The following is a 105,521-nucleotide window of genomic DNA, read 5'->3' as shown; positions in this document are numbered from 1 at the left end:
TTTAATTAATGCATTTTATTATCTCTGGAGGAGGATCGGGATTTTGACTAGGAGGGAGGATTTGAGAAAGGGGGAGGGGGTTCCCTTCCTCCTCCCTCTCCCGAAATCGGTTTCCCCCAGGCCCACAGTGTCCGGGCGCAGCCAGCGTTTACCTTCGGCTTCCTACACTGTTTTAGAAACAAGATGGACTGGAGGTGGGACCGCCTGACTTTGGGGTGGGTTTTATTTTGGGGGTGTGTGTGTATGTGTGTGTTTTAAATCGAGGGAGGAGTGGGGAGCCTCGGCGCGGGATCTCCTAGAGCTGCAATCGAGGGATACCCCTTCCTCTCCTTGGTCTCCCTCTTCCTCCTCTTCGTCTGCCCCTGCACCCCCGGCAACCTCGGAGCAGAGAACAGGATTTCCAAATTAGCATTACGCTGCAATCATTGAGCTTTGCTGGAAGGATGCAGACCGACCCCAGCGTGCTTTTCTCTCCTTCCTCTTCTCCCCCTCCCCCTTTTGGAGAAAGGACTTTTTTTTCTTCCCTCCTCCACCTTTTTAAAAAAATTTTTGCATTTGTCCGGGGCACGTCAAATTCCCCCCCCCCCCCTTACTTTCCCCAAACTCGAGTGAGTCGCTTTCTACATTCATTTTTTTCTTTATTAAAGGTCCTGGGACTGGTGGCGACCAATCAGCGCACAGCTTCCATTTAGTCGCTTCTACCCCAAAGCACCCGGTGCTTCTTCTCGGTTACACTATTACAGTGGAGGGGGGGGGAGGGAGGGAGCAATGGGTGTTTTTTTCCCCCTTCCCCGCCTTCCTTTCTAGCTCCCTCCCTGCCTCCTCCTGGCTGAAGAGGAGGCTGCCTGTCTTGCTTCGGCTTCACGGTGGTTCGTCTCATATTGGGGGGTATTTTGGGGGTTTGTAATTGGGCCGTGGTGTGGTAATTGGCTGATTCAGGGCGCCAGGGCCCTTGGGCCAATCAGCGCGAAGCTTCTATGGGGCTTGAGTTATTAGACGCGGATCTCCAAACATCCGTCATCAGACAAGCCAAGGAGAGGCCAACATTCAGGGAGCCATTTTTCTGCCATGGAATTAAATGGCCAAGTGGGTTTTCCTTTGTTCCAAAAGGGGGAACGCTTTTCCTCTGACTCCACCATCCAGTGCAGGATTGCCCCGTGTCTTGTCCAATGTTGGTCACCAATGCTAAAGGACCGATGGAAGAAGGAAGACTTCATTTTTTTTTAAATGATTTTGGATTTTGCTTTTTTCTACTTATGACCTGGAATCCATCTTTGTCTTGTATAACTAGGTCATAGCCCACCATTAATGTCAGCAGTTTAAAAATTTTGAATCCAAAAAACCTTAAGTAAATAACATTATTTATTTACTTTTTTCCTTTTTTTGGCTGGGGGTGTGGGGACGGGGCTTGAGCTGTCTAATCTGTATCCTCTTGACTGAACAATAAATTTTTAAAAATATATATAACTTCCTCTATTAAACACTTATACCTGGCCATCTTATTAACTCCTCTCCTTCTCTCTTAACAAGGTAATGTTTTAAATGTAGAGTTTTAGGAAATGATGAATTCTGGCCGTACTAAGTAAAAAAAAAATGTAAGCCATTATGCTATGTTCTTCTTTTAAATTCTTCTTCCTTGTAAGTACCCAATCCATTCTGTCCTTATTTTGGTTCAGTGTTCATGTTAATGTTACCTAAATGTCCTAATTTCTGAGCCTTCATCTATCTGCATGTCTGTTTTTGTCTCCTTGTCGAATTTCAGAGCCAACTCTCATATGCTTTTAGATGATAGCTTTAGGCTTTAAGAAATGTTTTATCTACAGTAAATGCTTTATTCCCAATTAGCTGGTCGATTTTCTTTAAGCAACCTCTTTTGAGGGCGACAGCTCTGGTTTCTCCAGTCTTGGGGGGGGGGGTGAGGGAAGAGAGAAGAAAGCCCCACTCTTCTGCAGAGACTGAACTGGTCACAGGAAACTAGACTGAAACCCCTTCAAACGAGCCCTAAGCAGTGGCTGGCAAACGGCATTATTAAGCTGGGCAGCCTTTGCTCTAGTTGTTGGGGTGACCGGGGTGCGAAGTGGCTAACTCTCCTTTGTCTCCCGTTTTGTTTGAAGCGTCTGTTTTTTTACCTTTTGTCTCTGAAATGACTCTTAATACCCTTGCCCTAGCCAGCCCCACCGGCGAAGCCAGCCAGCCTTTGGTCGAACCCTGGGAAAAGTTTGCCGAATTCGAAGGCGATGAAATGACATGACACTGTAATTGACAAAAAGGTAGTGACCTTCTCCCCCCCCCCCATAATAATAATACAAACTCCCAACAAAATGGTGGGTTTTTTTTCTTACTAATAACATCACCAAACCAACGCCCAGGTTCACCTTCCAGACTCCATTGCGCCAAGCTGAGCACCGGTAAGTAAAAACGTGCCTTTTAAAAGCCCTTGGAAGCACACCGGCTAGAGCAGGCCCCGCGCTGCACATTTCACAGAGCCGAGGGACTGAGCCTGCCTGGGTTTCCAAGCTTGTTGTCGGTTGTAGTTGGCGAGCAGGGCAGGCAACATGGACAGTGGAGAAAGGCTAGACAGATACACTTTGGGATGGGAGGGGTGCGGGTGGGGGTGGGGGTCTTCCTACCAAAGGACTTGGTGTATTTCTCTTTGGGACTGAGGGGGTGCTTTGGGTGACTCCTGCCTTCCGAGGGACAGGGCGCTCCCCTATCAGGCTCTCTGCAATCCCCCACACACACCCTTGACCACCCCCGCTGCTGGGAGGGGGGGAACCGCCGCTTTTCTTCATCACCCATCCAGGCTTCTCCCCATTGCTGTCCAGGATCTCGCAGTTTGAGGAAAACCAAGGAAAACAGTGGTTTTGGTTGGGTTTTAATTCGCCCCTCCACAGGGGCTCAGTTTGTCAAATTTAGGGGCTTTCCCTCCCGCTGGAAGCTGGGGGGGGACCCCTTCATCGATCCTCCTCCCACCCCACCTGGCCCGGGCAGCCGAGCGTGGCTCCCCCGACCCCTGGAGCGCTCGGGCAGCTCAAGGAAGGAGCAGAAGGGCGTCCATTTTGGCGCCATGACGCAGCAGTCTTTCTTTCCTGGGCTGCTGCAGTCCTGCCTTGTTGTTCTTCTGTACCCCAGCTCGTTTCCTCCTCCCTCTCTCCCACCCCGCTGCGCTCCTGTTTTATTTTCAGGTTCCGAGAGCGCGCCCAGGGTGGTTCGGGCGGGCGGGTTAGGGCAGGGGGACGCCTGGCCCGGCCGGGCTGGCCCGGGCTAGGCTGCTTGCTAATGGCCGCTCCGAGCTTTGTCTCTCTCTGTCTTTTCCTCTCCTGCTGCAGCTGCGAGTCCTGGAGCAGGAGGTGGCTTCGCTGAGCTGCAGGGCCTGTCCACGCCTGGCTTGGCTCTGGGTAAATCATGCTTTCGGGCTCAGTTGGAGTGGGGTTAGGGTTGGGGTTGGGGTTTTTTTTTGTTTTTTGGTGTGATTTTTTTTCTTTCTTTCTTTTGCATAGGTCTAGGTTTTAATTTTTTTATCTTCTCCCGAGCACCAGCTTGCAGGGTCGTCGGGGCAAGTTGGGCGGGGGACTGGGAGCCAGCTTTCCCTGGGCTTCTGTTTGCTAAGCCAGCAGGCTTGGAGGGGAAAGAAAAGACAGGCGCCATTTCGTGCGCTGGAGGCTGCTGCTTCGTGCTAGAGGAGGGGGGGTGGGGTGCGGAGGGAGGGCGGTGGCTGCTGGTGGGGGAGGGGATCGGAGGGGAGGGCGGGCTGACTGTAATCAGAGAGCCCGGGGCCCGGGCCAGCCACCGCCTCCTCCTCCTCCTCCGCCTCCTGCGAGCTCTGCGCTCCGGTGGGGGAGGGGAGAGCTGCTCTTAAAGCCGTAGGCAGCTTCCCCTCCCCCAGCCGCAGACAAAGGGGAGGGGGAAGGAAGGCTGTGGGGGATGGGTGACCCTGGGAGATCCCTTTCCTCTGACGGTCTCCTCCCTTCCAGAGCCTGTTCTGTTTTTTAAGCTTCCTCGGGGACCGGGGAGCCAGTTCCCCCTGCCTCTTACGAGGCCCCCAAACCAGGGATCGAAGCCACTTGGCTCTGAATTGAGATGGGGGGGCGGGCAGCAACTGGGTGTTCAGAGAGAGGCCGACCCTTCTCTGTCCAGTTCTGCAAAGTCCTTCTCAGGGTCAGCCCTCCCAGGCAGACAGCCACCCTGAGAGAGGCAGTCGAGGGTTGGGTGAGACCTCAACCTATTGGGTGATGACCTTGGTTGTTTTTCCCCCTCTCAACCCCCCCACCCATTCCTAGTCAGGATGCTCAGAAACTCGGGGCTCACTTGGATACCTGGGACACACCGAAGCAGGCGGAACCAGCCAGGGGTAAGAGTGAGTGCCCAGGGTCCGACCCGATCTTAGCCTTCCCAGCCACATGTTCTCCTGTTCAGTATGTTCAAGCCTCCCCCTCTCTTAAGAAATGAACCCCAAGTTCTGGGTGGGGCCGGGGGGTTGGCACCAACAAAGACGAGTTCCCTTGCCGTAACTGGATGTCTAGGGACCTAATTCCAAAGATGAAACCCTGGTTTCTCATTTACTGGATGGTCTTTGGGGTTCCCCCTGCTCCTCATCTCCTGCCCTAATGGTGACCCTGGGCTCTGGCACATCCAGCCTGGGTTTCAAGGAAGCTCTCCAGGACTTGGCAAGGGCAGAGCACCCCAAAGAAACCCCAGCCCCTGGAGAGAATTGGGAACAGTTCCTTATTCAGGGGAGGTGGTCGGGCAAAGTTGGGCAGCCCACTTGTGGGCTCCTCGCTGATTTCTGCACTCTGAAGCCATTCGGTAAGTCCCTTTGCTCTCAGAGCCTTTTTCTCCCAGTGTGGGTGGGGAGGAGGGCTGAAGCAACCTTGGAAACCAGCTTTATAAATGGCAGCGGTTTCCGGCCTCCTCTCCCAGTGAAAGGCTTTTGGCGGCTCTCTTTCTCCGATCCCCTCCCCCTCACTCCCTCCAGCCCCTCCACAGACCCTGGCATGTCAGTTTTTCAGCAGAAGAGGCTTGTTCAGAAAGTTATAAACCTCATGCTTGAGGACCTAAGGATTCCGACTCCACAATAAAAACAGGAAAAACATGTTGGTCTTTGTATGTTTGCTCAGTTCTGGAGCTGGCAGTAAACAACCTCCTTCCCCCTTTGCTGGATGAGGCCCTATCTTTCCCCTGGGCCTCCCAGAACAGTGACCAAGGTCACAGAACCTTCCGAGCTTTTCAGATTCTTGGCCTTTGGCCCTGGCTCCCCACCCCCCTCCCCCACAGCCGACATGGCCTTTCCCTGTCTTCAGTACCCCACCCCCAGCTGAATTCCTTTGAATTTGCTTTCCTGGTTTACTATAACCAAAGAAGGGGGTCTTGTGGACTCCCCACATGGGCTTCATCGACGGTTACTTCTGGGGTTGGCTTTAAAGAGTGTGACTCTCTTGTGGGCTGGACCCAGCGGCCTGGAAAATCTTTTGAGGCCGACCTTGGCCCAAGAGCCAACTTTGGGCTGCCCGAAGTTCTTCTAGCCAGAGGGCCTGGGCCCCTTTGATTTGCCAGCCAAATGATGGAAGACAGCTATTGGGACCCTCAGCACACCTAGCAAGAACGGGGGGCCGACCCCCAGGTGCCTTCCCAGCTTGGCCACAAGGTAGGTCGCCTGCCTGTCCCTTACCCACGTGGTGCTGTGCCTCCTTCCGTGCCCCCCCCCCCCACCTTTCCCCTTGAGTGGAGGCTGATTTGAGGAAGGAAAATAAGCCCCCAACCAGAGTGGGGGGTGCTGTAGGGAGCTGCCGTACTTTGGCCGCCTCCTTGAGGCCCTGGGCCCCCTCGCTGACTGGTGGAGCCGTGAACCTGCTTGGCCTGTTCCTGGCCCTCCTGCCCTTCCCCTCCCCCAGTGGAGATGTGAGTGGTGTTTCGTACTTGGCAGCCAAGCCCGTGCTGTGAGTCTATCCACCCCCCTCCCTCCCCCCGTCTCTTCTGCAATCGCTGGCCTACCGTATTTACTGGCATAAGGACGGTCCTGGGGGGGAGGGGAGGAAGAGGATATGACCTCTTGGATTATGTGGCCGGGCTGTTTGAGGAAGGTATGTAACCCTCGTGTCATTACGGTAACTTTCTCTCCCGATCGGCCCCCGGTCTCTAAGAAAATGGCCTGGGGAGGTGGGGTAGCTGAGGAAGCCCACCTGTAGTGAGGGCCCGAGGCTTGCCCTCCCGGCTCCCCCCCCCCCTTCCCTGAGCTGTCTCCACCTTTCTCTCCCTCGGACCAGAAAGCACTTACTAGATAGAGATCTTCCAAAGCCCGATACTTGGCTTAACTTAGTAAATGTTCTATCTAATCCAAGTTTGACCAGAAGAGGAAACTGAGGCTCCATTCAGACCCTCTTTGCCTGCCCAAAAGTTAGACTACAATGAGGGAAGGAAGATGGGTTATTTGCCTAAACCTCCTTTCCTCCTTTCCTTTTGTCCTCAGTACCTCGCCCACAGGTGTTTAAATGTTTGAACTAAATGAGCGAGATTAAAACCCAAGATTTAGGATCATTGATTCAGACCTGAACTTCGCCTTATCAAGCATCTAGCCCTGCCCCTGGGCATAACAGATAAGGATTGACTTAGCCTCAGTTCCATTCTCTTGAAAGGGATCTCTGAAGCCAACCAACTCAACCCTTTTTACCAATGGGGAAACTGAGACCCAGAGATAAATTTGAACTCAGATCTTTTAACTTCAAATGTAGCGCTCTGGTTTCAGCCCCAGCTCATCTCTTTTCCTGCTGACCCATCTGGACTCTCTTCTGTCTCCCACCCTTCTGCCCCAGGCCTAGTGACCCCTCCCTCCTCTCCGTTTACCCTCCTGATAGATTTAAGTATCTTAGGTGGCTGTCTCTGATTGTATGGGAATTCCCAGCCTCCCTGCTCCTCTGCACTTTTATCAGGCCCCATCCATATTTGGAATATTCCTGGAGTAGGGGATTTTGGATCCCCAAGCCCCTTGGGGTCCAGCCCAGCGCCACCCCTTGGCTGCTGAGGTGGCCTTGGGCTTAGACTTTTCTCTTTTGGCCTCGCTTTCTGCCTTGGTAAAGTGACAATAGTACCTGCCTTTCCCTGTCCCCTACTGGGTTGTAGTTGGGAGGGTCAGCTGAGATAATGACCAGCTGAGGGCTTTGAAAAGCCTTAGGAAGCTTTTTACAAATGCAAACCTCTGGTATTCTAATTTCAGCTGTGGGAGGGGCTGGTGTGAGGCTTCTGCTGACTGAGGAGGTCACTGTGAGGGATTTGGGGTCAGATCTCCTTTTTAAGTAGGGCAGAAGCTGGGAGGGGGGGGAGTAGGCCCAGGAGCCCACCTTCTGGAGCTGCCCCCACCGGTCCTGGGAGGATGTGCTAGCCTGCTGAGGTTAAAGGTTAACTGGGGGTGTGGGCCCTCAGGGGGTATGAAATGACTTAGCCCACCCCCGGCCTCTGAAGTGGGGACTCTGGGCCAACCCTTTCACCGCTTGTTAATGAGGGCCCCTTTGCTGGGGCCGGGTAACTCGTAAACAGTTAAAATAATTCCTTGCTAAACTGTGGGACGCTGCCACCCCGTACCCCGGGAGTTCAGAGAAGGGTTAGAGCTGGGGAGAGACCGGGGATTCCAGGCACCCTGCAGGCAGGGGGATGGGCCTGGGCTCTCCCTCCTTCCCTTCCCCCCTCCCATCCTTTCTTCCTTTCCCCCGTTCTTCTCTCCCCAGGTGAATTTCTGAGAGTCCATGACTTTGGATGAGAAAAAATTCTCTATTTTCAGTACACCTTTCTTTATGCATTTTTAAATGTTCTTCTGAAAAGAGGTCCATGGGCTCTCAGAACCCCCCTCTCCCCCCCCCAAAAAAAAGTTAACATCTTTTGCTTCAGAGCCTGGGCTTGTAGTCAGGATGACCTGGGTTCAGATCTTGCCCCAGACACTTGTAGGCCCAGTGACCCTGGTCACTTAACTGAATTTACTCGCTTTCCTCATCTGTAAAGTGAAGGGTTGGACACTGGCCTCTAAAGTCCTGTTCAGCTCAGAATTGCTGAGTTTTTGCTCCACCTTTTTCTTTTCTTCCTCTTCTCTTTTTACTTTCATTTCTTCCTGACTCCCTTTCTCTGTGAGCTTTTACAGCTGGAGAGAACATCATAAATCACCGAGACTGTCTGCCTCATTTTGTGGAAGAGAGTAGTTGAGGGGCTGTTCCAGAGTCTCTTAGATGGTACACGTGGGGGGAGCCAGGATTCGAACCCAGATCCATTGATTCCAAAGCTCTATTTCCTAGATCTCTTCCATAATACAAATTACCCAAGGCCACACAGGCAGTAGGCCCCAGAGCAGGGGTTTAGACTGGTGACCTCTGACTCCAAAACAGAAACTCCTGTCATTTCTGTACCTTTCCACCCTCCTTTCTCAGTGACCGGTGGACAGGTTCGGGGTCATACCCAGCCTCAGCTCATCGAAGGCCTGAACCCACCAGGGCAGTTCCCTGACCCTCCCCTTTTCCCCTTCCCATTTGTCACATGGTCATAGATTATCATCTTGGTGTGAAATGTCCAGGCTGGTGGAGTCCTAGGCTTAGAGTTAGTAAATGTGAGATCCTGGGTGAGTCATTTAACCGAGCCCCAGAAAAATCTGCTCATGATGATAATGGTAACAGCTAACATTTATGTAGCCCTTCTGCGGGCCTGGCTCTGAGATGGGCATTTTGCAAATATTATCTCGTTGGAGCTTCACAGCCCCAGGAGGGATATGCTGCTGTGATCTCCATTTCACAGATAAGGACAGTGAGTCAGAGGTCACCCACCCCACCTAAAAAGTGGGATTTGAATTTAAAGCTTTTTGACTCCAGGTCCATTGCTCAATGGCGCCCCCTAGAGCATCTATCTCAAAGTGAGAATCCAGTGAGTTGGTGAATTTCTAGAAGTCTTTGTAAACTTTAAAGTACTGTGTGAATATTAGCTGCATAATTATTACCCTCAGTGACTGAAAGGCCACCTCTGACACTTAGGTTCTGTAATCTTGAGCCTCTCTCAGCCTCAGTTTCCTCCTCTGTGAAATGGGCGTAATTATCCCGTTAGCACCTCCCTCACTAAAGTGTGAGGCCGAGACAGGAAGGTGTACTTTGTGGGCTGGTCTCTGGCCCCTGTCTAAGTGTCAGTTGTGGTCACTGTGAGGTGGAGGATGCCTTCTCCTCAGTGGTGTGCCCCTCGTCCTCAGAAGCCGGGTAGCGGCTGGTGTTCTCTGGGGAAAGTTAGTGGTCGCTAGAGTTGACTCTTCATTTGGGCTGGGGGGGGATACATTTGGGTTTTCAGAGGGGATCTGCTGTCCCACATCCTTTCTGTCTGTCTGTCTTCTTACTAGGCCAGAAACTTGGCTATGTAACTAACACAGGGCAAGTTCTTTGAGGTCCTGAGACTGTAGACTTGGAGCCGCTGGTGACCTCAGGCAGAGGTCAGTCACCTGGTCTGACCCCCTTCATTTTACACACGAAGGAGATGGAGTCTCAGAGAGAGGCAATCGCTTGCCCAGAGTCACACAGAGGGAGGCATAGAGCTTGGATTTGAATCCGGGTCCTCTGATTTTAACTCCTTTCCCTGATGTGCCACAGGGTCATCTTTGCTTCTAGGCCTTCATTTTCTCATCTTTAAAATTAAAAAATTGGGTGATCTCTAATGTCCCCTTCTACCCTCAGTGCTCTACGGGGAGACAGTGGAAAGAGCCCTGGATTTGCACGGGAGGAGCTGAGTTCAAATCCTGACTGCCATTTACGGCTTCTGAGATCCAGGTGTCAGGTGCTCCATCCATAAAAGGAAGGGAATAAGGGGCAGCTAGGTGGCGCAGTGAGTAAAGCACCCGCCCTGGAGTCAGGAGGACCAGAGTGTTCAAATCCGGCCTCAGACACTTGACACATTTAGCTGTGTGACCTTGGGCAAGTCACTGAACCCCAATCGCCTTGCCTTCCCCTCTCCTAAAAAAGAAGGGGTTACAAGAAGTCAGTACATGCAGAAAGGGGAAGGAACACCAAACCTGGAACCAGAGGACCAATTTTGATTGTCACTTACTGGAGGTGTGACCTTGGTCAAGTCTCTTTTCCCCAGCTTGCTCTAACATGAAGGCATTGGATCAAATGGCCTCTGAGGTTTCTGCTCTCTCTGGGATACTTTGATTCATTCAACACTTTTATTTTCAGGAGAATGGGTCACCGTGGAAGGAGTCCTGATTTTGGCACCAGAGGAGCCTGGGCATCCTTCCCAGCCCTGCTGTTTGGGAGGCAGTGTGGTTCCACGGAAAGAAGGATGGATAGGCTCAGGATGTGGCTGGCTTCCCATCTCGGCTCTTCTGCTTCTTACCTGTGTGATCACAGGCAAGTGTTTTAGCCTCTCTGGGCCTCGGTCTTCTCACCTAGAAAATGGGTTTCTTCCAGCTCTTAAATGGATGATCTTGGGACACACACACACACACACACACACACACACACACACACACACACACCCGCAAAACAATCCCTGCCCTCTAAGAGTTTTCACACTGCATTCAGCAGTAAGCACCTACTGTCAGGCACTGTGCTAAGAAAGAAGGCAGGTGTCAGTTCTCGCCTTGAGAGGACCTCCCGATGTAACAAGAGAACTACATACGTACAAGAAATACATGGTGTGGGGGGCAGGTGGGTAGGACACTGGCCCTGGAGTCAGGAAGACCCCAGTTCAAATCCGGCCTCAGACACTTTATTAGGTGCGTGACCCTGGGCAAGTGATTGCCTCAAAAAAAAAATCAGTATCAGATAAATGGGAAATAACACTGGGGTAAAGGCATTAGAAGTAGGGGAAGGGTGGGAATATCATTGTATAAGGTATCTCCCCACCCCCCAATCTCTGAGGCCTTCTGTTACTGGCCTCTATATGAGGTGAAGGTCTTTTCCTCTCTTCCTCATTTTATAGAAGAGGAAACAGTGAATAAAGCATTTATTAAGCGCTTAACTGTGTGCAAAGCCTTGTATTGAGGGCTGGAGATAGGAATAAGGTGAATAATCCTTGCTTTGAGGGAACTCACATTTGAATTTGGGAGACACGAAAGGTTTCAGCTACAAGGCAGCTGTGGCCCACAAAGTGGAAGTTGATACAGAAGCCCGGGCAGCATTTGAACTCTGGTCTTTCTCCTTTCTTTCCTAGGCCCTACAGTGCTCCTCTTTTTATAATAAAGGTCATTAAAGGAAGTCTTTGGGAAGAGGCACAGATCAGGGATGTAGAACCTTGACCTTCCTTCCCCTGGCTGTGTCTTTTAAGTTTCTCTCAACTTTTCTTCCCATTTTCATGGTTTGATCCATTCTCATCTCATGAGAGAGATTGAGACACCTTTGAGATCCCTCGTCTGCCTCATTTTACAAGGGACGCAACAGTCTTCAAGAGCTGAAGGGATTTACCTACGGTCACATAAGGTGGTAAGTGATAAAGAGTTGAGATTTGAACTCAGATCCTCTTATCCGAGATCCATCCCTCTTTACACCATCCCATCCTACCTCCCAAGGAGCAGGAATGGTTGCCTGTGAGCCTCTGGTACCAAATCTAACATTCCCTACCCTGGACTCCATCAGGGTGCTAACAAGTGACATGACTTCTATTCCGTAGACATGGATGAGATCTTATTATAGGTCCTTTGGCTGACCCATCCCAGGAATTCTTAATTGTTATAGTAGAGGAAGGTCCCCTGGCGAGGGCAGAGGGAATGATGGTCCAGAAGGGGGCTGTTGGAGGAGAGGTGAGTGCCGCCTGCCCTGGGAGTGAGCGTTTAGCATCCAGTCAGCTCTCTGCTACATCCTTCTCCAGGGCACACAAGCTCCCACCATCCCTGCTTATGTTCACAACCCCCTGGCAGTCTGTCTCCCTAGTCTTTTTGCCCGGTGTGCCCAGTGAGCAGACTGTCTTCAAGCTTTGATCTGGAAGAACCGAGTTATTTCAAAGTTGGTCTTAGGCAGGCAGACGGTAAACACTTGTTAAGCACCTACTGTGTGCAGACACTGACCTGAGATCTGGCAATAATATTCACGGTGCCAGCCACACAGGGCTGCTGAGAGGAGCAAATGATAGGACATGGGGGCAGGGAGGGGTGAAGAAGCAAGATTTAAATGTTGGCTGTTTTCCCCCCTTGGGAAGGACTGAGCATGGCAAGGCCTGGCCTCCTGGAGAGTGGAGAGGACAGCTGCTCCCTCCATGTGTCCGGCACTCAGCCTGGCCAATTTGGCATTCTTGAGAAAGCAACCGGTCTGACGTAGCCAGCTGGGTGAGAATGGCCGAGTGAGAAGTCAATCCATTCAGCCTAAGTGGGAGATCTGGGGCTGGGGGAGGTGGGGTCAGGGACAGGCTGCTGGCTTGGAGGAGCTAGCCCTGACTCAGGCTTATCCCACCAGGAGCCTGCAGCATAGTTGGGCAGAGCTGAATGGTAGACTCTCATGGCTGGCCAGAACCTTCCATGGATTTCCCTCCTGGATTTGTGGGATTCCACAAGGATTATGGTAGAGAGAAATGGGTTCAAATCCTGCCCCTGGCATTTGCTAGCTGCGGTAGGCAAGCACGGTACAGGACACAGAGGCTTTAGGATCCGAGGGCCTGGCTTCTCACCCTTCTGTTACCACCTTGGACGAGTCCTTCCTCCTCCCTGGGCCTCAGTTTCCCCATCATTAAAATGAGGATATTAGACTAGATGACCCGAGTTTCTGATCTGACGGTGGACAGGTTTCTGAGCCTCAGTTTCCCTGTTGGTAAAATGAGAATGGTGCTGTAGGACCTGCCTCCCAGGGTTGTTGGAGGATCAAATTTGATCACGTAAATAAGTGTACTTTGTAAACTCTTAAGGCACAATATAAATGTCTGCCATTTGTTATTATTTTAAATGCTTTTGGGGCCAGCTTAGTTAAAGAAAGACTTCCTCCTGCAGGTTTTCCTTGCTGTTCATAAGAATCAAGGAGAAACTGCATGGCTTTGGCGACCATGGCGGCCTGTGTTCAAACCTTCTCTCTACTCCTGACTGCCTGTGTGGCCCTGACCTCTCTCTAGGCCACAGTTGATTAAAGACATTAAGTAGAGGCCCTTTCCAGCTCCAGCTGTTTGATCCAGTGACAAATTGTATGACCATGGGCAAGTTTTTTACTTAGGAGCCTCATCCTCCCCCATCTGTAAAAGGGAGACCATACCTGTAAGTGCCCACCTCATGGGATTCTTGTGATCGGTCAAGGTAAGGTATATAAAGCCATTGCAGATTTAAAACCTCTTTAGTAATATCCGTCATTATTTTAAAAACCCAGCAGGTTTGTTCAGAGTAGGATTTGCCTGGGCAGCTAAAATCTCATTTTAGTCATAGGGTCTTATAGGTGAAAGGAAATTGGGAGATTATCTGAGCCAAGCAGCTATGCTTTACTCCCCCCATTCCATTTTACAGATGGAGAAACTGAGGCACAGAGATGTTAAGTGATTTTTGCCAAGGTGTCATGGAAAAACTGGATTTTGATCATGGACACATTCCCCCAGGACCTAGAGCTGGGTGTTACTTTATTTACCAGGCTGGGCCTCTTATTCCTCCCCCCCGCCCTTAGCCCTGTAGGAATAGGCATAATGGTTTCCTAACAAAGAAGAAATTCTGTGGGAGATCACCAGTCAGTCAGCATTTATTGCTGCTAAGTCTTTTTTTCAGTCTTGTCTAACTCTTCATAATCCCTCTTGGCAGAGATACTGGAGTGGTTTGCCATTTCCTTCTCCAACTCATGTTACGATGAGGAAACTGAGGCCAACAGGGTTAAATGACTTGCCCAAGGTCACACAGCTAGTAAGTGTCTGAGGCCGGATTTGAACTCAGGAAGATGAGTCTTCCTGACTCCACTCTATCCACTACGGCGCCACCTAGCTGCCCCAAGTATTTATTAAGCACCATTTATTTGCCAGACACTGTTTGGGGCTGGGGATAGGGAGACAAAAGTGCTTCACTCTTCCCCCGTAGCACATTTCCCGTGGAGGATCCAGGAAGTGGGGGAATGTTTCTTTTCTTTGGCGTTCCTCTAATGCCTTTATTTCTAACCTACCGTGGGCAAGACCCTGCCCTTCTTTGTCCCACACCTAGGTGCGTAGGTCCTTCCTCATCTTACCCTCAGAGCTCATTTCATCCAGCCTCCTCATTTGTCAGATAGGGAACCTGAGGCTCATAGAGGTGAGGGCAAAGAGACAGAACCCGGAACCAGGATTTAGTCAGGCTGCCCAGCCACTCCAGATGCGATGGATGTCTACCCCCCACTGTACTTGGGCATCCTGGGAATTTAGAGCTAAGAAGCATCTTGGAGATTGGCTCGTGATTTCAACACTGGCAAGGCTATAAGGGACCATCTAGTCCTACTCTCTCATTTGGCAGATGGGGAAACTGAGGCCCAGAAATGTTAAGTGACGTCTGCAAAGTCACACAGACGGGATTTGAACCTAGGACCTTTGATTCTGAAGTCAGTGCTTTTTTTCCTACTACATGCCGGGCCCATACAGTCATCCTAGTTGCTGCCTTCTGAATGCTCACACCATACTGAGCCTTATTACCTTTTGCTGAAAGCTGTGCCTCCCTTCACACAGCCCAAGTTCGTGTTACCTGTCCTTACTGCTGCTGATGACTCAGAGTTGGTGGTCCACTGAAACCCCCAGATCTTTTTCAGATGATTTGTGTTCTAGTCAAATTTGCTGTTTTTAAATCCAAGCATAAGACTCTTTTTATTCATCCATATTAAATTTTATTTTATTAGATTTGGCCCAATGTTCTGTTAGGTCAGAATCTTTTTTTTTTTTTTAATTTAAATACTCTCATCCAAAGTGTTTAGCTGTCCCTCCCAGCTTTATTAGATCCTGTAAATTTGCTAAGCGTGCTATGTATGCAATGTTCCAAGTCATTGATAAAAATTTTAACCAGCCCTGGACCGAGCACAGATCTCTGGGACACTCTACTGGAGACCTCCTGCCAAACCGACCTCGGATTGTTGGTGTCTGCTTGGACTCATTCCAGATCTAGCTAATTGCAGGACCATCTAGCCAACACCTCCGTGTCCTCCCCAAGAACACCCTGGGAGACTTTGATAAAATCTAGGAAAACCACATAGCCCTTCTTGGCTCTAACAGTTCAGTCCAACCCTCTTATTTACCAGGTGAGGAAACCAAGGCCCATAGAGGTCAGGAGGTCAATAACAGACTGGAGACCAAGGCTTCTGAGTCCAGGTCGAGCGGTCTTCACGTGGCTGCTTCTGTCTTTCCCTCCCTTCACCTGGAGGCACTCACATGTATGAGATGAGGCCACCCTCTCTCACTCAAGTCACCTTTCCAGGTCTATTAAAAGACTGAGTCCCAGAAGTGAGGTGTCCTCAGGTCTGAGAGGTGGTTACTGTTAAGTCCTTTCAATCATGTCTGACTCTCCGTGACCCCATTTGGGGTTTTCTTGGCAGAGATACCGCAGTGGTTTGCCATTTCCTTCTCCAGCTCATTTTACAGATGAGGAAACTGAGGCAGACAGGGTGAAGCAACTCACTCAGGGTCACACAGCTAGTAAGTGTCTGAGGCTGGATTTGAACTCGGGTTTTCCTGACCCCAGGCCCAGTGTTCTATCCGTTATGGCGCCACCTACCTGCCCCCATGGTATATGTCGTTGAGGCTTTCTTGGTAAAGATACTGTAGTGCTTCGCCATTTCCTTCTTTGGTTCATTTTACAGATGAGGAAACTGAGGCAAACAAGGTTAAGTGACTGGCCCAGGTTAACATAGCTAGTAAGTGTCTGAGGCTGGATTTGAACTCGGGTCTTTCTGACCCCAGGGGCTGCTCTCTGTTCACTGCCCCCACTTAGATGTCTTTGAAATCTGGAAGATTTGAGTTGAAATCCTACCTCAGCCTCCAGTTGTCTGACCTTGAGGCAGGTCACGGGGTTCTCCTTAACCTCTCTGAGCCTCTGTTTCATCATCTGTAAAATGGGACCTGTCATCGCACTTAACCTCTCAGCATCGTTGTGAGGATAAAATGAGGTAACATTCGTTATTAATGGTAGTAGTAATCTTGAATCTTCCCAAGCTTTCAGCAAGGAGTCCTGCTCATGGTGTTTAATAGATGCCTGTGAGGGAATTAGTTTAAAAATGTGCCTCCTATCTGCCCCTCACCCCAAGGGGCGGCTGGGTGGAACCGTGGTTGGAGTCCACCCTCAACACGCTTCCTAGCTGTGTGACCCTGAACAAGTCACTTCACCCTGTTTGTCTCAGTTTCCTCATGTGTGAAATGAGCTGGAGAAGGAAATAGCAAACCACTCCAGCATCTTTGCCAAGAAAACCCCAAATGGGGCCGAAAAGAATCGGGAGAACTATGACGGAAAGAAAAATCTCCCCTCCAGGGCCATTAGTCGGGTTCTCTTATCACTAATGACACCTTAAATTTACAATTTTACATCGTGCTTCCCAAAGCAACCTGCAAAGCTCAATCAGAAAACAGGTGCCTGCTGGGTGCATGTTGACTTAGAAAACCACAAATTAACATTATCTGTGTCATATTGTATTCTTTTATTTATTTTGTTGACCATTTCCCTGGTGAAATTTTAATCTGGTTCAGGCTGCTCTGGTAAATTTGCTTTAAATTTTACAAAGCTTGGTACAAATATCTCATTTGAGCTTCAGAAGTGGGGGGCTACCATTTTCACAGATTTCTAAACAGGCTGTTTAGAGGGGCATCTAGGTGGATAGAATGCTGGGCCTAATCTGACCTCAGATACTTACTAGCTGTGTGATCCTGGACAAGGCATTTCACCCTGTTTGCCTCAGTTTCCTCATCTGTAAAATGAGCTGGACTAGGCAAACCACTCCGGTATTTCTGTCAAGAAAACCCAGATGGGGTCACGAAGAGTTGGACACAACTGAACAACAAATAAGAAACTGAGGCTGAGGTGAGTGACTTGCCCAGGGTCACACATCAAGAAATATTTGTGGTCGCATTTGAACCCAGATCTGTCTCTGAGTCCAGCCCAGTTTAGGCCAGGATCACCTCTTGCCTGTACTGTGGCAGCAGCTTACTCATCAGCCCCAATTTTCCAGTCACCCCGGCACCCAGCTGCCAGATGGGTATTCCTAAAGCACATAAACGTCAGTGTCTCCTTCCTTCGGCCAAAAAAAAAATAAATAAACCTGTTTGTCTTTGAAAACCCTCCACAGTTTGGCTCTGGCCTGCTTTTCTGGGCTCATTACACAGTCCTGTCTTTCCCTCTACCTTCCAGCCAAACTGGCCTCTGCCGTTTTCCAGATGGGAGACTCAGCCCTTCCCCCACCTTCTTCCCTGTGTATTTGCCGCAGGCATGGATATACTCCATGGCCTGCACCAGGGCATCTGCCTTAAGATACTGCTGCTGGCACAGCTGATGTGAATTTGGGCAGTCAGGGAACCAACCACCTGGGACTTCAGTCTCTTCTTGGAGATAAGAGGGTTGGAGAAGTCGCCCTTCAAGACCTCACCTCCTCTTTCCAAGAATCTCAGGCCTCTGTAAGTTACTTTGTATATCATTTGTTTCTCTTTCTCACCAAGCCAGGTTTCTTACAACAATCTGTAAATGATTGTGGTTCTGATGTTTCCTTGGAGTGGGTTGATACATAGTACATGCATACATAATATAGCCACAAATGTTACGCTGAGTGAGAGGATGGTGCTTAATTCAGAGGGTCTGAGAGGTAAGATTTTGTCGTTCAGTAGCGTTGACCGCATTTGGAGTTTTCTTGGCAGAGATACTGGGGTGGTTTGCCATTGCCTTCTGCAGCTCATTTTACAGAGAAGGAAGCTGAGGCAGAGTTCAGTGACTTGCCCAGGGTCACACAGCTAGAAAGTGTTTGAGGCCAGATTTGAACTTCTGACGCCAACCCCAATGCTCTAGCTCCTGTGCCACTTAGCTGCCTGAGGTAACATTAGTGGCGGTATTTATCCTGGATCTCAGATCACCCCTATTGCATGCAAGAGTGTCCCTGGCTTCTCCCGCTTCCCAATTCCCTTCTCGCTGCCCTGGAAACATAAGCAGGAGAAACAGCTTCCATGGCTGGGGAGACCCAAGTCCTGGGGCGTGGAGTCTGCTGCCCCCTAGTGGGCCCGACATACATAGGCTAGCCTCCCAGTAGACCCCGCCGCCCTCTAGTGGTCGGCCATTTCCAGGCCAGAATTCTCAGCTGCACTAAAGAGGAAGTTGTTGATTAACCAGGCATTCATTTCAGTGTCTTCTCTGCTGTGAGCAGAGGCAAAGAATGAAGCAGCCGAGTGCCTTCAAAGAGCGTCAAGGTCAAATTTGTCCAGCCATTGGACAATGCCTCTGCCCACCCATCTTTATTCTCCCACGTTCCCATGAGCAGAGCCCTGGCCTGGGTGTCAGGGGTTCCTTTTAAATTGTTGTGGTCCAGAATTTGGCATTTTGTGGCGGCTGTGGTCAAGTCATTTCCCCTCGTCCCTTAACTAAATTTAGGCGTTTTCAGTAGGTGTCCATTAAAGTCTCTTCCCCTCCCCTTCCACACCCTCTGGGCAAGACCCTGGTGGCATAAATTTACACCTAAAAAGGGACCTTATTAGCCAGCTCATTTTACTTCCCAGGAAGTTGAGACCCAGTGACTTTTGCCTGAGGGCACCCAGCTAGTAACTGTTCCTAGGGTAGGAGCTCTAGAGCTCACAGGTTGTCCAGTCAAACCCTTTTCTTTTACAAAGGAGGAAACAGGCCCAGAGAGCTGAGGTCTGCCGAAGGACACACATAGGGTCATGGCTGTGGAGGTGGAAGGGGCTTCAGAGGCAGCTAGTACAACCCTTTCCATTTAGGAAACTGAGGCACAAGATAAGTAAGTGACTCGGCTAAGGTCATAACGAGTAATAAGCGATGCAGCCAGGGTTCAAGGTCAAGTCCCCTGACTCTAAACCCAACACATTTCCGCTCAGGCAAGCCGCTTCCAAACTCATTTTATTGATAAGGAAATGGGTCCACAGAGGTTAAGGGACACAGAGACAGCAAGTCATGTAGCTGGTTCTCCAACTCCAGAATCTACAAATTGGGACTACTCGTACCTGACCTTGCAAGACAGATGTGAAACTTCATTTTGGGTAACTCCTGTTTCTGTGGTAGCTGGTGGTTTACAAGGTACCTTCCTATCCATTCTTGTCTTGCATATATAGAAACTTAGGCCACAAAGACTTGCCCTGGGTCACATAAAATGTAAAAACAGGGCAGAGGCTTTTGTTTTTGTTTTTGTATCCACAGTGACTGGCACATTTATTTTCCCGGCTTCCCTCTTAGCCTCCTTCTGGTTTCACTATGAGCCTTGGCTGAAATCTCACCTCCTATAAGAGTCTTTCTCATCTTCTAAAGTTGCATTCTGTCTCTGAATGTATCTAGTATATGCATCTTAACTTACACCTTGTCTCTCCCATTATGGCAGCTAGGTGGTGCCGTGGTGCATGGAGCACCTGGCCTGAAGTCCAGAAGACTCCTCTTCATGAGTCCAAATGCGGATTCAGATATTTGCTAGCTGTGTGACCCTGGGCAAGTCACTCAACCCTGCTGGCCTCAGTTTTCACATCTGTGAAAATGAGCTGGAGAATAAAATGGCAAACCACTCCGATATCTTAGCCACGAAAACCCCAAATGGGTTCATGAAAAATCAGATGTGACTGAAAAACAACAAACCTCCCCCTTTAGACTGGGAGTTCTTTGAGGGCAGGGACCATTTTTTTTTTGGTATTTCCAGTGCTTAGCATAGTGCCTGGGACATAATAAGAGCTTAATAAATGACTGTTGGCTGGCTGATTTACTCAATGCTAGTTGGTTGATTGGCAGAACCAAGATTCGTGGCTCCAAGCCTGTCTAACTCAGCCCAGCCTCTACGTCACACCCCTGAGATAATGAAATGCCTTGATTTAGAGATCTGGGAGGGTGACTATTTAATTCTTGGTGTCCGTGGAGTGGAAGCAGGCCACCAATACCTTCACCCTAAGATCACCTGAGGTCTCCAGGTGGACCCTGCTGATTTTAGAAATTGAGAGAACCATTTTTGGTGTTTAGTTACCTAATTTGGGATTTTCTTGGCCAAGATCCTGGAGTGGTTTGCCATTTCCTTTCCAACTCATTTGACAGATGAGGAAACTGAGGCAAATGGGGTGAAGTGACTTATCCAAGGCCACGCAGCTAGCAAGTGTTTGAGGTGAGATTTGAACCCAGGTCTTATTCAAGGCCCAATGCGCTACCCACTGAGCCTCCTTGCTGCTTCTCGCATGAGTAAAGTTTTGCAAATCTTAAAACACTTTCTGAACTCCAGCTACTATTAGTAGAAGGGATGTTTTGCTTATCCAGCCACTCTCCCGTCCCCTGAGTTCACAGGGAAGAGACAAAGGCCCAGAGTTGGCAGGTGATTCGTGTGGGTCATATAGGTGGCAAGTGTCAGCACAGATTCCCATCAAGGACCTCTGACAATCTGGCCCCGGTGGTTATCATAAGATCAAAGATGAGCCCATCGGATAGAGTACAATCTGATTACCTGGCGTGTTGTGTTCCACCCCAAGCATCAGTCCGTCAGGTAAACATTAAGTGCTTACTGTGTGCCAAGCACTGTGCTGGACAGGGGAGTAAAGATCCTTTCCCTGGTGGATGTTGACAGACTAGAGGACATTAGAGGATGGCCAGAAGACCTGGTGGAGCTCAGTTTTAATGGAACTGGGGCTGTTTTTAGCCTGAAGAAGGCAGAGAAGACTCAGGGAGGGATCCGATGACTCTTGCAAGTATTTACAGGGTTCTTGGAGAAGTGGGTTACTTTTGATGTGCTTGGCCTTGATCAAGTTAATTCTTATTCAGAGCTTAAACTTTCTGGGGTCCTGCGCCCCTTTGGCAGATGAGTGAAGCCCGTGGACCCCTTCTCAGAATAGAAAATGAAATACACAAGATTATAAAGGAAATGAATGACTGAAAAAACAGGTAATTTTTTTCTCCTGTTCAAGCTCTCAGATCCCAGGTTAAGAATTCTTGTGCGCTCTCTCTGGAGGAGGTGAAAAGAGGAGTGGATTCGGAAATGATGTTAATAATAAAATAAAGAAGGTGAATGAAAAGTCACTTTCCTTCTCTGAGCGTTGGTTTCCCAGTGTGTGAAATGGGTATAGTTAGGTCTGCCCAGTTGCAGGTGGTCATGGGTCTAGTGCTTTGGATGGGCTGTGAGGGGGATGACCAGCCTCTTCTGGGCTTCATGAGGAGCAGGTAAGTGGGCCAGGGGGATGTAACCTGTATGTGCTGGACCAGCGTGTTGGCTGGTGGTGGGAACTGCCATGGGCAAGCTGCACTGCCAGAACTCCCAGCCTTGACACTCAGTTCTAAAGCCCCTCCCAGCCCTGACACTTGCTGTTCTAAGGCCCCTCCCAGCCTGGGACATCCCCTGTTCTGAGGCCCCTCCCAACCCTGACATTCTCTGTTCTGAGGCCCCTCCCAGCCCTGGGACATTCCCTGTTCTAAGGCCCCTCCCAGCCCTGACATTCCCTGTTCTAAGGCCCCTCCCAGCCCTGACACTCCCTGTTCTGAGGCCCCTCCCAACCTGACATCCTCTGTTCTAAGGCCCCTCCCAGCTCTTTACCTTACCATGCCCCAGTGCCCTTGACTCCAGTGCCTGTGAGAGGGGGGGTATGGTGTAAAGGAAACTGAGGTCAGTTCACTGAGAAGAGGCTGCAACCCCTGAGAAGACTCAAGGTGGAGAAATTTCCTGTCCCTGGACTGGAGGCAGCAGAACCTGTTATCAGATGGAGAGCGCTGTGGCCGTTTCCTCCCTTGATGTGGCTGAAGAAAGGATCCCTTGTCTTGAGAACAAAGGGCTTGGGCCCAAGAAATCAACTTGGGCTGGAGCATGCTGGGTGGGTGGGGGGGCTCAGGTGGCCAGCTTCCCTCACAAAGACAGCCGGCCCAGAGCCTTCCCAGTGGAGGACCTCCCCTCCCTGCCTCCTACTACCCATTCCTTGCTTCAGGCAAGGAGCCCTTGATGAGCTTATCTAGGCAGCCTTCCCAAGCCTGAGGTCCCCCACTGATCCATTTGAATGGTGATGTCAACTCTAAGTGGGAATCCCCCTGAAGGCTATGGAGGGGTACTTGGTGGTGTGAACAGGCCACAACATGCATATGTAACCAAGGAGGAACCCCACAGAACTGAAGAGTGTCAACAAGGAAATTGTAGGGGGGACAAGACAGCATAGGTCACCTGACTGATAGACTCTTCTACCTGAAGAGGTATTGCTGTGTGACCCTGGACAAGTCACTTAACCCTGTTTGCCTCAGTTTCTTTATCAGTAAAATGAGCTGGAGAAGGAAATAGCAAATCACTCCAGTATCTGCCAAGAAAATATTAAATCTAGCCTCAGATACTAGCTGTGTAATTGAGGGCAAGTCACTTAACCCCATTTGCCTCAGTTTCCTCATCTGGCAATCCTTGTCATTATCCTTAACAAGAAAACCCCAAACAGGGTCACGAAGAGCCAGACATGACTGAAAAACAACTGGAAGGGCCAACCTCTCTCTCAGAGGAGGAAACCCAACCCCTTTGGTTCCCAGTCACAGGCTCTCATTATAAGCCTGTGTTTACTTTGCAGTATCAAGATAGTTTGGACTGCTGGCCTTTTCTACCTGTAGAGAAAAGCCAATGACCTTGGACAAGTAATTCCCCCAACTCTGGCTCTAGTTCTTGAACTGAGACCAGGCCTTTCTCTGGCTGGGATCACACAACCTTTGCCCAGGCCAGTGTTAGGTTGCCTTGCTCCACCCTGCCCTGCCCTGCTTTCTTCCACTTCATGCATTGAGAAACTATACTCAAGTCAATAGTACCACTGTCTGTGGGGAAGGGTTGGTGCATCAGTGAGTTAGACCAATGGTTCCACTCACCAGATCTGATTTCCCAGATAACTCCATAGTGGGCGACTAGGTGGCGCCATAGTGCAAAGAGCCTCATCTTCATAAGTTCAGATCCGGCCTTAGACTTTTACTAGTTGTGTGAACTCGGGGCAGGTCACTTAACCCTGCTTGCCTCAGTTTCCTCATCTGTAAAGTGAATTGGAGAAGGGAATGGCAAAGCACTCCAGTGTTGCCAAGAAAACATCAATCTGGCCCCAGACACTTGCTAGCTGTGTGATTCTGGGCAAGTCGCTTAACCCTGTTTGCCTCATTTTCCTCACCTGTAAAAATGAGCTGGAGAAGGAATAGGCAAACTACTCCACTATCTTTGCCAAGAAAACCCGAATGGGGTTCATGAAGACAGGACTGAACCATAAGGAAGTCTATTCCGGCTGCCAGTCTCCCATTAGGCGCTGTTTCCTGCCTTAGAATACAAGCTCCCCGAGGGCAGAGGCTTCCCTGTGGTTGTCTTCCTGTCCCTAACATACGGCACAGAGCTCAGCAACATGTACTCTTCGTTTTCATTTGTGAAAGGACTCTAGCAACCTTTCTGGTCAAGCTGTGACTTGCCACCGCTCTAGTCCAGGCCCCCATCTCTTCTTACCTGGACAATTGCAATAGCCTCCAAGTGTGTCTCCTTGCCCCTGGGAGGGTGCAGTGGGTAGAGTGTTGGATCTCAAAGGAAGACCTGAGTTCAGGTCTAGCCTGAGACATTAGCCCTGTGACCTTGGGCAAATTCATTTGACCTCTGCATGCCTCAGTTTCCTGATCTGAAAAGTAGGGATCACAACACCTGTCTCCCAGGATTGCTGTTGAGATATTTGGAAAGCACTTTGCAAACTGTAAGTGGTGTAGATGTTAGCTCTCTTCCCCTATCCAGTCCATGATCACACAGGTGCTGATGTAATATTCCTAAAGCACAGTCTGACCATATTACTGTTGCTCGGTAAACTCAGATGGCCCCCTAGTGCTCCTGGGTTCAGTTACGCACTCCTCTGCTTGTCTCCAGTGTCTCTTAGCCTGTCATTAGTGACTTCCTTTGATGCACATGGTGGCTACACTGGTCTTACTGTTCCTCACACACAACATCCAATCTCCTATAGCGCCACCTTTAGTTTCATGCCTGAAATGAACTTTCTCTCCCACCTCTTACATTCCTTTGTTGTTGTTCGGTGGTATCCAACTCTCCGTGACCCTATTTGGGGTTTTCTTGGCAAAGATACGGTTTGCCATTTCCTTCTTCAGCTCATTTTACAGATGAGGAAACTGAGGCAAGCAGGGTTAAGTGGCTTGCGCAGGGTCACACAGCTAGTAAGGGCCTTGAGTCTTGATTTGAACTCAGTTCCTCCCAACTCTATCCACTACACCATTTAGCTGTCCTAGCACATAGGAGCCACTCAAAAAATGTCAGTTGATAAATTGGTTGATTTCCTGATGGGCCAACAGATTTGGAAAGCATGCCATGTTGAGGTTGTGCCCTATGGCCACAGCCATTAAAAGTGGTGTGCTGATTAGGACTACCTGAATTTGAGCCGTCTACCCCAGGGATTTGAACCATATCGTTGCACGTGGCCCTGCCAGATAAACAGCCTAGATTGGTGGGAAAAGAAAAAGAAACAAACATTTAGCAAGCACCTACTATGTGGCAGGCCCTGTGCTCAGAGATTTACAAATATCTCACTTTATTCTACCTGGGAGGTAGGTGGTATTATTTACAGTTGAGGAAACTGAGGGAGCAGCACTGAAGTGACTTGACCAGGGTCACACAGCTCATAAGTACCCAAGGCCATATTTGAACTCAGATCTTCCTGATTCCAAGCCCAGTCAGCATCTTATCCACCGTACCACCTAACCAAACACAATGAACCATTAGAAATGGGTTCTAATATTTGCCCAGTTCCTTTTTTTGGCCTGCTTGCTCTGCTCCATCTATAAAAAGAGGGGGGCCCTCCCAGCTCTCACATTCTATGCTCCAAGGTCCCCTTCCAACCCTGACGTGGGCTCTAATGCATCCCCCTTTCTCTTCTCACATTCTGTGCTCTAAGGTCCCTCCCAGCTGCGACATTCTCTATTACAAGGCCCTTCCAGCTGTGACACTGTGTGTCCCAAGGGCCCCCCAAGCCCTTACATTCTATATAGCTCTGGCCTCCCAAAGGAGCATGTGGATTCCAGGGTGGGTGTCAGCCTCCCACGATATTCCAGACTTCAAGGAGGTGATGCTGAGAAATGCCAGGGGAAGGGAGAGGACGCAGGGCCCCCTCAGAAGCAGTTCTGGCCAAAAAGGAAGAGGGGGAGGATTTCAGGCCCAGCCCTGTTTGCTCGGGATTTCAATAAACTGGTGAATACATACAATGGAGTTTCTGATCATGAGGACTTGCATCAGGCACTATGGCAACCAGAGAAGGTGCATTGGCCCTAGCCTGATTCCCAAGGCGCAGGCAGTCCCTAAGGGAGCACCTCATTCTAAAAATGAGAGATATGGGATCATAGATTGAGGATTGAAAGAGACCTCCAGAGGAAGTACTTCTTTTGGCAGTGGAGTCCGGACCTCTTCCTTTACAGATGAGGAAATCGAGGCACAGTTTAGGTGACTTGTCCAAGGTCACACCGGTTGTGATCGGCAGAACTCAAATCCCTCAACTCCAAATCCAGTCCTTTTTCCACTATACCAACACTACTTCTTGGGCAGGGTTTGGGGGCTGGATGGAAAGACCTGGAGCTGATGGGTTGGGTGGGGCAAAACTTAAGAGGAAAGGAGAGATGAAGGGTCTGCCTCTCTGAGCTGAGTTGAGGACTTGGCTCCCTCTGACCTTTGAGGCTGGAAAGAGAGACCCTGGGCTTGGGGAGCCACAGTCCAATGGGGGAGGCCTCAGTGTGCTGGTATGCTCATCCTATGTGAAGCCTAAACCTAACAAGGGATGCAGTCCACCTTAGAGGAGCTCTCCGTCAGGTGGGGGAGTCCCAGGCAGTCCAAGGAGGTGCCCAATTAGAAAAGGGAGACAGCCCTCTTCCCCCACCCTAAAAGAGCGCCACTCTGAAGGAGAGGGAGGGAACACAGAAGAGGAGAAAATGAAAATGTGCTCAAACCGGAGAGACCCAAGAGATGTGGGGGTGGAGACGTGACGCTGGGCTGTTGACAAGATTATGCTTAGCCAAGCCCCTTCCTTTGCCTTCTACAGCCTCAGTTTCTCCTTGGGAAGGGCGACCACATTGACGGCTTCTGGGGGCATCCACGAAGCCACGGGTCTCGAACCCCTCAGAGAAGCCCCGCCCCTTTCCCTTCCCAAAGGCGGAGTCGACCCTGTACTATTTGTGACCTTAGGGAAACTGAGGTTGGGGAGGGAGCGTGCTGGGTTGGAGGGGAAGAGGCGCGTGGCTCCGGGACCCAGGCGTCCAGCTGCCCGGTTTGCCGAGGGGCGGGGCGGGAGCTGGGGCTCCGCCTCCCCCCCTTCCCTGCCCCCTCCCAACAGGCGCCTACACTGCCTCTCTCCTTGGTTCGGGCAGCCCGGGCGGCCTCAGTTCTCAGCCCGCGCGCCCTGGGCCCAGGCGGCGGCGGTCCATGGCAGACCCCGCACCCCCAGCCCCGGCTGCGGCCCCGACGGCGACCCAGGCCCCCGGCAAAAAGGAGCTGAAGATCGTGATCGTGGGGGACGGCGGCTGCGGGAAGACCTCGTTGCTGATGGTTTACAGCCAGGGGGCCTTCCCGGAGGTGAGGGCCGGAGGGGGGGATGGGGAAACTGGGTGGGGGGAGGGTCGTGCCAGCCCCTTCCTCAGCTTCGACCCTGCCTCCGCTCCCAGCCCTTGCCAACTGTGAGCTGGGCGTCCGACTGCCCGGGGCCAAGGTGCTCGGAATTCCCCGGGGGGGAAGGCTACAAGAGATGCGGGGAGGGGACCCAGGCTCCAGGCAGGGCTAGCCCGGGGAGGCTAACTGGGCTGGCAGCCAGCTGCTCGCCCCCTCCTCTCTAGGTCCTTCCTCTCTCGGCCCCCACCCCTATGCACCCGCCCACTGCCGGAATAGGCTGGGGGTCGTCCTGGGGCGCACATGGAAACACGTCCTGTGGCAGGCGCATGGGATGGGCTGTACGGGACCGGCCCCCTCTCCTTCCCCAGGTTCGGGGGTACCGCTTCCCCCAGCCTAGTTCCCCTCCCAGTAGAACTCTGTAGTAGGGTTAGGAGGAACTCCTCCCCCAGGCCATCCAGGGAAAGGAAGAGATGTGAGGACTTGGCTACTGTTGGGGGGGAATGCCCCGGTCCTCAGGCACCCTGCCGTGGGTACAGCATTATGGAGCGGGGGTCTCCGATTTCCCCAACCTGACCACTCCCCTGATGTCTCTTCTAGCACTACGCCCCTTCGGTCTTCGAAAAGTATACGACCAGTGTGACCCTGGGCAGCAAGGAGGTGATCCTGAATCTCTATGACACAGCAGGTGAGTGGGCGTCCCTGGGGACTTCCCAGCGTGGAGGGGGAAGGACCAGGGTATCCCCAGGGGCCCGGCCTTTCTTGACCAGGCACTCGTTCCCAACCTAGAGGCACGTCCTCTCCCAGCTGGGGCAGAGGGAGCTGAAGAACCCCAGGATGCTATTATTAGTAGTAATAATAATAAAAGTCATTAGTTGCTAACTAGCAATTAGTATTAATGACAGACTTTACATGTGTTTAGTCTTTAAACTATACTGCTGACTTGATACATTGTGGGAGTGCCCCTGGGGGTGCAAGGAGAGTGTAGAGGCTAGTCCAGAACTTCGTGGCATTTTGGGGGGTCATAGGCACCCTACTGGTTATCAGATGATGCCTATGGACCCCTCAGAATAGTGTTTTTAAATGATTGAAGGGAATTCGTGTTTCATTTAGAGGTTAATGAAAATAAAGATATCACTTTTCCCCCATTCAGGTTTACAGACACCCTCCCCCCCTGCCCTGACATCTCTAAGAGAACCTATTAAGCTAGGAAAGATTTGAGGCCTGGACCAGCCAAGCTTGGTTAGGAGAGGCTCAGCCCCTCTCAGGCAAGATGGCAACCAATAGCAGCTCACAATTACCAAGGGGTAGCCATCTCTGCCCGTTGAGGGAGCACCCACGTAATGGTATCGAAGATGCTTGAACTGTTAGGGAGAAGGTGGTGCTTCTAGGATCACTGAATTTGGAGCTCAAGGGATCTTTGAGAGATCATGTAGTCCACATTGATCCTTTTACAGCTGAAGTAGCCCGAAGCACAGACTTTCTCAAGATCACGTAGTGAGTTAGCTGTCCTTCGGTAATTTTCAGTCGTTTCTAACTCTTCTGTGATTCGTTTTGGGGTTTTCTTGGCAGAGATACTGGAGTGGTTTGCCATTTCCTTCTCCAGCTCATTTTACAGATGAGGAAACTGAGGCAAATGGGGTTAAGTGCCTTGCCCAGGGTCACATAGTTAGTAACTGTCTGAGGCTGGATTTGAACTCAGGGAGAGGAGTCTTCCTGACTCCAGGTCCTATGTGAGGTCTGAAATACATGAGGACCAGCTAGATTCATAACTATGCAGATTTATGCAAATGATGCTAAAGAAAGTACCTGGTGGAGAAGGGGAAGAGAATAAGCAATTATAGAGAGCCTACTATTTGATCATCAGGACAACCCTGTGAGGTAGATGTGTTATTGTTCCCATGTCACAGTTAGGGAAACTGAGGCAGACAGTCATTCAGCAACTTGCCCAAAGTCACACACCTAGTATGTGTTTGAGGCTGGATTTGAATTCAGGTCTTCCTGACTGCAGACCTCGCACTCTATCCACTGTAGCTACCCCGAGAATTAGTCTCTGACATCCTCCTTTGGCGCTTTCCAAAAGAGTCCTCAAGTTAGAGGAATCAATCCATCCTAGATTTATGTAACACCTACTATGTGCTGGGCACCGTGTTCCAAGTGCTAGGGATATAAATACAAAAATGAGATCGCCTCTGTCTTTAAGCAGCTCTGAATGTTGGATTCCACACTCTGACCCCAGGGGCTCTGATACTTCTCCCCCACGACTCAGCCCAAGTTATCCCCCAGGAAGATACCGAATCTTAGTTAAGGCTGAGCCCGACTATGGCTCCTGGGCCGAGGGCTCTGCCACCGGTGTTGATCATTGCTTTGATCGCTTAGAGAGAAAGATCCTGGCTGGTTTTCGCTGGCATCAAAATAAGTGTCTAGAACTCTCTGGCCTCCCACCCTAGGCTACAGAAACAGATTCAGAATGGAAAGAAACCTTTGAGATCGGTGAGCCCAAAGCCCTTATTTTATGCAACAAAGATCTGCACGTAGGTTCAGTTTCATTCCAAGTTCAAACAGATGGGACTGGGGCAACGTGGAGGGGGATGGAGGTGGAAGGTGGCCTGAGTCATAGAATGAGAGAATATCAGAGCAAGGAGGACCTGAGAACACAGAATGGCCAAATTGGAAGGGACTTTAGACCGTGGAATCTGTGGTCAGATGGTCCAGGGCTGGGAGGGATGCTGACAGACAGACTGTCAGAAATGGATCGGCCATTAGACTATAGGCTGGCTACGCTGGGAGAGATCTTAGAACAGAATCTCCGAGCTGGCAGGGCACATAGAACATAGAATGTCAAAGCTGCAGAAGTTATCTAGACCATACAGTATGTCCCAAGTTGGGAAGTGTCTTAGATCAGTGGTATCAAACTCCCGTAGAAATGGTGACCATTAAACTGTGCACAGGAATCCCTGCAGGCTACATATTGAACACACATTAATAGTAGAAAACCACATATTAACATTATCTATGTCTTATCACATTTTTCTTATTTTATTATTTCCTGATAATATTTTAATCTGGTTTGGGCCACGCTTGGGAGTGTTTGGGGCCATTGCCAAGTATCTTAGAGCATTAGAATGTCAGGGCTGGGGGAGATTATATAGGTTAGATATAAGATAATATAAGATTCAGAGCCCAGAGAATACTTAGAACATAGAATAGAGCAAAGATAAGAGGGACCTTAGAACATGGAATATCAGGGGTCCTTAAAACATAGAATGTCAGAGATAATAGTGTCCCGAGAATGTCAAAGATAGGAGGGATCTTAGAACATGAAATACCAAGAGTCTTTAGAATATGGAATATCAGGGCTGGGGGAGAGGGGTCCTTAGAACGTGGAATGTCAGAAGGGGAAGGGATGTTATACCATAGACGGTCAGAACTGGGAGGGACTTTAGTTCAGAACATATTGGGGCTAGAATAATATTTCACATGTAGATTCTTCCATGTTTTCGAAATGCCTTCTTCACAAGAACCCTCAGCAGCAGGTATACTGTTTAGAGATCACCTAGTCCAGGCACATCACTTTCAAATGAGTCTCAGAACAGGGAAATGACTTGGCCAGGGTCACACAGCCAAGTGCAGAGACCCTTGTAGTTCATGATGGGTTTAGGGTAGCAGAAGGAGAGGAAATTCATGATATCATACTCATTCATGATTTTAGAAAAGCCCTCGTTGCTTTGCATAAATCTACATATCCCATTGAAGCATCCTCCATGCTGAGATAGACCTAATATCATGAAGGTGCCTGTGGTACCTAAAGCTCCAAGCTTGGCTGATGACCCTCCCTCTTGCTGCAGAGGAGCTGGCCCCTCAGGACCTCCCCAGCCAAGAGACAGGAATCCCTGTGAGCTTCCCACGTACATGTAGGGACCTAGGGCCTACCCCCAGGCTTCACTCCCAGTCCATGTCATAGCAGCTGACCACACCCCTCTGAGATTCCATCAATGTGTGTGAGGCATTGTGACTGACCCTGAGGCTCAAAGGCAAAAATGAGATGGAATTGCCCCCATGCAGGACTTATATTCTACTGGAGGTGAGCAAGGCTTCTTCCCTTGGCAGGGACGAGGGAACTAGGAGGCAGGGTGATACAGTAGGATGAGCACCCAATTTGGAGTCACAGGACCTGGGTTCAAATCCTGCCTCAAACACTTTCTAGACTGTGTGACCTTTGGTAAGTGACTTAACCTCTCTGGGCCACAGTTGGACCAGATGGCCTCTGAGGTCCCTATAGAGCCATGGATCTATACGGCTTCAACTATAAATCCACAGATCTATACATCTACAGAGAAGATCCGGGAGGCATTTAGAAAAATGGTGATTATAGATTTTTCTCAGTTTCTCATCCCTGGGAGCTAGGAAGAGGGGCAGGGCTTATTAGTCCTACTTTATAGATATAGCCAAGATCAAATGGTTTCTCCATCGGTTCCTGTTGGTGTAAGGTTCGGGGATTTTGGCAGGTTGGGGACACCATCACCGATAGAAGAACGCTCTCAGTATGTCAGCACTGCCAAGCTTCCGATCTGGTCTGATGAATGAATGTCAGATTGAAGAAGTGAAAAAGCAATTATTAATCTCTGCTCTTGGGGTCTAAAAGTCTAATAGGAATGACACGGTCCCCAGGCTTAAGGGAACTTCCGGTCCCCTCAAGGAGGTCCCTGGTCTGATAATGTATTTGTTGTTCATCCCTGTCCAACTCTTCATGACTCCATGGACCACATCACACCAATGCTGTCCATGAGGTTTTCTTGGCAAAGATACCATTTCCTTCCTTAAACCATGGCTAATAATCCCTGCAGGCTACATATTAATAGTAGAAAACTACATATTAACATTATCTATGTTTTATCACATTTTTGTTTATTTTATTATTTCCTGATCATTTAGAGAGATTGGATTAAGGCAAACAGGGTGAAGTGACTTGCCCAAGGTCAAACAGCTAGGAAGTATCTGAGGCCACATTTGAACTCAGGTCTATCCATTGAGCCACCCAGCTGCCTGGATAGAGATACTGCCCCTCCCAGATCCTAATCTGGTTAGAGAGATAGGATACACCCATCCACTTGTGGTTACCTATAAAGAGTAAATTATAGGGAACACAGACCCATGCCCAGAGCAAGAGGTTGGTCCAGAGAAGATGGCTGGAGGGTCTGGGCTGGCAGGGCAGATAGAAAAGCTAGGGGAAAATATTATTAAGCACCTACTATGTGCCAGCCATCATCTAAGTGCTTTACAAATATTCTCTCATTTGTTCTTTACAACAACCCTGGGAGGTACATGTGATTTTCCCATCTTACAGTTGAGGAAACTGAGGCAGAGGTGAAGTGACTTGCCCAGGGTTCCACAGCTAGTAAATGAGGCTGAATTTGAATTCAGATCTTCCTGATTCCAGGCCAGGCACCCTACTCACTGCATTACCTAGCTGCCTCTTTAAAAGGATGCTAGTCCACCATGCCAGTCATTGTTCAGTTTTGTGTGACTCTTTGTGGCCCCATTTGGAGTTTTCTTGGCAAGGATGCTGGAGAGGTCTGCCATTTCTTTCTCCAATTCATTTTACAGAGGAGGAAACTGAGGCAAACAGGGATGAAGCGACTTGCCCAGGGGTCCCGCAGCTAATAAGTGTCTGAGGCTGGATTTGAACTCAGATCTTCTTGACTCCAGGTCTAGCACTCCATATACTGTACTACCTCGCTGTCTCTTTAAGAGGATGCGTTAGTCTACTTGTCAGAGATGGCGGCAGAACATAGACCAGGGAATAGCCCAGCACACAGGCTCCTCTGGGAGTGCTCCCTGACAGCCCAACAGGGTGGGGAACCTGTGGCCCCTAGGTCCTCAAGTGCGGCCCTTAGGTCTTCAAGTGCGGCCCTTTGGACCTACAGGGCCTCGAGGCCACACCATTCCCCGCCCCCTTGGCCCAGGAGAAGAAGCTTTCTAGAAGCTCCCAGAACATTAGAGGAGGAAGGGGCTGGGCAATCATAGAGGTTCTCAACTTTTTGAGTCCTGGACCGCTTTGCTTCATAATGGCTTTAAAAAAAAATCCATCATTGAATGAAATGTTACATTTGAGTTCGAGATGAGTGAAAATAAGCAAAGATGTCAGTTTTCCCATCCAAGGGAATGAATGAATTTCCCCTGCAATGTATCCCTGGAGCCCTTGGAGTCTGTGGATCCCAGGGCAAGAACTCCATATAATTCCAACCCGGGGTGGGAGGGGGGAGATGAGGTCCACACAATCTTTAGCATCAAGGCCCCCGCGATGGAGGGGACCTCAGAGGCCTTGTCTAATCACCTGCCATATTTTACAGGTGAGGAAACTGAGGCCCAGAGCAGATTTGCCCAAGGGTTATAAAGACACTAAGCAGTAAAGCCAAGGTGTGTGAATTCAGGTCTTTCACGTGGCTCTGTCTAGCCACCTGTGGGCTGTCTCACTCATTCTGTAGCCTTTCAGTTGGGTGTGATCTGGGACAGGGGGAGGGGAGCGTAGATGGTTCAGGAAGGAGAGAGGCCTGGAAAAAAGACTAACCGGGCTTGGGTGAGGGGAGGGAGGGGAGAGGCCTTTTTGCTGCCCCACATCCCTTGGGTAGTGTTACTTAGAACACTGGGAAATTTAGAGAAAATGCCCAGACGTGGCATGTCAGAAACCCACTGGGGCTCTCAGAGGTGGCTAGATGGAGAAGCAAAGACCTCAAACCCCAAGGCCTGAGGAGGGGGAGAGGCTGGGGGCTTTATAGTGAGATCACCTCAGCAACTCAACCCACTCTCCCCACCCTGTCTCTGAAACACCCACAGGCAGGAAATTGTGGTAAAGTCAGAAGCTTCCTTGGGGGGGGGGGGTGGAGAAGGGGAAGGAGGCTCAGTGGGGGGAGGAGGTGGGAGATGTCAGAGGCTGGGAACTTGACCTCCTCTAAGGTGTTTAGAACAGGCCAGATGGGGTGGGCACGGTGAGAAATTTGGTACCCAAGTCAGAGCCGCCCAGAGCAATCAGAGTGGAAATCCATATACTGGTTTGAGGTTTACTGAATGCTTTTCATACATAGTCTCCTTTGAGCCTTACTACAACATCGGTCAAGGCAGCTAGGTGGCTCAGTGGATAGGGTGTCAGGCCTGGAACCAAGAAGACCTGAGTTCACATCCAGCCTTAGGCACTTCCTAGCTGTGTGACCCTGGGCAAGTCACTTAACCTTTTTGCTTTAATCTACTGGAGAAGGAAGACAAAACACTGCAACATCTTTGCCAAGAAAACCCCGTAGATGGTATTGACGTGATATGGTCCATGGGGTCATGACGAATCGGACATGACTAAACCGAGTGAACAACGACAGCCATATCAGTCCATCGAGAAGCATTTATTAAGCACCTGCTGTATGCCCAGCCCCGGGCTAAGCATTGGCAATACGAAGAAAGGGAAAACACAATGTCTGCCCTCCAGGAGTGCACCTTCTAATGACGGGTCACATCTGAACATCCTCCATCTTCGGGCAGCCCAAGGGCCCCTGGGAGGAAACGTCTTCATCACACCACCATCATCGAGTTCCCCAACCATTGAATGTGACAAGAAGACCGAGGGTACCCTGTACTGGCATTCAATGTGAGGTCAGATTAGGCAGCCTGTAGAGGAGGGGCACGATATCATGGCGCCAGAGGTCAAAAAGCTCATCCACCCCAAGGGAAAGAAATGAACCGATGTCAGGCTGGCCCAGAACCGTGCGGCATTTGACGTTGCTGACAAAATTGAGATTATCAATAAGACGCATCCTACTAGCCTGCCCCTAATAAATAGTGTGCCACCACAACCCCAGAAAGAATGAGCCAAATTAGGAGCAGCTGGGTGGTGCCGTGGATAGAACACAGGGCTTGGAGTCAGAAAGTCTCATCTTCATGAGTTCAAATCCGGCCTCAGACACTTACAAACTGTGTGACCCTGAGCAAGTCACTTCACTCTGTTTGCCTCAGTTTCCTCATCTGTAAAGTGAGCTAGAGATGGAAAATGGCAAACCACTCCAGTATCTCTGCCAAGAAGACCCCAAGTGGGGTCACGTCTGAACAACAGCAACAAGGGGGCAAAGAGAGGGAGCAAAGCTGGGGACAACAGAGCCCCCACACCTTGGGGCGGAGTGTTTGTGAAAACCGCCAAAGAAGAAGTGAGACCTGGGAGGGTGATACCCCGAAGTGACTGAGGCGGGGCTGGGGTTTTCCAAGCTGCTCTTCCTTTCTGGGGAGGAAATGAAGGTAACAAAGAAGTAAGTGAAAGTGAGTTCTTCTCCATTGCCCCCATGGCTCCTGGAGCCTTAGAGCCCACCTGCCCTCACTCAGAGCTCCTTTGCTTCCTGCCACAGGGGCAGATTCCCCCCAAGGGGGGAATTTCAGGCATTTCAGGGGGTCCAAAGGAAGAAAAGAGTTGAAACTGAGTGGCATCCAGGGAAAGAAATCACCCTTGGGGAACATCATCTCATTTTCCTGCCCCCCAGCCTGCTGACCCAAGAGAAGAGGGAGAGAAGTGGGTACTCTGGGGACTTGGGGTGAAGAGAGGCCTTGTCTCAGAGGCAATACCCTCACCCTCCTTCTCTTCCTCTTCTTCCCCTCTTCCTGGCCAGGGCCTCTCTCCTCCCATCATGCCACAGCTCAGGGGACTACAGAGAGCCTCTGATCTGCAGTTTTGAGGACTGGGGTTCAGCTCTGCGTTGGGTCACATCACTCAATTGGCTGGGGGACTTGGGACTTTGGGCAAGTCCCCCCCCCCCCAGGCCTCAGTTTCTTCATCTGTATAATAAGGGGAATGGATTAGATGCCCCCTAAAGGCCCTTCTGGCAGTAGCCCTTAAGATCGAATGAACCCTCTTGTTCCCAGGAGCAAAAACACGGCAGAGTTTGGGACCCTGGTGAAAGTGGATAGATGGGGGATCAGGACAGGATCAGGAAACAAGGCACAAGGGGGCATTTTAAGTTGGGGTGGGCCTGGTCTGAAAGGACTTCTCTGAAAGAAGTTGCTTCAGGCCTCACCGGCTGAGAAACGCCTCCCACAGCCCTGAATTGTAGACAGCTCCTCTCTCAGAAAGAAGTGTGTTGCAAACTCCCTCCCTGAAGTGAACCACAGGCCTTGCAGTCAAGTTTTTCTGCCTTAACAGGAAACCAGGGAGTGGGGGTGAAGAGGAGAGGCATTGGAGGGCCTGGGGGAGTCAGGATGGTGCAATAGAAAGAACTCTAGGTTGGGCATGAGGAGCTTAGGGGCACAAGTCTTGGCTTTTCCTTGTGTGACCCTGGGGAGCTATTTCCTCTCACTGGGCTACAGTTTCTGCACCTACTAAGGGAGGGAGTTGGGTGTTATTCATTTATTCGTAACCAATAGCCTGAGACTAGAGTGCCTATTACGTAGTCATTCAACATACACGGTTGAGGGGAAGGTCAGTGGACTGTCATGATAACATTTACATGGTGCTTCAGGGTTTGCAAAAGAAGGATATCTATAAAGGGATCAGCATGGAGCCTGACATATAGTAGGTGCATAATAAATGCTTGTTTCCTCCCCTCACAACCCTATCGAAGGATCACAGACCTAGAAGGGACCTTAGATCTCATTTAATCCAACTCCCTGGTTTTACAGATAAGGAAACTGAAGAGTTTTTGAAGTGACTTACCCAAGGTCACATGGCTAATATCAAACTCAAATCTTGTGTGACTCCCAATTCAGAGCCCTTACCCCATTGCCTAGCACATAGTGGGTACTTAATAAATGCTAGTTGACTAATTGGCTTTCCATGGAACCATACTACATCTTATGAGGCAGGGAGTATCAGCATTATCCTGAATTTGCAGATGAGAAAACTGAGGCAGGCAGAGGTCACATAATGTCTGTCTGAGGTAGGATTTGAACCCAGGTCCCTAAGACATCTTGAAAAATCCAGACAGAACATCATGAAGAAATTTGAAGGACAGAATTCTCAGCCGGTGGGAGTGGGGGAGCCAGGGAAGGTGGTTGGACAAGGTGGAAAGATTTCAACAGGCAGAGATAAAGGGAGTCCATGTCAGAAAGACATGTGCAAAAGCGTGGAGGTGGGAAATGGCATGTTGTGGTTGGGGACAAGATCCAAGTCCATTTTGGTTAAGAATTGCAAGCTTGAATATGAAGCAGGACTAGGAAAATAAGTTGGAGTCAGAGTGAAGCATGCCTCATGGGCTAGGCTAAGGAGCTTGAATATAATGCTGGAGGTAGCAGGAAGCCATGGAAGTTTTTTGAGCAGGACAGTGACATCAGAATCTGTGTGTCAGACTATTTTGGTGGAGATACAGAGGGTGAATTGGAATCTGGAGAGACTGGAGACAAGGAGAATAGTCAGGAGGCCATTGTTATAGTCTCTTTGAGAGATGCCAAGGATAGGTGCCTTGTGAGTGGAGAGGAAGGGATCTGGAAGCTGCTGTGAAAGGCATCTTGACAGCTGATCATCTCTAGCACCCCTTCCAGCTGGAGTCTGTCACTCTGGGATTCCTTCTAAATAGACTTTTATTCTCTGGGGCCAGGGGGACTCACCAGGGAGGGGCTACAGCTCCTGTTTAGGCTAGGACAGAGGCTTGGGCCTTTGAAGGAAAGCCTGGGAGTCTTGGGAAAGGGGAATGAGAGGGATATCAGGCCTCGATTCTAGATTTCTCCTTTATAAATCTCCCTAATCTCAGGGAGACTAGGCTGGAAGGCCCATCACTCCATCTCTCAGGGCAATGGAAGGAGGGGAATAGACTCAGGGTCTCCGGGCAGCTAGGTCCCATTGGATTTCCCCCTTCCCAGAACATGGAGACTGTTGGTGCACCATGTCCAGTGGCTCCTGGAGCCCACTCCTGGATACTTCTGTTCATCCAGGCAAGGCCATTAGTCACCTCAGAGTTATTCTGGAGGCCTGGCCGGAGGCCCGGAAGGGAGGGAGGGAGGGAGGGGTGGTCCCAGGGAGAGCCAGGACCCTTCTAATCTCTTCCTTAGGAGTTTAAGCTGGGGTGGAGCAGAAGCAAAGGTCTTTTTCTTCCTCCTCCAGAGGCTGCTGAAGTGACTGGGAGTCTTGGTAAACTCCAAAGAATCTCTAAGGATTCCCCCCTCCCAACCCTCCAGGCCTGGCCAGGACCAGGTGACGAGGCTGCTCTGGAATGCTGGCTGCTGGAATCCACTTTAGATACTGAGACTTAGGGGTCCTTGGGGGGGAGGGGCAAACAGGTCTAGTCTCACAATCATGGGGGGGAGGGGCAGGAACCTGACCTGGGTTCCATCACGAATTCCCTGTGCAGCCTTGGGCAAATTGCTTGCCTTCTCTGGGCCTTCATTTTCTTCACCTGTATAATAATAGTGATTGCTCAGATTTATATAGGGCTTTAAACTTTGCAGTGTCCACACTGGGTACAAGTGCTATTTTTAACCACCCTCTACAGATGAGCAAACTGAGACTCCAGGAGGTTGAGCCATTTGTCCAGGGTCACACAGGCTGAGATGTAGACCTTGTGCAGCCAGGGAACGCACCAGATTCAACGCTGAACTCGGGTCTGGGGGACCTGAGTTTGAATTCAGCCTCAGACGCTTACTAGCCGTGTGACCCTGGGCAAGTCTCTTAACCTCTCTCAGCCTCAATTTCCCAATCTGATTAAATGAGGGAAAAGCCCTTAGCACGGTGGCTGGCGCGTAGTAGGCACTCAGTGGACCCTTATTCCCTTCTCTGCAGTATAGCCAAGTAAGGGTAGAAAGGATCTAAATCAATTGAGTCAGTAAAGTGTGGACAGTCATTTCTGCTTGAAACCTTCCCACGGAGGGCAATGCATGGCTGCACTGAGGCTGGCAGGAACTTGCTAATTCAAAGGAAGGTAAAGAACTAGCTGGCATCTCCTCAAGAGAAAAGGAGCAACCGAGTACCACCAGCCAGCACTCTGCCACGGCACAACTCTTCCTTCCTCCCTTCTTCCCTTCCTCCCTCCCTTCCTTCTTTCCTTTCTCCCTTCCTCCTTCCTTCTCTTCTTTCCTCTCTCCCTCCCTCTCTTCCTTCCTTCCTTCCTCCCTCCTCTCCCTCCTTCCTTTCTCTCTTCCTCGGTCCCTTCTTTCTTCCTGAGAATGAGCCAGCAGATCTATCCACAAGGACAGCAGAGGCCTAAGGCACTCACTTCCAGCAGGTGTGGAGGGCAAGGTGACCAGCGCACTGTGTTTATGTTCCTGCCAGTACCAAGTAACAGCCACGGGCAAACAATGAGCATGTTGGTTTCTCTCCCGGGAAAAAGTGGAAGGGTTGGTATCGGTCAGAGAAAAGGTTGCTGCTGACAGTGATTGGTGGCTCCTTGATGAGAGATGCAGAGGTGGACACAAGCAAGGGAGAAATCAGCTGTCTTTCCAGGGCATGTACCTGGGTGTGATAGAAGGCCTGCCAAGACCCATGAGACCTAATGATGTGCACCACCCACTCAGAGTGAGTGACTCACATGGGGCCAATCTACACTTCCTGCAGGAACCAAAGACATTGTTGGGAGGATGATGTCCCGGGCAGGAAATAAGTTGGTATTTTAATCTCTTCTTCGAGTTAAAGGTAGAAGCTTCAGAATAGAAAAGTGAGATAGACAGCATGGCATATGGATAGAGGGCTAACCATGAGGCAAGAAGACCTGGGTTCAGATCCCACCCCTGACCCATGTTGGCTGTGTGACCCTGGGCAAGTCCCTTAACCTCTGAGTACTCTAGGTACTCTCTAAGACTGTCAGTTGCAGAACCACTGGAGATCTGAAATGCTAGAGAGTGTTCCCCACACCAGGAGTTCTCTACATTGAGAAAGTCACAGGTCTAGATTTCCCCTTCCCCCCAAAAAAGGGAGGAGGAGAAATCAGTCAACTATAGTGAACAAACATTTTTTAAAGCACCTACTATGCGCCAAAAAAGAAAGGGGAATTTGGGATGTGAACAATCAGTTATTAAAGCAGTGTGTCAATCTAGATAAGATGGGGAAAGCCAGCCAGAATTGGAGGGACGTGCTGTATTTGGGGAGAGCATATCATAAAGCCGCTTTTTGCTTTTCTTTGTCTTTCTAGAGCTTAGCATAGAACCTGGCACATAGTAACTGTTTTAAAAATGCCTACTGAGTTCAGTGAAACTATAGTTGGTTCCCATAGTCAAAATTCTGTAAGGGAAGCTGTCTCAAGCTGTATAGGACAGAGAAGGAAGGAGGGAAGGGAGAAAGGGAGGGAGGGAGGGAGGAAGGAAGGAGGGAAGGAAGGAAGGAAGGAAGGGAGGGAGGAAGGAAGGAGGGAAGAAAGGAAGGAAGGAAGAGAAAGAGAGGGAGGGAGGGAGGAAGGAAGGGAAAGAGAGGGAGGGAGGAAGGAGGGAAGAAAGGAAGGAAGGGAAAGAGAGGGAGGGAGGAAGGAGGGAAGGAAGGAAGGAAGGAAGAGAAAGAGAGGGAGGGAGGGAGGGAGGAAGGAGGGAAGGAAGGAAGGAAGGGAGGGAAAGAGAGGGAGGGAGGGAGGAAGGGAGGAAAGAAGGAAGGAAATAAAAAATGATATTTGAGAATCCTATTTAGATTTTTTGGTCCATGGCTTTAAAAATAGGACTGATGTGCTGCTCATGCCCAGGCATAGAATGTACCTCATGAAAGACTGTATTTGCTAAGAGCCTTGAAATTCCAATCAAAAGGAGTTTAAATGGGAAAGTTAGATTAAATAATGTTTGTTGAATTGCACTGAAAGGGACAGGAGGGAGGAGGGAGAGAATTACCTATAAATGGCTGCCAAAGCAAAAACCAGAGAGAGGAGCAGGAGCAACGCAGGCAGCAGAATATAACAGCAGAGAGGACCAATGATGCCTGCCCGGGATCCAAAAAGAAAGGGAGTGAGTGAATTTATGACCTCAGAGGCAAATATGCAGACTCTGACCAATGAACAAGGCAAATGATTTATCTTAATACAAGAAGGCAGGATGGGAGTGGGCTGGGAGTGACGACTACAGTATGGTTAAGGAAGGATGTGTCTTATTCAAAAGAACAAAACAGGTAAAAACATGATGTGGCATTATGTATGTGCGTGTACACACATATATATGTATATATACACACGTACATATATGTATATATGCGCATACATACACACATATTAAGAACTTGCTATGTGCCAATTCCCATGCTAATTAGATCACTCACTGAACAGATCTCTTCCTTGGGCTTTATAGGATTAAATCACAATTGATCAAAAGAAGGATGAACTACTCAATTCCGCCTTTACTTTTGTGATCTCTGCCAAGGAAAATAACTTTCAGATGAGGGAGGAAGGAACAAAAATGGTTAACAGGGAGTTGAAAACCAAAAGAAGCATGGAGATTTCAGGAAAACACTGAGCTCTCCTCAATGAATTCAAGCCACCAGGCCCAGATGAATCCCAACCCAGGTGGCACATTGGGTAGAGCGCTGAGCCTGGAGTGAAGAAGACCTGAGTTCAAATCTGGCCCCAGATACTTGCTAGCTGCATGATCCTGGACAGGTCTTAACCTCTATTTGCTTTTGTTTTCTTATCTGTAAAATGGGGATAATGATAGTATCTACCTTCGGGTTGTCCTGAGGATCAGATTAGATAATAGTTGCAAAGTGCTTAGCACCAGTGCCTGGCCTACATTAAGCACCATGTAAATGTTAGCTATTATTCTATGATTGCTGAGCCAGGGACTTTTGGTTTCCAAAAAGATCACCATGAATGGGAGAAGTGGATTGGATTGGAAATAGTTACATGTCTTGGAAAGAGAGAGAGAGACAGAGAGAGGAGAGAGAGGGAGAGAAGAGAGAGAGAGAGAGAGAGAGAGAGAGAGAGAGAGAGAGGAGGGAGACAGAGAGAGAGGAGAGAGAGAGACACAGAGAGGGAGAGAGAATAAGAGAAAGAGAGAGAGAGGAAGGGAGGGAGGGAGAGACAGAGAGAGACACGCACAGAATGAGAGACACAGAGAGAGAGCTCAGTGGTGTAGTAAAGAGAATCCTGGACTTAGAGTCAGAAGAGGCCTAGATTCAAATCCAAATTCTGACATTTATTAGCTGTGTGCCTTTGGGCTGTCAACCTCTAGTTTGTGCACATCTTAAAAAAAGGAAGTGGTTAACACAGAGTCGGTGTGGCTTCATCATGAGCGAGTCGTGCCAAACTGACCTCATTTCTTTTTTTGAGAATGCTACAACACAGTGATAATAGTTTACCTAGGTTACGGCAAAACAATTCACGAAGTCTCTCACTGTTGCCTTGTAGACGAGATGGTGAGATATGAAGTAACCTTGGCTAGGTGGTACAGTAGAAAAAGCTCTGGGTCTGGAGTCGGGAAAACCTGAATTCAAATCCAGCCTCAGACACTTACTAGCTGTGTGACCCTGAACAAGTAAGTCGCTTAACCTGGTTTGCCTCAATTTTCTTATTCGTAAAATGCGGATAATGACACCTACCTTGTAGATGCTGAGACGATCAGACAAGATGATAGCATTTTGAAGTGCTTAGCACAGTGCCTGACATATTTGGCTGTTGTTCGTCGTTGCTGAGTTGTTTCAGTCACGTCCACCTCTTCACGACCCCATTTGGGGTTTTGTTGGCAAAGATCCCAGAGTAGTTTGCCATTTCCTTCCCCAGCTCATTTTACAGATGAGGAAACTGAGGCAAACTGGGCAAAGTGACTCCCCTAGGGTCACCCTGCTAGTAAGTGTCTGAGGCCACATTTGAACTCAGGTTTTCCCGCATTCTATCCACTATGGCGCCACCTAGCTGCCTGATACCTAACATACTGGATTACAAAGTCAGGGTTCAAAAGGGCCTTGACAAACTAGAATGAATCTGGGGCCAAATCTAATTAAATGAAATCCGACTGGGATAAACAAGTACTATACTTAGGTTCACATGGAGGGAGGAAGACAAAGCACAAGAGGGAGCTGAAAAGTGTGTGGGGGGAGTCCTTTCTACATCTGTAACCTCTCCCAACTTTGCCTCTTCTCTTTAGTGACCCAGCCCCTGTCTTGACTGACTCCACCACCTCTCTCCTAGGCTGTTGCCGTAGACCCCGGTTGGTCTCCCTGCCTCCAGGCTTTCCCTCCTCCAGTCCTTCCTCTTCATAGCTGACCCAGTGATGTTCTAAAGTACAAGTCTGCTCTGGTCACTTCTTTCCTCTAGAATCTTTAGTGACTCCCTAGTGCCTCTAGGATAAAGCACAAACTCCTCTGTTTGGCATTGAAAGTTCTTTGTGATCTGCCTCCCATCCATCTTTTCAAACTTACTGCTAGGTAATTCCTTTCACTTACCCTGTAGCCGCACTATTTTCTGTGCATGGCATTACATCTCCCACCTCTGCTCCTTTGCATGGGCTGTGTCCTGGGTCTGGATGTTCTCCCTGCTCACCCTTCAAGTGTTACGCCTTCCAAGCTGCCCTCCCTGATTCCTCCCAGGTGTTAGCCCACCCTCTCCTTCCCCACTCTGATGTTATATCTTCTATTTACTCATCTGGATACATGTCATATTCCTCAAGTATGATGTAAGCTCCTCGAGGGCAGGGTCTGGCTTGTCTCTGCCTTTGCATCCACAGGGACTAGCCTGGGATCCTCCACCCAGGGCTCTTCCAGTGAGGAAGCTGCCTCCATCAAAGCAGAGAGTGACAGCTCTGACAATTCTATTCTAGACGGTTGACTAATGTGAGTCAGGACAGTAGATTTAGAGCTGGAGGAACCTCAGAGGTCAGAGAGTCCAACCCCTCCCTCCATTTTACAGATGAGAAAACAGGCCTGGAGAGGGGAAGTGACCTGGTCAAGGGCACACTGAGAATGAAGCGGCAGAGACAGGGATGAAGATAATCTCCCTGCCCTGTGTTCTTGTCAGGCCCCAGCCAGCCACTATGTAGCTGGCACATAGTAAGTGCTTAATAAGTACTTGGTGGATGAATAGAAAGAAGGAAGAAAAAGAAAGAGAGAAAAAAGAAAAGGAAAGGGGAAAGGAAGAGGAGAAAGAAAGAAAGAATGGGGAAAAGAGAAGGAGAAAGAGAAAGAACAGGAAAAAGAAAGAAGAGAGAGAAAGAATGGGGGAAAGAAGAGAAAGAGAAAGAAAGAGGAAAAAGAACAAGAGAAAGGGAGAGAGAAAGAATGGGGGAGAAAGAGAAAGAAAGGGAAAAGAAGGGGAAAGAAGGAAGAGAAAAATGAGAGAGGGAGAAAGAGAAAAGGAAAAAGAAAGAAAGAATAGAGGAAAGAATAGGGGGAAAAGAAATGAGAAAGAAAGAGAAAAGAAGAAATGAAAGAAGAAAGAAAGAAAGAAGTTGCATTAAGAAGAGACAGCATGTCCACAGTAGTGAGGAAAGTGATAGCTTCATGGTCCCCTGCCCTAGTCAGACCACAAGTAAAATGCTGTCTGCATAACTGGGTGCCACAATTCAGGAAGGACATTGATAAAATGGAACAAGTCCAGAGAACAGTGGTCAAGATGGCAAGAGGTCTAGAGGCTGTGTCATAAGATGTAAAACCTTTAACAACCCAGCTCTAGTCTCCCTTGCAAGCTTTATTAAACACAATTCCCCATACATTACAACGCAGTCACTTCTATTGGTCACATGGTACACTCCGTCTCCCATCTCCATGCCTTTGCCAAGGCTGTCCCTCATGCCTGGAATGCCCTCCCTCCTGTGATCCAAGTGTCTTCTTTGCCTTTCTTGATTCCCCTCTCTTCCTCCCACCCAGTAACCCCTCCTGCTGCCAAGTTACCCTGTCATTAACTTGTATGCATTTTGTATATACCAATATGTACATATACATATTGACTGGTGCCCACGTTAGCCAACTTCACTGCAATAAGAAAGTTCCTTTATTTCTCCATAATTGATTCCGTATCTGACTCCCCATAAGAGCTCTTCCAAACCTTCTCTTCCCCCCTCAACTCTCCCACACAGCTTCTTCCCCACTCTTCAGCTGAAGATCTTGCCTCTTTGGTGAGAAATAGAGGCAGGGAGTAGTGTAGCGGCCTGGAATCAGGAAGACTTGAGTTCAAATTCAGCCTCAGACACTTACTAGCTGTGTGACCCCTGTTTGTCTCAGTTTCTTTAATTGTAAAATGCTGATAATAAAAGCATCCTACTTTGCAGACTTGTGAGGACCAAATGAGATGATGATATTTGTAAAGAGTGCTTAGCACAGTTCCTGGCACATAGTAGGTACTATATAAATCTACTCTTTCCTCTTTTCTCAATCTCTATCCCAAAATCTTTGACATCAGCTCTTCTTCTCTGCTCCTTTCCTCCAGCCTCTGACAAAAAAGTGGTCTCTCTTGCTAAGACCAACCCCTCTACACGTGCCCTGGATCCCAGCCCTTCCATCTTCTCTAGCAGACTATAATCTTGATTATTCCCTCACTCTCGCTGGTCTTCAACCTCTCAGTCAATTGATAAACATTTATTAAGCGCCTACTATGTGCCAGGAACTGTACTAAGTGCTGGGGATACAAAAAGAAGCAAAAGACAATCCTTGCCCTCAAGGTACTTATAGTCAATATGCAAACAAATATACACAAACAGGCTATATATAAGATAAATAGAAAATAATTAAGAGGGAAAGCACTGAAATTAAGAGGGGCTGGGGAAGGCTTCCTGGAGGAGGTGGGATCTGAGTTGGGACTAAAAGGAAGCCAAGGAGGTCAGTAGGGAGAGTGAAGGAGGGACACCTACCATCTTCCTACCAGTTCTTTTCCTACTGCTTTCATACGTACAAGTCTCCCATCCTTTAAATTAAAAAAAAAAAGCCTTTATGAGATTCTGCCATCCCCTCAAATTGCTCTCCTCGTGCTCCTCCTCAGCCAAATTCCTAGGAAAAAAACTGTCTACACTTGCTGCTTCCATTTCCTTTCTTCTCACTCATTCCTCAAGCTTTTACAAACCAGATTCCAACCTCATCACTCAACTGACGTTGCGGCCTCCAAAGCTGCCAGTGATCCTTTGATTGCCAAATCTATGGGGTTTTCTTATTCTTCAGTTTTCTGCTGCAGTTGACACAACTGACTAATTCCCTCTTCTTCTGGGTATTCTGTCCTCTCCGGGTTTTCGGGACACTGCTCTCTTCTGGTTCGAGGAACCACAACAACTAGAATTTACATAGCTCTTTAAGGTTTGCAAAGTGTTTATAAAAATTATCTTGTGTGATCCTATCAACAACCCCAGGAGGTAAATGCTTGTTATCCCCATTTTATAGGTAAGGAAACTAAGGCAGATAAGGATTAATTGACTTGCTTATGGTCCCTCTGCTTGTAAGTGTCCGAGGTAGGATCTGAACCTCAGGTCTTCCTGACTCCAAGTCTTACACTCTATCCCTTGTGCCAACCAGCTGTTTCCTGCCTGACCCAGCTCTTTCTCTAGCTTCTTTGCTGGTTCATCATTCATATCATGCCCCCAACTGTCGTGTTCCTACAAAGTTCTGTCCTGGACCTTCTCTTTTTTTCTCTTCCCATCTCCCCTCCTTCCTTCCTTGCCTTTTCCCCCTCCCTCTGCCCTTCTCCTCTCCTTTCCTCTCCTCTCTTCTGTCTCTGTCTCTCTCTGTCTCTCCCTCCCTATCTCTCTTTGTCCCTCCCTCTCCCTCTGTCTCTCTCCTCCCTACTTTCTCGCCATTCTCACTTTCTCTCTCCTCTCTCCCCCAGCTCTCTCTGTGTCTGTCTCCCCCTCAGCCCCTTCCATCTGTCTCTCCCTCTCTGTCTGTCTCTCTCTACACACACACACACACACATTCTGTATAGACTGTATATACATACATAACATAAGCGGTAGATTTGTTGTGGTGGTTGTCACCTGAGAGGCTTACTCTTTTGGGCTCCAGTGGCCAGAGGAGCAGGGAATGAAAGTTGCAACAAGCCATATCTAGGCTAAGGAAAACCTTCCCCATCACCTGAGCCACCCAAAAGGATATTGGATTGCCTTAGGAGGTAATGGGTTTGCCACCACTGGAGGTCTTCAAGCAGAGACTGGCTGACCACCTAATCAAAAATTTATTGGGTATGTTATAAAGGGCAGCTAGGTGGTGCAATAGATGGAGCACTTGGCCTGGAGTCAGGAAGACCTGAGTTCAAATCCAGCCTCAGACACTGACGAGCTGTGTGACCCTGGGCAAGTCACTTAACCCTGCTTGCCTTAGTTTCCTCATCTATAAAATGAGCTGGAGAAGGAAACGGCAAACCATTCCACTACCTCTGCCAAGAAAACCCTAAATAAGGTCACAAAGAATTGCACACGATTGAAAACAACTGAACAATATTATAAAGGAAATTCTCGGTCAAGTATGGTAGGACCGGATGGCATTGGATTGTTCTTTATCCCTATTTCTCAGGTCAGGAAGACTATGACCGCCTTCGTCCACTGTCGTACCAGAACACTCACCTTGTCCTCGTCTGCTACGACGTCATGAACCCCACCAGCTATGACAATGTGCTCATTAAGGTGAGGGCTCTGTTCCCCACAACCTCCAACTCTAAGGGCCAGAGAGAGAGAGAGCTCTGGGCCCTGACCCTCCGCAGGTCACTGGGTGAGGCTGGTAGGAAAAGGTCAGCACCATGGAAAGTTCCTGCTGGAAAGAAGGTCACAGGTGGAGTCTGGGATTACGAACTATGGCTGAAATCTCCAAGGTCCCCACATGCAGGGATTCTTCTCATAACCCCTACCTAGAGCCAGGCTGAGCCTGGGCACACAGCAACCCTGTGATTGCTCAGAGATCACGGGAATCACAACTTCCTTCCTTCAAACAGCACTTTCAGGGTTGCCAACTCTGCCACAACCCTAAGATGTGAGTAGGGCAAGGATCATCATCCTCATTTTTCAGAGGAGGCATCTGGGGTTGAGATGAACAAATTGGCCAAGGCCACAGAGATACTGAGTGATGGTACCAGGAGCCAGAGACCTAGAACAAGCCACTTCACCCCTCTCCAGTGTAGTTTCTCCTCCATAAGATGGGGATGATCACCTCTACTTCACAGCGTTGGTGTGAGAGTAAAATAATGCATGTAAAATGCTTTGCAAACCTTAAAACAATGTATAAACATTAGATTTCTCCTATTATTATCGGAGAGATTGGGTAAATAGTGAGCCTCGGGACCCAGCCCTGGCTTCAAAGCCTTCCTCTAATAGCACTGTGTAACCCTGGCTGCGTCGCTTCACCTCCACCAGGCTGTTTTCTCATCTGCAGTAGTAGCACCTGCCTCAATGACAACGTTCCAAGGCTCTAAGTTGCTTAGGAGATGGCACTGTGTGTTGGTAGAAGGAGTTTTCTCCTTTGGGCATATACCAATTTCCATTTTCATTTCATATACCAATGAAATCACCCGTCTGGTCCTTTAATCATCATCATCATTATTATTATTTAGAGCTGGACAGGCCCTTAAAGATCATCTTACAGATGAATAAACTGAGGCCTAGAGAGAAATGGCTCAGTTAGGGTCTGTTAAGTAGGTAACAGAACTGGGATTCAAATCCACCAACCTTTACCCCATATCACAGATTTGATGGACATTATGGAAAGAGAACTGGCTCTGGAATCAAAGGGCCTGGGTTCAAATCCTTACTGCCTTGTGATTTGGAGGGCAAGTCCCTTCCCCCCAACAGGCCTCAGTTTCCTTATCTGTAAAATTGGGGAGGGTGGACTAGATGATCACTTCCTGCCCTAAAGTTATGATGCTACTTGGATGACCTTGGACAATTCCCATCCCATCCTTGGGGCTGCAGGTTCTTCATCTGTAGAATGAGGGGTTGGCCGGGCTGGCCTCTGAGGTCTCTTCCAGCTCAATAGGCTCCTATGGTATCCACTGCTCTGGGCACTTGCTGTGAGGCACCCCCTCCCCCTGTGCTATCTATGACTTGATGCCATCTGCTCCATCCCCCTACAGTGGTACCCTGAGGTCACTCACTTCTGCCACGGGACGCCTATGGTTCTCATTGGCTGCAAGACTGACCTGAGGAAGGACAAGGAGCAGCTGCGGAAGCTACGAGCTGCTGACCTAGAACCCATCACCTACGCCCAGGTCAGTGGAGGCTGGAGACTTCTCTAGTCCCCAGCACCAGTTACAGGTCCCTTCCTGATCAGTGTGAGCACAGTTCTCTAGAGACGTTGCCCTCAAATGAAGCAAGGCTGAAGAATCACAACACAGTCTGTCTCAGGGCACCAGGGGTGGTTGGAGGAATCCCATTGTCGCTCCCACTTTTAAATGCTACTGATATTTTAAAATCAATCTCCCTCCGTCTCTCCCCATCCCTCTCTTTCCTTCTCCCTTTCTCCCTTTCCCTCCCTCCCTCTCACTCTCTCTCTCCCCACTCTCACCCCCTTCTCTCCTCTCTCTCTCCTTCCCTCCCCCCACCTCCTTCACCCTTTGCTAAGCTGCCCTTCCTTACAGCCTATCAGATTCATCTGGCAGAAGCTGAGCTCCTTTATGGGACCAGCACCTGCCCCACGACAAACAGTCTTTTATTTTCCATCAACACAAGACTGGTGAGGGCCCGTCCCAGGGTGGAGAGAACAGGGGGCATCTGGGGCTGATGAGGAGGGAGCAATTGGCCAATTCAGACTGTTTCCATCTCTTCTATCACCCATCGCATGTAATCCTCCCAAACTGCACCAGGCTGCAGGAGGAAGCAGGGTTGGAAGGATCTTTGTAGGGTGGGGGTGAGAACTGAGGTTTCCTGCCAATGCTAATCTCCCATGCCCAGGGTTACCTGGCTCAAGCAACTCCCCCATGTCCCTGGGCTTCTAGTGATTAATACTGGACCCTGCTTCCCCCACAGGGTGAGAGTGCCTGTCAACAGATGAAGGCAGCCCTGTACCTGGAGTGTTCGGCCAAATTCCGGGAGAACGTGGAGGATGTGTTCCGAGAGGCCACCAAGGTCGCCCTTAGTGCCCTCAAGAAGGCCCAACGAAAGAAGAAACGGCACATCTGTCTTCTGCTGTGATGGGATCCCAGGTCCTGGACAGCCCCTGGATGGGCTGGGCCAGCGGTCTTTGTCTCTCCAATCTCCTAGGGAGCTAGTGGCTGGGGAGGAAGGGGGGAGGGTGACATCAGTGCAGCTCTGGGAAGGGACCTTAGACCCCATCCCCAGGTGACTCCTTTCCCAGCTCTGAGTCAGCGCAGAGCTGGCAAGATCCCCAGAGCAGGGCATAGAGTGCCTCCCATGGAACGCACAGCCCCGAGTGATTCCTTTCTGCCTGGTTGGAGCCAATGACTCCCAACCAGTCTCTTGGGTTTGGCCCTCATGCTGAAGATGGGGTTTGGAGGCTGCCCACCTCAGGCGACCAATCCCCATTCACTTATTAATAAGCACCTATGTACCAGGCTCTGTGCTAGGTGGTGGGGTTACAAAGATAATGAAACACTCCCTACCCTCAAGAAACTCCCATTCTGTCAGGCACTGGGGAGAAAGGAGCCGTTGCTTGGGTCTAAGTGTCCATGCCCTACCTGTTAAGTGGACCACATGGGCAGCTTTTTCCCCTTCATCCCAGGGAGGTGGAGGAGGGGGGTCAGCCAAGCCCTCTGGGCGAAGCACAGGACTGATCCAGGGAGAATGTGCAGGGGAAGCCAGACATGGCCAAGCTCCCAGGATGAGCTGCTTGGAGAGGCCGATGGCCGTCACTGGCAGGATGGACAGCTGTCTAGGTGGATTTTTGCTGAGGTCTTCCTGTGTACAGGTTGGACTAGCTGACGTCTGAAACCCTATCGTGCCGAGTCTATTAGTCACCCAGCTGACACATGGGATGCCTGCTGTCAGAGGCAAACCTAACAGAGACTCTGGAATTCCCAAAGCCCCTTTCTCACACCATCTTGGCCACATTCACATTTGACATTAAAAACCACCACTGGTACAAAAGATATGACACTTGTCGGCTGGCCCTGTTACTTGGTTGGGAAAGTCAGTGAGTGGGGAAGACCACTAATGTCTGGGAGGCAGATAGCCAGAAAAGCCCATTTCATTGTGCCTGTAACAGCCCCCTTCCCATTCCCCAAACCCCGGGTGGCTGAGATAACAGGTCCTGCTCCCTCTTCCTTCCTGCACGCAAAGGTCTGGGCCTATCAGAGAGCTGCAGGCAGTAACCACGGGCCCTCAGATGCCTGCCTTCCTTCCTTTATCCCTCCTTCTCAAACACAACTGTGTCTCCCATTCCTTCCTCTTGGGATACGGCAGCCCACTCTGCTGCTTATCTTACAGCTGGACAAGCTGAGGCCCAGGGAGGGAAAGGGTATTAATCAGAGATATTCCCATCCTCTCTGCTCTGGGGTATGAAGGTGGACCAGGAGATTCTGAGTTCTGGAGGCAGGATCAGAAGCTAAGGCCCAGGAAAATCCCTCCTCTTCCATCAAAGGGTCCCTGGAATGGGTTAATAGGGCCAGGGCTGGAGCTTATAGACCCCCCCACACACCCCAAACTGGGCCACATTGAGCAGGTAAAATTGCTGCCCATTGGCATCACAGCCTCGAATAGGAGTGGCTGTCTTACTGATACATCTCCCTTTAAATCCCACTCTTTCAAAGAAAGCAGGCTTCAGACAAGTGAGAATTTTTATTAAAAACGGAAACCATCCCAGCATCTGGGAAGGAGCGGCGGCCATCTGAAGACTAGGAAGGTGGAGGAGGAGAAAGAATTTGGGGGGAGATTCGGGCAGGTGTTGGCTGGTCAAAGCCACCCTCCACCCTCACCCCATCAAGACGGTGGTGCTTGGGGGGAGGAGGGGGGTTGCTTATGTGTGGCCACCATCCAAAAATAATCAATTCTCAATGACCCACAGGAGGGGAGGCAGCAAGATGCCAGATCCCCTAAAACAGCAGATTCAAATTCTACTCGGCTTTCTCCTCCCACCTTCCCCCAAATTCACTTTTTGAGTGACATCTCCCAGTAGCCTGCATTCCTAGGACTTTAAGGCTGGCTGGAAGAGTTCTTAAGAGTTCTAGTGCAGGTCCAGTTTTCCCTGAGTGTGCCCGCATTGACCTCGAGAAGGGCGTATTCAGAGTTGGGGGTTTGCGGTTCAGCCACCCCTCCATCCACCCCAACTTCCAACCCATCCACACCCCGTGGCTCACAGCACCCTCTGCTGGTGTCACTCAAGAATTGCCATCCACTCTTCAGAAGCAGCAGGTTCTGGGAGACCAGACCCAAGCAGCTAGTCTAGGGTGAGAGGTGGGCATGCAAGACCCTACAGAGAGGCACTAGGGGCTTGAGAGGGAGTTGGTGGCTTTAGAATCATAGCTGGAAGGGACTTCAAGGATCTTTTTTTTTTTTTGGAGGGGGGAAGGCAGGGCAATTGGGGTTAAGTGACTTGCCCAAAGTCACACAGCTAGTAAATGTGTCAAGTGTCCAAGGCTGGATTTGAACTCAGATCCTCCTGACTCAAGGGCCGGTGCTCCACTCACTGCACCACCCAGCTGCCCCAAGGATCTTTTTCTAAGCTCCGTTTAAAGAGTAGATGGAAGCCCAGAGAGGAGGAAATTGATGGCCAACGCTCAATTAAGTGACAGTCAGGATGTGAACTTGGGCCTTTTGTCTCCAGATCCAATATTCTTTCCATTAAACCAGCAGGACTCCAGCAGCAGAACCCTAGGCACTCGCACTGGAGTCTGTGTCTTGTCTTGTAAACATTCATCCCCTCTCTCTCCAACACAAACATGTCGGGAGGTATAAGGAGAGGGGAAGGAAGTCCCAAGGAAAAGCAGGGGAGTGAGAAGTCACTGAGGGCTTGGCTCCAGGAGAGACGGATGGGAGGAGAGGCCCGGAGATGATGATGATGATGATGGGGAGATGAAGTGGTTCTCTAGGACCTTAGTAAATGACCCACACTGGGGCAGGCAGAAGGGAAGAGGGGAGGATCCTGGGGGACTAGCAGTATTCCCAGGGAGGGGGGAAAAGGCCCATAGGACACTGAAGGATTCACTGCCCATTCCCATCTCGTGCCCAAAACAGCAGGGCAGAGCCCAAAGTTCACCTCCAAACAGAAATCTGAAACACTTGCTCTCCCAGCTCCCATCCAGCTTGAGGCTCAGAGAGCATCCCTAGAAAGGGACTGTGTCGGCTGGCAGCTACGAGGCCAAGAGAGGTCTCTGGTTCCGGGGGAGTGGGGAAGGCCCAGTCTTAAATAGACACAAACAGGGAACCAGGTATCTAGATGGGGTGGGGCACAGGTCTGGGATAATACTGAATGGAAGGGTTCACATTCTTCTAGTCTCCAGCTAGGTGTGATGGAGGTCCCAGGGCCCGTGCCCAGTGCCCCAGCGAGGAGCTGTCTGGGAAATGGTATCCAAGACAACAAGGTCCCCCTGGTATGCCCCTAGCTGGGTCAGAGTGCAGGGCACCGGGGCAGGGAAGGCATCGCTGCTCATAACTTCATCTTGTCTCTGTTCTTCTGGAGTTTGGCATGTACGACTTTGAGCGTGGTCAGGAAATTTCCCAGGAAGAGGATGAGAAATGTGATGGCCAAGACAAAGACCTGGAAGGAGTGGACAAAGAGGGAGAGAGGGCTCGAGACAGGCCCATTAGCAAGGCGAGGGCTTAGCGCCAAGTTTCTCATTGGGGTGGGTCTCCTCATGCAGGGACCGAATGCTTCTTCTCACCCCCTGACCCCGATCAGTCCACATTGCTGCTCCCTAGCCTCGAGGGTCAAAGGAAAGTGGACAGGAGGGCAGAACCCTCCTCACTCATGGGCACTTGCTTCCCAAATTCAAGGGTGGGCCCTGGCCCGTCTGCAGGAGCTGTTCTGCACCTCACACTTCTCTCCCATTCCTACTGATGGGGAGATCTCAGGAGAGCAAGCCCCAGGGCAACAGGCACCTCGACTTTCACCCCTACCCCCACCAGTTCCCCATACCTGCCACTCTTTGCACTCCTCATGGGTAGAGAGCTCAAACAGCGTGATGGCGTTATAAAGTTGCCAGAACTGGAGAGAGAGAGAAATGTCTCCTTAATATCAGAGCAGATGCTTCTATAGACTCAGGGGGAAAGGAACGTTTGAACCTCAAATGGAGTCCCTGCTCTTCTCCCCCAATGGGGACCAAGAGGCAGTGGTGGAGCTGACCAGGAGCTGGGCCCAATGGACCGGCGGGGCACACGTGGGCCATCCCTAACCCTACCCCCATCCCCACCCCCACTAGGCTTCCAGTGGAGCCCAAGGCTTCTTAGCCCTGTCTGTGTCCTGGACCCCTTAGGACCCCAGGCAGACTGAACTCCTACTCAAAATCATAGTTTTAAATGCATAAAATAAAATACCAGGGAGTACAAAGAAACTAATTATATTGAAACAGATGTTCATTTTTCCCATGCAAGTTATCCAAGGAGATAGCAAATATACAAAGTACAAACCTTAATGCACTCTATTAGAGCTAGCTACTGTCACTGTTGTTGTGAAGAGACCCCCCGAAATTGACCCACAGGCCCCTCTTCTTCTAGAGGCTTCAGGCCCTAACCAGAGAATTCGTAATCTCTTAAGCATTATGGCAGCGCGTGCGGCTATTATTTTATAATCAGGGACTGATGATAGGGTTTTTATTGGTACCAGAACTCCCAGGTGTGGAAATGCCCTCTACCGATGCAGACTGGCACTGTCCCTGCCACTAACAGTCTCAGAGAGCCTCAGTTTCCTTGCCTGTCAAATGGAGATAATTAACAGCACTCACTTCCCGACTTGCTGCGAGGGTCAAGTGAGATGATATTTGTAAAGCACTTGGCGCACTGCAAGCACTAAACCAACGGTAGGTGGTGGTGTTTCTGTCATCGTTTATTCCTAATTCCAAGGCCAGATCTTCATCTACTACATCGCCACCACCACCACCACTACCATCATCATCATGACGTCATTGTCTCATCTCTCCATCACTATTACCACTATTATGACCGCCACGTCAGCAACACGTTGAGACCCTGCTCTGACGGGCCCATTGCCCAGATCAACCACGGCACGGAAGAGCACCAGGCCCCCTCTGAGTCCCAGGGGCGACTTACATGACCACAAAACAAGAACGGCAGGAGAAAAGTAAGGCCCCTCCACATCCAAGACTGGAATCCCTCTGTGGAAAAGAGACAGGAAGAAGTCACACACGTCATGGGGCATGATGGCCGTAGACGCCCTCCTTCCAATCTCTCTCTGTATCTGCACTTCTTTCCTGGTTTCTCTCAATTACCCAAGAGCTATATGACTGGTGTTGTTCGGTCACTTCAGTGTCCGACTCTCCATGACCCCGTTTGGGGTTCTCTTGGAGTAGTTTGCCAGTTCCTTCTTCAGCTCATTTCACAGATGAGGAAACTGAGGCAAGCAGGGTGAAGTGACTCGTCCAGGGTCACATAGCTAGGAAGCATCTGAGGCCAGACTTGAACTCAGGTCTTCCTGACTCAAGGCTCAGTGCTCCATCCACTGTGCCATTTAGGAACTGACTCCAGTCCAAAATCACTTAACCAGTCTCAGGCTCCTTACACATTTCCCTCATCTGTGAATTGGGTAGAAAGTGCTTTGTAAACCTCTGAACACTAAACAAATCTGCGATTATTATTAATCTGTGACAGTCCTCAAAGAAAACAGGTCATAGCATCATGGTCTTCAAGCCGCAGTGGATTTCAGAGATCCTCTAGTGCAGAGGTCAAACGCTCAGCCCTGCCCACAAGGCTCCCAAATGTGGCCCAAACCAGATTCAAACGTAACTGGGAAATATTTAACAAAATAAATCAAAGCATAATACGATAACGTTAACATGTGGTTTTCTAAGACAGTAAGTAGCCTGAGAGGCTCCCTAGGCACAGTTTAGTGGCCCTATTTTATTTGAATTTGACACCACTATTCTGGTGTGACCCTTTTAATTAAGAGACAAGAAAATGTAAGCCCAGAAAAGCTGCGTCCTTTCCCCAAAACCACACAGACTGTAAGTGGTAAAACTGGGAGCTGAATCTCGGGCGTCTAGTGAGAGAAATCAAATTCGACCCAAAAAGAAGAGAAGCGGATGACGATGAACCGGCAGAGACCCCATGATCCCTTGGAAGCAATGCCGGAGAAGTTATGACTCTTGACACATTAAAATCCCTTTAAGTCTTCCGAAGCAAATGTCATCGGCTGTGCTGATATCCAATGTTAAACTTTTAATGCAATCTTTCTTTTTTCTACAAAGATGTGCCCTCGGTGGAGGAGGCTCCGCAGCTGCGGGTACTCACCCACTGTGAGGTCCAAATGGTTCCTTTCCCCGAGAGCCCGGAGTCTGTAGAGGCATCCACTCTGATAATAATATTGTAGGAACTGGACACAGCCTGCAGAGGGACAGCGGGTGTGGGCCTGTGGTGCTAGAGGGGGTAGCTCCCAGGCAGAGGTCACCACATCTCCAGCTGGAGATGAGGAAACTGAGGCTCAGAGAAACTTAGTGACCTGCCCAAGGTCATTTAGGTAGTATCAGAGGTGAGATTTGAACCCAGACCCTCTGATTTGAGTTACTGTTCCTTCTCCTTTCAATCCCCTCAAAGGCCAAACCACACTAAGGGGGGTATGTGGGAGGGGGCCACCTCAACCCCATTCCACCCCAAGGCTACAAGGTTAGATAGATGTTTTCAGTTCATTCGTTGAAAAACCTAGAAGACACTGACTTGGATGGGGGGAGGGAGGAGGTCAGGGCTCAGAAGGAACTCAATGGGCCAATGCTGGGGCTCCCAGCCTACCTCATGGTGCTGGGAGAGGGTGATTTTGGAAGAAAAAGCAGCCTCCTCTCCCCTGAACCTCAATCCAGGCACCTTGGCTTACTCCTTCCCCAGAGTCCACTCTGACTCCACTCCTTCAGCACCTCAATCCCCCTCCCTGACATATAGACGACAGTTGAGAACACAGCCCTCATCCCCTGCCCAGGGGAGGCCCAACCTTGGGGCAAAAGGGAAGGAAAGAGGCACTCACTCTGAAAGATAGAAAAGGCTAAAAACTGATTTCGAAATTTTTGATAGATGAGTCCGTTTGGCCTGGAGAGGAGGGAAAAAGTGAAAAAAAAGATAACAGATCATCACATCAGAAACGCCAATGTCACCGATCTGTCCATCACGCACTCGCCAGGTCCCTAAGCCAGACATACACAGAGCAAGAAGAGAGATACCTTTGGCTCTGGCATCCCTTCTCTGCCAGAGACAATGAGCCCCCCAATCCTGAGGTCGCAGAAAGCGGAGCTCCCAGATCACTGATCCCCTAAGCCTCCAGGGCCAGGCCAAGCCAACGCAGTGAAGCCACTTGGTGAGGACTCCCATCCTCTGGTCTTTTCTCTTTCTCCTATTCTCTCTTCTGCTCCCTCTCTCCACCCCCTCATTCTTTTATTTCCCCCTTCTCATTCTGTTCTTCTCTGTTCTCCCCCACTGCATTCCCTCTCTTCCCCCCATTCTGTTCTTTCTTCTCTGCTCTCCCCCACTGCATTCTCTTTCTCCTCTTTCTCTGTTCTTTCTCCTCTCATTCTGTTCTTTCTCCTCTCATTCTGTTCTTTCTTCTCTGCTCTCTCCCACTGCATTCTCTCTTTCTCCTCTTTCTCTGTTCTTTCTCCTCTCATTCTGTTCTTTCTCCTCTCATTCTGTTCTTTCTTCTCTGCTCTCTCCCACTGCATTCTCTCTTTCTCCTCTTTCTCTGTTCTTTCTCCTCCGTTTCTCATTCTGTTCTCTCCCTTCTCTCCTCTCTGTTTTCTCTCTCAAGCTCTGCTCTTCACCCCTATCCACTCCCACCCACATCTGGAGGTACAGGCCCAATATTAAACTTTCATTCCCCAAGAAACCGAAGCAGGGTCATGGCTCTCCATCTGGGCTCCTGATTCTGGGAGCAGCCAGCCTCAGGCCCACAGACACACTCCCTTGCTCCTCGGCCAAGGAGTCGTTTTGGGGCTGAGTCCTTAATGGCCCTCCAGTTTGGATCCAGCCCAGTTCAGCCCAGGCCCGTCCTGTTTACCAAGCAGATCCTGTATCTTAAGTTCGGCCTAGGATGTTCTTGTACTCCTGCCCGTCCCACCCCCCCTTCCTGAACAGGGACAGGAGGTGGGGAGAGAGAACTCACCAGGTCAGCATTATCCCGGACAGAAATGTGGAGACATAGTGATGAGACACCCACCAGCCTTTAATTCTTGGAAAGAGAGACAGAAAGAAACGGAGTTTAGAATGAGGGAGATCAAGTGAAAAGAGGAAGTACCCCACCCCCTTCATGTCACACCTCCAGGGACGTCTCTAACAAGGAGATCAGAGCCAGGCTTTATTTAGGAGCTTTTGCTGAGCAAACCCAGTAGGGGACGAGTCACTGAAAAGGAGGGTTCTCTGGGTGGGGATGCCGTGCTTGGCCCTTAACCACAGAAAGGCCCCTGGGGCCCATGTGGCCCATCAGAGCAACAAACCTGAACCCACACAGGCACCTAGCACACACTCACACCTCTCTGAGATGTGTACTTTTATGTTCACATATTCCGATCACAGCCCACCAAGAGATCCCCTACCCTCTAGAGGCAGAGGCTCTGGGTTCAAACCCTCCACTTCCTAGCTGGGTGACCTTTCTGGGCAGCAGCTTCTCAGACCCTTAGGGTCAGACCTTAAGCATCAGCCTGTGTCACCAGTCCTTAAGTCCAACACCAAGACATTCCTAGCCTTCTTTCTGGCAGCTCTACCCCTGGGGGCAGCAGGGAACACTTTCCCTGGCCACCACCAAGTCCAGAAAAATCCTTGTTGGACTGAGGGTCAGGGTTAAATTGTCCAAATAGACCAGCTGCCCCATGCTAAAAGACCACTCCAACTCAAACCAGTCAATGCCCCCACCCGAAGGGGCAGCAGTAACTTCTGAGCATTTTTACTGACTGTCCCCCATGCCTAGAACTCTCTCCCTCCTAACTTCTGGCTTCCTTCAAATCTCAGCTCGGGCCTCCCCTTCTATAAGGGGCCTTTCCCAATCCCTCTTAAGGCCAGGGCCTTCCCACTGAGACCAGCCCAGTTTATTCCGTTTATATCTTGTTTATACCTAGTTGTTCTGCACAGTCTCCTCCATTAGACCGGGGCTCCTGGAAAGCAAAGCCTGGTTAATTTGGGGGCTTGGGGTCTTTCTTTGCATCTCCAGTGTTTCTTGCAGTGCTTGGCACATAGTAAGTACTTAATAAATGCTTGTTGACTGACTGACCGACCTCTCAGGGCAGGTCACTCATACCACTCACTGATTATTTAGTCTGACATTCCTTCTCCCCCTTTCATTCCAGGAATTCTCTCCAATCTTCCTGACAGGTCAACATCCAGCCTCACTTTGAATACTTCTAGGGATGAGTAGCTCACTATCTTTCACAGAAGCCCATCCTATCCTCGAACAGCTCCAAGGCTTACAAATAGAATGTAAGTTCTTCAAGGACAGGACCTATTTCTGCTTTTGGTCTTTACTGAGCTGAAATCTGACTCCTCATAATTTCAAAGAATCACAGAAATCTCAAGTAGGAATGCCTCCAAAGGCTGCCCAGTGCTACCATGTCTGAATATGAATTTTCTCCACGACACAGAGAAAAAGGAGTCATCCTTCAGATTTGCGTATGGGGGAGCCCACTGCCCCTCCCAAGGTAGGCCCTTACACTTGGGGACAGCCAGAGCTGTGCCCACACCTCTCTTTGCATCGTGTCCCCTTAGGCTTTCTCCTTTCCAGGCTAAACACCCCGAAACCCTTCAAACAATCCCTCATATTCAAGACTTGGGTCATCTCCACCCACTGCTCTCTGCACATCCTTCAGAGCCACCAAGGCGGCCTCGTCTGTCTTGTACATGGGAACCTTCCTATCTTCTTTCAGTCTTTTCTCATTCCCGTCCTGGGGAGGAAGGGAGACAACATGGAGTGGCAGAAAGACAACTGAACATGGGGGTCAGGAGGCCCAGATGATCACCCCGGCTCAACCACAAACTAAACCTGTGACCCTGCGCCAGCTACTTTCATTCTCTTGGCCCATGTTCCAATCCATAAAGAAAGATAGGGAGGAAGAAGGCTGGATTTGCAAGCAGGAAAACCTGGGTTCAAATCCTGCCTTTGATATTCTATGACCATGGGCAAGTGACAACCTCTCTGGGTCTCAGTTTAAACTAGCTGGCCTCTGAGGGCCTTTCAGCTATAAATCCCTGATTCTAATCAAACAACGAACATTTATTAAACACCTACTATGTGCCAGGCATTGTGCTAAGCCCTATGAAGATCCTAGGGCTTTGATCATCTCCAAAGTCCCTTTCAGCTCTTACCATTCCAGAGGAGAAAACCCAACCCCAAGTGATTATTGAAGAGTCAGTTCTCATCTGTTCCCATCTCTGAATCATACCTAGAAACCACAGCAACTCAAACTTACAGAGCACCTACTATGTGCCAGGCATTGTGCTAAGCTCTATGAAGAGGCTGGGGCTTTGATCACCTCCAAAGTCCCTTCCAGCTCTTATCATTCTAGAGAAGAAAACCCAAACCCAAGTCATTACTGAAGAGTCAGTATTCATCTGTTCCCATCTCTGAATCACACCTAGAAACCACAGCAACTCAAACTTACAGAGCACCTACTATGTGCCAGGCACTGCGAATGACCCTGGAAATAAAAGGGCAAGAACACAGTAGTCTCTGCCCTCGAGGAGTTTATATCCTGTTATCGTTGTTAATTGTTTAGCTGTGTCTGAGTCTTCTCGACTTTTGCACCATACTGTCTGTCCAGGAGGTTTTCTTGGCAAAGATACTGGAGCAGTTAATTATTTCCTTCCCCAGTTTCCTCAACTGTAAAACGTGGATAATAACATCACCTACCTCCCAGGGTTTTTGTGAGGATCAAGTGAGATAACTGTAAAGTCTCATTTTACAGATGAGGAAACTGAGGCAAACAGAGGTTAAGTGACTTACCCAGGGTCACAAAGCTAGTAAGTGTCTAAGGCTGGCTTTGACCTCAGGTCTTCCTGCCTGAGCCACCTTCCTCTATAATGGATCTAGGAATATAAGTTAAGTTAGTCACTGAAGATGCCTTCCTCTTGGGGTTATTCCACATGGGGACACTTGCATTTTCACAGTTTTAATTCCTAGGAAAGGTGGAATTTCAAGTATCTCAAACAAATCTCTGGGGGCAGGGAATGGGGCATTAATTCTGAGGGTAAGAGATACCTTGCTGGTTTCTGGCAAATCATCCCATTTAGCTGTGCCATCTGTGTACACACAGGGGCAGCTAGGTGGCGCCATAGCAGATAGAGTGCCAATTCAGTTACTGGATTCAGAAACCCTTTTAAGTGAACTTGCATCCCGCTCATGTCCTCTGCATCGGCCACAGAAGGTAATGGGGCAGCTAGGGGGCGCTGCAGTGGATAGAGCACCAGGCCAGGAGTCAGAAAGACTCATCTTCCTGAGTTCAAATCAGGCCTCAGAAACTTCCTAGCTGTGTGATCCTGGGCAAGTCAATTCACCCTGTTTGCCTCAGTTTCCTCATCTGTAAAATGAGCTGGAGGAGGAAATGACAAACTGCTCCAATATCTTTGCCAAGAAAACCCCAAATGGGGTCACAAACAGAGACAACTGAAACAACTGAACACCAACAATCTGTGTATAAAACCAGACATGGCAGGGACCGTGTCTACAACTCCATTGCTCATACAGGGCTTACCTACTCCAATGCGGAGTGACCAGATTCCCTCCCCTCCCAGGAACAAAGACCCCGGCACACACATCTAGGACGGCCCCTTCTACTAGCTCTGTTCTCCAAGGCTATTTATCTTTGACGTTCCTTGCCCTCTTAAGGAAACCTTGTGAAAAAAGAGGGTTAAACGTTTATCCTCACCTCCTGGTTACCTTAGCCCTCAGAGTTATGGCAGAGCAGGGCACTGACCCGCCCCAGAAGGAGGTGAGAATGTATCACATCACCAGCTGTCATACCATACACACATCCCACCAGGCTGGACTCTGCGCCAAGGTTCCCCAGCCAATAAAAAGGGGGCAGAAAAGGAAGGGGGAGCGAATTGTTCCTTTAAGAAGGAAATTAGAAGAGATGGAGATGACATGTGAAAGGAAGGGTCAAATATGGAACCCAGTACAGGAAGGAAACAGCCACGGGATGGGGAGATCAGGAGCCCAGGATTCCAGCCCCGGCCTTGCCGGCGACTTACAGGGTGTCCTTGGACAAGTCACTTCTCTTGAGGCCTGATCCTTAACATGAGGGGACAAGGCTAGACAGTTACTAAAGTCCCTGGTGGCTCCAACAGTCTCAGATTCTAGCCGAGTCCTCTTTCCATTACCACGCCCTGTGATCAATCCCAAGCTGTGACTCTCTGGCCTCTAGAGGACCAAAGAGTGATTTCAAGGGGCCCACGAACTCACATGGGAAATCCATAAATAAATCCATAATTCTGGAGGCTGAATAAATACTCTGTTCTCAGAGATATATTTAGATAATTTTTTTTAGTTTGGACTTGTATTTTCATGAATTTAGAGAGGTCCTCCATAAGGAAATTCCTTCTATCCATGTTCTTCAGTGTATTAGTACAGAAAGAGCCCCAAAGTCCAAGAACTTGGGTTCGAATCCCAGGTATGCCACTTACTGTCTGTGTAGCCTCGAGCAAATTACCTAAAACTCGCTGGGCCTCAGTCTCCTCACCTATATGATGGGGGCACAGGGGGCAGGGTGGTCTGTACGACCTCTGAGGTCCCTTCCAGATCTAGGTTATAATCCTAAGAATGTGAAGTAAGAGCTGCCTGGGGCACTCAGGTTAAGGAACTTTCCCAGGGTCACCACAGTAATTACGTACCAGAGGCAGGATCTGACCTCAGGTCTTCCCACTGCTGAAGCCATTGGGCTGCCAGTTTTCACATGTCCACGGTTAAAGAGGAGACAAGTTCACTTAAAAGGATTACTGAACCCAAGGTCACTTTCTGTCATCAATTCATTTTGGTAAACAAATATTAAGCACTTACTATGTACTCAGCTCTGTGCTAGGTACTGGGGGTAAAAAAAGACCAAAATTAGGTCACTGTTGCTCTCAAAGAGCTTACATTCTCTCCCAGGGCAGAATACAGATAAGGTACTAGAAAAGACACACAAAACAATATAGAATAATTTTAAAAGGGGGGGGGCAGCTAGGAGCAGCTGGCCCTGGAGTCAGGAGGACCTGAGTTCAAATGTGACCTCAAAAACTTATTAGCTGTGTGACCCTGGGCAAGTCACTTAACCTTGACTGCTCATCCCCTGTCCCCTGACTGTGGCCAAAAAAAAAAGGGGAGAGAGCATTTTAACAACTGGGTTGTCTGAGGAAAGGCCTCTTTAAGAACTAGAACCTTGGGGTAGCTAGGTGGCGCAGCGAGTACAGCACCAGCCCTGGAGTCAGGAGGACCTGAGTTCAGATTCAGCCTCAGACACTTGACATATTTACCAGCTGTGTGACCTCGGGCAAGTCACTTAACCCTGCCTTCCCCCCTGCAAAAACAAACAAAAAAAACCTAAAACCTGAGCCACAGCCAGGGATTCCAAAAGGCTGGGTGAGGATGCAGTATATTCTAGACATAGGGGACCATGTGTGCTAAGCTTTGGAGATAGCTCATAGAATGGTGTGTAATAGGAACAGCTGGTAAGCCAGTCTGACCAAAACAGAGAATGATAAGGAATAAAACTGAAAAAGTAAGTGGGAGCCAGACTGTGGACAGCCTTAAATGTGAGGCTGAAGTCTGTAAATTTTAACATTTTTATCCTAGGGGCAACAGGGAACCCTGAATATTTTTGAGGAGGAAAGGAACATGGTCAGAACCGTATTTCAGGAATTTCAATCCAGCAGCTGTAGAGAATGCAGACTGAGGAGCAGGGAGCAGGGAGGCTGGGAGGCCAACCAAAAGCTCGTATAAGAAAGGGGTTAAGAGTCTGAGCTAGGGTGGAGGACGTGTTCACATAAAGGTTGATGCACGCGAGGAATGCTGAATCCATAAGAAGTGGCAACGGACTAGAAATGGGGAGCGAGTGAGAAGAGGCAAGTCTTCGTGGGCTGACCAGCACCAGCACCACCATGGTGGAGAGGCCATTCCTAGGACATTCTTAGACATTAAAAGGAGTTCATCCTACCCACAGAGGGAGTAATAATCTTTCTATGATTTGCCCCAAAGGTCCTGTTGCTGACTCCCAGTAGGAGCCGTTGCTCAGATCTCTTGATTCTCAGATTAGTGGCGCTTTTTTTCTTTTTAAATGTTTTATTGAGGCGCTTATAAAAAATATTCCCATCATTTTCCAATAACTCCTAAGGGAATCCTCCCTTGTGGCAAACAGAAACACTCGAGAAAACCAAATCAGCATAATAACCATGTCTGAAAATATATATGCCCCATTCCTCACCCAAAGCCCACCACTTCTCCGCTGAAAGGTCAAAAGTATACTTCCCCCTCAATCCTCTTGGAGCTCTTTCCACTACACCAGCAGTTCCCAACATTTTTCCTATCACAGAATTCCACAGATTCCCACATGATGAGAGCGTCTATCCTACTGTTCTTCCTTGGTCATTTCAGTCATAACTGACTCTTCGTGATCCCATCTGGGGTTTTCTTGGCAAAGATACTGTATTGGTTTGCCATTTCCTTCTCCAGCTTGTTTTATAGGTGAGAAAACTGAGGCACACAGGGTGAAGTGACTTGCCCAGGCTCACACGGCTAAGACGTGTCTGATGATAGATTAGAACTCAGGTCTTCCTGACTTTGGGCCCGGTGCTCAATCCACTGTGCCACCTAGATGCCTTATTTGTCCTATTAGCATCTGCTGATTGAGAAAATCCATGATGACAGAAAGTGACTGAATTCAGGAGAGCTTTTAAGTTAATGAGTATGTCACTAACCACAATCGTAACTACAGACACTTGAGAATGACATTGCAGGGTTGTAGAGAAGCAGGAAGACCTCTGATGCATAAGAGCCGTAGCAAATCCCTCTTCCTCTCGGTATCCCAGGAAGCAGTCTCAAGGCCAGTAAGCAGCGGATCTGCATCCAGGAAAGGAGTTTTCTACATGGGTGAAATCCCAGGTCTGGATGAAAACAAGTACATAAACGTGGAAGGTGTGTGTGTATTCAGCCTATAGAGGGTGTGGCTGCCCTTTTGTGATCCTTAAAAAAACCCCCAGTGCTTCCTAAGGGTCTTCAGATGAGGGCATGGGGCCCTGGGCAGGAGGCCATGGACTCAGGGTGAGCCACAGACTCAGCCATCTTCCTGTTCCTCACATTTAGACATAGATAGGAACTGGAAAGACCCCTTAGAATTCACAGACTCATCATCATCTGGCTAAAAGAGGCTAGAATTTGAGGAAACTGAAGCAGAGGTCAATGGACTTACGCAGGATCACACAGTTAGTAAGTATCTGAAGCAGGACTGAGCTCAGATCTTCCCGCCTCCAGGCTCACTCTACCTACCACATCAACCTGGCTGCCTTAAAGGAAAACCATTGCAGTTGAAAGATGAGCAAAGGTTCTTGCTTCCAAGAATATTGAATAATGATTTATTGAGCAATGCGCATCAGCTGTCCAACAAATCAGGACCAGTCACCTTCCTCAGCTTTGGCGCTGGACCCCAAATATGGGGGGGGGAGGGGGAGGGACAGATTTTATTACAATACAAACAATTAACTAAATAACACCAATTAATTAACAGAAAACAACCAGGGTACAAAATTAGGTCATCTGATTTCTAACTAGAGGAAAAACTGGGGACTTTCCAAGTTGGAAGAGGGAGAGAGGAACAAGTACAATCAGAAAAGGAGGCGGAAACTAAAAATAAATAAATCTTTAAAAAAAAAGAGAGGTGAAATCAGAATTTTCTGGAATCAGAAAAGGAGGTGTCCCTCTCCTCACTAATGGATTCAGAGCTGGAAGGGGCCTCAGAAGTCAACTAAGGTAACCTCTTCCTTTTTTAGCTCCCCGAGGGTAACCCCGGTGCTTAGCACAGTGCCTGGCACACAGCGCCCACTGAATAAACCCTGCTTGGCTGATGGTGCGGCTCAGCCTCTTCTCAAGTTACACTGACATTATTCGGGTTTAAATAGTACATCAGCCCCAGGGGCAGCAGGGACTTTTTTGTCTCTGTGTCACCAGTGCCTGGCACTAAGTCATTGCTTAATGATTAATTATCCAGGGTCACAAAGGTCACTCGAGTCCTTTGACCCCCAAATCCAGGGCTCACGCAGCTGCTTTAGCTCTTTCTCTAAATGTTTTGATTCCATCACAAATGTCAAAAACCATTCATTGTCACCAACTCACCCACGAATGCGAATGCAGAGGAAAGACAATGAACCAGCCACAGCCCCCTGCACAAGAAGGAATGCTAATGTTTCTTCCCAACTCCTTCCCTACTAGCTGTAGGACACGATCAGGTCATTTCATCTGAAAACCAAGAAGGCCGGACCCGATGTCCTCTGGGCTCCGTTCCCACTTCCAGATCCACGGTCCTGTGCCCCGAAGGCCCCCCTCCCCGTCCTCCATCCCCTCTCCCTCAGAATTCCCCCCTTCTCCCAAGGCCGCGGGCGGCCTTCAGTACCTGGAGCCATTGCTGATGAGGATGCTCTCCCTGATGGTCAGCGTGCAGTAGTACCAGACCAGCAGAAAGTTGAACACTTCATCAGTTACTCTAGGGCAGAGAAGCGGGTGCGGTGAGGGGAGGCGCCTGGCTCCGGGACCTCCCACGTGAGGGACAACACGAAAGGCGCTGGGTGAATGAGAGTCTCTTTCTCCTCCCTTGGGGAAGTTGATGAGTGACCAGCAAGGAGGCCCCTTCGGCTGGGAAGATGGGCACCCACTCTACTAATGCTCTCATGTTTCCCAAGATCACAGATCAAGAACGGAGTGGGACTTCGTCTTAATTTTACAGATGGGGAAACTGAGGCCCAAAGTCCGCAATGAATGAACCTCAGAGGTCAACTCATCTAACTCCTTCACCCTCACCATCATGCTAGCCATCACTATCATACATTAATTAACATTTTTATAACCCTTTAAAGACCGCCCAGGGTCAAACTCAAATAGAAACAGATCCCTGCTCCCATGACAAAAAACCATAAAATAACATTACTTATGTTGCATTGCCTTTTTAATTATTTTGTTAAACTTTTCCCACTTATATTTTAATCGGGTTGGGGCTGCCCCGGGAAGTCTGGCTGGCCTGAGCTTGATATCTGTTTTATATCTATCAGTTCATTGGAGGCTCACAACAATCCTAAGGTATGCTAGTATTCCCATTTCACAAATGAGGAAACTGAGGCAAACACGGTGAAGTGACTTGCCCAGGGTCACACAGTGAGTGTCTGAGGCTGGATTTGAACTCAGGACTCCATGACTCCAGGATCAGTACTCTATCCACTGTGCCACCCCAGCCCAGGGTTGGAAGTGGGAATGGGGGGTGGGGGCAGGTGACAAAAATCTTTGTTTGGACATTCAGATTGTCAGAGCTCTTTACTGAAAGCCTGTAAACCAGGGAAAAGAACCCGAATGGCATGAGCCAAATTTCCCTGTGGCATCAGATGGCTTGAGTTCTCAGCAGCCCCCAGGGAGAAGAGCCCTCATAGCCAACTCTGATGACTGACAGTGGGTAACCACCTACTCTCTGTAACAGCACCTCCCAAGGATCCTGAGCCTTGTCCTCCTCTCCTCACCCCAGATATGTGGTTCAGAAAACAAAATCTAATTTTAACAGTGTCTATCAAGATGTTTAGTAATTTTGGGAAACTCGAAAGTCTAGGGAGTCGGAGAAAAAACTTTCTTCACTGTATTCTCTGCACTGTTCTCTTGCACTAGTGGGAATAAGGCTTATTTCTTTCTAAGATTATCTTCTATCTACTCCGTATATATTTTGTACGTATCTATTTATGAATATTTTCTCTCCTCTGCCTTCCCTTCATTAGAATATAAGCATCTTGAAGGCTGGGCTGTTTCATTTTTGTCTTTGTCGTCTCAAAGCCTAGCACAGTGTCTGGCACACAGTAGGGGCTTAATACATGCTTGTTGATTGTTTGATATGGACATCACATACCCACATCTGTTAACAGATGGCACTGGTAGCCAGGGAATATTAAGAGAAAGTCTGTGTCAACATTTTGGGGAGGTTTTCTGTGAAGGATTTGTGGAAGGTCACAGATAAGAATCACAGGGTGGAAAAGCCTGGCAGGGGGGCTGAGACATGTTATCAGTGGTGGGCCTGCCTATACAGCAGGGATCACTGGTTCATCCATATGTCCCCTGTACCTGAATGAGCATCCCCTCTACAAACATCTCCAACAAGGTGTCAACCATAAAACGCCTCCTTTTGCTGAAGAGGTAGGAGATAGGGAGGTGTGTGGAGGGGTGAGGGTTCAAGTGTGAAACATGATGCTGATGTGGAAGCACGGTCCTCTTATTCTCTGCATCTTAGAGGCAACCCAATCCAGAAGGCATGTATGAAGGGCCTACTATGTGCCAGGCATGAGAGGCTGTGTGATCCTGCAGAGCAGATACAGGTCTCCTTTGCTGGAGGAAGTTCCTGACCAGGAGGCGCTCTCCCTCCATGAAATTCAAGGTCTAATATCACTGGCCTCGGCGCTGGCAACATACACAAAAACCAAAAAAGAAAAACCCAGTCCCTGCCCTCAGGGAGCTTATATTCCACTGGTGGGATGTAACATACACAGAGAGAAGTATGATCATAGGAGGAAGCAGAGAGTACTAAGAGCTGGGTGGAAGGAGGACTGGGGCATAGATAATGGAAATGCTGGATTGGAAGTCAAATGAAGAGTCCTACTACATTCACACACACTAGCTGATACTGGGCAGGTTATTTCACCCTGGTTTTGGGCCATCCAGGAGCTCAGCTGCTTTATCTGCAAGATGAGGAAGTTGGCAAAACAATTTCTACAGTTCCTCCTCACTTTTCCAAATCCAGGAACCCTCCAAGTCTCAATGTAGGCCCCAAACCCTGGAGCACAGCCTGGCCCAAGGTTATTCAGCGGATTAAATTGGGATGGGCAGCTAGGCTTCAAACCCACTGAGGGAAACACAAAAGCACCATCTCTGCCCCACCCACCTGAGTCCTAGATCACACCCTTTGGCACAGCCTAGAATGGGATTGCTGAAGGGGGGAGGGGCATCCCAGAAGTCCCAGGCTAGCTCAGGCCTCCCTGACCTCCCAACAGCCTCCTCTCTCCCCACTGCCCAGGCTCCCTCCCCACCCCCTGCACCCCCGCCCCCCCTCCCCCATCCCAGGCCTCTTACCTGTAATGTAGGAAGAATCTACAGGCTATGGCGCCAAGCAGAAAGATAATGGTCAAGTAAAGCTTGAATTTCTCGTATTCATCCTTGTAAGCGAACCTGCAAGAACCACCCAGCGAGGATCAGAAGCCCCAATACGCCAGGCTCACCCCCCACGCCAATCCAGCCTCGCCTCTCCCCTCCCCTCCCCCGGCCCAGGAGCCGAGTTCTAGCCCTCGTAGCTGCGTGACTGTAGGGGGGTCACTTTCCCTCTCTGAGCCTCAGAGCCCATCTGGCCCGGCCTGGACCCGAATGAGACTCCCTCCTATGACGTCTCCAACAAGGGGGTTAACCCTAAAACGCGACTGCCTCCTTTTGTTGAAGGGGCAGGAGGTGGGGGGCTGCAGATGGGCAATGTGGGCCCGGTGACCGGGGCATCTGACTGGAAGCCCAGAAGACCTGGGTTCAAATTCCACCTCAGATACCTTCCTTCTCTTCCCCCTTGGACACGGGGAGAGGGAAAAGAATAATAAATACTGAGCCTACCACGTGTCAGGCACTGCACTAAATGCTTTGTTATTCCACTTGATCCTCACAACAACCCTGAGAGGCAGGAGATATTACCTCCATTTTACAGGTGAGGAAACTGAGGCACGGAGTAGTTAGGTGACTTGCCCAGGGTCACACAGTCTCCAGGACTGGGTTTGACTCCGGCCCGACTCTCTCCCCCATGTGGCGCCCCCTGGTGGCCTCTAGTCAGCTGAAAAGTTTACACCTCAGTTTCTCCCTCTGTAAAATGAGGGGGTTGGACTAGATGGCCTCTAAAGCGCCTTCCAGCTCTAAATCTATAAGCCTGTGAGTCTACTGATTAATTCTGGTTAACAGTTTTGTCACTGGGAATCGGGGAGAGAGGTTGAGGATAGCAAGAAATGATGACAATGGGGGTGGGGAACCTGCGTCCTCAAGGCCACACATGGCCCTCTAGGTCCTCAAGTGCAGCCCCACACTCGATGACCTAGTGGGCTACATATGGCCTCGAGGGCGGAGGTTCCCCACCCGGGACTAGAATGTAAAAACAAAACTCATAAATAAAACATGGTCTAAGGGGTTCTCACAGGACCCCTAGTGAGGAGGAAGCTGCTACCTCTCAAAGGCCTTGCCTTCCACTTTGGGACAGTCATTAGGAAATTTACCCAAATCTGTCTCTCTACAAATTCTACCTAGGGTCCCTGGTTCAGCCATTGGAGGCCAGGCAGGATAAGGCTAATCCCCCCAGCAGGAAACAGCCTTTCGAATACCTGAGGCTGGAAAGGCCAGGGCAATCTCTAAGGTCCCTTGCCAGCTCTAACCTTAGGCCTAGAACATTCTGGGACTAGAGAAAAAAAAAGTGGGGGTGGGGCACTCAAGGAATGGACGTCCACTCCAACCCTTGCCCCCAGATTAAAGCCTGGTGTTAATAACAGGAATCGATGAGGGGAAGAGCAGGGAAGATTACATGCTGCACTGCTCCCCACACTTTAACCACTGGCTAAGGGCTTGGGACGCCTGAGGACAAGGGTCCAGAAACTCAATCTTTCTTTCCCGTTTCAACACCAATTCCAAGGTCCAATTTCCACAGGAGTCAGCCTTTTTGGTCTGCACACACATTTAAGGGGAACCTGGCACCAGGGAGGCCAGAGGCCTGGGGGATTAAACATGTCACAGACAAGTACTTGGGGTGTACATTCCATTCGATGAGTGTCTCTTGTCTCCTGGGCCTCATGAGGGAAGGCTGTGGTCCCAGCTCCACAGTATAGGGGACAGTCATTAAGCAGAACTGGGAATCCGTGAACCTGGTTTTTTTTGCTATGGGGATAGCTGTATTTCAATAGAATTGGTTTCCTTTTTAATCCTACGTATTTTATTTTATGCATTTAAAAACTTCATCCTGAGAATGGATGTGACCATGGGCAAGTCACTTAAAATCTCTTGGGGCCTTTGGCTTTCTCAGCTGTAGAATGACAAAACTGGACTGGATGAGGGAGAGGTTCTGCCAGGGAGCCCTGGGGAGTCCACGACCGACACAGAAAAGGTAAAGGAGTTGGACATACTCACTTGGCCTGGTTACTGAGGAGGGTAACGTTGACATTGCCCAGGACCAGACTGAGATATAACCTGAAAGAGAAGCAGAGCAGGTAATCAGTAAGGCCCCTTTCAGGGCACAACTCGGGTCCCCTGCCCACATGAGACCTTTCTGGACCCTGCCCCCAACATCTAAGTCACTGAAAGACTTAATTATAATTCTGCAATCACTTTGTGACTATTTGCTTGTGCCCGTGTTGTTTCCCACACACTCCCAATAAAATGTATGCTCCTCGAAGGCAGGGATTGATTCATTTTTGTGTAGCCCAGTGCCCACACATGTGTTTTTTAATCAGATCTATGATTTCTTCATTACAGGAAGTCCCTCTACCATGCTGACTGGCATAGACTTAATGATATGGCTAAGTGACTTTCCCAGGGTCACATAGCTGGTAGGTGTCAGAAGCTGAACCCAGATCCTCCTGACACTGAGCCTCGCTCTCTATTTCCTACCCCAGACTGCTGTGTAGCCTTAGGCTACACTTAACCTCTCTGAAGCTCTGGCTCACAGTACATACTCATCAAATGCTACTTAAATGAATGAATGCCTAGTTGTAGAAAGGAAGCTCCTTTAGGGCAGGCCTATTTCATTTTGGGCTTTGTATCTCCGGTGCCAGGAGATTTCTTTGGTCCAAATCTACAACTTCTCCTGAATAAGAAACTCTTGACGTGGAAACCTGGACCAAAGCAAGCCGGCATCTCTTCTACAACTTTTGATCTTGGAGAGTTCCCTGATGCACTGAGACAGCTGACTTGCCCAGAGTCACGTGGCCAGCCAGAGGCTGGACCTGACACAAGATTGGTTCTCTAACCATTAAGCCTGGCACAGAGTAAGCCTCTGAGAAATGTTTGTGGAAATGAACTGACTCATCCCTCCTGGAGCAGGCAGAGGAGAGGACAAGAAAGAGACAGAAGGTACAAACCCTGGTTCAAAGGGCTTCTCACACAGAGAAAAGGGGAAAGTACATGTGCCGGTATGGAGCCAAGGACAGGTTTGGACCAGGAATCAGGAAGGCATCAGGAAGGCCTGGGCTCCAACCCTGCTTCTGCTCTGTGACCACGGGCAAAAATGTTGCCTACCTGGGACTCAGTTTCCTGATCTGTAAGACAGGGCTAATCCCACCTGCAGTACTGACCTCACAGGGAGGTTGTGTGAGACCCAAATGAAAGAGTGGATAGGAAGCACTTTGGAGGGGAGGGGGCCAGGAGCCAGCTCAGGACAATGCAGCCCAGCTGGCTGGACTTCAGACAGAGCTGCTCACGTGAGCCATGTGGATTAACTCACCCTCCTCCATCTTCTTTTCCCCTTCAAACACCCACACCCATGCAAACAGGGCTACTGGCTGCTTCCCAAGCTTGTCATGGATTAGCTGCGGCTATTCCCTATACCTGGAAACTCCCAAAGTGGGACACTGGAAAGAGCCCTGGTTCTGGAGTCCAAGGACCTGGGTTCATATCTCACCTCTGACACTTGCTACCTGTGTGACCCTGGGCAAGTCACTTCTCCCTAGGCTTCTGTTTCTCCTTTGTGAAACAAGGTTTGACAAGAGGGCAGCTGAGGTCCCTTTCAGCTCTAAACCTCAGCCTTCTCCAAGGCCTCACCCTAGCCAGGGGCAGTGTGGTTCAGAGGATCTGGGTTCCATTCCTCTTTGCTACTTACTACCTGTGGGACCATTGGCAAGTCACTTAAACCTCTTGGGGCCTTTGGCTTTCTCATCTGTAAAATGAGGAAATTGGACTGGATGAGATCCAAGGTCCCTCTAGCTCTAAAACCTAGTATTCTCTTCCTTGAATACCTTCCCTCATCACCCCCCAGCCAGCAGGGATCGTCCCCACCACCGCCACCCCCCCCCACCCCAGCTCTTGGGGCAGTCTCTGCTTGGTACCAGTTCTAGACTGGCTCGATTATTTGTGCCCTCCTCATCCACCCAGCTGAAGTAGAAGGCTCTTTGAGGGCAGAGACTACCCTTCTGCTCTACCTCTGTGACTTTGGCACCTAGCACAGTGCCGGGCACAAAGATGTTCCAAAAACTGCTTATGGAACAAATGCTGTCCCTCCTGGGAGGCAGGGGCTGTTTAACTGTGGTCTTTGTGTTCTCAGGACAGACCATGCAGCAGGTGCTTAATAAATGTTTCTTTAACTGAATATATACAATGCTGGTTCATCCCCCAACTCCTGACTTTCCGGGGGAGCCCTGTACGTGGACACACAGGCACTGCTGAGGAAAGCTAGAACACTATTATGCAAAACACCCACAAAAACCGTGAGCACATAAAGCTGCCCGGGCAGGTGTGCAAGGCTAAAAACGGAAAAAACTAGAGATGCAGACTGTACAGAAATACAGAAAAAGCTGGGAGGGGCCTTAGAACAGGGAATGTCAGGGCTGGGAGGGGCTTTAGAACAGGGAAAGTCAGGGCTGGGAGGGGCCTTAGAACAGAGAAGGTCAGGGCTAGGAGGGACATCAGAACTGGGAATATCAGAACTGGGAGGGGCTTAGAACAGGGAAAGTCAGGGCTAGGAGGGGCCTTACAACACCTCAGGGCTGGGACAGACCTTGGAGATCATTTAGTCTAAACCCTTCATTTTCCAAATGGGGACACTGAGGCCCAGACAGTTAATTTCCCAGGGTCACAAGCTGGTTATTACAGGGCAATACCAGGACTCAAGACATCCAAGTGTTTGCTATTGCCACTAGAGTTATAAAGTCAATTGTTTTAAAAATCATGCAAATGTTTACCTTTCCTAAAGCATTTAAGACACCAATCAGGGAAATATAAGTGGGATGAGCTGACTCAGAACCTGGCCAGGCCAAGGAGGCAGAGGTGACATCTCAGCTCAGGAGGAGCAGGATGTCAGGATGGAATGCCTCCTCTTATTAATCCTGGGAGATTCCTAATGGTACCTTCCTAAAGCACAAGGCTAACTATGGCATTCCCCTGGTCAAGAACCTCAAATGGCTCCCTATTACCTCTAGAATAAATATAAACTCCTTAGCCTGGCATTTGTATTATATGTTTATTTATCTTATTTATATCCATTTATTATAGTTATAATATTTATATTTCATCCTTGCACCGATTGTAGCTGCTAGACCTTCTCAACCAATCGTCAATAAGCACTTCTAAGAGTATTTTGAAGTATTTCTATTCTTAGTATTTCTATCTGTGACAGGTTATGCTAGGTACCTATGCCTAAATTTATGGTAGGTACCAAATAAACGCAGTGACTGCAGTGAGGGGGGTGGCAGGAACCAGGAAGGGCTTCTTGAAGGCGGGAGCACTTGAGCTGAGACTTGAAGGTGCTGGGTGGAGAGTGTGGATGGCTTGGGGCAGTCCCCTCCCCACTGACAGAAAAAGAACCCAGAGCTCCAGTCTTACCAATGCAAGCACAGGCTTCGGCTCTGTAACTGACAACATATGGTTTGTGAAGGCATATGTTCAAACCTCCAGTGGTTGGGGGTGAAGGAGGGAATTTCAGGAATAAGGGACAACCTCGGGGAAAACCCAGAGGCAGTCACTCAAGGCCACAAGCATTTTTTAAGCACTTCCTATGTGCCAAGCACCGTGTTAAGCACTGGAGGAAAAAACTAGGCACCTCCCAGATCCATCCAGGTAAATGGTAGGTAACCTCAGAGGGAAGGCATTAGCAGTGGGGGAAGACTGAAAAAGGGCTCCTTCAGAAGGGGGGTCCGAGCTGTCCTGAGGCCAGCTGTACATGTGGGGTGGCAAGGAGGCCAATTTGGCTGGACCACGGAGTTTATGACGGTCGAGATTCATGATCGGCCTGGAAACACAAGCAGCCTGGAGCCAAACTGAAAGGCTCTTTCCTGGCTCTGCATGGGACCTCACAAACTTTCAGCCCCAGAGAGTTCTGAGAAGGCACAGATAACAATCTGCCTGGGGCCTCCTTAACTGGCTAGTCCGGCCCATCATCTCTCCTTCAGCACCAGGGCTGGCCAAATCTGGGAAAGCAACCAGAGTGTCCCACCCCTGCATCTGTGGCCCCAGACCCTCCCCACCTGCCCATCTCCCCCTACCCGTTTTTCTTGGGCAGGTAAGCCTCCATGTCAAAGAAGATATTCTGCCTTTCCTTGATGCTGGCACTCATCTGCTGAATGAGGTCGGCCTCTTCACAGTTGGCATGCCGCTTACACCTGTTGTTGAGATGAAAAGGGAAAGGGGTGGGAGTGTTGGCTCAGCTAGCTGCCAGCGTGTCTAGACACTCCCAGATCTGGGCATGCAAAGGCATCTCCACCATCCCCCTCACTGTAAGCCTACAGTCAAGGCTTCTTAACCATGTGACAGAGAATAAAGTACGCTCACTCTGGAATCAGAGGACCCAAGTTCAAATCCTACCTTTGACACTACGTGCATGACCTTAGGCAAGTCACTTCACCAACATGAGCCTTGGTTTCCCCATATATAAAATGAAAGAGTTGGACTAAAATGGCCTCTGAGCTCCAACTCTACATCTATGATCCCTCCTTCTGCCTCAGTTTACCTTCTGCATAATAGACGATCAAATTGACAAGCATTTATGAAGCATTTCCTTCAGGACAGGCATTAGTGATACAAAGCCAGAAGGGGACTCAGGGAGACAGTCCCTGCCCTCAAGGAGCTTATGTTCTACTTACAATCAAACTTGCCCCACAACACCTCGTGAAAATGCCATGCGGATTAACAAGAGGGTAAGTACTTGGGGAGTGAAAGCTCTACAATAACATGGTGTCTGGGTGTCCTTTGTTAGCAAAAACTCTTCCCCCAAACTGGAAAAACAGCTCCGGGGGCACACCCCCTTCCTGGCGGGCCAGCAGCACAGCCTCTACCTGGCATTTGACTGGGAGGCCGTCGCTGGGTGAACGTTTCAGGAATGAATGAATGCAGAACGGTGCATTCTCAAACCAGCTGTGGTCATGTACAAAGACAAAGCCTATGCTTACATTATTAAGATAGGAGCTTTCCATAGGAATAAGTGGAACCTTCCTCAGAATTATAAATAGCATCTACCTAAAACCATCGACAAGCATTATTTGTAATGGGGATAAACTAGATGCATTCCCAATAAGATCAGGAGTGAAACAAGGGTGTCCATTATCACCCCTACTATTCAATTTGGTACTAGAAATGTTAGCTGTAGCAATAAGAGAAGAAAAAGAAATTGAAGGAATTAGAATAGGAAAAGAAGAAACTAAATTATCACTTTTTGCAGATGATATGATGATTTACTTAAAGAATCCTAGAGGATCAAGTAAAAAACTACTTGAAATAATAAACAACTTTAGCAAAGTTGCAGGATATAAAATAAACCCACATAAATCTTCAGCATTCCTATACATTACTGACAAAACCCAACAGCAAGAGATAGAAAGAGAAATTCCATTCAAAGTTACTTTAGACACTATAAAATATTTGGGAGTTTATCTGCCAAGACAAACCCAGGGCCTATATGAACATAATTATGAAACACTTTCCACACGAATAAAGTCAGATCTGAATAAATGGAAAAATATCAGTTGCTCATGGTTAGGCCGAAGCTAATATAATAAAAATGTACAATTTTACCTAAATTAATCTATCTATTCAGTGCCATACCAATCAAACTACCAAAAATTATTTTTACTGAGCTGGACAAAATTATAACAAAATTCATCTGGAAAAACAAGAGGTCTAGAGTATCTAGGATATTAATGAAAAGACATGCTAGAGAAGGTGGCTTAGCCACACCAGATACTAAACTGTACTACACAGCAGCAGTCATCAAAACTGCCTGGTTACTGGTTAAGAAACAGGGGTGTGGATCAGTGGAATAGGACAGGCACACAAGTAGGAGAAATCAACAAGTTTAGCAATCTACTCTTTGATAAACCCAAAGAGGCCAGCTTCTGGGCTAATAATTCACTATTTCACAAAAACTGTTGGGAAAATTGGAAAATGGTAGGGCAAAAACTGGGCATAGACCAATATCTTACACCATATACCAAAATAAAGTCAAAATGGGTTCATGATTTAGGAGTAAAAGCTGATACTATAAGTAATTTGGGAGAGCAAGGAATAGTTTACTTATCAGATTTATGGAAAAGTAAAGAATTCATGACCCAACAAGAGATAGAGAGCATTACAAAATGCAAAATGGATAATTTTGATTATGTCAAATTGAAATGTTTTTGTACAAAAAAAGCCAATGCAACAAGAATTAGGAGGGAAGCAGAAAATTGGGAGGAAATCTTTGGAACTAGTATCTCTGATAAAGGCCTCATCTCTAAAATATACAGGGAACTGAGCCAAATATATAGGAATACAAGCCATTCCCCAATTGAGAAATGGTCAAAGGATATGAACAGGCAGTTTTCAGAGGAAGAAATTAAAGTTATCTATAGACATATGAAAAAATGCTCTGGATCACTACTGATTAGAGAAATGCAAATCAAAACAACTCTTAGATACCACATCTCTCCTGTCAGATTGGCTAAAATAACAAAACAGGAAAATGATAAATGCTGGAATGGACGTGGGAAAATTGGAACATTGTTGCATTGCTGGTGGAGTTGTGAGCTGATCCAGCCATTTTGGAGAGCAGTTTGGAACTATGCCCAAAGGGCTAGAGATATGTTCATACCCTTTGACCCAGCAATACCACTTCTAGGGTTGTATCCCAAAGAAATCACACAAGTGGGGAAAGGACCCATATGTACAAGGATATTTATAGCGGCTCTTTTTGTGGTAGCCAAGAATTGGAAATCAAAGGGGTGCCCATCAATTGGGCAATGGCTGAACAAGCTGTGGTATATGAAGGTGATGGAATACTATTGTGCCATAAGAAATGGGGGTGATGCAGACTTCGTAACAACCTGGAAAAACCTACACGACATAATGCTGAGTGAGCGGAGCAGAGCCAGGAGAACGTTGTGCACAGCCACAGATACTTGGATTCTGTGAGGACCATCCCTGACATACTGAGCTCTTCTCAGCAACCTAAGGTGCAAGGACAACTCCAGGGGACTCACGAAGGAGAATGCTATCTTCATCCAGAGAAAGAACTGTGAAGTTTGAATACAGATCGAGGCGCACTACATGCTCGCCTTTTTTTGCTTCTCTTTTGTTTTTGTTTTTGGGTTGTTTTTTTTTTTTGGTTCTGTTTCTTCTTTCTCATGATTCATTCCATTGGTCAAAATTCTTCTCCACAACTTGACTAGTGCATAAATTAATTCAATGCGAAGTTATAAAAAAAAAAAAAGATAGGAGCTTTCAGTTCTTTGTCCGGCAGTGGGAAGGGGGTTGCACTAAGTCATCCACACTCCCCTGATGGAGCCTCCCTTGCAAGCAAAGGGCACTTGTTTATAAACTGGGCATCTGTGATCTCGTAACTAGGTCTTCAGCCTGCTAAACGCTGGAAAACAACTTCTTAAAGGCATTGGGATCGCAGGATCCTAGGTTTAGAACTGGAAGGAGCCTCAGAGGTCTGTCAGTCTAGGAAAACACCTCCATTTCATAGATGAGGAACAGAGACCCAGAGAACTGCAGGCACTTGCCTCAAGTCACACCGGTCATGGCGGAGCGGAGATTCGAACCCAAGTCCTCTGACTCCAAAGCCAGAGCTCTCCCACGATGATACACTGCCTCCCCTCCCCAACACCCTCACTCCCAGGAGAGCTAGAACTTTCAAACCAGCTGGAACATAAGTGTGTGGATCCCTTCACTCTGGGGCCCAGGAAACTGGCTGATCTGAAATACTAGCTTGGGTCAGAATTATCTGTGTGTGAGCATGTCATATCCTGCACTAGTCTGGGTGCTCTCTGAGAGCAGAGCCACAGTCCCACCAGGGCCTAGCACAGTGCTCTGCATACAGTAGGCATTCAATAAATGCTTGTGTAGTTGGAGTAACAACAACGCCAGCTGGGTTTTACATAGTGCTCAGCGCTTTCAAAAGTGCCATAGGAGGCAGTCTGGTATGGCAGAAAGCAAGCCGGATGAGGAGTCCAAGGACCTGAGTTCGAATCCCATCTCTGCTACGTGACCTTGGGTAACTCGCTTCATCTCTCTGGGCCTCAGTTTCTCCATCTGCAAAATGAGAGTGTGGGACTTGACAGCCTTGAAGATCCCTTCCAGCTCCAGATCTAGGAGGCTATCATCCCTTGGAGAGAGCTCCTTGAGGGCAGGGACTGTCTTTTGTCTCTGTTTGTATCTTGGCACTTAGTACGACATTCATGACCGTATCTGCTCCTGGGACATCATCAGTGCAGGTTTCATCAACCCCCATTTTACAGATGAGAAATTTGAGACTCAGAGAGGGCAAAGAAGCTGGGGAAGTGACTAGGAAGGAGCGGAGTCCAGGCTCTCTACACCTGGGGCCAGCCCTCTCTCTGTTATACTGCTCTGTTTCCTGGAAAGGAGGGAAGAATTAGCATGATATTTTATTTGCTGAAATCAGTTTAACTGTAAATATCCCCTAAGTTTGGGTGTCTGCTTTAGCATTCAATACCCAGCTTTCAGCAGGAACAATGAATTGGACCGGTTATTTCATTAATCCAGGGAACTCCTGGGTGAGGAAACTCCTTCTACCAATGCAGGTAAGCCCCTTCTTTGCAATTCAGCCTCAGAGAGTTGCCTGGCATGGCCCAGAGAGAGGACAAATGGCTTGCTCAGGGCTATGCAGCCAATTTATCAGAGGCACAGCTTTTTAAACCAGGGGCTTCCTGGTTTAGAGGACAGGTCTCTACCCACTGTATGCCACAGCGTCTCCTAAGTATTCAACAGATGCGGAAAGAGGAAAGGAAGGGAAGGAGAGAGGGGGGAGGGACGAAGGGGAGAACTGGAGAAAGAAAGAAAAGATGGATAAAGAGAGGGAAAGGAGGAGGAGGAAGGGAAAGAAGGAAGAACTAGAGAGAGAAAATGAGGGAGGAAGGAAGGGAGAGGGGGGAGGAATGAAGGGGAGAACTGGAGAAAGAAAGGATGGAGAAAGGGGGGGAAAGGAGGGGGAGAAGGAAAAGAAGGAAGAACTAGAGAGAGGAAAAAAGGGAGGAAGGAAGGAATGAAAAGAAAGGGAGGGAGGGAAAAACTAGATCTAGAGAAAGAGAAGAACACAGGAAAGAACGGAGAGAGGAAGGGATAGCGGGAAAGGACGGAGAAGGGAGGAAAAGGAAGAGAGGGAAGGATAAAAGGGAGGGATAAAAAAGAGGGAGGAAAGGAGGGAAAAAAGAAAAGAAAGGGAGACAGAAAGGAGGGAGGAAGGGAAAGAAGGTAGGACCACAGGTGAAAATCAAAGCTCAGTTAGCAATGGGGTGTTCCTAACCGAGATGTGGGACAGCATAGGGCCAAACTACCCCCAGAGTTAGAGATCCAGCCATGTCCCCTCCCTCCTTGCCCCATGCCCCCTCTAGAGGTCAGCGGGCAAGCAACTTGTCCTCCCCTCACCTCTGGAGACTACCCTTGAGGTCTGACAGCCGCTTCTTCTGCTTGCCGATGGAGCTACTACAGGACGCTTGGAGCGTGGTCAGCTCTTCCAGCTTCTGCCTATACACTTTGTGGGTTTCCTAGAGAGAAGAGAGAGGAAGCTTCATCCAACAAACAAAGGTGGCATCGGAAAACCTCTGGAGTTTCAGGTGGGACTGATGGGGGAAACCATGTTACCAGGGCCACCAAGAATGGAGTAGTGGCCCTGGTAACATGGTTACGAATGCTATCTAACTATTACAAATATAAATAACACTACAAATAAGCCTGTGTGACCTTGGGCGTGTCTCCCTAACTCTCAGTTTCTTTATCTGTAAAATTATGGAGTTATACTAGATGGCGTCTAAGGAACTTTCTTTGGGGGGGAATATTTTATTTTTTATTATGAATTGAACAGTCATCAAAACAAAGAACAGACAAAAGGATTGTGCATGAAGCCACAAATTCCTACCACACACAATTTATTGTACGTTTTATTTACATACAATATTGTTATATTATTAACGATGTACATTAAATTTATCACGGTGGTAACAAAATTGCCTTGTTTGCATTTCCCCCCTTCTGAATGTTTAGTTTTCTGGGCATTTTTTGTTTTATTGATGGTGAGATTATGCATGTGTACATGTATGCATGTGTTATGTGTATATGTATGTATCTATTTGTGGGTGTCACTTCTTGACTCTGGCCCCCCCACAATTCTCCTTTGCACCAAATAAGCTTTAAGTGCAAACAAATCAACACATTTATTGTTGAGCCATTTCAGTTGTGTCCGATTCTTCATTACCCCATTTGGGGTTCTCTGGGGCAGAGATACTGGAGCAGAAACTGCCATTTTCTTCTCCAGCTCATTTAACAGATGAGGAAACTGAGGCAAATAGGGTGAAGTGACTTGCCCAGGGTCACAAAGCTAGGAAATGTCTGAGGCCACATTTGAACTCAGGAAGGTGAGTCTTCCTGACTCCAGGCCTGGCGCTCCATCCTCCATGGCGCCCCCTAGCACCATCCATGTTTCACTCCTGACCAAGTTCTCAGGTCCCCTATACCTCTAAACCTATAATCACATGACTTGTATGACTGATGCAAAGAGAAAACGGCGAACCCAGAGGACAGCATAGGCAGAGAATGACTTCGATGATATAAATCAAGACAGCACAAAAAGATAGCGGATCTGATCTAATGGTTCCAGATGACTGAAGTCAAAACACTTTCTTCTGTACTGTGGACTGGCTGTGTGATATTGGGCAAGACATTGACCTTGTTTGGGCCTCAATTTCAGAGAGCATTAGATTCAACAACTCCTAAGGTCCCTTCTAGTTATCTATGATCTTATCTTGCAGCTAGGTGGCGCCATAGTGGACCAGGAAGACTCATCTTCCTGAGTTCAAATCTGGCCTCAGACACGTGTTAGCCGTGTGACCCTGGGCAAGTCACTTAACCCTGTGTGCCTCAGTTTCCTCATCTGTAAAATGAGCTGGAAAAGGAAATGGCAAACCACTCAAGTACTTCTGCCAAGAAAACCCCAAATGAGGCCATGGAGAGTCAGACATGACTGCACATCATCTTTCTTCCCAGAAGAGAATGGGAGACTGTGGGTACAAATTGTGCCCCCTTATGTCAGCAGTATTCACACTATTATATGGCTTTGCTTAATTTTTGTTGACATTAGAAAGGAGAGGGCAACATGGTGGGGGTTACTGGAAAGTGGCCATGATATAAACACAGTAACAACAACAAACTTCATGACTTACACAGGTTTAGACAATAGATCCTACGTCAGTTATGATCTGATGTGCACGGTCAACATGGGGCATACAGAGCCATGCATAAACGTATTGCCTACAGACATTAATCTCTAGAGATGTGATTAAGAAGACACAAAATCACTTTAAAGCAAGACTGGATTCATGGTAGCTTTTTTATCATGGACCTCCTCTGTGAAAGGATACAAACAGTCCAACTATCTCATGTGCGGTACAAGGGAGGGCCTCATACTAGAGAAGACTGAGAGTCACTGGTGTAAACTGGAAAGTCCATGAGGGCAGGGAAGAAGTCGGATCTAAAGTTTGCCTCTTCCCCCCAAGAGAATCACAGTGTACCCCACTCATTAAGCATTTAGCATCTGCTAAGCTGCCAGACCCTGTGCTGGTACTGACCTAAGGACACCCTCGAGGAGCTTCCATTCTAATGCAACAACCCGTGTGGCTCTATTTATTGGGCTGAATGGGGCCAGAGTGCAGAGGGGCAGTGCCTGGGAGAAAAGTGGACAGCCAGATGGATGATGAAAGAATAATTATTTTTGGCCTGGACTTGTCATATCATCGGCTTAGGGAACACTCCTTAAGAAAACTCCCCTTTCAAAGCGGACTGGCGACTGCTAGAATCTTAAACAGTTAACTGCCTAGGACAGCAAGAGGTGAAGTTATAGTAGTAGTGGGCAGCTAGGTGGCGCCATAGTGGATAGAGCACCAGCCCTGGAGGCAGGAAGACTCATCTTCCTGAGTTCAAATCTGACCTCAGACGCTTCCTAGCTGTTTGACCTTGGGCAAGTCACTCTACCCTGTTTGCCTTAATTTCCTCATCTGTAAAGAGAAGGAAATAGCAAACCACTCCAGTATCTTTGCCAAGAAAATCCCAAATGGGCTCACGAAGAGTGTTACACAACTGAAAATGACTGAATGACGGTAGTGCTAGTAGTAATAGAAGAAGAAGCCATAGGAGCAGCAGCAGTACCAGCAGGAATGATAGCATTTAAATAGCGCTTTAAGATTTGCAAAGCACTTTACAAATATAATCTCACTTGATTCTCACAACCACTCTGGGAGGTAGGTGCTATGATTATCCCCATTTTACAGAGAGGAAACTTGAGGCAGACAGGTGAAGTGACTTGCCCAGGGTCACACAGCTGCTACGTGTCTGAGGCAGAATTTGAACTCAGGTCTTCCTTACTGCAGGCCCAGGGCTCTAAGCCCTGGGCCACCTTGTTGCCATCCTGTTATTTCATTGGCACAGGGAGCTCTCACTGAGAAGCCACCTCCTGACTGAAGCAGACCAACCACTGCTCTGCAGTTTCTAGTCTGAAGGGCCTGGGGACGCCAAAAGGCAACTGTGATAGGCCCAGTCACAGAGCCAAAAGAATGTGAACCAGAACCAGAGACTGGGTCTTCCCGATGCAGAGGCCAGCTCGCTAGCCACACCAGCTCTGGATACACGAACCACAAAGTAAAATGAAGACGGAGCACCAAAGCAGTAAAGCAGTTAGATTAGAACTGTCATAGGGAAACACTTGAGCAAATGTGGTTTTCGGGGGGTGGAAGGGAAGGAGGGAGGTAGGTCAGAGATTGGAGAAAGGCAGAGAGATGTCAAGGCAAGGAGCAGAGGGAGACCCACAAAGTCATGGAGCATAACCCTGTTATTCTCATCCCCCCACCCCAATTTTACAGAAGAGAAGCTAAGGCTGCCTTGTCTGAGGCCCCATGGGTAGCATGGGGCTAAGCCTGGCCTTGCACTCGGTTCTGATCCTGAGGGTTCTCTGCACGGTCCCTCACTGCCACCAGCTGTGTCTAAGACATTGGGGATGAAAATAGCTCAGGTGCCCAGCATCTGCAGGTGAGATCCCCAAGGGGCAGGAATCAACTGAGAAACAGCTTGTGACAGAACTAAGTGAGACAACCGGGACACCCTCCATGAGGGATCACTCCGTCCTGCAGACTCTAGAGAGCACTGAGTGTTGGCACCACTTGGCACTAGCCGTGCTGTATCATTAAGCACTGAAAATACCCGGAGGCACAGATTCAGAGCTGGAAGGGATGTCGGAGGTGATCTAGTTCAACTCTCTCATTTTTTCAGACCAGGCAACTGAGGCCCAGAAAGGTAACAGGACCACAGGACGGGACCCTAGAGGCCACTTAGCCCAATATCCTTCACTTTACAAATAAGGAAACTGAGTCCAGGCAAGAAAATGAGGCTTAGCCAAGCCCACTCAAAGCCAGAACTTGAACCCACGTCTTCATCGCTGAAATCCAGTGCTCCTTCCACGATACCATGTTGTCTCCTAATGAACAAGCTGTCTCTCCGTCCCACTTCTTAAGCTTTCCAAAGCAGGCTCCCCTCCGTAATAACCCTGTGAGGGAAGCAGGCAGTCTGTTTGCTAATCTTTCCAATTTAGAGGGAGGGAAGGTGGGGTTCAGAAAGACAAACCACTTAACCTCATGAAAATCTAGTGGGGGCAGGACTCCCAGTCCCCATGTGCACTGTGAATCCTAGGCTGCCTTTTGTATGCGAAGACCCCCGAACCTCAGAGCTGGGAGAGACCTCAGGGCCCATCTCCTCTGACTAAAACAATACCGCCACCACTGTCTTTTAAAAAATGACTTCCTCAGGGCTGATAATCACATCCTCTCCTCAGATCTCCCTGGATGTTGGCCCACATTCACTTCCTCCTCCTCCCCAGAGGGTACAGAAGAAATTGGCACATCTCCCACCTTCGGGCCTTTGCATAAGCTGTTAGCCCCACACCTGGCTTGTGTTCCGTCCTCTTGCTCCTCACCTCTGTCTCAGAAAATTCTGAGTGTCCATGAAAGCCCAGCTCATGCACCATCTTCCACAGGAAGCCCTCCCTGATTCCCCTCTCGCTCATCCCCAAATTATCATGTATATACTTCTTTTGGCTTATTGCAACCCTCCTGGGAGAATGAAGCCCTCCTTGATTCCCCTCTCACTCATCCCCAAATTATCATGTATATACTTCTTTCGTCTCATTGTGGCCCTCCCAGGAGAACATAAGCCTCCTGAAGAAAGGGGTGGGGGAAGGCTGTTTTCCCCCTTGTCTTTGTACCCCCAGTGCCCAGCACAATGCCTGGTACACAGTAGGGACTTAACGCATAATGGAGTGGGCTGCACCCAATGTCACAGATGCTCCAGGAGGCTGGCTGAAGTCAGAGGAGTGTGCGGTGTGGAGGGAAAGACCTTTGGGATCCAGGTCAACCCCCATTTATTGGGCAGCCCCTGCTGATTTACGGCCTTCATACAGCAGGGTAGTTTGCCAAGGGCTTTACCAGCATCAACTCGTCCGATCCTCACACTGACCCTACACGGCCTTGAGGGCCGTTATTCACGTTTTACAGATCAGCAAACTGAGGTTGAGAAGTTTAGTGACTGCCCAGGTCACACAGCAAGGAAGTCTGAGGCAGGATTCAAACTCAGGTCTTGCTGACTCCAAGTCCAGGCCTCTATCCACTGGGCCAGCCAGCTACCTCCTGAAGATGCCCAGGGCAGTGAGAGGTCTGGGGTGGGCCCATTGCTCCTGGTCACACACAGATGGGAAGTGTCAAAGGCAGGACTCTCGCAGTGAGTCAGCCACTAGGTCGCCTGACTCCCAGCCCTCTCTTTTCCAGCCAAACCAGTATCCTCTTTTGTTGCTGGGTCTAGCGGGAGGAGGCTCAGCAGACTGCAGAGCATGACACACGCCAGCCCCACGCTGCAACTCAGACTGAAAATAACCCGGGGGAGGGACTGAGGCAAATGTGGAGCACCTGATAGAAAGGGCTGCCCAGAAGGAAGAAACCTCAACTTCACCTGTACCCCCCCACAACTCTCTCCTGATTAAAAAAGACAAAAACACCACAATCCCGAGAAGGGAAGGCAGTTAAGGGCCTTGGTGGAGTCTGGAGGGGAGGGTGCTCTCTCCCAGAATGCAGCAGTCCCTTCTGGGTGCTCGAGTCCCCTTCAAAGCAGGGCATTCATGAATCACAAACAAGTTGGCTTTCCTTGGGGATTAAAGATATCTGCGTAAACCTCTGTCCTCTTGAGACTCTGCCCTACTGGGCTCAATGATGCCAAGGCCTGCACAGCTGGGAAACAGCTGGAGATGATTCCACAACACACTTCAGAGGCTGCAGATGAAGCAGAGCAGGAGAGGTCCCAAATCTGGACATGGGAAGGTGATGGGGGGAAGAGGGACCAAAGGGGGATGATCACCACTGTAGCCATTCTCATGATAACTGGTACCAAGACAAGTCGTGCAACTATCTCACCTGGGCCCTCCAACAGCCTGGGTGGAGGTAGAGGCAGCTAAGTGGATCAACAGGCTTGGAGAAGTCCTTCCTCCGACACTTAACTAGCTGTAGGACCCTATGCAAGTCACTTAACCTTGCCTCAGTTTCCCTAAAGGCAAATCAGAAATAACAGTACCACCTTCCCCACAGAGTCACTATGAGGCCCAAACGAGATAATCCCTGTAAAGCACTTTGCTACAAGTTAGCTACTATTATTAATAACCTCGGGCAGTTAGGTGAATGAAGTACTGGGCCTAGAGTCAGGAAGACTCATCTTCCTGAGTTCAAATCCAGCCTCAGACATTTGCTAGCTGTGTGACTCTGGGCAAATCCCTTAACTTTATTTGCCTCAGTTTCCTCATCTGTAAAATGAGCTGGAGAAGGAACTGGCAAACCGCTCCAGCATCTCTGCCAAGAAAACCCCAAAGAGGGCCACAGAGAATCGGACAAGACTGAAAAACAACTTGACAAGGACAAAATTAATAACCTCATTTTACAGATCAGAAAATTGAGGCTTAGAGTCACAGAACTAACAGAGATCAGAGGTTAGTTCTGCGGCTACCTCTTTACTGACTCTTTCTCTACGATGCTTCTCACACTCATAGGGGCCCCCAGGAGCGAGAGACAGCAAGGGGCAACCAGCCCTTCCCAAGATGCAGGGCCTCATCACCATCACTGGCACCCTCTCAATCTTGACCCTTTGGAGAACTGGTTTAAATCTGACATAATCCTCTGCTCTTGAATCCTGTTACCTATGGTCCTACGAGGATACTCCCTTACCAAACCCTAACTTTAGATCACTCCCCCATTGGTCTCCTTTCTTTCTACTCAACTAGTCTAGTGAACAGAGCTGGAGGAAATCACTAACCAGAGCTGGAGGAAGTCACTAACCAGAACTGACCGGACCCATTATAAATTAATGTTGCCTAATTCCAACTGGGCTCTCACTGCTGCCAGGCAATCTTTCTACTCCTCCCTGATTGACTCCCTATCCCACTTTGCATAGAGGCTGTTCCAAACCTTCTCTTCTCTCCTCAAGCCTCCCACTTCACCCCTCATACATGATGCCATCAGCTGTGGGTGCCCTCTCCCTCTGCTTCTCCCCTCCCCACCGCTTGACATCATTCTATCCTCACTTCCTTTATTCCAGCCTTTGATGGAGACACTTGCCCCCTGGTCCTGTCCTCTCCATTCTTCTCCAGCAGACTGCCCCCACAATCATTCCCCACCCCTGACCTTTCATTTCACCCTCCCATGAGCAGCTTCTCTGCTGCCTACACAAATACACCCCTAAGTCTTCCAAACCTTAAAAAAAAAACCCTCACCTGATCTAACAAGATCTTGCCTTTCTCAAACTCTTTGAAAAAGCTTTCTGCTCCTGGCTCTCCACTTTCTTCTAAATCCTCTTAGATGTGGCTTCCAATGTCATCACTCAGCTGAAAGCTGCTCCACCTCAAGTCACCAACGACCTTTTCCAAAAAATAAACTTTACGTACAAATATGACAACTTCCATGCCCAAAGACCAGAAAAAAGAGATTTATCTGTGACACTATGAATCTGGCTGCCCCCCTGCCTGGAACTCTCCCTCCTCATCCTGGCTTCTTAGCTACCCTGGCTGCTTTCATGTCTTAGCTAGAATCCCTTCTGTCAGAAGCCTCTCCCAGTCCTCCCCGCTGAGGCTTTCCCCAATTTCTCCTGTCTATACCTTGTCTGCGCAGAGTTATCGCATGCTGTCTCCCCATGAGACTGCAAGCTCCCTGAGAGCTGGTGCTGCCTGGTTTTTTGCCTTTCTTTGCATCCGTGCCTGGCACACAGCAGATGCTTAACAATCACTGGCTCCATCTCAATGACGCACACTTTGCTTTTTTTCATGTATATAACAAATCTAACACGGTGACTCCAAGGCTAGCCTGGATCTGTCTTGTCTTAACTTCCTTTGGCTCCCTTCTGTGTATCTTATAATTGTTCCGCTGACTTATTATTACTGCTCCCTTCCCCTCCAGAAGTCCTCCTCCCTGACCCCCGCCCCCCAAAATTCCTTCCCGTGTAACACGCAAGAATAACCAAGTAAACCAGATCCAATCATTGGCCATGTCTAGAGCTGTATGTATCCCTACGCCCCTGTAGTCCACCACCTCTCAGTCAAGAGGAAGGGGCATGGTTCATCGCTGGTCTTCTAATGGAGTTATACCTGTATCAGGGTTCTTACATCTTTCAAAGTCACTGACGATCTCGATTGCCAAATTGATCAGACTCTTCTCAATCCAGTCTCTGCAGCCTTTGCCACTGTTGACTTCCTTCTCCTCCTGGAGGATACTTTTTTCCTCTGGTTCTTTTTTTTTGGGGGGGGGGTTAACACCAATCTATGCAGGTTTTCCTCTTAAATGTCCAACTGCTCCCTCTTTGTCTCTTTTCTTGGACTGATGACCAAATATATCATGGTGTCAAACTCACCAGAAATGTGAGTCATTCATCCACACATCCACAGGTTGATTTAGTTTGAAAATATAATGCTATCTGTGTCTCATTGCATTTTTATTATTAAATATTTCTCAATCCTCTTTTAATCGGGTTCAGTCACACTCTGGAATGACACCTCAGATCTACAGCTCCCCAAGGCTTAGCCCAAAGCCCTCTGCTCTTCTCTCTCCACATTCTGGGTGACCTCATCAGCTCTCAGGAGTTCAATTATTCTCTCTACATAGATGGTTCCCTGATCTAGGTATCTGGCCTGGGTCTCTCTCCTGAGTTCTAGTCTTCCATCTCAAACTGCCTTTTGGACGTGTTCCACAGGCACCTCAAACTCAACATGTCCCAAACCAAGCTCATTCTCTTCCTCCAAACCCAGCCCTCCTCTGAACTGAACCGCCCTGGTCCAGGTGCCTTCGGACTCCCAGGTCAGAAGCTTTCCCTGCTGGCTACAAACAAATCCCTCCAGTTCACTGTAATGGTAATTGACAATAAAATTCCCAAATTCTATCTTTGGTAAAATGTAAAAAAAAAAAAGGTATGACTGAGTATGTATAACCGATTATCAAACTGCCTTGTCAATGACAGGGGAGGGGAATAAGGAAGAGAATCTGGAACTCGAAATTTAAAAAAAATGTTAAAAATTGTTTTTGCATATAATTGAGGGAAAAATAAAATATTAATTCTAAAAAAAATTTTAATGTAAAAAAACTACTTTTAGTGGGAGAGAAAAAGAGAAATTGGATATAGCAGAAGGAAGGAGAGGAAACAAGCATTTATTAAGCACCTACTGCATGCTAAGCACTTTATAAATATTATCTCATTTGATCCACACAACAACTCAGGGAAGGAGGTGCTATTATTATCTACAGTTGAAGAAACTGTGGCAGCAGGTGACTAGTCACACATCTAGTAACCGAAGAGGATTCGAATTCAGGTCTTCCTGATTCCAGGCCCAGCATTGCACCACCCAGCTGCCTCTGTGAACACAAGAGTTCATCATTCCAAAACTTTATATACAATCCCCTTTAAAAAGTCTTTGCACACTGGAAAATTCATGATTTTTGATGAATTTGCAATAAAGTGTTTTTAAAATGAAAATAAATAAAATTGAGTACTACAGTAACAGTGAGTGGATACGATTAAACAATTGGTCTTCTAGGTTTGCAACTTTCTTATTATCCTCAACCCCTCCCTCTCACACATTCAATTAGCTGCCAAATCTTGTCGGTTACAACCCCCACACACGCCCCCTCCCCCCGCCACACACCCAATCTCTCTTCTATCCATCCCCTTCTCTCCACTCACAAAATCACCAGAATTCAGACCCCTCACTAGACTGCTGTAATGCTGATCTCTCAACCCCCAGGCTCTCCCCACTCCATTCTTCTTCACCCACTGTCATCAAAGTAACTTTCTTATGGTGCAAATCTGACCCGGTTACTCCCCTACTCAATAAACACCAGAAGCTCCCTAGTACTTCGGGGATGAAATATAAACATCTCTGTATCCTGCAGTTTAAATTGCTTCACAATCCAGCCCCTCACTACCTGTCCGGCCTTTTCACACACTCTTCTAGTTCCATACTTTATGATCTAGTCCTTATACACACACACACACACACACACACACACACACGTGTGTCAACAACCCGGCTGGCAGCTTCTGTGGGGTATAAGATTCACCCACAGCCAACACCCAGAAAGCTGCCAACAGCACAGGTTCTTTCGATCTGCTTAATTAAGGAAAGCAAGGTGAAGGGGTTGACAAGCTTACTTTTAATTCAAATATCATTCAGTTAGTTCAGGGGGAAAAAACCAACACCCTGAACTTCAAAACAAAATGCAAATTACAGACATCAATAGACTTTGTCTGATTCAAGTCCCAACAGATAGTTACCACAGTTCAACAAAGTTTCAACATCCGGGTTTACAAGCTGGAGGGCTCCTTAGCTACAGCTGCCCGGAGTCTGCTCATCAACACCATCTCCAGAGCCCCGCACCAATAGCTCTGTCCTCCCTTCTTATAGGGCTTTAGACATCATCAGACATCATCTGAATCACCAGAGCTCAGGCTCTGGTGATTGGTTCTTGAGTTGGCCCCTCCCCTTAGGACCCTGGGATGTTCACATCCACATGGATTACATTAACACCTAATGGGGTTTGGGCCTGGGTCTTAGCACCTAGTAAAGCTCACTGAGATAAATTGAGTCACTCAAAGAAAACAAAGACAATTCTGGTTACAACACGTTCCATACTTTATGATCTAGTCCTTACATACACATGCGCACGCACATGCACACATATATGCATACACGATGTTTTTATCAATGCTTTCCCTCCTCATCGCTACATCATAGAATCCCGTGATTCTTTCAAGATTCAGCTCAAGGGCCATCTTTTGCAGGAGATATTTCCTGGTCCTCCCAGCTCCTGGTGATTTCCCAAACAATATTACCTTGTATCTGTCTATATATGCCTACGTAGAGGCACACTGGCCCTAGGAATAGAATGTAAGCCCCTTGAGGAAAGAGGCTTTTTCTGTTTTCCTTTCATCTTCAGTACCTAGCCTGGTGCCTGGCACACAGTAGGTGCTCAATAAAGGCTTGATGGCTTGACTGGCAAGGAATAATATCCTTTCTGCACAGTCCTATGCTGCTGTTTTTCTGTTTGGACACCAGCATGGGGAATTTCGGGGGAGGAAATCTCTCTACCAGTGCAGATCCAAGTTGCCAGAGTGCTAAGTTAAGTGACTTGCCCTAGGTCACTCTGCATGCATGGAAGGCAGGACCTGAACTCAGGTCTTCCTGATTCTGAGGCAGCCGGCCCTCTGCTCACTACTACAGACCAGGCTGTCTCTCTATGTGCCCTTGAAAGACTGTTCAGTATAGAAGAGGTTTCCCTGAAGCTTATCCCAGTCCCAGCCATAACACACAGTAGGATGTAATGGGTCAAAAGACCTGGACGACATTGACCAGGTTCAAATAATGCCACAACCAAAGTGCGCTTCACTGTGTGACCATGAGCAGGGCATTTAACCTCTCACAGGCCTCATCTTCAAAATGGGATAAGAATACCCTTAGGTACTTTAGGACCTGGAGTCAGGAAGACCTGAGTCCAACTCTTTTTGACCCCATTTGGGGTTTTCTTGGCAAAGATACTGGAGCAGTTTGCCATTTCCTTCTCATTTTACAGGTGAGGAAACTGAGGCAAAGAAGGTTAAGTGACTTGCCCAGGGTCACACAGCTAGTAAGTGTTTGAACTCATGAAGATGAGTCTTCCTGGCTCCAGGTCCGGTGCTCTATCCACTGAACACCTATACACATGCATCTCTCTCAAGGCTGCCAGAAGGTTCAAATTTGATCACTTTTGCAGAAGAGTGTGCATTTGATGTATCCATACATATCTGTGTGTCTATACACATTTGCCTCTGTGTGTGTGTATGTGTGTGTACAAGCATACACACTCCCATGTGGATATGCTGCGTGAATGGCATTTACACAATACATACACACACTTATGAATGAGCATGTCTGTATGGATACACGCATCCATGTGGATATATACATGTGTGGATAATATATACACACACATCTATATATTGGTACGTACATACACGTACACGCACACCTCATGTGGATTATCTGAGTGCATGGATAACATTTATATACATACACATGCCTTTATATGACTACATGCATGTACGCAAACACGCACACATATCAAGTAGATGGAAGGCAGCCTTTAAGAGAAAGTCAGTGGCCGCCGGAGGCCTGGGGAGTGCTCCCTGCAGAGAGTGCTGCCCTTTGCCGAGTTCAGAAGGAAGCTGGGACTCCCTCTCCAGGCCCCAGGCTCTCCCCACTTTACTCACTGCCTCCATCCTAGAAGCTCCCAGGCTCCCAGCTACCTGGCCGCTGACCCCGGGTAGCTGAGCCTGGCACTGCCAGCCCGGCTGGCAGAGGTTTCTGCTAAAGGAGATGGAAAGATGGCTAAGGGACGAATGAGGACCGAGTGAGCATCACAGGGAACAGTGTGACCTTGGCTCAGTTCTCCTTCTGGCAAATGCTGAGCCAGGTGACTGGGGTTTCTTGCCCAGAGAAAAGCTCTGCCTGCTGAGGGGACACTTGCTCAAGGCCGGACAGAGGCTGGGGACTGGGAAGAGGCAGCAGGCTCGATCCCAGCCAATCGGCGGTCAGGAAGCCTGGTACTAGACAGTGGGGACAAAAGCGCTTTGCAGGGCAGCGAGGGGCAGTGCGGTCAATGGCGATACCACACGTAAAGCGCTTCACAGACCTCAAAGTGCTAGCTGAGAAAGAAATGCTAGTTATTATCATTATTATTAATTCTTATCATGGTGCTGGATTTGGGTTCAAATTCCACCTCTCGACACAAGTCAATGAACCTGCTTGCCTCGGTTTCCTCATCTGTAAAATGAGGGGGGGACTCGAATGATCTCTAATTCATGATCCTTTAATAAAATGAAAAAGTCTCTAGACCCAAGGACTTTATATTACATTATAAGAGGGCACAAGATGGGAAAGGATAAGTCTACACAGGATAACGTGAGTTACGAAGCACCAACAACTAAGGGGATCAGGGAAGGCTTTCCATGGGCGGAGCCTTGAAGGAAGCTGAGGTGGAAGTGAGGGTGCACTTTCTAGGCATGGAGGCACAGCCTAGGCAAAGACATAGAGGCAAGAGATGAAGGGTCGAGCTTCCACCCTCTGGGGAGGGAAATTCAGTTCAATCAACATTTATTAAGGAGTACTACACCAAAAAACGAATCGGTCCCTGCCCTCAAGGAGCTTATATTCAGGGCCAAAAACCACAGCAGTCGCCAGAAAGGCAGGTATGGGTTGGGGAGAAAGGGGCTATAAGGAAAAGGCAGTCTTGGGTCAGTGACCATTCATCCTTCTCCACCAGAGGGCCAAGAGACGGCAGGCCCAGGCTTCTGGGCTCACTTCAGAGAGGGAGGGTGGGGGGCCCTAAGAGGTATCTATGCTGTAAGCAGCAGACAGGAAACATTCATCAAAATGGCCACCTCAGCATCAGTGAGTGACCTTCTGCGGTCATACCACAGGCCACAAAATCAGGAGCAGAAGCCGCCCTAGCTGAACACACGCCCATGCCGGTATCCACACCATCCTAGTGCCCAAGCACCCAGACCGCTCGCCCCAGCAAAGTGCTCCAAAGGCACCCCGGCGCTTCTGAAAGAAAACTGATTTCTCTCTTCCAGTGGACCGTCCTCAAGTCTTAAATGGGGGGAGAGGTGGAGGAAGTTTCAGCAGCCTGTGGAATTCTGCCTCCATCCCAACCCCCCACAGCTGACTCGGAGGTGAGCATGTTTCCTCTTTATTCTATAGAACTGGAAAAACAAAAACCCCAGGGACACCAGACACCGCCCCAGAGGGAGCCACAGCCCAGAGAGGGAAAGAACAGGATGTGGCAGCTGTAGGTCCCAGATGTGGCAAAAGCGAACACTGAGGGCTGCGGAGGAAGAAACCATGATTTCAACCGTACAAGTACCTAACTTGGTTAAGCTTTTTGCCCACAGCCTATCTGGCATCCCCAAGCCCCTTCCCCACCAAGAAAGAGGCCTACCCCGCAGAGATTCTTCCTGATTCACACATGACTCACTGTGGTGCCCAAGGTCCCAGCAGCCTTTCATTGACGGAGCTCACGGACCTCAGTTCACCAGGGAAGGGGAGCAGACCCCCTTTGACTTTGGTCTCTGGTCAGCCCAGGAGGGAACCGTCAGGACGGCGAGTGATGGCACAAAGTCACCCAAGCTCGATAGCTGACAGTAGGGGCCTTTCCTTCTCATCCCAGTCTCCCTCCCCAGCAGGGGAGGCCTTCCATACACTGGGAGGTCCATTCGGTTCCAAGGTCATCCACTTAGGATCTACAAACCTAGATGGGGAGGCTGGGTGGCTCATTGTGTGGACTGAGTGCCACAGATGAGGTTCTCTAAAAACAGGGTTCCAGTCCTATCTCTGGGACTTAGTGACTGTGTGGTTCTGGCCAAGGTGACTAACCTCTCTGATGTCTACTTATCTCATCTGTAAAATGGGGATAATGCCTGTGGTAGCCCTACCTTATAATGTTAGGGCATCTGGGTTGTTGTTTTTTTCTTTAAAGAGCACCAGGAAGACCTGAGTTCAAATCTGGCCTCAGACACTTACTAGCTGTGTGACCCTGGGTAAGTCACTTCATCCTATCTGACTCAGTTTCCTCACCTGTAAAATAAGCTGGAGAATAAAATGGCAAGACACTTCAACATTTCAGTATATTCAGGCAAGAAAATCCCAAATAGGGCTGCAAACAGTGGAGCATGACTGAAAAACTGATTAAAACACACACGATTTACTCCTGTGCTTAGCAAACTTTAAGAGCCCCGAGGATTGCTGCAAATATAAGCTCCTTGAGGGCAGGGCCTAGTTCTGGTTTTGTCTTTGTATCCCCAGGCACAGCATCATCTGCTGATTGATTCATGTTACTATTATTACAATCAGGACTAAACATTTATCAATTCTTCTAGGCTCTTGAGACCAAGAACAGCCAAGAAGCATCATACGGTAGGAACGGAACCAACTTTGGAGTCAGGAAACCCAGGGGTCTAGGCCCTGAGTCTGCCACTCACACTCACAAACAGTATAACTTTGGGCAAATCGCTTCACCTCTCTGGGCCTCAGTTTCCTCATCTGTAAACCAAGGGGGCTGCCAGCCAATGGCCTCTAAAGTCCTTTCCATGTTCCATCTCTGGGCCTTGGTTTCTTCCTCTGCAAAATGAGGTTAGATGATGCCTGAAGCCCGTGCCATCCCCAGAGCCAGTGAGCAGAGGGAGGTCCGTGGTCTTTGCCCTATAACCATGGGTTCCATCTCTGCCCTCAGGAGAGGTACCCCCCAAAGCCTGGGAAAACAACAACTCGCCAGCATGTAAATGACTCCTTCGCAAGCTTAGCCTGCCAAGACTTGCTATCTAATTGGTGTTAATTGCATTGATTACATAGCTCAGAAGTGTCAGCCTCCACCTCCTCAGCCCCGGCAAGGGCAAAGTATTAACAGCAACCCAAAAAACCCAACCTCCCCCAACACACACACACACCCTCAAACCTCCTCCCTTCCCCTCTCCCCACTCCCCCAGGGATCCCAAAGACACAGGAGGAGAAAGCCAAACTGAGCATCAGGGGCTGGCTGAACTTTTCCTATCATCTGAGACCAGGAGAGACAGCTTGGGATAATAAGCCTTGATCCTTTTTTTTAGGGGACGGTGCAGAACTCAAGAATGGCTCTCAGGGTTCCAGAGGGGGCTGCTGTCTTGGTAGGTTTCTAGAACTAGAGCTGAAGGGACCCCGGAGACCAGATAGTCTAACAACTCCTTCGTTGTACAGAGGAGAAGAGTGAGGACCAGAGGAGTGAGCTGCTCAGAGATCACACTGGCAGCACCAGGGCCAAAGGTCTGCCTGAGATGCATGAAGGCCAGTAAGAAGTAGAACCATGTTTTGAACCCAGGTCCTCTGGCTCCAATTTCAGCCCTCTTTCCGCAACGATAGGAGGCCTCCCATTTTCCAAAAAAATCACAATACTTAGAGCTGAAAGAGCATCTAGCCCAACCGTCCTGTTGAAGAAGAAACTGAAGCACAGAAACAGTAAGTGACCAGTCCAAGGTCATCCCATTTCACAGCCTTATCTGAAGCCCAACTTCAGATGCTTTGGGAGGCCAGCCTCGAGCCAATGACTGAGTGAAAGCAGCTGGCACAGCAGAGTGAGGCAGACAGCAGCCAGAAGTATAAGTTTCTGCCTTTGGCTGGCAGAAGAAACAAGAGAAATGAGATCCGGGCAGACCCCTGGGCAGAGAAGCAGTGCTCAGACAGAAAAAGCCCTTGGAGCTTCCCTCCTCAACCAGAAATAAAAGATAAACAGACTCGGCAGGCCTGGTCTCCTTGGCCAAGTCCCCACAGAGGCTGGGACAGCTTGGTTCCCACCCCCTGGAAGGGTCACACCCTCTCAATAACAGCCAAGAGGCTGAGCACTCAGAGAAGCCTTATCACCAGCAGCCCTCACCCCGAGGAAGAAGCCAGGTGTACGGGGCATAAGGGATGAGCCGAGCAGCCTTTCTCTGGGAGGCAGCCTCCTGGGAGGGAGACCGGCCAGGGCTGACAGTTATCACCTGCAGTACTAGGGCACACACTGCACAGATGGTCAGGTTGTGTGATGGGGATCGTTAGGGCTCCAAGTGAAACCAAAGGGGGTGGTCCCCTAGTTAGCAGCGAGGTGGGAATGTGGAGCTAGGGATGGAACACTGAGTTGGGGGGGTAGCCCATCAAGGATGGGGAGGGGAGGTCACCCAGAAAAGAGGCTACCTCTGAGGCTCCAGCTTCTCCTAGGGGGCACCTCCTGCCTCCCTAATGGGGAGGTTTCTTTTCCTCTGAGACTATACTTCTACCTATGACCCCCTCCCATCCCCACAGCCATCAACCAACTTTCTCAAGCAGCTTGTGTGTGTGAGAGAGACAGAGAAGGACAGAGAGAAAGAGAGAGGGAGAGAGAGAGAAAGAGAGAGAGAGAAGGGGCAGGGGCAGATGCGGGCAGAGTCGGTGGCAGGAAATGGGCTCCGGCTGCCAGGGATCCACGGGTGCGTTCCCCCCAGTCCCTTAGCGGTCAGAGGGTCTCGGAGAAAACGGACCACAACAACAAGGGGATGGGCCCAGCCGTGGGCTTGCATGCAGAGAGGGCACGGGGCTCACCACTGCCTGCCCCGGGACAGACCCAGGTCCCAGCCCCAGGAAGGACGTGAGGTGGGGGCGGGGAGGGGGCTGGAATGCAAGCTCTGGGAGAGGGAAGGGGCATGTGGGAGGTGGGATAGCTGTGCCCGCCCTGAAGCCCCCGGGCCCCACCTGCAATTCCTGGAATTCCTCCTCCAGCTCGTGCCATTCGCGTTCGCATCGCTCGAGCTGCGCGAACATGATGCAAGGCGGGCGGTAGCGGCGGAGGCGGCGGCGGCGGCGGCGGCGGCGGATCCTGCAGCAGCTCGAGCCCCCCTTGCCGCCGCACACCCCGCGCACCCAGCTCGAGCTCCTCCCGCCCACGCCCTCGTCCGGCACCAGCTGTTCCTGCGCGGCCCGGGGCCACGCCCTCCCGTGACGTCACGCACACACTGTCCCGCCCCCTCCGCACAGCACGGGGCAGCGTGGGGCTGGTGCGCACGCGCATGCTCCCTGACCCCCCCCCCCGCCCGTCCAGGGCTCCTTCCTCTAAATGTCTGCGCTCTCTGCACGCTGCCGACACTGACACCCTAGCTCTCCGCGGGGATGCCCTGCCCCTCACCGGCGGGGCCGAGTCCTGTCCGCCGGGAGCGCTTCGGGCTGCAGTTTGAGCCCCAATTCCAGCCCCACCCCCACCTCGGCTTGCAGACGTCCATCAGCTGTCTTGGCACAGCCCGCCAAGGTCACTAGCCCGGGACCCAGACGAGCCAGGGACCCCCCAGCCGCCCTCCTGCCCCCTCCGGGCGGCAGAAAGGTGGGACCTATTTTAACATATTCTTGGGCCAGAAAGTGAAAAGCAAGTCCTCACCCCCAGCCCGAGGCTCCTTTGTCCCGGGAGAGGGGAAGAGGGGAGGGGGAGCAGGCACCTCCCTCCTTTTCCACCCGGAGCCAGGATTACTCATGGGCTGCATCTCGGCGTGGCAGCTGTCGGTTTCACTCCGTTTATGGAGGTTTCTGGTAACCGACCTGCCCACGTTTCTTTAGAATTTCAAAGCTGGAAAGCACCTTAGAGGTCACCCGAAGGTTAGAGCCACGCGTGAGGTTTTAGAGGTGAAGACCCTGTCAAGCCCGGCTACTCCCGCCCCCAGCCCGCCCCAGACACACATGCACACTACGTCATCTAGAGCTGCACGGCTGCAAAGAGGCTGTCTGCTCACCCTCTCCCCTCTCCCCCCCCCACCCCCCACCCCCGCCTCCCCGATCAAACTCCTGTGGCTCCCTATTACCTCCAGCATAGGGACTGGGGACCGGTGATGTGATGATGAATGGTGGCAATTTGAATGGCTAGAGGGGCTTACCAGATAAGGAGACTCCTACCAGAACCTGCTCTCCAACTTCAGAGTGCCAGAAAGTTGGCTGGAGCCCTCAGATCAAGTGACTTGCCCAGGGTCACACAGCCAATATACACCAGACTGGATTTGAACCCAGGTCTTGGTGGCACCAAGAACAGATCTCTTATTTACTAGGACTGGCTGCCTAATTATCTCTAGGATCAAATATCATATATGTGTGTATATATATACATACACACATATATACACACAAATTCCTCTGCCCCCCCTTTACATAGGCATTTTAATATAATAATAATGATACCTAACATTTAAAAAGCATTTTAAGTTTTACAAAGTACTTTACAAATGTTATCTCATTTTATCCTCACAACAACCCTGGGAAGTAGGTGCTCTACTTAGCCCCATTTTACAAATAAGGAAACTGAGGCAGCATTTAACGACTTGCCCAGAGGTCACACAGCAAATAAGTGTTCAAGGCTGGATTTGAATTCTGGTCTTCTTGACTCTGGGGCAGCGCTCATTCTATCCACTGAGTCACCTAGCTGCCTTTAAAGTTCTCTACAACCTGAGTCCTTACTTCTCCAGTCTCCTTAACATGTTACTAGCCTCAGGAAACTCTACAATCCTGTCACACTGGACTATTTCCTTCCCCTTTTCCTCCCTCTGAATTCCCATAGACCTGCCTTTGCACTCCTGGTCTCTCTTACCTCCTTCCTTCCTTCCTTCCTTCCTTCCTTCAAAACCTTAAACTCAGTTCACTCTGAAGCTCATAGATTGGACCACAATAGGTACCTGCCCAAGCTCCACTTAATGGCTGTATTTTGGGCCCTCCTGCCTTAGCATGAATGTCAGTGGTAACTGTTTCTCTTTGGAAGGCAACCCTCTTCCCCTCCCAGCTTGATTTTTTTTAATCTTTTTTTCTGATTAAAGGGATCATCCCTTGACTCACTTCTTAAAGAGACCTATTCACTCTAAGAGAGTATATGAAAAGGCCTGAGCCTAAAAGGGCCAGGGTCTCCCACTGCCTCCTGGGCCATCTCCAGTCATCCTGGTGAATATCTGGCCACTGGACCCAGATGGCTCTGGAGGAGAAAGTGAGGCTGGTGACCTTGCACAGCCCTCCCTCACTCAAAGTCAACTGCAGCTCATGTCATCATCTCCCTGATGCCATGATCCTCTTCGAGAACGAAGGACAAACACAACCTCTCTTGCCTGGAATGCTCTCTCTCCTCGTCTCTTGCCTCCTGGAGATCCCCGACTCCTTTAAGACTCAGCTCAAGCACTACTTTCTGTAGGAGACCTTTCCTCATCCCCTCGGTTGCTTTTGCCTCCTTACTCAACTAGGTGTTTGATTCTGGGCACATCGCTTTACCTGAGCTCGCCTCAATTTCCTCATCTGAAAAATGCGGATAGTAATAGCCACCTACCCCTAAGGGTTGTTGTAAGGATCAAATGAAAAAAAGTCACGTCAAGTGCTTTGTTCATCTTAAAGCTCTATATACATGCTAGCTAATAATGATGATGGTGGTGTTTCCTTCCTATCCAATTGTGTGAGGTAGTGAAAAAATAAAATGTGAAGTCTTCGCAGGGTATATATGTGTATAAATATGTATCTATATCTATTCATATCTATACCTAGAAATGTTTGAAAATCAAGAAATAGGGAAGTGGAAAAATTCTGAGGCTGTGAGAGCCCGATTACTCAGCCTCTGGGAAAGTTTCTTTTTTTTCTCCTGAAACTTTTTGTTCTTTCTTCTAGTTCTGGTTCAAAGATTTTTTAAGTAAGAATAGGGTCACTGTGACCTGCTTTACTTTACTGTAGAAGTACTGTAAAAGAATGGAGAGGGTCTCCCCCTCCCCTTATCCTGTTCTCCTTCTTGAGACCTATTCAGATAGATGTCACCTCAGTTGTAATCATTAACTAAGGGAGTGGGAATTGGAGTTTCTGTGCCTTGATTTCCTGGTTCTTTGTCTAGCTTTTCACGCCCAGATTGTAAGCCCTCCTCCCAGCCAGTGGTGAGAAGGGTCAGAGGTGGGCGGGAATTCTCTTGGGTTAGGTATAATTATTGGTGCTTTGTTCCTTGTGCCTTTCCCTCCTTCGCTAGATCTGTTCTGGCAGAGGATGTCCTATTCTTACGAGAATAGAATAAAATTTTATTTCTGTTCCCACCCTGAGTTGGCTCCTTATTAAAAATTAATTTTTTTAATTGGTGAGGGTCTTTCATCCCACATACAATGTTACCTTGTTCTGCTTTGTATGTGTCTTCTATATACCTATCCATGTACATGTTATCGTCACTGGTTGACTGTGAACCCCTTTGGGGAAGAGACTTTTTTGTCCAGCACATAGTGGGTATTTAATAACTGTTTGATCATACAGCAACAACAATGGAGATCAAATCTCGGTCTTCTGACTCCAGCGCTCCATCTAAAACTTATGACTCTATCTAACTTCAGTAATGACTTTGATCGTAGTAGTACTAGCCACATTGTCAAAGAAACCGATACAAGAATGGTGGAATTCCATGCATGCTCTCTAGAAAACGCATGCACACTTCATTTGGAGGCAGGCCACCACCGATCCCCATCTCACTCCAAGAAAAACAGCCTAACATACAGAATTTTAGGAAATCTCCTGCTCGTCTCCCCCCTCCCAAGAGGATGGTACTCTCCTTCAGCGTCCCTGTCTCCTGAATGGATGAAGTCATTATATTCTTGGAGGTGATAAATGAATCATAGAATGTTAGAAGGAAGAGGGAAATGATAGAGCATCAAAGACCAGTCCAATAATTTTACAGATGGGAAAATGAAAGAGCAGAGGAGGTAAGAAGTCACACAGTCGATTGAGTCTAATAATCCTAACAGCCAACAAGATCTTCAGTCTTGTATCTCCCAAACCGAGCTGCCTCCTCGCTTATGATCTCTAAACACTAATACTTTTCTCCCCTACCCCCCTTAACTGAAAGGTCAGGGGCCATCTCCATTCATCCCAATCTACATCCGGTCATCGAACCCAGATGGCTCTGGAGAAGAAAGTGAGGCTGGTGACTTTGCACAGCGCTCCCGCACTGAAATCCCATTCACTTGTAATTCGTGGCATCACCTTCCTGATGTCATGATCCTTTTGCAAAACGAAAGACAAACAAAAACAACAAAATACTGAAAGGTCAGAGAGATGAAGTGAGGCGGGTTAGTACTGTGGAAGGACTACTAGAGTCAGGAGAAAGGAAAGAAAAAAAAAAAAAAGCATTTATAAAGCACCTACTATGTGCCAGACACTGTGCTAAGCACTTTACAGATCTTAGCTCCCTTAATTCCACAACAACCCTGAGAACTTCTTGTTATTTAGTCATTTCAGTCATGTCCAACTCTCCATGAGCCCTTTTGGGGTTTTCTTGGCAGAGATCCTAGAGTGGTTTGCCGTTTCCTTCTCCAGCTCATTTTACAGATGAGGAAACTGAGGCAAACAAGGTGAAGTGACTTGCCCAGGGTCACCCAGCTAGTAAACATCTGAGGTCACATTTGAACTCAGGTCCTCCTGACTTGAGGACTGGTGCTGTATCCACTTTGCCACCTAGCTGCCCCCCCCCAATTTTTAAAAGGTACTTTATATCTTTTTATAAAAGTGATTTTTTATCTTTTAAGTCACTTATTGCTATCATTGTTTTCACATCACCATCCTGTTCATATATAGTGTTTTTGTTCTGATCTTCTCTCCCAATATATCTCTCCCTCAGGGTTCTAGGGGAATAACCCCAAGGAGTTTTCTTCTCTACTGTCGTGGACTTGACCCCCAGGTAGTTGTGCTCCCTCTTATCACCACCATTGTTAGGGAACTAGAAACTAGCAACCCAGTTCTATTTAATAACTTAATATCAATTAGCTTTTAGAAAGGGATAGTGACTTCAAAGATGTGGGAAAGCAAATGTACAGTTATCTCCTCCATCCCTTCAGGGGCATACTCTAACCCTTGTCATCCCACTTTGTGGAGAGGAGTAGATTCTTTTTTTTTTTCCACAGCCAAAGAAAAACAAAGCTTATTAAAGATTCGCCATAATGGATAGTCTCAAGAAATCTCACCATTTGTGATACTGGTTTTCACAAGCAGGCCGGATTTGATCTACTGAGCTAGATTGAATCTGATCCAGAGGAATAGATCCTAGACAGCCTAGTTCCTACATAGCAGCAGTCCCACCAAGTTCATATCTAGATTGTTGTTGTCACTGTGGTTTGTTCTTCGCTCTCTCGCTCTCTCGACAAGGACCGAGACATCAGGAAGGTGATGCCATGACTTGCATGTGAATGGGATTTAAGTGAGGCAGGGCTACGCAAAGTCATCAGCCTCCGTTTCTCCTCCAGAGCCATCTGGGTTCAATGGCCGGATATAGATCAGGATGAATGGAGATGGCCCCAGTCCTATCTAGATACAGAATGACTGTGGATGATCTCATTCCATCCCCTCTTCTCCAGCAGATTTCTCACTCTACCATCCCTCCTCTCTCATTAATCTTCAGTAGCTCCCTGTCTACTGGCTCTTTTCCTACTGCCTGTAACCACGGCCGTGTTTCCACATCCTCCCAAACACTCTCACTTGGTCCATCCCTCCCCGCTAGCTGTCATCCTATGAATCTCCCCTCTATTTTGTGACTGAACCCCTTGAGAAGACCATCGACACTAGGCATTGTAACTTTTTTTCTTCTCACTGTCCTCTTAGCTCTTCGAAATCCCTTCTGGCCTCATCATTCATCTGAAACTGGTTTCTTATAGCCTGTTCTAAATCCTCGCCTTTCTTGACCTTTCTGCAGCCTTTGACACTAGCAATCACCATCTTCTTGATACCTCCCTCTAGGGTTTTGTGACACTCTTCTCTCCTGGTTCACCTTCTCCCTCCCTGACTGATCCTTCTCTGTCTCCTTTGCTTGATCTTCATCCTGCTAACTCTGGGGGTTCCCCAAGCATATTTTTTTCACTTTATTTTTCTTGCTTTTTTTTTTTTTGCAATATGGCTAATATGGAAATATGTTTTACATGACCTCACATGTACAATTGAGGACTGAAGCTAGGGGAGATAATTTGGAACTCAAAATAATTAATGTTCAGTTTTTTAAAAATTAAATTTTGAAAATGAACTATGGGGGTCCCTCAAGGCTCTGCCCTACAGGGTGTTCCTAAAGTCTGGATACATAGGCAAAAATGTATATTTTCAAGAAATGAATGAAAATTTCAACCACATTTTATTTAATTGGACTATTAACAAATAACATCTTCAATCTGATTTCCATCATTTGTGATGCAAAGGTTGATACGCTTTGCAAGATTCACGTGAACTCGATGCAATAACTCCTCATTGCCATCAGTTTTCCTATGTGTCCAGACTCTAGGGACACCTTGCGTATTATTTCACTTGGTGATTTTATCAGCTCCTGTGGTTTCAAATGCCATCTCTATGAAAATCTACTTGTCCCCCTAATCTCTCTCCCAATACCCAGTGTCACATCTCTAATTACCTGTTTGACATCTTGAAGTGGATGCCCCATCGTCATCCTAGACTCAGTGTTCTAAAGTGAATCCATTTTTTTTACCCTAAACCCTCCCCTCCTCCTAGCTTCCCTAGCTTTACTGTAGAGGGCAATACCATCCTCCTGGCCCTTGAGGCTCCCAACCTGGGGTCATCCTGGACTCCTCACTATCTCTCACCACCCCACAAGGTTCACATCAAAGCTCTTGCCAAGGTCTGTTGATTTCAGTTTGCAACCTCTCTAGAGGGAGCAAATGCTAATAATTGGGAGAATCAGGACAAAACTCCAAGGAAGTGACATCTGAGCTATGTTTAGGGGGAATTCACAGATTCAAGTGGCAGAGGTGAGGAGGGAGTACATTCCTGGTGTGGGGCACAGGCAGCGCAAAGGCCCTGAGATAGGAAATGGAATGTCATTTATGTGGGGCATCTGGTACACCGATCTGCCTGGAACAGGGAGTACACGGAGAGAACTATTGTGAAATAAGACAGGAAAGACATGTGGGACTTAGATTGTAGAGAGCCTTAAATATCAGATTTGGTGTTGTCATGTCTGACTCTCTGTGATCCCATTTGGGGTTTTCTTGGCAGAAATGTTGGAGAGATTTGCCATTTCCTTCTCCAGTTCATTTTACAAATGAGGAAACTCAGGCAAACAGGGTTAAGTGACTCGCCCAGAGTCACACAGGTATGAAGTGTCTGAGGCCCAGATTTGAACTCAGGAAGATGAGTCTTCTTGACTCCGAAGCCCAGCCTCTGTGCACTATGGCACCACCTAACTGCCCAAATGTCAGGTTAAGGAGTTTATATTTATCCTAGTGAATAGGGAGCCACTGAAAATTTTTTAAGTAGAAAGATGAAATGATAACCTTTCTTTTCTTTTATTTATTTTTAACCTTGATTTTTTTTAAAATTTGAGTTCCAAATTCTCTCCCTCCTTCTCGTCCATTGAGAAGGCAAGCAATATATCAGTTATACATATGAAGCCATGTAAAATGTATTTCTGTATTAACTGTGATGCAGAAAT

At 48.8% G+C, this 105,521-nt stretch overlaps 2 protein-coding genes and 1 long non-coding RNA gene across 3 annotated transcripts; 2 read left to right on the top strand and 1 right to left on the bottom strand.

Annotated features, from left to right (window-relative positions):
• Nucleotides 1-1,026: 1,026 nt before the first annotated feature.
• Nucleotides 1,027-2,567, top strand: LOC118833732. The gene is made up of 3 exons (XR_005009328.1): nt 1,027-1,348; nt 2,169-2,270; nt 2,370-2,567. It is a non-coding gene; the product is annotated as an uncharacterized LOC118833732 (long non-coding RNA).
• A 1,357-nt stretch (nt 2,568-3,924) lies between these two features.
• Nucleotides 3,925-50,502, top strand: RHOF (ras homolog family member F, filopodia associated). Its single transcript, XM_036741115.1, is given in 7 exon segments — nt 3,925-4,256; nt 4,258-4,361; nt 26,417-26,621; nt 27,252-27,339; nt 46,999-47,108; nt 48,548-48,682; nt 49,440-50,502. Coding segments are annotated over 7 exon segments (831 nt in total). The 5' UTR covers nt 3,925-4,232; the 3' UTR covers nt 49,605-50,502.
• A 685-nt stretch (nt 50,503-51,187) lies between these two features.
• TMEM120B (transmembrane protein 120B) lies at nt 51,188-98,592 on the bottom strand. Its single transcript, XM_036764712.1, is given in 15 exon segments — nt 51,188-53,124; nt 53,503-53,571; nt 54,633-54,697; nt 55,830-55,922; nt 56,554-56,615; nt 57,682-57,747; nt 66,143-66,232; nt 68,845-68,940; nt 70,915-70,974; nt 74,979-75,095; nt 80,353-80,471; nt 97,814-98,043; nt 98,046-98,069; nt 98,072-98,281; nt 98,580-98,592. Coding segments are annotated over 15 exon segments (1,425 nt in total). The 3' UTR covers nt 51,188-53,013.
• Nucleotides 98,593-105,521: the final 6,929 nt, after the last annotated feature.

This window comes from Trichosurus vulpecula, chromosome 1 (assembly GCF_011100635.1).
Source record: "Trichosurus vulpecula isolate mTriVul1 chromosome 1, mTriVul1.pri, whole genome shotgun sequence".
In the NCBI taxonomy this organism is placed as follows: domain Eukaryota; kingdom Metazoa; phylum Chordata; class Mammalia; order Diprotodontia; family Phalangeridae; genus Trichosurus; species Trichosurus vulpecula.
The sequence above is the reverse complement of the archived record's forward strand: the minus strand, read 5'-3'. Positions and strand labels throughout refer to the sequence as shown.